Source organism: Phycodurus eques, chromosome 4 (assembly GCF_024500275.1).
Source record: "Phycodurus eques isolate BA_2022a chromosome 4, UOR_Pequ_1.1, whole genome shotgun sequence".
Taxonomy (NCBI): Eukaryota; Metazoa; Chordata; class Actinopteri; order Syngnathiformes; family Syngnathidae; genus Phycodurus; species Phycodurus eques.
In genome coordinates, this window is record NC_084528.1 from 25,427,230 (window position 1) to 25,548,595 (window position 121,366).

At 40.7% G+C, this 121,366-nt stretch overlaps 2 protein-coding genes across 4 annotated transcripts; both read right to left on the bottom strand.

Moving 5' to 3' along the window:
- Positions 1-28,091: 28,091 nt before the first annotated feature.
- etv1 (ETS variant transcription factor 1) lies at positions 28,092-49,634 on the bottom strand. Of its 2 annotated transcripts, XM_061675741.1 has the most exons (11): positions 49,587-49,634; positions 49,292-49,382; positions 42,140-42,193; positions 34,091-34,220; positions 33,787-33,957; positions 33,332-33,582; positions 30,735-30,806; positions 30,591-30,659; positions 30,335-30,504; positions 29,603-29,704; positions 28,092-28,329 (listed from the first exon to the last, which is right to left on the bottom strand). In XM_061675741.1, the coding sequence occupies exons 1-11, from the start codon at positions 49,629-49,631 to the stop codon at positions 28,108-28,110; spliced, it is 1,377 nt and encodes a 458-aa protein (XP_061531725.1). In that variant the 5' UTR covers positions 49,632-49,634; the 3' UTR covers positions 28,092-28,107. The 2 variants fall into 2 exon arrangements, with proteins under 2 accessions (XP_061531725.1, XP_061531726.1); XM_061675742.1 differs by lacking the exons at positions 49,292-49,382; positions 49,587-49,634 and adding an exon at positions 47,076-47,156.
- Positions 49,635-54,128: 4,494 nt separating this feature from the next.
- On the bottom strand, positions 54,129-115,555 carry dgkb (diacylglycerol kinase, beta). 2 transcript variants are annotated; one of them, XM_061675743.1, is made up of 25 exons: positions 115,475-115,555; positions 113,487-113,629; positions 111,067-111,143; positions 110,265-110,285; positions 109,971-110,118; positions 108,652-108,789; positions 106,467-106,516; positions 104,124-104,198; positions 103,032-103,151; positions 101,953-102,070; positions 100,511-100,599; positions 99,750-99,866; positions 96,825-96,923; positions 95,150-95,251; positions 92,786-92,859; positions 90,647-90,721; positions 87,035-87,120; positions 86,380-86,469; positions 85,009-85,169; positions 77,176-77,240; positions 62,269-62,359; positions 60,793-60,988; positions 58,180-58,300; positions 57,891-57,951; positions 54,129-56,167 (listed from the first exon to the last, which is right to left on the bottom strand). In XM_061675743.1, the coding sequence occupies exons 2-25, from the start codon at positions 113,569-113,571 to the stop codon at positions 56,060-56,062; spliced, it is 2,367 nt and encodes a 788-aa protein (XP_061531727.1). In that variant the 5' UTR covers positions 113,572-113,629; positions 115,475-115,555; the 3' UTR covers positions 54,129-56,059. The 2 variants fall into 2 exon arrangements, 1 of the variants encoding a protein (XP_061531727.1); XR_009768497.1 differs by lacking the exons at positions 109,971-110,118; positions 110,265-110,285; positions 111,067-111,143; positions 113,487-113,629; positions 115,475-115,555 and having other exon boundaries at positions 54,129-55,542; positions 55,895-56,167; positions 108,652-108,711.
- Between the last annotated feature and the right edge of the window lie 5,811 nt (positions 115,556-121,366).

Here is a 121,366-nt window from a genome sequence, read left to right on the forward strand (position 1 = left end):
AAGTCTGCGCGGACCAGCTCGCTCCAGTCTTCACTCAGATCTTTAACAGATCTTTGGAAATGTGCGAAGTTCCATCCTGTTTCAAACTCTCCACCATCATTCCAGTCCCCAAGAAACCTGCAATCTCTAGTCTGAATGACTACAGGCCTGTCGCTTTGACATCTGTGGTCATGAAGTCCTTTGAACGTCTCGTGCTGGACCACCTCAAGAGTGTCACTGGTCCCCTGCTGGACCCCCTGCAGTTTGCCTACCAAGCGAACAGGTCTGCGGATGATGCAGTCAACATGGGACTGCACTTCATCCTAGAACAACTCGACAGTGCAGGGACCTACGCGAGGATCCTGTTCGTGGACTTCAGCTCAGCGTTCAACACCATCATCCCTGAACTCCTTTCAACCAAGCTTCTCCAGCTCAGCGTCTCACCTGCCATCTGCCAGTGGATTTACAGCTTTCTGACGGGCAGGACACAGCAGGTCAGGCTGGGGGAGGCCACCTCATCCACACGCAGCATCAGCACCGGGGCGCCCCAAGGTTGTGTCCTCTCTCCGCTGCTCTTCTCTCTCTACACGAACGACTGCACCTCAGCGAACCCGACTGTCAAGCTCCTGAAGTTTGCAGATGACACCACTGTCATCGGCCTCATCAAGGACGGTGACGAGTCTGCATATCGACAGGAAGCGGAGCGGCTGGAGCTGTGGTGCGGCCGACACAACCTGGAGCTGAACACGCTCGAGGCTGTAGAGATGATCGTGGACTTCAGGAGGCATCCTTCGCCACAGCTGCCCCTCACGTTGTCCAGCTGCCTTGTGTCAACCGTCGAGACCTTCAAGTTCCTGGGAATTACAATCTCTCAGGACCGGAAGTGGGCGACCGACATCAACTCCGTCCTCAAAAAGGCCCAGCAGAGGATGTACTTCCTGCGGCTTCTGAGAAAGCACGGCCTGCCACCGGAGCTGCTGAGACAGTTCTACACAGCGGTCATCGAATCGGTCCTGTGTTCTTCCATCACAGTCTGGTTTGGTGCTGCTACAAAAAAGGACAAACTCCGACTGCAACGGACAATCAAAACTGCTGAAAGGATTGTCGGTACCCCCCTACCCACCATTGAGGACTTGCACGCTGCCAGAACTAAGACAAGGGCGTGCAAAATCCTCTCGGACCGTCCGCACCCCGGTCACCAGCTCTTCCAGCTCCTTCCCTCAGGTAGGCGCTACCGATCAACGCAAACTAGAACTAGTAGACATTCCGACAGCTTCTTCCCTCTTGCGATCAACTTCTTAAACACATAACCTATAATTCCATTACAACAAGCTGGCAATTTTTTGACTTGAGTTCGTTGTCACATTTCTGTGGGGCCAATTATGTATGACTCGTGCACTCACTGTAGTTGTCTCGCCATGCTGCACTATTTGCATATACTGGCCACTCATGCCAGAGTAGCATCTGCTCCAATTTACACACTGATTGAGGAGTATCTGTAACATTTGCACAACCGACATTGTCCCAGATGATCGCACTACTCGTCACTTTAAACCGCATACACTCCTTGAAGTCTCGGCGCCCTTTGCACAATGGTCATTGCACCGGACTATTGCAATATTAGTCATTCGAACTGCTCTAAGTGCTAGAGGACTCTGCATCTTTTTGCACAATTGTTTTTTGTCAATGTCTTTATGTCTCCAAAGTGTTCTGTAAATTGACTGTCTGTTGTACTAGAGCGGCTCCAACTACCGGAGACAAATTCCTTGTGTGTTTTGGACATACTTGGCAAATAAAGATGATTCTGATTCTGATTCTGATTCCCTACTCCAGAATCACTCGATCGAAATTTTGATATAGTGGACTACAGTGTATAGTTGACTCATCACTTAAATGAAAACGTTTTGAAATACTACTTGGAATTACCTTAACATCCATGCAAATTTACATCAGCCTGTTTATGGTGGTTCACCTTATATGTTAGCATTAAGCGAGCAGACCTTTGCTGGTTGTTTGGTTGAAAACTTTTGTCTTTGAATACAGAATGTTTAATTGTCTTTTGTTTCATTTATCAGTTTAAACAGCTTGAAGCAAGCAGCGGCAAAGAAACGTTTTTCATATGGTTTCTCTCGATTGCGGATTTCAGGTGGGTCTGGAATGTGTGCCCTGCAAGAAACGGGGGTTCACTGTCGCGCAGTGTTCAACTTTATAGCGTCTAGCGTGTTATGAAAACACTTTACGTATCATTTTGACTTTTAATGTGAGGAGAGGTGTCCGCAAAGGCTGTGACTCAGCTGTTTTATACACGCATGTGTACACACACACACACACACACACACGCACGCACACACACAGACACACACACACACACACACACACACACACACACACACACACACAGGAGAATAATAGCCGTGTAGTTGCAGCAAACACACCTTTTAAAAGATGCATGAGCACCTCCCTGTGTGCAGAATAGAGCTATCAATGGGGCCCGTTATCCCCCATTCGTCCCCTCCCTGGCGGACCCCCAGGTAGAAAATGGTAATGATTGCACTTAACATGGCTGCACATATGGAGGCAAAATGGAAATGCCAACAGCGGCTCAACTATAAAGCAAACGCAATTGAAATATTCATCCGCTGATGAATTTAACATCATTCTCTTTGTTGTCACACAACAAAGGCTTACAACATAAGCAAGCGCCTGAGAGGTACCAAGGGGTCCCAGCGAGGTGCTAAAGCGCCCCTCAAACATCATTACGCCGCATTATGCATCGCCCCGACGCCGATATTGATGTTTACGCATTTATTTTTTAATTAACCTTCCTTGTTAATGAAGGCTTTGATGAGAGGCGTTTTGTACATTTGGAAGAGAGGAGAGGGGGGATTTTGAAAAAAAGGGGGGGGGGGGAAAGAGAGGGACGCAGTGCTCCTGTCGCCCCTGATGCTTGGAACCAGGAGAGAATGTGAGGTGTCAGAGGAAAAAGTTGTTGGAAGTTAGTTTTTTTTTTTTTTTTTTTTTTTCTCGGATTGCATCTTGTGTCTACAGAGGATCAATTGTGTGTTTGTTGATGAATTGAAGGGAAGGCCTTAAGAGTGGAGCCTCACACCTTTTCCCTATCTTTGCAGTCCTCAGAGGACCACATACAACTAGCTATGATCAAAGGATTTCAGTCAACATGTTTGGAACTCTGGAGACGATAACCCCTAACAACCCTAACCTACTAAAATTTGACACACGACAGAGACGACGAGGGTTGTCATCAACCTTACCAAATTATATACAGTGTTGCCACAGTTACTTTGAAAAAGTTTGTTTCTTTACTGATGACTTGATTTTGAAAGTAACTAAGTGAGATTGTAAGCAACTTTAGATCACAAGCGCTTACTCACATGACATCAGCGGCGCAGCGCGTTAAATCAGCTCACGAGCATTCCGGACTCCAGACGGTGTTGAAAGCGCTCACTTTTCATCGTAAATATTATTTAAGCTAAGTATTGTAAATCCTTCAGTGAGTCAGTCCTTACCTCCATGACGAAATTCTGACCGCGTACTTTGGAATGAATAATTAACCCACCATGCGCTGCGCGCCTAACAGAGCGGGAGTAAAACTCTATTCTTAATGTGTAAATAAAAAAGTAACAACAATCACATACCTCAAGTGGACACATCAATAACTGCACTTCTCTAAAGTATCACATATTAACATTGAATTGCATATGTCGTAAATAATTGGTTGCTCCTTTGCAGATTTCGTCTATTGTGAGATGTTTTTGGAACGTGCGATAAACGAGTGATTATTGTATACTAACATTGTACAGCCTCATATGATTTGGTACATTTTGCCCACTCGGCCTCCGCTGCAGCCTGGTCATCCCGGAAGGGGATCCCTCCATCTGTGATCCCTTTTCAAGGTTTGATCCTTTTTTTGTCACCATAAATGGGGTTTCTCAGAGTTCTTGGATGGGGGTCTAGACGAGTGGACCCTTTGATGAGACTCTTTTGTGATTAAGGGCTACAGTATATAAATAAACTTGACTAGTTAGGCCTTGCGGTTAAACGCTTGCAATGTGCAGACAAGCCGTCAAAGTAAACAGAAAGGCTGCGCATGGAGGTGCAAGAATAGCGCTTGCTCTGGGCTCAGCGTGGCAGTATTGGACCAGTTGGCCACCGCACCGCCGAGTCCCTAAACCCCCTCTTCCATCTGGAGCCACCTCGAGGAAGAAAAAAAAACAAACGAAAAAAAACAAAAAACCTGGAGCGCGTCCATGGCTTGGCAGCACCGCCGCTCTGGTACGCTACACGTACGAGGTGCGCCGTCTCTAATCCCAACACGAAATTAATTGCTTAATTGGCTCAATTAGATGTCCCGAAAGATGGCGGCGATGATGTGCGGTAGGTCGGGAACTAGACAGTAGATGTGGCACTTCCTAACACAACCTGAAGCGCTTACTCCTAAAACTGACCCTCAACACAACCCTAACCCTTAACTCCTGTCGCAGCTCTGCCTCCTAAACTCTCTTGTAGAGTAACAGTACAAATAATTCATGACTGTTCTTAAGTAGAATTGTCACATATCTGTACTTTTGACACTGAAGTACAGTGGTTCCGTGAAATACGAGTGCCTTGACCTGTGAGATGTCACTTGGTTTATTTTATTTTTAGTCTTCAGTAACCAAACGTTTGAGCTCTAAGTGCGCTTCAGACCCCCCACCACCAGGTGGTGGCAGAAAACTTCACGTCATCCGGCTACCATCCATTCACTTTAGTTTCCTTGCATTAAAGGAGAACATCAGTTGGTGGCGGTAATACAATACATAGTACAATATTTAAGCTACAGACATGTTTTGTGCTCACATTTTCCGTCTTTGCAGGTTATGCGGAGTGCAAATGTTATTACAGTGATTTTATACGGTACAATACGGATAAGTGCAATTTTTCTCATTAAAAAAACGTTTTTTGCAGAGGCGGTAACACAAAGCGGATCCATTGCATTTCCATTCATTTCCATGACAAAGACGATTTGACATACGAGTGTTCCGAGATACGAGCATGGTCACGGAAGGCATTACACTGGTATCTCAAGGCATCACAGGACAACAAATGTCACATACTTCCAGACTTTTATTCAAGTAGTACTCCACAAGGTAACGTTAACTTCCACCAAACGTATCTTTTGTTCAGATACTTGTACTTGTACTTTTACCGCTTTCAGGTACTTCACACAAGACTGCTCCTAACCCTGACTCCTATTCCCAACCCATCTCCCCAAACACAAATTTAACCCCAACTCTAACCCCTCATTCCTAATCCTAACCCCAGCCCTAATGTCTAACCCGTGACGACCAACCCTAACCCACTAACTCATGTACCCAAACCTAACTTTGACCCCAGACCTAGCTCCGAACATACCTTGAACCTACTGTCCGTCAGTCCTAAACACAACCCAAACCCTAACCCACTGACCCTAACACAACCATACTCTCAAAGACTTAAACCTATCCTTAACTCCAAACGCAATGCTAACCGACTAACCCTAACACAAGCATACCCTTGACCTGAAACTTAACACAGTTCCCAACCCTAACTCCTGTCACGCCACACGTATGAGGCGCCTTGACTCTAATCCCACTAAATCAATTGCTTAATTGGCTTGATTAGCCGTCCCGAAAGATGGCGGCGGTGCCGTGTGTGAGGTTGAAGTGAGTCCGTCAAAGGCGGTTTTCACGCGGCGTCGAACACGCGCGTGCGACATCATGCGCCGCCTGTTTCGCAGAACTATTTTCATGACTTATGGCGCAACGCCGAGATGTCGCCGTGGCTTTTCTTCCTGCCGGCGCATTGAAACGCTCCCCGTTCAAGGCACATTCATCACAAAAAAAGAAGAAGGGGTGCTGCGTGGGGTGCGTTGGGGGGCACGACTGCAGTGCAGATGCTGCCACTTTCCCCCCAAACCCCAAGTAGAATTATGGCTTTTCATCAGCCGATACATTTCACTCGTGATTAATTGCAACGCTCCCCGCCGCACAAAAGCAGCTTTGTAAAATTCCCCCCGAAAAGAAATGCAAATGGATGGCGTCCTTGGCACCAAACATATGCTGCCACAATGCCAACAGGCCTGCCCCCCCGACAACCCCAGCTGGGGGCTTGTAAGACTCGCTCTTGGCAAAAGAGCTCTGCAAATGATCGCCAATTAATACGAAACGGCATCCAATTCTGACTTTGCACCTGCTAGGACTGCTGAGAGCGTCTTGTGAAGATCCTCCGAGCAGCCGGTTGACACTTTGCTCCTTCGCCATCGTCTTCTTTCCGCTCTGTCCAGATCAACGTCGGAAGAAGGATCATAAAAATGCCCGTCAGGCTTGAGAAAGGTGACACTGCTGTCCCAGCCGAAATCAAGCAGGCAAGGTTGCGATTCAAAGCCAATCATTTCCAGATTGTTTGATCTTTCCCAAGAATGGCTGTGTGAGCAAACATTGTTGTGCAAAGACTAATTTTGCCAAACACGCTAACTCCTGACGACTGACCTCACTCAACTCTAACCCACTAGCTCAAACCTCGAATCCGCTGTATGCGCAAAGTCACTTGACTAAACTCAGAAAACGGGATCGCTGACTTCCTGTGTATGCTACTCGGATTGATGACATTATTGCTTGAAGCTGAACTGAAGCTGAAAAATTTCGTTTTCTTTATGGCTGGTATCTTCCCCAAAAAGTTATTGGCATGTATACCGTTTATTGATACACATATGATATGATATATATGTAGACACAAACGAAGCCTAAACATTGGATATTGTCGTCTTTGGTGTCTCTGTGGTGACATTGTAGACGTTTAAAGTTCCCACGGGTGCGACGTCACGGTCACCTTGGTCATTCACCCGAGCAAGGACGAATCGCTTTTGCAATTTTATTCTCTGCACACTTAATTGCCTCGAGGGGATAAATACAGTTTTAGGGATATGACTGTACTGTATAACAACATAAGTCAATTTCGAGAAATGAATTGGTTCTATAAAGTGCAATTACTTGTAGCACTGTGTGGCATTGTGTGCCTTTAAGGGGAGTGGCCAAGGGAGTGACATCAGGAGCCGGAGTCAGCTGGAGTCCTTGCGAGTGTTCTCGTTTTGTATTGTGTGTGTGTTTTTTTTTTTTTTTTTTTTTGTCCCAATAGACTTTTCAATAAACTGCTAAAAGTGCATCGGTGACTATAGGTCTCTGTGGACGCACGCGAGGGCATTACAGTACCTTAATTACTCATTTTTCTTTTTTTTTTCTTTTTTTCACGTGAGCAGTCGCGTCTCTGAAGCTTGCCTTATAACAACAACAAAAATGCCATGCAAAACAGAGCCAAAAAAAAGAAAAATGGACCAAGCGACATAACTCGTAAGTAAGTCGGGGCACTCGTAAATGAAGGTGCCATTGTATAAGAGCAGTGAGTTTAGTTGAAAACCAAAAGGCAGTTTTAGAATGTCACGACGTCTCTTGTACGCCATTTTTCCCGTTTTCGCTGCCAACTCTCGCCGTCGTTGACGTTCATCACGTTGTCTGCGGCACAGCGGCATCCATCCGCGTAATGAATTGCACAGCAAAGAAGCCAAAGCGTCACAATTCAAATCGGTTTCACATCACTAATTGCTCATCAAGCGCCGCTCCGAAGTTGCCGCTCGCCCTACGACTTATGATGGATGGGAAGCCGTTACGACACTTTCTTGAGCAATTAAGTCATCAGGGAGCCCCGTTGCGCTGCGCCGGAGCTTGACAAACGGCGGGCCCGTCGGGAGCGTAATCAGAACTAGGACACGCTCGCCGCTCGGATGGCGGGATCCCCCATCGCTGTTATTGTTGTTTTGACGGCGCACACTCGCAACTTGGCGACTTGGCCAGCAACTTTCTCCACTGGCAGTGTGAAGAAAGTCACAGAAAGGAGCTCAAAGAAAACACTTCTTGTTCGAGTCACTTCCTGGGGCGGCCGGCACCAAAACAAGAAGTTGATGGAAGGGAAAGCTACGTGAAGATGTTCCGAACACTTGGAGGACAGCATGATATGCTCACATCAAAGTGGGGAAGACACAGTGAAATGTCACACACCTAACCCACGATAAGTGAAAACCTGTGATACACAGAAACCACGTACGAAACGTTTTAAAAAAGTACACACCTTTAACACATTTAAACAAATGAAAACACACTTAAACGAATCAAAACACAATTTTCAAAGTATTCCTTAGCGCTCATTCGCGTTCTCTCGCTGTCAAGTCATGGGAGAATCTTGTGTAACATTACTTTGAGGAAACACAAAAGCAGACTCTCTCGCTCGCATAGTTCTCCAAATAAAAGCAAGCGCAAAATGTATAGAAAATATTATACGTGTGGAATAATAGTGGACTAAAAAAACGAAGAACATTTGGTTAATAGCAGTGCCGGGTAGTGCATGAGGTAGCTGGGGCTTCAGTGGAGATTTACCCGACTTAATCCACCTCTTAATACTGCTCCCATCACGTCGCAATGATATGATGAATACTATACAAAAACGTTAGCAAAACAGCACGCAAGTGTGCGAAATACGCCATCTGGAGTAATCGCAGTCAATATTTATCATAACATAATGAAAACATTTTTAAAAGTCAATAAAAAACATCACACTGACCAGAGATGCTGATTATTAAATGTATTAATATATGACTACCGATGGGTTTGCTAGCAAAACGGTTTTGCTCTGACCAACCGATCAGAGCCGACTTCATCGAGGGACGGTGAATTAAAACTGTTGAAGAAACAGTCCGATTGGTACTGTATTTGAACGTCCATGGGCCAAGCACTACTGATTGTGAAGGCCCTGGGCAGATTGCACTGAAATGGCAACACGTAGAGGCTGCAATCTGATTGGACCAAATATATACCTACCAAATGAAGAAAACAGACTGTTGGGAATAAGTGAATGCAATTTAATGGAACAAATATTCGAAATTAGGGCGTGTCAGCAAGACATAAACTCAGTTTCATCAATCAGAATTACAGCACTTTTAAAATAAATGATTACTCAATGCTAGGAAATCAATGCACAGCTCTCTCTCACACGCACGCACACACACACGCACACACACACACACGCAGACACTTACACAACTTGTTGCAGCAGGCTATGTGTTGGTTGCACAAACAAAGTAGCGTGTGTGTGTGTGTGTGTGTGTGTGTGTGTGTGTGTAGTGTTAATGAGTGAGTTTGGAGGTGCTGCAAGCTGCTTGCTCGTCTAATTGACACCTCAACACTTTCAAAACGAATGGAAAAAAAAAATAGCTTTGAACAACAATTCGCAAAGACAAAAGAAAGGCTCCACTTCTCAGCTCACCTGAGGCGTTGGCGGTGGTGAGCTACACGTTCGCACCCCCGAAACCCCCACGCAAACGCACCCCCAAAAGCACATTGGGGACCCTCGGGGCGGCGTCACACCTTAAATAATTCTGCCACACTCTGCTCATATGGCACGCTGTTTGGGGGTCCGCAGACAAGCGCTGCACATTGCTAATCAAATATGTTGCTTATTAATAGCGAGACTTTGGAGAACGCTACCTGGAGAAATGCCGCAGGGACGGAGGGAGGAGGAAAGGGGGCGAGGGAAAGAGTGGAAAAAGAGGGGGCGCTTGGAATGCTTTCCAAGGGAAAACAGCTGAGGATGCACTTTTATCGCCACTAAACTGGCACACCTGCTACAGTTGCACACGCACGCGCACGCGCACAGGCACAGCCACTGCGTCGGCCATGTGCGACAGGCGCATGACAAACAGGTGACATGGTCGCCGTGTGGGGGAGCACACGCTAACAACACGCCACCGTACGTTAATGACATGCTGACACCTTAACAAGACCAGCACACACCTGACACACGAGCGGCGCACGAACGGCACGCCAAGAACATGCTAAAGACACACTCAGGACACAATGATGCGCTAACTGCACACCAGCAACACACTATTTGTTTCCCCCCAAATACTTTGACTTATTGCAGAACAAATAGTACCCCATTGACTATTTCTAGTCATCTCATCTGTGTAGCTTGTTTGCGTTCTACAGTAACAAAACCTGTTATAATAAATGTTACATTATACCTTGAAAAATGTGTTCTTCCAAACTTGACATCTATGGTAAAAACATCGACGGTCCTTGAAACTGATTATTTACGTTCTTGAAGTGCTCTGTTGATCGGTCAAGCGGTCTCAGGGTTAAGCACTCGAACTTTCATTAGACCAGTTTTTTTTTTATATGCCGTAGGTTTCGTATGATTTGCTTTCCAATGATTCTTTTCATCTAAATCACAGTTTTCCTACATCTGCTCGGTTTTCGTACCTAACAAAACAAAACGCGTGACTCGGTCATTCATTTCCCAAAATCGCTGCGTGTTCATCCAAAGCATTGAGTAAGTTGTGTATAATAAAGAGTTCAACGGACGGCAACACACGCTTTTATTAACAAATGAAGGCAATAACCCCCCCGGTCTGCTCCACAACAATCAGGCAACATCGGTGTAACAGCATCCCCCATGATAAACGGGGGGTTCACTGTATAGCCGCTGTGTAGTTGGTCACTGTGATTTCCTGCTGACGTGTGCACATTAGCAACGGCTAACGAGGATGTGACGAGTCTGTTTTCTTACGCGATTGTCATCACAGGAAGACGACGAGCTCAATGAATTGCTCATCACATCAGCGTCATACTCATTCTGCCCTTTAATCATCATCACGTGGCCATTTGGAGCAGCCAGAACAACGCAGAACACAGATGTCATTAGCGCACGCACGCACGCACGCACGGACACACACACACGCACACACACATTCATCTATTATGTTCTAAAAATACCCACAAAAAGTTGTGTGAGTCATATTTTACACTGAGAGAATCTTTTTATTGCAGTTGCTGCTTCTCTCTGCTTTTCTTTAGTTTTTGAGAAAGTTATTGTATCAAGTGTCAGCTAAGAATAGCAGCAACACAACAGTGAGGAACAGCACAGAAAAACACGAACAGGAAGTCACTGACAAACCTAATAAGGTAGTAAGCTAGTGTGTCTGTGTGTATGCGTGTGTGTGTGTGTGTGTGACTTGTAAGTTGTCCATCAGGATGATTGCTAAGTGAGTTGATTAATCAAATTGAAGACGGATCAAACGGTGACGTGAAATGCAATCATTCCAAATAAAAGCAGCTGTAACAATTAGATGTCACGCTACCATTGGCTGACACTGCTGATGATTATTTTTTATTAGTATTGTTTAATACTGTATATTGGTCCAGATCCATACAGTGACATCCTGGTCTCCAGAGGTTGGTAGTCATGTGCTACATTTACTGCTCCATTTACTTAAGTAATTTTTGGGATAAATTACAATTGTCAGAGTAGTTTTAAATCAGCATACATTTTACTTAACTGTATGATTTGCAAATCATTGTGTTCTGTTTTTTATCTATGTTTAACACAACGTCCCAACTTCATTGGAATTGGGGTTGTAAAAGTGAGGCGCTAAGGCAAGACAAGCGGTGGCTCACGCTCCGGTGGTCCGCGGATCAATAGTCATCTCTGGCATGCTGCCCACCCCCCTCAGGCTTCAGGTTTCCTGCTACCTGCCCTGGTGGGACGCACCTCTTAATTGTATCTTAATTGCCTGGTTGGCCGCCGCTAATTGGGGCTTGCGGTGCGTCGACCATGCGCGAGTGTGACTTCATCGGGTCTGCGTCCAATTAAAGCGCCTCCTGTCTTTCTGTTTTCATTTGCGAGGCGCGAGCACGGCAGTAAGTTCAGGTTTTGGAGACAACAAATTTGACAAGAGAAAAAAAATCGTTAATTTGATGGGAATTTAAGTTGTAATTTTGGGAGAAAAATAGCCAAAGTATACAAGTATTGGTATCGGAATTTTGTCTTGGAATTTTACAAGAAAAAAAAAAAATCATTTAATGAGACTGAAGTCATACGTTTATGTTAAGAGTAATATTTCAAACATATTCAACAAAAGAAAACAAATTAAAAGAAAGAACTAGAATAGTTGGAATTTACATGAAAAATGTTGAAATTCTATGAGGATAAGTGATATATTCAAAGAAAGGAAGAAAGGAGAAAAAAAGAACAATTTGAAGAATATCATATCATTTAAAAAACATCCAAACTGTAAACAAAGTTGCACATTTATTACATATTTTGTATTTATTAATTTTTTTTTTTTTTTTACAAATTTTACAAGATAAAGCTATAATTTATAAAATACAAGTTTTAACTTTCGGAGAACAATGTTGCAATTTTACAAGTTATAATTATACAAGGGAAACAATTTTAAATATTACAAGCCTTAAGTCATAATGTCATGAGAAATAAATTATGAGAAGAAAGTCAACATTTTTAAAGAAAATTGTCCAAACTGTACAACAATAAAGTTACAATTTATCAGAAAAAAGTCATAATGCTATGACGGAAGGCAAAAAAAGAATATTATTATAAGAATTAAGTCATCATTTTACGGAAGCGTATTGCATTCACCTGGATAAAAAAGCTCCTGTTCTTATGAGTAGTTTTTTTGAGGGCTTTGTTTTTTTAAATGTTTTTTTCAGTTTTTCTGACTATTTATTTCTGTTTTTCTGACAATTCTTTTTCTAATGACTAATAACAATACCATCTATGTGACTCAAAGACAGGAGTATCTCCCAGTGTCTTAAACCCATATCAAAACAAAACTAGATTTTGTTTTACTCAAGTGAATGCAATACGCTTGCGTAATAATTTAACACAAAGCTTGACATAAATACAAATATGGAGGAATAAAGTTTTAATTTAAATGTTTCCCTTGTAATTTTCTGTAATAAAAACAAATGATGGCAAATAAGACCTCATCTGATGAGGGCAAAAAAAAACTTTTTAAGTTAACATTAAAAAATAGTCCAAGCTGTAAAAGAATACAGTTTTATATATATATATATATATATATATATATATATTTTTTTTTTTTAAAAGAAAATTCTTAAACTCGCGACTAAAAAATTTAATCAATTGACAAGGATTAAATAAATGAAAAGAGAAAAATGGTAATTTACCAAGAAGAACGTTATATTATAACCAGAAAACTTTCATTTTATTTTTTTAAAGAAAGTTTTTTTTCTTTTTGGCTCGCGAGGTGTGAGTGTGACAGTAAGTCGAGGTTGGTATGTACACAATGTCATCAATCCTATGGACGCGGCGGCGCATTTGGCTTGGTTTTCACACACCGGTTGTGGCAAACATATTGTCTGATGCTGCGACGCATCTTTTAGTGCAGCAACTGTACTCTCTGACTAACATTCACGCAAATGTATTATTAGCATAGTGATGAATCAAACAGCCTAATTAGGGCACATTTCCTATAGGCTGATTACACCTCCTGGAGCTCATGGCAAGAAGAAGTCATATAGAGTGACTTCATTATTGGCGCTGTCAGACCGGCACTCGAGAAATTATGTACTTAACATATATTTTACAATATATATATTTAATATACAGCAGGTGGGAAAAACAAAAACAAAACACAGCTAGCGCACTCACTTTGACATTACTGTGGTGTCATTGAGTACATGTCAGATCTAATAGTCGACCTCCACCAAGGTGTTTGTTTGTTTGTGTATTCAAATGAGGAAAAATGGCACTCTATATTATTGTACTTTCTAAAAACATACAGTAATGACATCATTAAATCGAACGTAAAGAAATAATAGTGTTTTAGTGGTTTGCTTCCATTCAATAGACATTGTGCTGCTCCTTCTGGTGTGTGCGCCTTGGGCAGTAAAATACAGACATACAGATATTAACTGGGAACTGCGAATTAGGTCAAGCTACAAGCACGATGATACATGCATCGGGCGGCTCTGATACAGTTAGTCAATGTGTTTTTTATATATCTGTCCCTATTTAAATAAACCTATTCATTCATTCATATACAGTACATGAAGATAGGGGCGACATCACCACTCCTCAGCAATACACTAGCAGTCGTTTTTCACAGAGGATGAAGAATATATGCCTGTGAGTGTTGTTCAACTACCTGTCTGATTTCAATTGTCTTAGCATTAGTGTAAAGGCTAAGCTACATGTTTATTTTTTATTTTTATTTTAAAGAGGCTTGAAGCCTCTTTTTTGAAGAATTGTTCACTAATTCTATCTGCTAAACTGCTGCTTGTTCTGAAGTGACTTCAGTCCCTGTCACCACAGAGCGCACTTGTTTGAAGGTTTTGCTCACAAGTCAAAGCAAAAATAAAAATAAAAAGCTCTGCCGAATGAAAGCTTGTGTCTTGAAAGTCGAGTCACTCGCGTCAATCGCCATGAAAAAGGTATCTTCGTTCCAAAATATATATGAATAGGCAGGGGATCCATCCATCCATTTTTCTGTACCGCTTCTCCTCACTAGGGTCGCGGGCGTGCTGGAGCCTATCCCAGCTATCTTCAGGCGAGAGGCAGGGGTACACCCTGAACCGGTCGCCAGCCAATCGCAGGGCACATATGAACAAACAAACATTCGCACTCACAATCACACCTATGGGCAATTTAGATCAGGGCAAAACAAACAGGAATAAGTGGAGGTTTACGTAAATAACTGGAGATGGGCTCCCCACCCCAAAAAAATATGTGATGTGATGGTGATGATGTTTATGGTGTAAACTAGTGGCTAGAGCGCAAGGTCGTTAGTTAGACTTTCAGTCCCGTACGTTCCGTATAGGAACTTGGTACGCCCCAGTTCTATACTGGAAAAATCAAAATACGGATAGATGTATTTTTTTTTTTTTAGCTGTCTGCAAGCCACAAAATGGTTCCACAACCTAATTTTGGGTTCAGACCCACCAGCTGAGAATCACTGCTTTAAACTGCTATCTTTAACACACATGGCGCAGCAACACATACAAACAGAGCCCAGGCTGGTAGTGACAGTGTTACAGTAGTCGTCCTTTTGCTGGCTGAAGAAGCCAAAGCGTCCCGTTGCTCACGCTGACTGATCTCGAGGTTCACGTTGGCCATCAGCCAAGGACGGCGAGCCAAGCCAGTTAAAAGACACTTCCGCTCTGCACACCACCAACCATCTGTTTGAATTTATATCCATGTTTGTGTGGATGCAACACAACGGAGGCGATGACATCTAACGTACTTGACTGCACATTGACAAGATCGGAATCATGACTTCCATTCATGAAATGATCAGCAAGCTCCGACGAGCACATTAGATGGCGTAAGCAATAAAGCGTCGCAATTTAGCGGCACCCATCTGTCTAGGATTCCCGTTTCCAATTGGGGCTCATTTGGGCCGACTCCCTAGTAGACGTTTAGCAAAGTCCAAGCCTTTGAAATTCATCAAGTAGTTGCTTCAAATCAAAATGGCCACCTGCCTGTTCTATTTTGGGCAAAGGTCCTTGAGACTTTTTTTGTGCGTCCTGAAATGGTAGACATATCCAAGCAATTTCGTGTTGCCTGGTGGAACTGGTGCGGGAGGCAATGAAATTTCCAGAATGTATCCAAAATGGCTGTTTCAAACCAAAATGAACAAATTCCTGCTCAAAGTTTCCCGTTATGATAGACATGACCACCAAATTTTCTGTCGATTGGTGAAACTGGGGCAATATTCTTTTTTTTTTCCAACTTTTGGCGAATTCTTGAAAACCCTGGAATTCTCCCAAAATGGCCAACTTCCTGTTCAATTTAAGGAACTAGTAATTGAGACTTATTTGTGCGTCTTGTCATGGAAGACTGCTGGAACTGGTGTCGGGAGCAAATGTTTTTCATCAAACTTTACCAAGAATCCTCCAAATAATCATTCAGGTTTGACACCGCTCTCCGCCCACATTAGATGACATTGGTAGAAAAGCTTGGCCATTAGCGTCGCACGTCTGCAGAGGAAACCTGCTTTCAATTGGGGCTTATTTAGGCAAGTTCCCTAGTAGCAGTTTGTCAAGGTGTGTGCCCTTAAAAGATGCCTGAAATAGCATCTTAAAACCAAAATGGCCGACCTCTGGTTTAATTTCACGAATGGGTCCTTGAGACTTTTTCAGTTTTTTTGTGTCGTGATAGACATGTTCACCAAATTTCACATGGACCGGTGAAACTGATGTCTGTGGCTATTGTTTTTTTCTTTGAAACTTTCCAGGGGCTGCTACTGAGTGAGTTGAGGCATTTAAGTTGAGGACTTGGTCCCCAAACCAAAACCAACTTTCCATTGCAAGTTCCTGAACGGCCTTGGCCCCGCTCTGCCCGGCCTCGCTTGGCCTGGCGTGGAATCTGTTGCTTTTCCTTTACAACAGGCACCAATCAAAAGTGGGAGGGATTGGAGCGGTATTAAGAAGACGCCGACGCGCTCGTTTCCTGTCGTGCCTTCCATCACTCGCTGCATTTCATCTTCTGTCAATATGGACGAAAATGCCCGCACCTCCTCAGTCGACCGCAGAACAAAAGCTGCTTTGAGCCTGCCGCACTGCGCGACGTGGTCGAAACCCGACTGGACCGGACCATCGTATAGCGTTGCCCTCGCATCCCCGCACATGAGCGATTCACAAGTGCGAGCCTGTATCGGCGTTTTGATGCTGTGTATTCAGTATCTTGTACTTTATCACATTCCTGAAACCACAAAAAGAAAAGAAGAAGCAGGTTGCTAAAGAGAGAAGGAGTTGGTGAGAATGAAAGCTGGAGTGTGGAAATTTGAAAGGAGGCTCGCTGGCTCCATTCATTTGAACATACCCAGTGTGTACGTACGTTCACGCACATTCTGGTCACGAGCTTTGCTTTTTCATCCACAGGTACATTATACATTATGAATATAGTTAAGCATTGATATAAAACACAATATTCAATGGTTTATATACTAATTATATGGCTTGATGCGGCACCTCTCGCTTAAACCGGAAATGTTTTTTCCCCATAAGGGAAAGCTTGTTTGTGGCGACGTTAAGATGGCGATTACAAATGAGAATCGCAGCAAAACCAATGGCCGACCGATCGACCACTCATGAAAACAGTCGCCGAATCACGCGCACTTCGCAACAGTTCAGTCGGGTTTGGCGCCGTCGTTCGGTTTGCGGCAGCCTTTAGACGCCAAAAACGCACTTAAAGAAATACCTACATCTGTCGGCCAATCAGATGACAGTTACGTCACGCCCCTCCTCGGCCTCGAAAAAGTGTAATGGAGAAGCGACCGCACGGGGCGGAGCGAGGCCGCTTGGGGATGATGAAAAACAATGAAAAAGGGGCAGAAGCGGTTTCTTCATGGTGTGGCCTGCAGAGGACGCTGAACTGACACTACTATGTTGTTCCTGATGTGTTTCCGGAGAAGAATGATGCTCTTGTCTGGTTTGCTGTGACAGTTAAAGATATCTTGCGCTCGTGCCTATTTTGGGTGAAACCACAGCCACCACCAACACCTCCCACCTGTTTATTTATGTATTTACTCTGCATGCACTCTTATTCTGCAAACTGAAGGACAATTTTGGCTTGAACAGTAACGCTCCATGTTCGACATGTCTTCAGCATACACAAAAAAGTAGTTCGCCTTGGGACTCCAATAATCATCCATATGCGCCAGAGATGAAAGGCTACATGCATTTGTATTCAAATTTTTAGCACAGAACATTTGCTCTGTAACAAATTCAGTTAGGTACAGCAAGTTTAACCGCTTCGCACTGTAGCCGCACATACAGTACACTGCATAAACAAACACTGTGCAGCTCAGCTTCTGGCCGGTGGACGGCATGGCTAGCGATATGCTTTTGGCACTCCGTCAACACTAGTTGAAACGACATCACGCTAATGCTAACACAACAGCATCGCTCGCCTTCAGGTGGAGCCAAATGACATTGTTAGGGTTTTCACTGCATCAAAATATGGACCGATCAAACGGTCGCTGTGGAACTCAGTTGTTTCTTAAAAAGAAGAAAACTATTGAAGTTCGCCTTCCTAAAAAGATTTAGGCGAGTAAATATGATTAAATATTGATTTTTATTTTATTGTATTAATTATTTTAATTTATTTCCGAAAAAGACAGCTTTTGGTGTTGCAATTTCCTAAAAAGAAAAAAAAAATAAAGGTGCATATTAGTGCATATTCATTTTTATTTGATTGCATGCATTGTTTTATTTCCTCAAAAAAAATTTCATGTTGCACTTTTCTAAATAAAAAGATTAAAGCCTGTTTATGTTATTACCTGTGTATATTTTTTATTTTGTTGTATATATATTTACTAAAAAAAGACTATTATTGGTGTCGCACATCTCAAAAATACAAAATATTTAAGCATTGTATACTTTATTTTATTTCCTCAATATAGTTTATTGATTTTGCATTTCCCCCAACAGATTTAAAATAATATATACTATTAAATATCTACTTTGATTTTATTGCGAATATAATTTAATTTGAACTCCTAAAAAGAAGACAATTTTTGGTGTTGTTCTTTCCTAAAAGCAAAATATTTAATTATTAGCTAATATTATATACTGTATATACTATACATATATATATTTTATTGCCTAATATAATAATATAATTTTACACCATACAATACAAATTATTGATGTTGCTCTTTCCTAAAAAGAGTTAAGCTCATATCATAATCGTTATATTGTATATAGTATTTTAGTTGGTTGCTTAAAATGAAGACTAATTACGTACTTGCACGTTCCTAAAAACAAAATACTTGAACTGTTGTATATTATTGAATATATCTGCTGTTTAAACTAAACGTTTCAGCTTCGCTCTCAAGTTAAAGTCTCTGGGACAACAACATCTCTATAGAGCGAGCACCTTTGAATTGTTTATTGTAACAACTGATGCTGTATGATAACATTATTGCATTATTTAACACATTTGACACAGTGAAAACGAATCCCAACGTAACAAGTGAGAAGAAAAAAAAAATGAACATGGGCGCCTATTTCCAGTGCTCCTTTTAAGGCTATTTAAAGGGCCTTAGGTGTTATGAATGTGAGACGTTCTAAATTTACCCCGCTAATATCTGTCTTCATCTGTACCCACAGTCTACTCGCTATTTAAATCACTTTTTTTCTTCCCTTTTAGAGTTAATTTCATTTTTCGTCTGCCCTCTAATCTCTGCCTAATGCAGCCCTGATCCCCTTCGAACAAACTACAAACACCTGACTTGAGGGCCGTGATAAAGAGAAGCCATTTGGAAGGATAAGTCGGGCCTGCGTAAGCGGCAAAGGCCAACGGGCGGGGTACCAGGTCCGAGGTCTCCGGACCCGGTGACAGATGGCCGGCCACATCCAAGTCTGTCGCCAGGCTGGTCAGCGGCGCGCCGATCGAACGACATTGTGGAAGGTGAATAGCTGGGTAGTGTGCCAGGACACTGAGAGTCTGGCTGTGGGTTCGAAAAACGGGCATTTGTTGTGGTCACATTTATACAAACAAAAAAACTGTAAAAAAAAAAAAAACAACCTGGAAAATGTATTTTGGGCATTTTCAAAAAGTTGTATGTGCATACACAGTCCTTTTAGGACTGTATTTTGACATACTGTACAAGTGGGTTTAAAACGCAGCCCTGTGGAACGTCATCGCTTTGGGGGAAGGACAGAGAGGAACTGGCTGTGGGTTCGAAGTACAATTTGTAGTGGTACAACAAAAAAATTATAACTTTTTTATTTTTTTGCATTTTTAAGAGGTTACCGATGCAAATGGTAAAAAAAACCCTGCTGTAATATTATCAAAAGACATTGTGAAAAGTAAATAGGTGGGTAGCGTGTAGGACAGAGTGTGACTGGCTGTGTAATCAAACTACTGATATTGGTTTCCAAAAATACTATGGAAAATGTAAAATACGTTTTGGGTACTGTACATTTTAAAATGTTAATGTAATGTACATATGGGTTTAAAACATAGCCATTGTTGTTTTGGTAGAAGGTGATAAGGTAGGTAGCTTGCCAAGACACATGGACTGGCTGTGGGTTTGCACTACTGATATATTTGTTGTGGTATGACAAAAACATTTCTTTATTTACAGATATGGACCACATTAAGTAACACTAGCCGTGATGGTAGCAAAAACGTGACAAACAATAGCATATAGTGATCAATATTTGTCATCACTACGACAAATGCTTTTGTTCTTATTACAAGTCAGTTTAGCACTAATATAACTTCAAGATTGTTTTTTGTTGATTACATAAAATACTTTGTAACATAGAAATTTAATAAATATTTTTTCTACGCAGAGATGAAACTAAATATTGAAGCGTCGATTCATGTTTTTGTGAATAACTCACACTGGGAAGCAATATCTTCTTCCATGTAGGACATTTATTTGTGATTCCCTCGCAAATGTACATTAACCTCACTTTCATATTTAATAAACTGACTGAAACTGAAAAAAAAAAAGTTGAAATATATCTCAAATAAATATGCCATCCCAATGTGGTGGTAGGAAATCATCCCACGCTGTGTTCTCATTCCATTCCATTCCAGACATTTTATTAGCATATGAGGTTTGATGAAGCGTCTGATGAAACCTCAGTGCAAGTGTCACATGACCCTTTTCCTCTGTTTACGCAAACAAATACACAAAACAGGTGGCAGTAACACACATTTTGATGCATTCAATGAAACTGGGAATTCAGAAATTTCAGACATTTACAAAGGATGTAGTTTACTAATCGATGTATACTATAGAAATCTTATTTCTGCAAATAATGAAATAGGTTTATTTGTCGAAGTGAAGCCGTTATTTATTTATTTTTTTGGGCGGGGGGGAAAATCGGTTCGCTACTTGGATACAGTACTTACGCTTACTACAGTAACTCATTCACTGCCAGCCTTCTCAGCTAACATGGATATTTGACTTCTAAAGCCGTCAATGGCAGTGAATGTGATAAGCTGGTAACAAAGTCAGCTATGTGAACCAATACACTACCAAATGATGCAAGGGAAGTGCAGTATATCGGCTGTGTGGACTGGTCAGCACTCGCAAGCGGAGTCATTGTGCACGGTGTATCAAGCGGGATAAGAGATTGTGAACGCTCACTAAGGTCAATTCTGTTAACCAAAATGCAATCAGATTAGTTTCTACATCCACTGACATAAGAAAAATGTATTTGGACACTGAATATGACAAGTGTGGATTAAAGCACAGCATGGCTCACATACTAAGACTTCCGCCATGAGTTTTTTTTTTTTCTTATGTTCCCACTGATGGAATTAGACCATTACCGCAGTCTAGACGGTAATGGTCTAATCGCGAGCCGCAGCTCTGGAGAGGATCTATACATCTAATTTCAGAACTTAATACAACCCCAAGTCCAATGAAGTTGGGACATTGTGTTAAACACAAATAAAAACAGAATACATTGATTTGCAAATCATGTTCAACCTATATTTAATTGAATACACTACAGTCAATACAATTCAGCGCTACATGCAGAAGTGTAAATTGAAACTCTACTATGCAAAGCAAAAGCCGTTTATCAACAACACCCAGAAACGCCGCCGGCTTCTCTGGGCCCGAGCTCATCTAAGATGGACTGATGAAAAGTGGAAAAGTGTTCTTTGGTCCGACGAGTCCACATTTCAAATTGTTTTTGGAAATTGTGGACGTCGTGTCCTCCGGGCTAAAAATGCAAAGAACCATCCGGACTGTTATGGACGCAAAGTTCAAAAGCCAGCATCTGTGATGGTATGGGGCTGTGTTAGTGCAAATGGCATGGGTAACTTACACATCTGTGAAGGCACCATTAATGCTGAAAGGTACATACAGGTTTTGGAGAAACATATGCTGCCATCCAAGCAACATCTTTTTGATGGATGCCCCTGCTTATTTCAGCAAGACAATGCCAAACCACATTCTGCACGTGTTACAACAGCGTGGCTTCGTAGTAAAAGAGTGCAGCTACTAGACTGGTCTGCCTGCAGTTCAGACCCATTGAAAATGTGTGGCGCATTATGAAGCGTAAAATACGACAACTGAGACCCCGGACTGTTGAACAGTCAAGCAAGAATGGGAAAGAATTCCACCTACAAAGCTTCAACAATTTGTGTCCTCAGTTCCCAAATGTTTATTGAATGTTGTTAAAAGAACATGTGATGTAACACAGTGGTAAACAAGACCCTGCCCCCGCTTTTTTGGAACGTGTTGCAGCCATAAAATTCTAAGTTAATGATTATTTGCTAAAAACAATAAAGTTGATCAGTTTGAACATTAAATATCTTGTCTTTGTAGTGTATTCAATTAAATATAGGTTGAACATGATTTGCAAATCATTGTATTCTGTTTTTATTTATGTTTAACACAATGCCACAACTTCATTGGAATTCGGGTTGTAAAAATAATAACAAATGACATTCGTAGTAGCCTTTTAGGGAATTCATGGACTCTTTGCAGACATAAATATAAACAACAATCAGACAAAGGAAGGCAAAAATAAAATAGAAAATTGCCAAATTTAAAACTCTTTTTTTGAAACGATCATTTATTTTTGTATTATTGTTACAATTGTATTTATTGTTTTTTTTTGTTTTATTGTTATTTTACCTCAAGCTTCAATTATCTTTTAAATATTTTCAATATTTACTTTTCATGTATTTTTGTATTATCATTACAATTCATATTTATATATTTTTTTCATTTGATTAAAGATGAAATACATGCATTTTTCACTAAAATCTATTCTGCATCATCATGAGTTATATTTCTATTTAATATTTTTATAAATATACTTTGTTACTGTTAAACCTTTTGGTAATATTATTGTAATTAACATTTAGTTTTTATTGTTTTATTTGTAGATTTAATTATCTTTTGTTTTATGTATGTATTTACTTATTAATTCATATTATTAATCTAATTTATTTTGTATTATGATTACAATCAATATGTATTGGTTTTTTTTAATTACTATTTTACTTGCAGCTTTAATTATTTATTTTTATTTACTTTGGAACGAATAGGTTTGTTATTATTAGAACTTATTTTATCGTTTTACTTTCAGCTTTAATTCATTAATGACTGAATTAGTATGCTACGTAGATCTCCTGGAACTACACAAATAACTAAAGCAAATAAAATGAAAAACAGAGTGGACTGTAAATGATATACGTAAAACACATTTTAGCATTTTGGGAGAAAATTAAGCAGTTTTCTTTTCAATTCCATATGAAAATGTTGCTGTGAAATAGAACATTTTTCTGCACAAAATAAAATAATAAAAGTTTTATTGCTGTGGCAATGGATGTCCTCCCACCCCTTTCGTTGTAGGACTTTGCTCATTCCTTCCTGTGTTGTTGCACTGAATTAGTGTTGAATGATTGATGCTGTGTGATGGGCCCTGGCAACATATATGGATGCACACACACACGTACACACACACACTTTCTTGAGCTTTGTGCTATGTCAACAAACACTTACTATCACTATCACCAGCCAACTTGTCGCCCACACACGTGCTTCTGTGGCCAATTGCCGACCAATCGTAAGCCTCGGCGGAGCCATTTAAAGCGAGCAAACAGAGACCCATGTCAAGAGCGCGAGCAAACACGGCCGGGCGAGGGACGTCGGGCGTCAACGGGGGCCGAGGGCCAGCGTCTGGGCTAATGGCTTTGTGATGACTCAAGACCCGGCAGCCATCTGTTTGGCCCCCCGCGCCGGGGGCAAGGGGGCGGGGCGGCGGCCACAAAATATTAGCGGTGCAGGATGTCCGCCATATGTCGCCATAAATGGCAAACACGCCGCTCGGCAGATAGCCGGATTTGTCGCACCGCTCAGCAACACCACATATACCACATTTGCATCGTATGGAATGATCTTTACGCCTCACATGTACCATATCTACTTAATGTTCAAATTATGCATCTGTAATGTCCATATTTACATCATACAAAATGCTCTGCAGCACTCAAATGTAGCATATTTCCCACAGCGACCCATCTAAGAATTTGTTCTGTTGAACATAACAGTACATACTTTTTTGACATTTGTGTTTGGTGGTTTGCCGTGAGATATAATTTTTAAAAAAAATGTAAAATATGTTTCTTGGGTCAATAAAGGTTGGGAAACACTGCTCTATAGTATGCGTGGTTCAAAATTGGTAGCAATTAGACAACATCTCGAGGAGAAAACCTGGAAATGTCGAACATGAACATCCCTACCAAAATGCATGTTGATAAATAAAACTGGAATTTCAAATAAATTCCAGGAGATGTGCCTACCAATTACCATTTATTTAACCTAAGAAAAGCAATTAGGAAGAAACAAAACAATTTGAAGAGGGCTGCTCGGGCCCTAATAAGCAGTTGCATGTATTCATGTGTCATGATGTTGTTCAGGGAGCCAATCAGCTGTTGCAAGTTCAGGCCACTTCCAGTGCGCTGCACATAATCAATAAATAAAACAACAACGGCTCTGACAAATTAAGGCAAGTGTTGCTTTTTCATTACTTACACATCCGCTTTCATTTTTCCATCGGTGGAAAGCAATTAAATGGCGCTTCCTTCAATTAGTCATTGATTTTTAGCCATAGTGACAGTTTACACTCGGCAATAATAACTTTAAAAGAGTGTGTATATGTGCGTGTGCATGCATGTGTGTTTTTGTGTGCGTGTTTTCTATTGCTTCCAGTGTTGTAAAAAACACAATCCTCGAAGACATGATTCGGAGGGTAAAATAGTGCAGTCTTAAATTAGCCATTGATTTTTGCTCAGGTGTCACTTTAGTTAAACACTTTGTGTGCCACAGCTGGAAATTGACAAGAGACTAGAATCTATTGTCTGCAAACACACGCACACGCACACGCACACACACACACACACACACACATGCACGCACACTCAAAAGTGTTATGCATCAGGATGTAAATCTGGACCACTTTAAATGGTGAAAAAAAGAAAAAAAAAAGGTTCAAATTGTCATTTCGTGTTATATGGCGGGTCATCAAATTTCGCTGCCATGTTCCGCCTACACACAATGACCAACACTCAAATTTATCATAATTAAGTGTTGTTCGTCTAGTAGAGATGGTTGAAATTTAGTAAGAATCAGACAAAATGTGGAGGGAAATTGTGCTTTTGAAGGATCATGGAAATGGCCGCTTCAAACTAAAATGTCTGACTTCCTGTGCTTTTTCAGGCATGCCTTCTTGTGACTTTTTTGGTGGGTCTGCTCATGATAGACATGCTGACCACATTTCATGTTGCTAGTTGAAAATCGCTTTTGGGGCTCAATTATGGATCACAATTTCATGTTGTTGTTGTTGTTGCTGCTGTTTATGGCGAATCATCAAACTTCGCCGCCATGCGCCACCCACACACAAAGATCAAAAGTCCAATTTCTCATAATTTCATTTGAAATCACAATCTGTCTAGTATACGTGGTTGAGATTTTGTAGGAATAAGACAAAATTTGGTGGAAAATGGTGCTTCTGAAGGACCCCTGGAATTTGTCAATATACTGTAAGTAAATAAACTCGAACCAAAAACGGCACACTTCCTGTGTCATTTTATGCATGGCTTCTTGGGACATTTTTGTGGGTTTACTCATGATGACCATGCCTACCAACTTTCATCTTGCTAAATCAAACTGATTTCCGGGGCTTAATTTTCTACCAAATACCAAAGACACCTGGAAATGGCCAAAATAACCCCACAAAAGATTGCTTCAAATCAAAATACCAGACGTTCTGTGTCTTTTCAGGCATGGCTTCTCACGACTTTTTTTTTGTGAGTCTACTCATGACAGACATGCCTACCAAATTTCAATTTCCTGAGTGAAGCTGGCTTCGGGGACTCCATCCATCCATCCATCCATTTTCTGAGCCGCTTCTCCTCACTAGGGTCGCGGGTGTGCTGGAGCCTGTCCCAGCTGCCATCGGGCAGGAGGCGGGGTACACCCTGAACTGGTTGCCAGCCAATCGCAGGGCACATACAAACTAACAACCATTCGCACTCACAGTCATGCCTACGGGCAATTTAGAGTCTCCAATGAATGCATGTTTTTGGGATGTGGGAGGAAACCGGAGTGCCCGGAGAAAACCCACGCAGGCACGGGGAGAACATGCAAATTCCACACAGGCGGGGCCGGGGATTGAACCCGGGTCCTCAGAACTGCGAGGCTGACGCTCTAACCAGTCGTCCACCTTTCCCTCCGGCTTCGGGGACTCAATTTCTTAAACACTATGTCACTCACTAAGTCCCACGGGGGGAAAAAGTAAATTAAATATGTGATTGATCTCCCGAGGCTTCCGTACTTTGTATTTTTACTGTGTTATGGAATCATCGTTTCTTTTACGTCTATTTGTCTAAATCGGAATTCCAGGTGGAACACACTAGCCACCCACTTCATTAGGTACACCCGTACCACCTAATGATATCCAATAGTCTCAAAAGATAATACTACTCAGAGAGGTCTTCATTGAACATTATGTTTATTATTGTGGTTGACAGATATTTATAATAAGCGACATGAGAGGGTCAAAACATTAGAAACAGTAGGATGCATGTTCTGGAAGGTAAAAAGGGGAGTTCCTACTGAGGTGTCCGGTCAATTTGTTGACGTTCACATGTTCATCAGTCCACTTCCGAGTGTGTTTTATGTCCCAAACGTGTTTGGATCCTTTCACTGTCTCCACTGTGACGATAAATAAAGTCACGTTGGTGCTCATGTTCTCTTCAAATGAGCGCACAAGCAGGACGTAGTCTTGGTAAAAGACCCCACAATTCAGAATCAAAGTTTGTCCTGGCTGTGACGAATCCAGTCTCACTGTGGTGTCGCATGCTGGAAAGTTTCATCTTAATATTTTTTGGGAAAAACAAAACACTTAATGTACAAACATAAACAACGCCAGAGTCGTCAGGTTCCATAAAGTGCACGCCAACAAAATAGAGTTGACGATGATAATAATGATAATAATAATAAATGGGTGCTATTTTTCATTTGTCATTTTCATTTTTCATTTCTCAAAGTAATTGTCAAACTTTGACGTCATGCTTCGCTCACATTACATGGCATTGGCAAAGAAATTTCACAATTAAACATCACCCGTCTGTCTAGGATGCCTGCTTCCAATTGGAGCTGATTTGGGCAAATTCCCTAATCGACCTGGATTTTGCCCCCAAATGGCTGCTTCAAAGCAAAATAGCTGACTTGCTATTTGATTAGGGACATGGGTCCTCAAGACTTATGTTTTGTCATGACGATTTCACTCTGGAAGATGATGATGTCCACCCAATTTCGGGTCAATCAGGAAAACTGGTGTAGGGGGCTGATTTTGTGTTCTAACACTCAAGTTCTTTTTTTTATGGAAATGAAAAACAAAATGACAGCTTCGAAGCAAAATGGCTAACTTGCTGTTCAATTGCGGCTACGGGCCCTTGTAACTTTTTTGTGCGTCCAGGTATGATAAACGGTCATCCAATTCAGTTTCAGTTGGTGAAACTGGTGTTGGGGGCAGATTTTTTTCTAACTTTTTAAATGGAATTTTCCATGTGTCCTCATATAATGGACATGGCCACCCAATTTTGTGTCAATCGGTAAAACTGGTGTGCGGGGCTAATTTTCAAACTCGATTCATTTCGTGCTATAACATCATCGAAGCTGTTTGGTATACTTGGTTCGTTTGGAAATAATCTCAAATAAAAATTTGTCATTGAAGGATCCCTGGAAATAGCCAATATGAGTGTTAAATGGCCACTTCAAACCAAAATGGCAGACTTCCCATGTGTTTTCAGGCATGGCTTCTTAGATTTTTGTATGAGGTTACTCATGACAGACATGACTACCAAATTTCATCTTCCTCAGTGAAACTGGCTTCGGGGGGCACATCTACTCAATCTAACAAATTCCATGTTGCTAAATTAAATTGCCTTTGGAGGTGGAATTTTCAAACAAAAGATGCGAGGGGACACACTGGCCAAAAGAAATGTTTTGCAATTTCGCATCATCCATCTGTCTAGTTGACTGTAGGTGGTTCAAATTTAGTTGAAATGTGACAAAATGTCAAAGACAAGTTCGTCTTTGAAGGAGGACCCCTGGAAATAGCCAACATGAGCCTAAAATTCCTGCGTCAATTAATAATAGTAATAATCATAATAATAATAATAATAATAAGGGAGGATGTGTTATCCTTTGAGTTGAGTCTTTGTCCGCATCCTCTAGTAGACGTAGGCCTCGCTGTATGGATGTGGCTGACAATACGGCGCCTCCTGGGCATAGGGGGCGCTCTCGTCAAAGTGCGATAGGGGCACGGTGTCCTCCTCGTTGACGTGACGCTCCACGTCGCTCTTAAGGACCGGACGCTGGTTGTCAGGGAACGCCATGGAGAACAAGGCCTCCGGGTCGCACACAAACTTGTACACGTATCTCTCGCCCGCCACCTGCCGTGGATGGATGGTTGGATGGATGGATGGGGAGGTGGGAGGAGGAAGGTTGGGATGGATGGATGCATGGATGGTGGAGGTGATGAGTGGGTGAGGTTAAGAACACACTTTAGCTGCATTTGAAGCATTTTGTCCTTGTGTTGCTAAACTCTTAATAATAAAGTCGTGCGGTAAAATTGGTGGGACCCTGTGACTGTTCAGTTTTGCCCAACATGCATCCATTCTCTGGCAAAGCTAAACTAAACATACATTTAAAATGGTTGTTGTGAGTAGAAGCAGTGGTATTACTATTAGCCTATTAGCGTACATAAGGCAGCAAATATTTGACACATATCAGACAGAAAACGCATGACGATTAGGAAAAAAAGGACGAATATGAGATGAAATATTGCACAAATATGAGACGAGAAAATATTTTGGGGAAAAGTAAACAAACAGACAAAAAATACACCAATATTGGGAAAATTAAACATCTTAGATACAAAATTGACAAAAATGGGACAAAATACAAATAAAAAAAAAACTTTAAATGCAAAAAAATAAAAATAAAATGCCTTTGGGGGGGGGGGGAATACACAAACTATTTGGAAAAATAATAATACTGATAATAAGTAATAAATAGGGAACAAATAGGGAACAAATACACATATATTAGACAAAAGACAAAACCAGGAGAATAAACGCAATATGGAGGAAGAATTCGAAGATGTTAGGAAGAAATGCACAAATATTAGACGAGAGATTTTTGTGAGGAAATAAAAACAAATTGATGAAAAATCCACAAATACTAGAATAAAAAATAGCAACAAATACACACATATATAAAAATACAAAAACTATTAGGAAAAAATACACAATTAGACCAAAAAATACACAAATGCTGGAGAAAATGTACAAATATTAGACTACATAAATGTTTTGCAGGTAGATATAAAAATATGAGCAAAAACATTTTTTTTAAGAACAAATACACAAATATTAGAGCAAAAATATAAAGCTTTTGGGAAAAAATAAAAATCTACTAGATTGAGATGAAAAACAGAACACTATTAAAAATATAAGGAAAAAAAACTATCATTTGAAAAATACAAATTATTAGCGATAAATTAGGTGGTAACAATTACCGTCTAAAACATGTAACGTGACTTTTGTTTTTATTGGAATTTTATACACCTATTATTCAATCAAAACTGAATAATAAATTACTAACATCATGATAAATGTTAAACACATTGAACTCTCCGTTTCCGTTTCCATGTATTTGACTGACCTTTTGCATGATTCCTTTTTCGTAGTAGTAACGCAGCGATCGGCTCAGCTTGTCGTAGTTCATGGCTGGTCGGTTCTTCTGGATGCCCCATCGGCGTGCCACCTGTGACACACGCACCCACACCAACACACACGTATTCTTAGTAACAACAATGGCTGACACTCAACAGCTGTGAAAAAGCAAAGAGTCCACGTGGAGCTAATGACGCTGATTAAGGCATACTGTAGCGCAGTGACTGGCATGGTTGGCGTTCATTACTGTGCTCTGAGGAGGAAGCAGATGTTGCGGCACCTGTCTGGCATCGTGCCCACCTGCCCGCCCGCCAATCACCCACCCTCCCTAACACACAGCTATTTTGGGGCCATATTTTCGATATTACTGTCATAAGTAAACATGGGGAAACACACAAGTTGTCTTTCTACCTCATTCCTGACAAGAAAGAGGACAAATTGCATAGAGCAGAAATGGAATTCTTTTTTAATGTGATCACTAACATACAATTGTTAATAATTAATAGCCCCATGCTGGTTCACCAGACGTCAGTTCACATCTAGCACCTTGTTCTGATGAAGTTCCATTACAAATGGGAAATCTTCTATGTTGATATTCTTGCAGAAAGTGATCACAAACATAGAATTTCCTACATTTCCTTCGGGTTTTAATTGTAATAATAGTGTAATAACGACGTAATAACACTATTAGTTTCCAATGATTCCCGGCGGTTCTTCTCACCTCCTCAGGTTCGATGAGCTTGAACTCCATGCCACGGCCCGTCCAGGCGATGAAGTGTGAGTTGGCTGGGTCGTCCAGCAGCGCCACCAGGAACTGCCACAGTTGAAGAGACCCTCGCCGCTGGTAGGACGGACCCTCGCGGTACAGGCCCGCTTCCTGCTTGATGTCCCCTGAAAGCAGGAAACACGCTCAGGAGTTATGTACCACATCACACATGGTCTTCGGTCTTCATATGGTCTTGGGTTATAGTACCTACCCTCCACTTTCTCGGGCACCACGCAGGTGTCATCGTAAAAGTGCCTGGCCACTTTGTCAAACATGCAACCTGGACAACGAGAAGGAGTGTTGGGAATGTTGTTGTTGTTGTCGTTGTGGAGACTCCAAACGTCATTGTTGGTACCTTCAGTCCGATTGGCGTGGGCCAGGTAGCCGTCTTGGCGTAGGTAGACCGAATGGCAACTGGGCACCTCCGCTGAAAGCCAGGGTGTGAAAAAACGGTGTTATAAAAACAAGACAATAACATTGTGGCCTCAGGCTAGCTGGTAATATCACACCGCAAATACACGCTTGCGGCTTGTAGAAGACGATAAAACAAGCTGACAAGAGCAGAGAGAGGCAACAAAAACCATCTGAGTGCGTCCGCTGAATATTGTGCTATTTTAGCATGTTAGCATGACAGTAGGGCATGCTAAACAGGCTACCACGTTAGATTTATAATGTGAACGCGTGATAACACAGCTTGATCTTATGACATGATGATGACAAGATAGTATCAGTCATCCATTATAATTTGTATTTGAGTGATAACATATTAGCATCAAGGAGCAATAATACGATAGCATATTAGTATAATAATGTGATAGCATTATACTATAATGGCCTGACAGCATCATAGTTTGTGATACAGTGCAAAAATGATTACACTGGGTTACAATAAATGTTTGTATGCATTTTTGTAAATTGTCTGAGGTTTTCAACTGATTTAGGACAATTTTGCATCTGAATCTGAAAGTTGTTTAGTCTTTTAATCAAATGTTACAAACTTTGCTTACTGTAAACTGAATAGGAGACGTTGATAAAAGAAAGTACCTGTGAATTTAATGTTACGTCATCATTGTTCAAAATTCTTGGCATGAACCTCCATTTATTTGAAACTCTAAAGCAAAAATACCTGTACATCTAAACAAAAATATGTAGCCATAGTTCAAAAGGTTCACTTGATTGAGCATAACCAATGTGATATTTGGATTCAGCACATCAAAATTGTCCTTACTCAGCTAAAGAAAATCTTAGACAATGAATATGTTATTGACCAGTGTTATACGCTCATTTGCTAGCATATTAGCATAAGGGCATAATAATGTGATAGCCTTATAGCCTAACAATGATATACTGCAACATCTTACCATTAGCATGTGGCATTTGGCTATTAGTGTGATATTGTGATAATATGGCAGTATGATAAAAACTAAGATTTTTTTGTAGCAATAACGCGTTAGCATTGTAGGGTATGACGAGCTAATAGCTTCATAGTGTGATAGCATGACAGTGCAAGACAAATTGAATGTTCAATCTTCATCCAACTTCATCAGCCTAATGGGCGCGCGGCGGAAATTGTCGCTAATGACATTAGCTGTTAGCTGCACCCCTCCCTACCATCCTGTTGTTCTGTCAACTTGACCACCGCTGTTCAATTCACCATCAGAATCATTTACTCATTCCATACTCCCTCGTCACAATATGGGGGTTTCTATTTAGCGGATGATATAGTTGACTCATCAGTCAAATGAAAAAAAAGGTTTGGGACACGACGTTCTCCTTTATTGTTGCCCGTTTTCCGTCTTTTTTTGTAATCTGCTTCTTCCTTGGAAATCGTTTCTTGTGTTTGTGGTTTGATTGAAAAAACAATATTGTACACTGTACAATATTGTTTGCGCAACTGCAGTTACCTTTTAGCGCCGTTGTTTGCGCATGTGCGTGATCTAAGTGTCAGAAAAATTCAGATGTCATCGATTATATATGTATATCAATCAACCGACGGGATGGATGATAGGCTGACGTCTTTTTTTTTTTTCTTAATGTCACGCGATGTCATGCGATCAACCAATACTACCTTCGCGGTCGACTGGTCGATCGCGATCGACGCATTGAACACCCCTGTTGTACAGTATATTGTATGTGGAGCCTCAAAATCCCACACAGGTTCGCAGTTTTCCTGTTACAGGAGACTTAAATTTGTTTTGCAGCTGTCAATTTAGGTCACTTTTGGCTGCATCGCTCAGTGTGAGGTGGGATGACAGAGACACAGACTGGGAACCAAACGTCCAGCGTCGGGTTTGTCGAAGGCATTTTGTCACAGGTATGTATAAAATGTTTGGTTGAGTTGTCTTGGAGTAAATTATCAAAATATAATGGCTGGCTAGCCTGCTAGCTAACCTCACGCTATCCATTTCAGCATCAAAAGAGCACATCGATGCCATTGATCCGAGCAAAAGAACAGTCATCTAACATCACTTGAAGATCTCCAGAATATGAGTGTAGGAGGACACATTGAGAACGTTGACCGGGCGTAACCTCCGCCAACTCCCTTATTAGCACGCCACAGGAAATGGCTCCTACCGCAGACCCCTACCACCGCCAGAACCCCTTTACCTAATAATGGGCAAACTCAATCAACTCCCCTCCACTTCCCTCCCTACAATATCCAGGCTACCCGTGGTGGAAAGTAATGAAGTGTAAATACTTTGTTTCTGTACTTAAGTAGATTTTACAGTTACTGTTCTTTAGTGAGCTTTCTGACGACTTTGTATTTTTATTCCCTGCACCTTAAAAGAGATATAGATGTACTCCTTACTTTGTCAAAATAGATATTTCAGAGTCTGTACTTTTGTACTTTTACTTCAGTGCTACTTTTACCATTCTTTTATTTACTCAAATATATGTACTTGGACCAAAGTGTGAGTACTTTTGCCACCTGTGCTGGCTGCCATTCCTCACCTGAGTCGTAATTAAAGTCCCGGGGCTCCTGCTTGATCATCATGGCGGCGGGGTACATGTGGGCTAGCGGAGCGCCCATCATGGCGGGGTGGGGTTCGAACAGCGGGTCGGCATACTCCTGCTTGAAGCCTTGAGGAGGGAAGGGTATGCTGGGCTCAGACATCTGTCGCTGGTAGAGGGGCCGAGCGTCGCGGGACATGGTCGGCGGGGACGGGAACGAGTGACACGGCTCAGAAAGCTGACGGCGAAATCTGAAGGAACAAAATGTGCTTGTTTACTGCAGGTTAGCCATTAGTGCTAATATGTTTACAAACATCAGCTGTAAAGGGCTGGTGCATTGAGTTTATTCCGATTAGCCACGAAAGGCTAGCCCTTGCGCTTACTATTAGCCACAAAGGGCTAACACATTGGGAGTTCACATGCCAACTTCCTTAGCATGAATGTTAAAAATGGACCTGTGGTCGATGGCGTAGGCGGCATCGGGTAACGAGGGTGGCGCGTGGGCATAGGTCCGCTCGGGTTTGGGCGTCGGGGCCCCATGATGTAGTGGGGATACGGGGGTGCTACAGGGGGGCGTCACTGGGCTGGAGGGCTTCATGCCTGCGTGCTGCTTCTGCTCGTAGGCACTGCGGCACACACATCACGTACATATTCTTGACGCGCATGTGCCTGTGTGGACTGGGGATCATTTCTAGTTGTGTTTATTTCTATTGTGCAACGTGGCAGTTAATGTCGAGTGAAGGGCGAAGCAGCACAGACCTGACGTTGTACAGGCACTTCTCTCCATACTGGAGCTTGAAGGGCCGCTCTAGGCTGCAGGTGGAGCTCAGCTCAGAGCATGGACTGTGCAGCTCCCTCTTGATCTTCAGCTGCAGTCCGTGGAACACCACTACACCGGGACGACCAAAGACATCAGTTAGGGTTCAATAGGACCAAACTACACAATATGACAACTATTTTGGGACACATTACACATGACATAAATCGAAACGAAAGTTAGTCTCTGAAGGTTCCTGGCAAATGGCCAAAATGACCCTAAAATGGCAACTTCAAACAAACTTAATAATCATAATGCCACTTATATAGCGGTTTTTCAAAAATACTCAAAGCCCCTTTACAATTGCACACATTAGTCTTTCACTCTACAGTCATCCCATAGTGGTGGTGAGCTACTTGTGTAACCACAACTGTGCTGGGGTAGTCTGACAGGAGTGTGGCTGCCATTCTGTGCCTACAGCCCCTCTGACCACCAACAAACACCCAACCACACTTCACAGGCAATGTGGGTTACGTGTCTTGCCCAGGGACACAATGACAACACGGGCTCACGCAGGGATACGAACTGGCGACCCGCAGCTTTGAGGGCGTACATTTACCCTCTGCACCACGCCACAACACTTTGAGCCTCGCTCAGCTGACTCTGGGCGAGAGGTGGGGTACACACGTCTCAAGCCAATCGCAGTTTATGATAGACATGCATACCAAGTTTCATATTGCTGAAAGAACCTGGCTGTAGAAGCTGAATTTAACAAAAATAATCTTGTGGTTGCATTATTAGCATTTCAAGTTTTTAAGACTTTGCTGGAAAATAAAATTCTTCACAATTCATATGTCTCGTACATTAAGTTCAAACCCGGCAGCAGTCGGACAAAATCTTCAGCCCAAGCGTGTCTTTAAAGGACCCCAAGAAACGGCGCTAAAATGGCTGCTTCGAACCAAAGCGGAAGACTTCCTGTGTCTTTTTGAGCGTGGCTTCTTGAGGCTTTTTAATTTAATTTTGCTCAAGCTAAGCTAAGATCAGAACCTGGATCTGCATTGACTCTACAAGGTGGCACGGAAGGTTCTGAAAGAGCACAAAATGGGGGGTATTTTTGGAGGGGGATTTTCTCACGTCTTGACTGACAGCTGCTGTATGAGTCCGAGGGGATCTGCCAACACGTCATGCGACGCACAGCCGGACCACTGTTGTGGGGGGAGGTTAAGGGTGGGTGCCGGGGGGCTGGGATATGGGGCTGGGGCGTAAGAAAGCGCGCTGGGCGCCTGCCCTTTCCAGGTCATCGATCGGAGGTCAAAAAGCTACTTTCTGTGAGGAGACCTTTGAAGATGCTCGCATGGAACAAACCTTGTTGGACGACAATAGTCATGTTTAATAACAATATGATCAAAACAACATTCAGTCAACTGCCATTCATCACCGTTTAACGTTTGCACCCCCGCTCTATCACAGCTTAGCAAGCAATCATTTTTTAAATGGGATTTTACATTCTACAGGTAAATCCAAATTTAGAATTGCACGCCTTCCGTGCAGCGCCACTCTCTCCACTGTCTGAGTAGTGTTGCAAAACACCGCCTCTTCCCTCACTCTGCGGGAACCGTAGGCCTTATGTCGCTTAAAGGTTGAAAGTCCGGATGTTTTTTAAACAAAAATGAGTGGAAATAATTAGGTTACATACTTTTGAGTAAGCCTGTTTTGTTAAAAATGGGTCGCTGTAATGCTCCGGTGCAAAGAGAACTGGCCAGCCACAAAAGTAAACTGCTAAGTCAGCTCATTTTGGTGTTTAAATATACAATGTTTAATTCTCTTTTGTTCGGTGTCACTTTTACAGTAAACATCAAATGCGAGTGACAAATAAACTGCTTAAAGCAAGTAAGTGTTGCCTCTTATTTGGAGAACTGTGCAAGCGAGAGTGAAAACAGATGCTATGGATTACCTCAAAAAGTGTGTTTCAAAAAGTGTAAGACTGCGGGAGGGGTTATACTATTGAAATAAAAACTGAAAAAACTGTTTTTTTGTATGTTTTCTCCATGGTTGGCATGGTTTCTCCGTTTTTTTTTTTTTTTCCACCAATCGCAGGCGGGTCTGGGACGTATCCCATGTGTTCACTGGATGTCATGAGATTGTGTACCTAATGAAGAGGCCTATTTCCTTGAGCGGTCACACTTTCCACACGACCTCCGCGTCATTGATCACTTCAGCAATAGCAGGCTTATCTCGGCTCATTCAATGTGACCATGTTTAAGTGGCGTCGATGAAGATCTTTAATCGAACACTGACAGCGTCACGCCGACGTCCAGGAGTCACACATGGAAATGTCACAATGGATTTTTAGCGGCGGGGTGCCAAGGTACTCTGATCGATACAGACCCCAACTCCGTCTGCTTCCTTTTCTCGCATAGAATGTCACGGCCATCATGGCGTGATTGCTCTCATTATCTGCACATTTATTAAGAAGTAAGACGCCAGCGCCTTTTAAAAGAAGCACTTTAGGCAATTAGCGACTGTAGCTGCAACGCTAACGTTTTCCGTGCTGTTCGGATATCAAATACATGCCAACTTTTTGGGTGGTTTAGGGCGAGTCCTCAACCTTTGCTGCCATGCTCTTGCCCAGACATGATGACGAAAATTAAAATTTTTCAGTATTTAACGTCACCCATCTGTCTCGTATACGTGGTTAAAATTTGGTAACAATTGGACAAAATGTCGATGATGCAGCCAAAAAGACCCTAAAATGGATGCTTCAAACCAAAACAGCTGATTTTTGGGTTCTTAGGCATGGTTTATTGAGATTTTCTTTTTCCTTTTTTTTTGTGGGTCTACTCATGATTGACATTTGTACCAAGTTTTTGTTGTGTTCTTACGTGAAACTGGATCAAGAAATTGATCTTATTATTGTGTGCATAAAAACACAGTAATAACATTTGTTCTCCACATAACCTGCAAATGTGAGCACCAAACACGACTGTACCTAATGTTTTGTCCTTCCTTGTTCTTCTGTGGGGTTAATTGGCGGTTGGCAAACCAGATTAATGGCGCATTGCAGCCACCAACTGATATTGGCCTTCCACTACAAGGAAGCCAATGTGAAGTGATGGTGGCCGGATGTTGTGAAGTTTGCTGTGGTGATCTGAAACGCACTCGTACCGAAAAAAAAAAAAACCCTAACCCAAAAAATCGTCTGAGCAGTGGCTTGTATCTCTCAAAATTTGCATGTCAAGGCACTTGTATCTCAAGGGACTACTGTAATTGCCTATAGATGGAAAAGCACTACTTTAAATGAAGCTCCTAAACTCACTTCAACACCAAATATTACAGTACTATGACACCACTATTATTGCATTGACCTGAGCACAAAAACAGGGAAAAGGTGAGTTTTTTTTTTAAGTGAATAATAGGCAAATTTGAAAATGCATGACTGTATGTGTAAAAAGTGAAGAAAATAAGCATATTTCTTCGTCCAGATTTTCTGCAAAAATGAAAAGAGAAAAACAATTTCAGTGGAAAAATGAAGGAGACACACTTGATTTGCTTTAGTGGCCACCAAAAAATGATGTGGCGGGCCGGAGCTACACAGTCAAAGAGCAATACAAAATACAAACTCTCTTTACAGTGCATAGGGAGTGATTCCCAACACAGCTCCAGATGAGTTTGTCTTTAAACGACCCTTGGAAATGGTCAAAATGACCTTAAAATGGCTGCCAAAATGGTCAAAACTAAAATGTCAGACTTTCATTCACAAATATGCCTACCAAAAAAAAACATTTCGCGCTAATTAATGAGTCCTTGGCTGTGACATGTTGGACATTCTCAGGTTCAAATGGTGTGTTTTTGCCGCCCATATTTGGCAGATTCTCTCCCAGTTCATTCATTTAAAAAAAAAAAGAAAAAAAAAAAGGTTTTTTTTGGCCAAGGGTGAAAAAAAATCTTCTTTCATTTTCACCTACTGTAGGTGCTGGCCTTCGTTGTTAAATGACAGTGAGGCGGCGGAGACAAAACGTGTGGCCTCATTTTACACCTCCGCCGTTCCCTGCTAAGTTATGCTAATGGTAAGCATCTGTGGAGATGAGACAAAGAAGAAGCTTCTTCCTTCTCCACACTTCCACCATGCTGCTAACCCTAACCCACGCCAGCGTGACATTGGAGACGACCGCCAAGTCGAAGTCCAACATGTTACAACTGTAAAAACAATCCAAAAGTCACTTGTATATTTACTATGCTAATTCTATGGATTATACTGTGAGACCCTGGTATATTACGGTTCATTGGTCATCCCCTCACTATAAAGCAGATTTTTAAGCGGTGTTTTTTATGTTTTTTTTGTTTTTTTTAAAATGCATTTTTATACTCCTAAGTCTGCATTTAGAGTTTCGCCTGCTCAATGTAATGCCACTGCATGCCGGGCAGCACTTAGGCATCCCCAACTATGGTAATAGTCGTAGTTCCCACAGAGCAGAGAGAAAATTCAGTATACGGGACAAACCCAAAGGAAAAGAAGCTCTGTTTGTATGCGTTGCTGCTCCGTGTGTTTTAAAGTAGCAGTTGTTTCAAAGTTCAGAATCATCGTAATGTCGACACTAGAGGTCAAAAGTTGAAGAGCACCCAAATTTGTTCAGTGCTTCCAGAGGTAAGCCGCCCCCCCCCACCCCCCCCCCAAGAAAAAGGTAAGGTTACCCAAAATTGAAAAACAATGCTAAAAGGCACAGTCTCCAGGCTTAAAACCCTAGTGAGTTGGGTTGGAATGCACTAGAAAGGAGAGTGAAAGCTAAGTAACCTATGAGTTTCAATTTCAAATTTGTAAAAAAAAAAAAAGAAACTGAAAAATTGGGGTGTTCTAAAACTTTTGACTGGTAGTGCATGCTAATTTCTGTTAGTCCCTCGATGGCAATTTAATATTATACGCGACCCTAGTGAGGATAAGCGGTAAGGGAAATGAATGAATGTCAGCATTAATCTAGTAGAGATTGCATGTAGGGAGGGTAAAACTAAATTCGAAAAATGGTGGTTTCCCTACGGTGTATTGCATTATTTCCTCTATTACAAATGGGTCTGAAAAACACCCGTAATAAACGAGGGTTCACCGATCTTTCAATTTTACGGTCAGACTCCAAACAAGCCTTCCTTTCACAAATATGTCATTCAATGTGGGTTGTCTTCAAGCTACAGTGTACACATTGTGCACTTGTTTATTTTCAAGCTGTGGTTTTAGGGAGTATTTACAGTAGCAGTGTGGGTTTTTGCGGGACAGACTAAAAAAAACACACAAAAAATGTAACCTCACTATAATAATAGAAGCTGGTAGCTGTTTTTAATGGAAGAGCATTGGTTTTTTGGGGAGTGTTTTTGTGTACGTTGACTTCCTATCAAGTGTCATCCATCATCTTTGTCTAATCGGGCCTCTGTGGTGGCGGTATAGAAACCCATATGGGAGAGGTGGCGTCGGGATGCCCAACCATGGCGCCATCTGTCAGCGGCCTGCCAGTGTGCCAACCCTGCCGCTCAGATGGTCAGCAGCACTCCTGAAGGACAACCGGACCATCGCCCTGACCTCTTCGACGGGATTTACACGAAACTACAAAGTATTTCCCATTAAGTGCCCTTACTAGTGGTGGCAAGCTGCATCCAAATATCCATGTTCCATATTGATGCATAAGTTTAAAATATATATAGGCTTACCGCTTCTACACACATTTAAACGTATTAAAACACACTTTCCCAAGTGTTTCTTAGTGGCTGTTGTCACTCTCCCGCCATCAAAAATGGGAGACTGCCGTATAACATCACTTTGAGGAAAGAAAGATTCTCTCACTGTTGATTTGTCACTCCCAGTTGAAGTTTGCTGTAAAACTGACACACACAACAAAACAAAAACATAAACAGTGACAATTCGGTTGTTCTTCAACTTACATCTGCTGATACCAAAACAATTACCATTGTAGGTTCTGTGCTGTGTGCATGACTAACTTTCATATCGATGCAAACAAAATACAGGGCCACTTTCGCCGAAACTGATCCTTCTTAATAATTAAGGTGTATGCATCCTCAAATTGTGGAATCGTACAAAACGTATGCCTGAGGCGTCTATGTGGCGTTATCAGTTAATAAAATTAAATCCACGGCCAGTATGAATAGGGGTGAGTCATCAAATCGCAATTCATTGTTATAAACTTTAAGTGGCATTATTAAGTGGTTACAACCCAGGACATAAGTTTGGCATGGTTCATAGGTCAACAGGAAGAACTCATAGTGATAGAGTACTGTATAAAGTACTACAAGTAATAAGAAAAAAACTAATATTTTGTTCAGAAACAATAGAGAGTAAGCAAACATTGTTTTTAACCAATACTTTGTCTTGTTGGAATTTTTTATCAACGTATGAATGATTAAAAGCAATCATTTTTTTAGTGCACTTCTTTTCTGGCTTTGATTCATTAATAATGTCACCAAGCATTTAAGTTTCATTCAGATTTAGTAATTTGAGGACTAAAAGGTATCGGTATCTATTTCTGTGGTACTGGCCCTTGGTATGTGTTAACTAAGGTATTTGGTCTTATTCTTATGATGGTTATTATTTTTAGTTTACAGTCAATGTGAATGTTATAAAAATAAGTGATATATTTGAGTCGTAATAGGGGTCGCCAGCTGTGTTGCGAAAGCCTGATCGAAATGAAATCTGATGGCTTTAATCAACTTTTATTTAAGCTTTCTTTGTCAATCAATCAATCCAACTGAAATAAGGAAGTCAAGATCAGAGTAAGGCCTTTAAAAGCGCGGGTCACAAATGCTAAAAGCAGTTTCAAAACGGCTTGTCTTAAGTCCCCCCCCCCCCTTAAAGTGTAATCAGCTTTAAGTTCTTCATGTGTCATTTCAAGTTGGAGAGAAAAATACTAGATATAAAAAAAAATAAAGAAAAAAAGAATACCACCCATGGTTTTTTGGACGTGAAATGCCAACAGGAACCTGCTTCAAGTTCCAAATGAGTTAAAGGCGCCAACACAGGGGCTTAAAGTCCAATTTAGGCCACTTTTTAAGGACGCATTGATCTAATTTGAGACTGTACAACTTCATGATTATTCATGTTTTCTCTCATTCATGCTAACACGCTAAATTCCTCATTTACGGCCATTTTGATATTGGATCTGCAGTAGTCTATCATTAGCCTACACTAACGCAGTAGGGAAGACAGATTTCAAAGGCAAATTCTTTCGTTAGAGTTCGCCAAAGCAGAACTTCTGGAATTTGGCCAAAATTGCTGCTTCAAACCTAAATGGCTGTTTTCAAGTTCCGTTTCGGGCACGGGTCTTTGAGACTTTTGCATGGATCGTTTTAATAGACACGTTGATTGAATTTTGTGATTTTATACCTGGCGTCGGGGGTTCATTATTATTATTATTATTTTTTACCCACATGAACTAAATATGTCCGACTTTCTCGGGTTAAAGGACATCGGGAAGACGTGTTTGTTGTCATTTTCGTTGAAGGCGTCCCATCCCAAAGACATGTGCTCACTCCGGTGGTCCCCACTGAGCTCCCCGCCATCACTCCTTTTCTGGCCTCCTTTGCCAAATCGTATGGCAAAGCAACCGGGCGACACTAACCCATCGCCTTCAATTTCCATCTAGCGTATTCTTAGCAATGTTGCGAGCAAACACGCTTTCATTGTGTGCGCTTTCATTGCGAAAAAAAAAATAACGACAACGGCGAGGGGCCAACCAAAAAGAAGAAGACAAATCCTGATTTAGAGGAAGGTGTGCCCAAAAAAGCAGTTTTAGGAAGAAAAAAAAAAGGTCGAGGGGTGTCTCGTGAGATGAGAACATTTCTATTCTGGAAAAAAAAAAAACAACAACAACCAAACAGCCCCCCCCATCTCCTCCCTTTTACTGCCTCCCCCCAAAATCAGGTGACACTCAGCCTGGCCCTCCCAATGTTAAAAATATCCACTAGAAACAATATTCAGCCCTATGTAAATAAGCACACACGCACACACACACACACACACACACACACACACACCGAGTGTTGGTCGCACTCACAGTTTTCAGTCTGGAAGTCTGGGACAAACTGCTCGTCATTGTCGGGAACTTGAGCTGCAAGCACAAAGAAGACAAGACAAGACACCTTAAGATGTTTGTGATGTTGATCCAGAGTCCAACCCCGCCCCCCACTCCCCCCAGGACCCCCGAGTGAACAACAAGATGGAACTTCTTCATCTTTGTCTTTCTTCTTGTAAGCCACAAAGCTGCTCCACACGCTTCAATGTGGAAGCTGGTGTGGGCCTAAAATGGCGTCTTCATATTGAATAATAATAATAAAAATAATGACAATGGTCATTAAAACGACCAAAACAGCGACTTGGTTCGATGCCATGAATAATAAATTGAAAGGAAGAAAAGAAGCAACTAGGCAAATTCAATTGGGTCCTTTCAGCGCCGCGCTTGGGCCATAATAATAATGTCTAAAAAAAAATAAAAAATAAAAAATAAAAATTACAGCTTGGAAAAATATGGTCCTTGTAATATTTACCCTATAATATGGGTTATATTTAGTGTTTGGGATTTTTAAAAATATAATTGTTTTCTTTGATCCATTATCTATGAAGCTATCATGATAATATAAAATAAATCATGATAATATAAAATATATCTACAGTAACATAAATTTGCTATGAGCAATTGCCAAGATTATATATATATAAATGTACAAATAATAATTATTATTTAATTATTTTATAAATTTGTATTATTAATAATAATATACGTAGAAAAAAAGGCTTGCTAGGAGCGGTTACCAAGAGAATAATAAATATATATAAATATATATATTAAAACATAAGGTTATATCTATTTTTAAATACCATTAAAAAATTATATATACTGTACAAATAATAATGTGTACTTTTTCATTTTGGTTGTAAAAGTTTAAATATATTCAAAATGTTAATTCTTTTAGAATTATTTATGTACATTTTTAAATGTCTTTTACAATTGAAAAATTCTGCCTTACAAAATGCTCTATTTAAAAAAATATATTTTTGTCATTATTTTTGCAACACTGCATGTCATCATACTCAGAGCTGCTCCTAATATTTTGACCAACTAGTGTCAAAATATTAGAAACAGTATGCTACAGTAATACAATAAACGCCCTTTTTATTTTGCAATATTCTATGCACAAAGGCCGTTGTGTTTGTAGTAGGCCACACTTTTCACAAAGGCAAATAATTGCCCAAAAATGTTGATAATTAATATGCTTTTCATTGCGTGGGAGACTCTCTGAGCCGGTCCCACCACTTCCTGGCATGCCCTCATCCAGTCTCCCATTGTTAGCATCTTCTAATTAGCTTCCCCCGCTATGCTGAATGCTACCTGTACACCTGTCCATTTGGCTCTTCCCTTTCCAAAAATTGAAATTTGCCAACCCGGACGCTGCAATAATTAAGCTTGAACACGGCCATTATCACATCTATTTATACACTCTAGCTGCAGCGCGTCTCGACTTGCCTGCTTTTCATTCTTCCCCCCCACCCCCACATTGATTTCACTCTGGATGAGATGATCGTGACACAATTTAAGTGTCAGCTCTCTATTAGTTGTTCATTTATTTATTTAGTCAAAGCAGGAGTGGGCAACCTGCGGCATGTCGGCCATTCGTCACATTTTCATCCAGATAATAGCAATTACTGAATAGAAGAATAGAAGACCAAAGAGAAATCAGAGAAATTGTTGTGAAAGAACCCAAAACATTTCATTTGGACATTTAGGTCATTTTGTAATAAAAATGTCATTGATGTGCATCATATTTACAGTATATCCTTAAAAAAACTGATTTACATTTTTATAAGGATGACAAAAATACCATAATAATGACAAATATTTCATACAAAGCACAAAATTAAAACCATAAACAACATAGATATACAATGGGGAAAAGAAATCGCACTGCGTCGCTTTTATTAATTTCTATTCATTTATCTTTTATTTGATTTTTTTCACAATAATTTTACATGATTGTCATGTATTTTTTGCCAACCATCTCACCAGTTCAGGTTTTCTAGTCTCCAGTGTGGTCAACACCTGCTATGAAAATATACTCACATAAAATCACTGATCTATTTTTTTTCTAAAAGGATCATATACTATAAATAACCAACAATTTGCACATCTCTTTTATTGATTTTACATTTTTATTTCACACTTACTCCTTGTACATTTAACATTTGTGTATATATCCTCAGTGTGTATTATTTTTGTCCCCCAAATGATAAATTCCTACTGTGTTTTTTACCTACATGGTGAATAAAGAAGTTTCTAAAGACCAGAGGGACTGGAAAAAAGGGGGGGGGGGGGCATTTAGTTCTTTGTTCCTGCTGTGTTGATATATAAGCATAAATAGTTACCATTTTGAGTATTTTACAGCCTCAAAGCTTGGGGGAGGGGAATAATAATAAAAAAAATCAAGTCAGTCAATATTGTGCCAACCATTTTAGGTACTTTTGATCTAATACAGCCTCAAAAGGATCAGTCAATACCATGTGTAAAAGATTACACACACTAAAATTATTTGTGTTTTCAAATAATGATACTATTGTGCTATAAACAAAGTCAAAACATATTTTGCATTTGTACAAAATTGAGGGTTTTAGTAGACTGCTAGCATTTTAAAGCACACCACCCATATTGCAAAGCTTACAAATTCATGCCAGCCACCATTCTGTCCACTATTTGAAGTACTTTTAATCTAGACATTACTCAAAATGGTCAGTCAAAAGCATTTATATGACTATACACACTTTTTTTTTTTTTTTTTTTTTTTAAATGCTGTGTGCACTAAACAAAATTAAAAAAAAGGTATTCTGTAATAGCAAAGGGGATAAAAAAATTTAAGTTTGTGGCAGCCCAAGCTTGCTGCGTTGACACACATAAGCAGACGATAACAAATTGAAGCATTTTAAAGCACAGGCTGCTGGAAAATTGGACACTTTGGAGAAATCGGAGCACCTGCGCAAACGTCTGGGCGCTCCCCACGCAGCGCCCACACCTTGAGGGGTGAGAAACGGACACAGGAAGGAAGGAAGTGGAGCACAAATGAGTCACCGGCTTTAGTCTGTCAATGAGACAGTTGGTCGTCCCACCCGGAAAAAAAGAAACCCACAAAAAAAGCAATTGGAACGCTTTCGCCATTCATTAAATGACATTCATTGTTTCACTCACTAAGGGTAAAAGCATGGGTGATAGTGGGGGTGGAATAAAATATGGCGCGTTTGCATGACAGCTGACAAAGTTCCCTCAACTGGAATATTCACTCCTGTTCCTCAACTCCTTCCTTCCAATTACCTCCACTAATAAATCTCCGCTTTTAACGGACAGGAAGTTAAGAGCTGCCGCCGTCGTCGTCGTCGTCGTAAGTGACATCCTGAGCCGAGATGAAATATTCATTTAATATTCAACAATTTCGTTGGCTGTCAAATCTCTTTTTTTTTCACATAAAAAGAAGGAAAAAAAGAAGTATTTGGAAAGTTGTTTTACAAGGAGAGTGATGGCTCCACACACCTGAGAGGAGATTTTTTTTTTTTTTTTTTAAATACCTTCGCTCAGCTATTAACAAGGTTTTATAAAATAAATATTCTGGTTTATAATCATCATACTAGAAATGTGGACTTATAATATACATTTTTGATGGTGCAACCATTTTGTGACAAATGCTAGAAATTCAAGCAGGGTGTTTTGTTTTGAAAATGATTTACACACATTCAAAAAATGATGTTAAAGTTCCATAAATCTGCTAATTTACTCTTGCGTCAAATAAATATTTGTACATGATGGCTATAGATGGATTTCTTAAAAAAAAAAAAAAAAAAATCACTATTGCAAGATAATGCGTGAATCTTTTGGGGGCGCCAAAAAATAGCTTAGATTTTCAATTTTTAAGTGATTTACATGCATCCAAAAATGTACTTAAATATTTCTTAAATCTGCTTCTGTATTTTTAAATTTAAAAACAATTATATCGCAGACTTTAGTTAATATTTTTATCATACAATGCAGCCATTTGTGGCAACAGACAACAAAAAATATTTTTTAAATTATTTCCACGTGCATAAAAAAAAATCACTTAAGATTTGTGCTTACATTTTGAAAGTAACTATATCATTAATGTGGACTTTTTTAAATTCAATGTTCATATAAGAATGCAGTCATTTGTGGGACCAAATGTTAGACAAAATAGCATATTGTCTAGTTTCTTTTTCAAGGATTTATATGTATTCAACAATGTACTTTAAAATGTACACGAATTAGCTATTTGTTTTTATACTGTATACAATTATATATATATATATATATATATATATATATATATATATATATATATATATATATATATATATATATATATACGCAGTATCTATACTGTATATTCTATATACTGTAGCCTTTACTGTCTAATATAGATATTTGTCTAAAAAAAATCCTTTCACTATTCTGGCATTTGGCAAATAGAAATAATTTGGGTAATCCTAATTGACCTAAAACAGGGAACGTTTTGTCTAATTTCACGTCAGACAGTCAAGAAAAAAAAGCATAATGTGTTTCTTTATACAGTCATGGCTAAAAATTGAGTTTTTGAGCACGACTGTATAAATGGGGAACTTTAAAAAAAAATCATATTCATGTGTCAATCAATACATTTTGTCAAAAAGAATTTTACTTTAATGAGGTTGCACTCTATCTTTTGACTTTTAAAATGACTTAAATGCATTCAAAATTGACATTAACTTTTGAAAAATCTATTATCTGTTTATTTACTTTAAAAAAATCAAGCTTCAAAATGTTTCAGAATCAAGTTTAAAATATATGAAAAGCAATTCAAACACACTTTGAATTTTCAATTCAACAAGATTAAACAAGTGAAAAGCGTCAATTGAGCATTAAAAGCCAACTTTAAACAAATCTTGACAAGAGTTCCACTAACCAAAAGTTGTGTGCTGCAGACACGGCGGAAAGAGGACGCTGGCGCTTAAATCCTGAAGCATCCCGTCTCACTTAGAGCGCAGTGAGCTAGTTTTGCCATGGGAGGAAAAACATTTCAAACACAAAAAAAAGTACGCAAAAGAAAGCAAAAGCAAAAAAAAAAAAAGGGCTCTTTTTCTGTTTAGCGTGTCAGGAAAAAACGGATAGATCCATTCTTCTTTTTTTGTGCAGGCGAGGAGGAGCAGGAGGAGGAATTGAGGAATTGAAGCAGACAAGGTGATGGTGCAGCTGGAGATGATGGAGAAGAGGAAGAGAGAGAGAAAGTGCAAGAGAGAGAGAGAGGGGTAGAGGGAGAGAGGCAGGGAGAAAAGAGAGCGAGCGAGCGAGGGAGGCGGCGCAGTTGCTCCCGCCAAAAAACCGAGTTGACAGTGAGCGCCGCGCAGCTAATTTGTGATGACACTCCCACAGCTAGAACCTCCTCGCTCTACCAGAAGACCCCCACCCCCCCCCACCCCCCCCTCCCTCCCACTAATGTAAGCCGGTGCCTCTTCGTAATTGGACCGCCATATCGGGCGTGGAACCGCAACCCCTCCCACCCCTGGCGCCCCACTGTACAGGTTCAATGTTGTTCAATGTCGAATGGGAATGCCAGGCAATCATTTTTATAAGGGCAAAAGATATCGGAGACCCTTGCAAATTTTAACGTTTTTCACCAAAGTAGTCTCGTGAATATTGATTTAAATACATTTGTCTTAATTTGTCCAATGAAAATCTCCCCCCCTGCATGTTTAATCTTGCCAAGCGGAGATTCTGGTGAGCTTGACACTAAAACAGTTGGAAGCAAAATTCTTTAAAAAAAAAAAAAATGAGCAAGTTTGTGGGAATTTAAAGTACAACTAAACAAGCCGCAGCTTGGCCGAGTTTTTGTCTTGAGATAAGAGCAACAATTTGAGATACAAGTGCGCTTCAAACTCCAACCACTAGATGGTAGCAGCAAACTTCACAACATCCGGTCACCATCAATTTACATTGGTTTCCTTGCAGTGGAGGGACGATATCAGTTGGTGGCGCTAATTCACTATTAAGATGGTTTGCCAACCACCAGTAGACCCCACAGAAGAAGAAGACATTAGATACAGCTGTGTTATGTGCTCGCAGTTTCCATGTTTGCAGGTTATGTGAAGGGCAAATGTCATTACTGTGTTTTTACACAGTACAGTGCTGTTGAGTCCAATTTCTTGTTTGAAAAAACAAAAAAACTAATTTAGTTTTTCGGGGGGGAGGCACGAATGGATAAATTGCATTTCCATTCATTCCAGTGGTAGAAGATGATTTGAGGTACGAGTATTTTGAGACGCAAGCGTGGTCTCGGAATGGATTAAACTTGTATCTCAAGGCACCACTGTACATTTTTGAAAGCTCGTAAGTAATCTTAAAAATCAAAGATTAAAAAATCTTAAAAATCAAAGATTGCTGCTGTCCACAAATGGCTGCAATTTCTTGTCGCATTTAAAAAGTTGCATATGGATGGATTACCAAAGCTCATAAAGAAATATGTATTTTTTTAAGAAGACCTGTATATATTTTGACCTCGCCTATGTTATTCTTCATCAACCTTGGTTTCAAGAAGTTCAGATGGGCCACCAATGCTAAAGGTCTGGAGACATTTTTTTTGGGGGGGGGGTTGTTTGTTACTAAATTAGACCCTTTGACCCTTAAATGGAGTTTGGTCAGAAGACCAAAACCTACAGAGAAATATGCTTTTTTGAGAAGACCCATGCTTGTTTGAACCTAGCCTACATTATTATTCGTAAAAACTTGGTTGATGAATTTAGAACCCTAAGATTGCTTTTCTTTTCGTAAAACTAACTGAAATATTTTCACCTTGGCCTTTGGATCCTGCGATGAAGTTTGTATGTGCACATTTGACCACAGTTCATAGAGAAATATGCCTTTTTTCCCCCCCAAAAAGACCCGTTCATACTGTATTTGGACCGAGCTTAATACATTCTTTGTAAGCTTTAGTGTCATTAAATCCGTTTCGATCCTCAACACATAACGGTCAGAACAGTTTGGACCTTGACTGTCAATCAAAACAACAAAAGCTTTTTTTTGTGTACGCTCATAATAAAGCCCACTGCAATGGAGATGCACAAAAAAACAAAACAAAAAAAACAATTGGATTGTGGCTAAAATGTTTAGCGGCCGTGAAATTACCTTCAGTGTCCATAGCCAGGTCGGACTTAATCAACTTTCTCCTTCTGTCGTTTGATGACCTCTCACAAATTCTCCTCTTTTCTACTGTCTTCTGCACACACACACGCACGTACGCACACGCACGCACACAAGTACACAAATCAATTGTGTTAGCGAATGAATGAGTGAGCCTGACTCACTTAACTAACTGAAATGTAAATTGTCTCCTGCTCATACATGCAAAAATTTGTCATAGCAATTATTTAGATGGTGAAAAAATGAAGTGTTGGGACTTTTTGCACGCATGTTGACTCACTTTGGAGCGACTGCGAGGCACCTGCTGGTCATAGGATCCTTCCATCGTGGCCCCTGCCCAGATTCTGTTGCCTTGAAAATAGAAATAAATACAAACTAACAAGGGGGAGAAGAAATGAAGTACAAATAGTTGGTTACTCTACTTCAATAGATTTTTCAGGTACCTATACTTATACCTATACTACCTATACTGTCACATTTATTTTCAGACAAATTTCTACTTTTCTACTCTACATTCTACTATGAAAACAGATATCTGAAGATGTAAAAAAAAATCAAAATAAATCCATAATAAGTAGTAAATCAGGTCAACCGCAGTTAAGATTTTGATTGTTGGATTTATTTTGTTGTTAATGGAGCATTTTTTTGTTAGTCAGTTCATATTAACTATGGGAACGACAAAAAAAGAGCATAATTACTTTTGTGAGTAGAGTTATTTTTTTTCAATCATTGTGCCAAGTTATCAAAATGGGTATTGTCTACAACTTATACTCAACATTTCTCTCTATTTACAGTATTTTAAATTTTGTACATATACAAATACATTTTAGTTTGTACAATTTTACTTTTACTTCAGTCAGGACGTTAACCAAGACTGCTACGTTGGTAGCGTGAGTCATTAACAACAGTGTGTGATGATAGCACGAAATGTTCTCGGTTCAAAGTTTAAGCAGAAATCTTGCTAATTCTAACTTTCTTTTATGAACTAGAGGTGAATATTCGGCAATAGTTTTAGCGAAGCTCCTGAAGCCCAAGGAAACAAGTCTGCGCGAGGCTGCCGGGTGTTCCCACAAGTGCACGGGCAAATGGTCGACGCCTCGTCGGTCACGCCTTCTGTCTCTGATTGGTTGTTTTTCCTCGTGCTGATGAGCCACTGTCAGGTTTATACAGACAGTTTCAACAATTATGACATTGAACTCCCCATTTAAGTGCAGGAGTTGAATCAGCACCTTTACTTCACTTTTTTTTTATTCATTTACAGAATCCGTACCTCTGCTTAAGCAGAAAGTGTGAGTACTTTTGCCACCTCTGTAAAATATATAAACATATACCGGTGTTGCCATCAGAGGTGACACATCAGCTCACATGTCCTGGATGCTCTTCACAGCCTAATCTACAAAAAGATAATCCACTTGAAAATAGGAGTTGGAAAGTGATAGAAGTACTTGCAGTTTTCCCAGGGGCGCGATGCATCGGCGAGCGGTTTGCGAGTGCACGGACGGCGGGCTCGCTACTAGCGCACTGCCGCGCCTCTTTTGGCCGCCTGGCGTCGCCTCCGCGCGGCCTCCTGCGGTGGAGTCAACCCTCCCCTCCCCCAAACACCACCAACCACAACTCCTCCTCTTTACCCGGCTGTAGGCGACTCGACTCGAACGACGACGGTGACTGGTTTTATGTTGGAGGTGTTTCACTGTTGTGGAGACATTTGAAGGAAGTTATTAGCTGAACCTCACCTCGCACACCAACTGCCATTATTGACACACACACACACACACACACACACTCTGAAACCTTTTTGAAACAAACAGGGTGTGTGGTTGTCAGTCATCGCTCGGAACAGTTTGTGTCCGTGGCAGTGGGGTTGCTAGGCCTATTTTAGGAAAGCTGAAGCCCCTCTAAAATATTCTTAAACCCCCCCCCCCAAAATGATTTGGTTCTATGTGGTTTGTCCAATTTGTCATTTTCTAAACCCCCTAAACGATTTTGTTGCTCCCCCCAAATTTATTTGTTTAGGTTTTAGTATTTTACTTTATACAGTACAAACATACAATAATGACACAATTACATAGAATGTAAAGAAATTAAACAGTTTTTGCCTTTTTTTTCCTCCTCAATTCAATGGACTTTGTGCTGTTCCCTCAGGTGTGCATGCCTTGGCCACCTGGGGGTGGTAAGATATAAACATATGGATAAACTGCACATGGAGACAGTCACAAGTTACTGCTCTGTAAGTCGCAGTAATATGACTCATTCTTCGCAGAGGACAAAGAATATATGACTGTGGGTATTGTTATATTATCTGTCTACATGCGGAGATGCACCGTTTGTGTTCGAATATCCGTTGCTTAAAACATCATAACACTGCGATTAAATTGACACTTCATTAGCTCATCTACGGGTTTTTGTATTGTGCGTTAGCATGACTGTGTGTTGCTGTTTAAAGACACAATGTGTAATTCTTGGTTTTATTTTTTGCTTAACAGTGAACTTCAACTGGGGAGTGGCAATAAACAGCTTGAAGTCTCTTTTTTGAAGAATTGTTTTCTATCTGACACACTGCTGCTTGTGAAGTGAGGTAAGCTCACTTCCAACATACAACGCTTGTATTTCAAATTTTTGCTTGCAAATCAAAGCAAACAAATCAACAGAACGACGTCTCGTATCGAAAAGAAAAAAATCGTAAGTCGTATCTGAAAGCACCGCTGTATACCTAATGATACCTAAAATACGTGAAACGCGGAGTGAATTATGTTTACTTGTATGAGAGAAAGCATACGTGAGCGTTCCGCCTGGAGGTCAGGAAGCATAGTTTATGAACCCAAGCAATATTTGGTTGTAAACCGATTTGTTAGTTAACCAATGTCCCACCTTAATGGATCTTTTTTTTTTTTTACAATTCAGCTGTACGGAAGAAAAGATCTGCCAAAAACAAGCAGTATTAGTTGTAGAAAAGCTAGTTATTTTCTTAAACATCATCTTATTGGGATTACCATGCACGTTTTTTTTGTTTATATTCGACTCTGCCCTAGAATACTCTGATGTCCTAGTTTTGTTTGAACACAGCACCAAGTGTAGACTTTTCTTCTTTCCTGATGTCCCCATCTTATTGCAAAGTGACAATTCCAGGATTCACAGGGGATTGTATTGTATTGCATTCTAAAAAAAAAAAAGGCTGCTGAACTGAAGTTTGCAAGCGTGTTGTAGCGCTCACACAACTGAAGGCCGGATCCTATCTTTACGTCTAACACTCCACTTGAAAGGCGGACGCATCGGAAGTGGTCCCATGCTGCCATCTTGGATCCAGGCGGCTTCGCGTTAGCGGAAGCGGGTGAAGCGGATGCGACGTGAAGGCTCGCCGAATTCGCTGAAACGTCACCTGACACTGAGATGGTCAATAGCCAGAGCGGCACCACGGACAACAGGGAGGGGAAAATACCCAAGTATTGCATAGTACTGAGAGCTGTTTGTAATCTTTTTGACTGAGGCAACCAACGTTCCACATTTGACCAAATTACTGCACATGGACGTATCGGTCATTTTCCGGAAATGCCGTATTTACGTGTTTCCTCTCTCTGTATTTCTGTGAACTTCATATTTTGTCAGCCAAATTTAAGACAGATGAGACTGCAGTTTTTCGTGATGCAGCACTTAATCACATGAGTGAGTGACACTGAGTGTCATCCAGCGCTTTCATCTCAAGCATTTCCAAACTATGTGTGCTTCTTAATTGAGTGTCACTGTTCAATAAGCCACAGAAAATTCCAGTTTTGATTAAGACAAACACAATTTAATTCAAGGAAGAACTCGAAGCAAAGTACAAAGATGGCGTCCGCGTCCGATCTTGCCAGGATGTATGGGAAGTCTACATCAATGACCGATTTGTCTGTGAAAGGGGTGCATTGATTTTCAAGCTGGTTTAATGAAGAAGACAAGAAACACCACAGAATTCAAGCAAAAAACTCACAGCGAAGTAAGCGAATGGCAGATTAGCCTTCCAAACAATAATTTCTCCTCCGCCATCTCCCCCCCTCACTGTTTAACATACACCATCAAGAGTCTTTTATGAAGGTCAAAATTATATTTAATGTTCGTTTATCCATTTCAATCGACATTTATTTGTTTATGTCACATTGGTTTCTGTATGATATTATAGTTATTCCCTGTAAAATGTTTTTTTTTTAATTCATATTTTATGGTGTCTGGAACTGATTAATGGGGTTTATATTATTTCATATGGAAAATAATGCTTCGGTTTTCGAAGACTTTAACTCGTCCATACTATAGGTGTAAATGTGATTGTGAATGCTTGCTTGTGTATGTGTGCTCTGTGATTGGCTGGCCAGGGTGGAGAGCGTGTACCTTGCGTCTCGCCCTACGGGAGCAGGGATAGCTCATGATGGTCGGATAGACATTAGAATGAACAAACACCAGAAATCACGTTAAACAAGTGTTTTTGTTTTGATCATTTAATTATTTTCCTCATGATCTTTGTTGACATCAACAGGCATTTTTTTCACATCTGAGGCAAAACAACGTGGCAGTATTTTCCAGAGTGAAGAAAAAGGAATCAAAAATACAAAGCAAAGACTTGTTCTTACTTTTAACAAGCGTAAAAACCATGCAGGAGTGCAAAGACGATATTTTTCAGGCGCACGCCATGCTGCTCACACTGTGGCCATCGTCCCCAAATGTTGATGTGGCCATATAATAACAACTTGTATAATAACAACTTATTTCCGCAATCAAATCACAGGGTGTGTGTGTGTGTGTGTGGGGGGGGGGGGGGGGGGGGGGGGGGGGTGTTATATTTTCGACTGCCGGTGTCTGTTAGGGGGGAGGCCTTAACTGGAGGACATTTTTGTAAACAGTATTGACCAATGTTAACAATATATTATAATTTCAGAAAACTTTCAGGAACAAGCATTAACATCTGTCGAAGTCAAGTGAAATCATTTGCGCATTCCATACCGTCATCTTTAATACTGTGCTACCCAACTTGAGCCAATACGTCCCACTTGAATTAATGAGAGACGGTTTAAGTGCCTTGCTAGGTGCTGCTGTTTTGGTTAGCGACAGAGTTCAAATGGGCTCAGGCAGTTAATTCTTGTTTCATGTGATAACGGCCGAGTCTATGAAGTGAGATACTTACACTGACTACCCGTTTTTTCTAATGGGGAAAAGGGACGTCTCTATTAAAGTGAGATGTTTATTTTTCTTCAGTGCACCAGGCATGGTGTCTATTAGAGGGATGGGCATTATTTGCGGAAATGCGGTAGATTCTTAAATCATAGGTGTGTATGGTTCATAATTTTGTGTGTATGTATTTGATTAATAACTGTCACAGTCATACTTGTTTGCATTGTTTGTCTCCTCAAAAAGAGAACAAACTGTGTGGCAAAAACAGTGTGGCACTTTTCTAAAAAGAAAATGATTCAGCTGTTACAAATAAATACATAATTTGTTTTATTGTATGTACAAATATTTATTTTATGCATTATTTTACTGTATTTCGTTAAAAGGAGACAAATGATTGTTTTTTCACTTTCCTAAAAAGAAAAGATTTCAGCAGTTATATATGAATAAATGTATTATTTATACATTTTTTGAATCTACATCTTAAATAGAAAAAAAAATTGGTGTGGCACTTGAATAAAAATAAAGGATTTCAGCTGCTATAAATTAATAAATATATTTGTTGTATTGTATACAGTATTTCACTTGAATTCCGAAAAAGACAAATTGTTGATGTTGCACTTTCCTCAAAAGAAAAAAAAGTTGTGTTTACATTGTTGTATACAATATTAAGTTTATTTGAATTTTTCCTTTGTTGGCAAAAAACTGCTACCAGTTTTTTGTACGTTTAAAATTAAATTTCATCAAATGTGTTCCTGTTTATACAACAGAAAAGCAATCGGTACCCCAATGTGAATGAAACCATCCCCCTAAAACCAAGGTACCCGAGTGTCTTTTTTGGCATACTTATGCCTTTAGTCAATAGTCATTTCGTGTTTGTGGGGGTTTTTTTGCGTAAATTGTACTGTACAAAAATCATTGAACAAAAATCAATCAAGCCATGTTACCTTAATGGCACACCTACATGGAAAAGTCATTCGGACTGCTTTTTAAAAAAAATTAAACACAAGTACCTGTTCACACTGAGCCGTCCGTTCCTGTAAAAGAAGTGGCATGCGCGTATATTTTCTTAGGAACAATCAATAACGACTGGCAGGAGTGAGCTGTGGACAAGAAAAGGCAACACGTGCGAGGTGACCACCAAATGCAGAGAAAAATCACATCAGAGGCGCTTAAAAACTTTACGCAAGTGAAATCTGAAATAAATTGCGACTGAAATTTTGGCTCACAACACAAACAAAAAGTACAAATAAATAAAAAAATAATTGATCAAGCGATGGCTTTGTAACTTGAAAAACTGCTAAGTTGTGGCACTGGTTAAGTCAGAGTACCACTGTATAAATAAATGTGCAGACGCGTCATGAAAAAACACATTACTCCGCCACGGCACAACAGCGACACTAGAAAACAAACAAACACAACTTTTATGGATCTAAACGCCGCTCCGTGACCCACCTGGCAGAACCTACACTTTGCTACGGCACTCTGGGCAATCAAGCAGGCAAAGACGCGAGCCCCTCGCATCTCCAAACGGGTCCAAAAGAGTCGGGGAATGGCCCGTGCGATGGGTTTCGTCGCTTCTGACGAGGACTTTGAGGACCTATGAAGCATCTGGAGGGATCAGTCTTTGCTCTCGGCCCGCCTTCTCCTCACCAGGGAGGAGAAGAAGCTTCGACTCGGCTGAGGACCCATCAGCATGGGAGCCTGGTTCTTGTGGATGATCTCGATCTGGCAAGAAGAAGAGGTAGAGTACAGACGGAGTTTGAATTCAAAACCCAAAACTATATTGCTGTTCATCGTTCGCGGTCCTGCCATAACGATTTTTAAGCATGAAACTCCCCACTATATAAGAACTTGACCAAATTTGATGGCATCAGTGTTTATCTGGCATCATTGCAGCATGCAGTTTGCCTAGCTGGCTATGTCTACACCCCGACAATGCATCTTCCCTCTGGACAGTCCGCTGGCGTGGCTGCGTTAGAGCGCCTTGTTGTTGATCGTGAGTGTGCGCACGTCAAGCAGAGAAAGGCAGAAGAACAAGGAGGGTGATTTTTTTAAATGAATTTTTTTAGTCTGATATGACAGCCAGCGTGTGGAATAGTGCTCCGGGCTGGTGTGGCTATTTTATTTTAGAGCGCCTCGTTGTTGTGGCATGGAAAAGCCCCGCGATGACCCTGTGGGATATATTGCAGCCACCAGAGGCCTGAAGTGATATATTTTCGCAGCTCAAACATGTAGGGATGTGTGGACATGAGAAAGATGCAAGACGAAGTAGCATCCATTTTTAAGGGCGTGGTTTCACACGTTTAGAAGACACGCCCACAGCATTTGAGAGCTGAGACAATGGCTTGATTTTTCAAGAAAGCCTCATCTCATATACTTAGAGATTGTTTTTTAAAATCGTTCAAATTTGGCAGAGTTTTTTAACAACACTCTTCTCTGTGGCGTGTCAAATTTAGAAGACATTAGACGCCTATTGTTGTGACTTTGTTGAAAATCAGATCACATTTTAAGCAAAATGCAACTGCACAAGATGAAATGTAATTTTCATCACATCTGTCTCCACTGTTTTCTCACTCAGCAGGATGCTCTTTTTCACAATGAAACATCTCGCCTTCTTTGAGCTTGTTTTGTCTTTAATTACAACAGCACTCTCACATTAAAGCGCGGCGCGAATTTCCATACGCAGCGCCAATACGCAGCCCGACGAGGCGTTAGCGTGACCAAACGAGCGGCCCGCGAGGGCTCTTCAGCGCGCCGTAACGATTTCCACACCGGCTTCTTCTTCTTTGCGTGGAGCGTGTTGTTAAACGCTGGCAGAAAACTTCACAGTCCAAATGGGATGTTAGCCCGCTAATTATTAACAACAAGTATGCAAATGCTGCTGCATGAATAAACATTGACGAGTGTCTGTCGGAGGATTTGCATTTCTGAGCGACGTCTGACATGTTTCTCTTTCGCTTTGATGAGCAGGTTGCGATATGTTGCGCTCTTTTCACGTGTGATTGCACTAATGGAGGTTAATTATTCTTTCACATTTACTACATACATAGCACAAATTACCCATCATCCAAATCGAATGCACTTCAATTTATTTTTCACAAGTTCAACTTAGTTTAAGGTTACCATGAAAGCAAACGTTTTAGAGGGAGGACAGGTCATTTATATGCCCAATTATTCCAAAGACGTCACAAGAAAGCAAGTACCTTGACTTATGAGTGACCCAACTTCGGGAGGTCACTACACCCATTTATTGTCTTGAGTTATGAGATTTTCAATTTTCACATAACTTGGTAAAATGGTGGGTTTGAGCTAAGGAAGAACATATTCTTTTTCATGTAGAAAACAAAAGAAAACCTCAGATTGATCACCATTATTCATTGAGTCGCAATGTGAATGTTATCAGAATCCAACAACACAGAGATACACAAAGATATGTGCAAACACTTACAGTGCAGGGGGTCTGCATCCAAGGTTCACCATCAATCTGCATGGGAAGTGATTTACTGGTTCTGCAAGACACAATGCAAATGTCTGAAAAAGACTGAAATGGTGGAAATGACGAACCAGATTTGTTGAATTCAGTGTCCATATTCTCCAAAACCTTTTTAGCACGAGTACAATCTAACATGGAAACCAGCAGGTTAAATCAAACCCAACAAGTTGCCGCCTTAACAGGCAGAAAGGAGTTCCGTTTTTGAATACACGCTCTTTGTAAACGTGTGAGGATTCGCGCAAACCTGATGGTGACGGAGGAGCACTGCGCCAAGCGTCTTCCGGCGCTTTTCAGGCCCGTGTAGATCTGACCCATCTCCATGGCTCCCTCCAGCCCGACCACCTCTAACAGCTGATCGGACAGGTCTGAACCATACCACCACCGAGAGTGAAGAAAAGACAGGTACAAAAATTTAAATAAAAAATAAAGCAAAATACGATGCGCTCGTCAGGCTGCAACCGACAAGCATCGAATTATGATATAAAACTGGAGAAATAAAGCTGAAGTTGAGTGCGAGACTATTACTATGAATTCAAATGTCACAGAAACCAGCCAGTTAATTCAGACCCAACTGGTTGCTGTCCAAAATGGTTGCCAGAGGAATACGGAATTCCACACAAACAGCTAGAAAGTCAGGCGAACAAGAACAAAAGACGTTGCGCTCGGCACTTGTCGACATCTACATCTGAGACACGTAAACGTCGAGTTAAGAACAGCAGAGCGTCAATTAATTAGATTGCACCGGCAATGCCAGGCAATCTTGTGATCATATCATTATTAATTTGCACTGATGTGTATAGATTTTGGCCCTGTTGGAGGCTGGGGTGTCACGCGGGGCCCCATCTGCTTCAGCCTCCGATGCTTCCCTCCCCGAATTAGGGAGCTGCTGCCTTCCCGGGCGGGAGCGCGTTCACATTAATTGAAACCCAGAAGCTTTCTTTCTTTCTTTCTTTTTTTTTTTTTTTTTTTTTTTTTTTTTCCCCCAGTGGATGCGTGCGAGGGTGTGGGCTGGCTGCTCCAAACCTGTCGTGTCCACTTTCCCGTGGCTGTTGTTGTTGTTGTCCCGCCCGTCACCATGGTGATGGACAGGCGTCGCTCTCTATCTGGGGCTGTGAGTGAGCTGCTTTTCAGGGTCACACTGTGTGTACATACACCGATGACATCGGGCCTTCACCCTTCCCCCGTTTTCTCACCCGAGTGCAAACGCTTTCACGCACGTGATGTGCATTGTGTCACCACGGGTGGGATCCTTTTTCTAGCCTCAGGCTACAAAGATCTAGGATAGCTGTGTGGGAAAAGAGACATTCTACCAGGGTCACGATTGAAGTCATAAATTGCTGCTTAAACGGGCTGCCACAGAAATGCAAAAAATATTCAGAGGGGATCTTGACGTTTGGTGTGGGATCATTGTGAACAGAAACTGGGCAGAAACCAGCAGGTTAATACAGAAAATAATTCCTCTACTGCCTAAAAGGGCTGCCATAGAAATATTGTATGTACTATGTGAGAGATAGCTGAAGTTTGGTGTTGGGCCACTGTGAACTAAAACGTATTAGCAACCAACAGGTTAGGTAGACCCAGACCTAACTGGCTGTAATAGACTAAAGTAAACTAAAAGGTTGCAGCACTCAGCAGGTGAATTCAGACCTAACTAGTTGCTGCCTAAACAGGCTGCCATAGGAAATGAAATATTCAATAAAACATTGAGAGAGGTGGCTGAACGTGGGTGTGGGACCACTGTTAGATCAAACTCAGCAGCAACCGCCATGTCCATTCAGACCCAACTCATGGCTGCCTAAATGGGTTGCCACGGAGAGCCGAATAGTGAGGGAACATTTTTTGGAATATAATGTAATATCAAAAGCAGGGGGCCTCACTTGATGTCAGACAAAAGAAGCTCTCTCAACTTCATCCTGCTGTCGAGGCACCAGCAGACCCGTCACCTCCAACTACAGCAAAATGTCGGGAGGACGATTTCTGTGGCGAGCTGTCCCCCAATGAGGGCTTCACAAGGCGCTTGTCACGCGGCATCAGTCCCCAAACAACACACCCACACTGGGAAAAAAAAAAAGCTCACTCCCATTGTAAATAATTCACTCCGCAGCCATTCCCTTCCACCTGAGGGGCTTGTCTCCTGGCGTCACCAGCAGGATGATTTAACAGCTCCAGAAAGGTCAGCCACACACCCGCACACACACACACACACTCGCACACACACACACACACGCACGCACACACACACACACACACACTAAAACCTGCCAACAGTTTGATCCATGTGTCGTGCTCGACTACGCCCCCTCTGGCTAATGCACTTGTGTTTACCACTAAATGTGCCTTTTTGGAATGGGGGGGGGCTTCTAGGATCTGAATTAACTTGCAGGTTTCTGCTAAGTTTTAGTTGACGATGGTCCTGCACCTTAGTTTCAGCTTTTTCTCTCACAGCAAACTAAATCTGGTCTGAATTAACCTGCTATTTTCGGCAAGGTTGCTGGCTTCCTCTTTCTATGTTCATTATGGAAAGTCACACAGACATTTTAGCTGTTCATAGTCTTTCAGCAGTTAGCTGCACTACCGTTTCTTTTTTGGCCATTCACACATTCCCAGTGACGGGTGTCCTTTTGACGTAAATGGAGTCAGGGGAGTCTGCTCCTATTAACTGAGCTCGTCCTCCGCTGCCCTCGCAGGCCATTAATACGCAAGTGACAGTTCCAAATAGTGACACGGTTTTACCTCTGTGTCCCAAACAAAAGCCGCTCGCTGTGATTCGCCTTGTCACCCGTGAAATATTCATGTACTTGGGTAAAGTTTGGGGCTCCAAGTTTGGTGTTGACCATTTACATTCTCCTGCTTTCACCTTGAACTGCAAACATGAGCTCTTTAGGGTCAGTCAAAGGCATCCTTCTGTCCAGGCCCTTCTTGGCCGCCTTGCGGTGACCCCGCCTCTTCTTGCTCTCGCCCCACAGGTTGGAGCCGCCGTGCATGCTGGGAATGTTGAGGATGGCGATGCCCTCCAGTGAGACGGCGCTCAGGTCCAGGGTAACGCCGTCACACTTTCAGCAAGGGAGAAAGAAGAAGACAGAGGATTAACAGGATTATAAAAAATAAAACACAATAATTGCTTTCCATGCGATTTATAACACGTTTAAAACCTTTTAAGGCCACTTTGATCAAACGTATGACCACTCATTCACAAAATATGCCCACTAGGACTGCACTCCTCATTGATTGCACAGCTCTGCCATATTCACAATCGGAATGTGTACGATTTTGTGCTGATCCAAATTAGGATTACAATAAACACTTGCCAAATCACAATTTGGAGGGTTAGTCAAGCAAGAAGCGTGTTGAAAAATTTCTGTAGAGGTCCAAAAGGCAGGCGAGGCTCTGCAGGAGACAACAGGGTGGTAAACTTCTCAAGATGATGCAACGAAAAAGCAGGTTCAGTCTTGGCAGTGATGTAAATTAACAACTGATCATTTGCTAACGGGTAGATGCTAAACATGAGGTACAGTAATTGCCTAATTAAATTTTTGTTTTGCGATCATCCATCCATCCATTTTCTTTACCGCTTGTCCTCACGTGGGTCGCGGGCTGCTTGAGCCTATCCCAGCTATCTTCGGGCGGGAGGCGGGTTACACCCTAAACCGGTCACCAGCCAATCGCAGGGCAGATAGAAACAAACAACCATTCGCACTCGCATTCACACTTACGGGCAATTCAGAGCCCTCAATCAACCTACCACGCATGTTTTTTGGGATGTGGGAGGAAACCGGAGTGCCCGGAGAAAACCCACGCAGGCACGGGGAGAACATGTAAACTCCACACAGGCGGGGCCGGGATTTGAACTAACCAGTCACCAGAACTAACCAGTCACCAATTATAGGTTCACTATATTACGGTAGCGTGGATAATGGATGTGTTGTTTTTCTTTAATGCGCAAAAATGAAGCAAATCTCTATCTGGCTTCCATACTTTTCAGTCGTAATTAATAAGGTACTTTTGAGAGTGGGGGGGAAAGATGAATTGGAGCTGCATTATCATTCGATATCACACTTTGCAGGGTCGCGTAGGGCTAATTACCTTTGTGCGGCAACCAACTCCGGTGGGAATCATGTGCCGAGGCCCTTCACTTACACGTTTTTGGAGGAGTGAAATTAGCACAATTATGAGCTATTTGTGGAAAACAAGCTGGTCAGCTGTTACATAAACAGTGGAGGGGGTAAAACTATACGGAAAATGTTTTTTAAAATTGCCTCTTTATATCGCAGATTTTCAGCTATTGCAGGCGGGTTTGGAAGCAAACGGCGATGAACGCACGGGCCGGACTCACCTCGACTTCCAGAAAGTCGTGCAGCTTCTTGCACGTGGCCGAGAACGTCTCTGAAGTGCCAAACTCAAAGTACCAAAGCTTGTTCTTTGTTCTGGGAGAGTAAAGAGAAAGGGAAGTGGAAGGACCGAAGAGCATACAAGACATCAATCTCGTGACAAGCCACAGCATCTGTAAAGGCGTATCTGTTGTGAAAAGGGATTTCCTTAACACTGGACAGGAAACACTTCTGTCATCAGCACGTTATTAATCTCCACGGAATACATAATGCGCGCCATTCGTCATATATGGAGGGATGAAAATGAATGTGGTTAAGAAAGCGTTGAGAGGGAGCTCATGGATGGCGGGTGCCCAACATTGAGGCCCAATGAGGGAGTGTGGGAGGGTCATCTGTGCCCCTTGCAGTTAAACGAGGACTGGAGGGGGGCTTCCATTGCTAAGACTATGGATCAATGACCTAACCATCTGTCTATACACTCTTATTATTAATGATATCACAGGGGTGGGCAAAGATTTGTGCACCAGGGCCACATTTCATGTCAAATGTAAACATTTTAAATATTTCAAATAGTGTATTTTGAAAATGAAATCATTAATTCATGCTTGTTATATTATTTGTAATGTATGTTTGACATTATTTACTATAAAGCAAATTATTTCATGAAATAAATTATTTGCTATATGCTGACATATCAAATGAATGCTAATTTCAAAATTTTATTATTTATAATTAATTCATTATTAATTTTGCAATTTAAATGCGTGTCATCACTCTCGATCGGAAACCTTGTATGTCCAAATAAGGGACTTTTTAATTTTTTTCCCCCACAAATCGACACAGTTGGTCTGTCCCCACGTCATCTGTTTTTATTTTCTGCATTATTAACCAGGATTGAAAACACCTCTTTTAACTCTCTTGAATTGTCTGAGAAGTGTAATAAAACTACACCTCTTCCACACTTTGTGGGAGCCGTGCAGCATTCTCTCGACTCAAGGTTGAAAGTCCCAATGATTTTTTTTTAGACAATAATAAGTGAAAATAGTAACATTTTAGCAAGCCTGTTTGGTTAAAATGGATCGCTGTAATCCTTCCGTCCAGAAGGAATTGGTCCGCCACGAAGGTAAGTGCATGCAGATTCATGTCTGCATATTATTGTCAGGTCATTGTTTTATTTATGGCATCAGTCATGGCTCTATGACATAAAATAGTTTGAGAAGATGATGTAACCACAGTTGTTCGCTCTTAAATTAAGTATTTAATTCAGTTCATTATTTCATTTCATTCCTCAATGAATTTACTGATGTTGGAGATGCGAGGATTGCGCCGGACAAAGACAATATCCATCCATCCATTTTCTGAGCCGCTTCTCCTCACTAGGGGTCGCGGGCGTGCTGGAGCCTATCCCAGCTGTCATCGGGCAGGAGGCGGGGTACACCCTGAACTGGTTGCCAGCCAATCGCAGGGCACATATAGACAAACAACCATTCACACTCACATTCACACCTACGGGCATTTTAGAGTCTCCAATTAATGCATGTTTTTGGGATGTGGGAGGAAACCGGCGTGCCCGGAGAAAACCCACGCAGGCAGGGGGAGAACACGCAAACTCCACAAAGGTGGGGCCGGGGATTAAACCCGGGTCCTCAGAACTGTGAGGCTGACGCTCTAACCGGTCGTCCACCGTACCGCTCAAAGACGATATGTCTAATACATATAATATGATCATAAATTTAGATGGTTTTCACAGTCATAAAAGCCCTCTGAGGGAAAACATAAATACGATTTGGCCAGTGACAAACACAAGTTAGCCACGCCTAATCTAATGGGAACATGTAAGGTTTGAATGACAGAGGTCAGAACAGCGGCCCTTGCGGGACTCCACTTTCCAACATTCCCAGCTTTCGATCGATACGGAATAGTCTCTGTCTTGAAGGCTGGGCTCACACTAATCTGAAGCAGGAATTCTAATTTCACAGAAGGGTTTTCATCTTTCCGAGAGAGGACAACCAGCCAAAGCCATTTATCTTCCAGTGTGAAGGATGCAAAAAAAACAAAAAAACAACAACAACAATGCTGACATGCAGAAGTGAATACAATAAAGAATGGCCCCAACAAGGGGGATGTATTAGTATAAGCAGAGAAACAATCACTGAATTATTGATTCCCTCATTAGGACTTTTGTCAGGACCATTTAGCCACTTTATAGATGGGCTTTCATTAGGTCTACTTGCAAGGTAGAGCGACTCACGGCTGATTTATCGTGCAGTCAATAGGGTTGGGAAAAGACGGAAGATGGTGGACTGAGTTGAAGGTACAGTACCGGACCGAGTATGTTTGGACATAAACAAAGTAGGACAACGTATTCAAAAGTGATGGTTGGTGATTTGTGGGGCAAATGAGCCACACGGCAGGTGCGAGTGAACAATGCGCTTCTGCTCTGCAACAACCTGATGGTATCACATGTACAGTACAACGAATGGAGAACAGCAACGTATCCCACTCTCTTCTTTAATCCGGCACATTAAGCATTTACATGATCTAAAATCCAGTATGTACCGTAATTTAGCGTGGGGGGGTTACTAAAGTTGGTGACTTAAAATATATTATTCATATGTATTCATGGGTATTCATTTATCTCATTAAAATTTGAAAGAATGAGTAAAATAAATGGTCAAAGGTAATTTTTATTTTCACTAAAATTGTTTTATGAAAATGTACTTATTCATTTTATTTTTTAATAACATTAAAATATTTTATCAATTTATTGTAAATAAAATTTTTAAAATAATAACATAACCTAATATATATATATATATATATATATATATATATATATATATAACTTTAACATTTTGTGAATGTAATTAAATAATTGGTCAACTACCTGTTATTTAATTAATGGGCAAATTATTCTATTAAAATGTTGCATTAATTTAGCTGTTTCCTGATGGAAAATGTATGTATTCATTTTTATTTATTTTGTTCAATTAAATTATTTTATTCAATAATTAATCAAATGAAATAAAGGCTAGTTAAAAAATGGTAAATATTAAATAATTGGTCAACTCCTTATAATTATATTAATTATAAATAATACAATTAAAACTGAGCATGACTTATTTTACTAAAGTAGATATTTTATATATCTCATTAATTTAGCAGTTTTTTTTAGCCATTAATTTAGCTATTCTCTCTCTGGAGTATGTTAATTCAAATGTATTTATTCCTTATTAGTTTGTTTTTTCATTCGTTTCACTAAGTAAATTAATGTATTAAATAAACTAATTAAAAATAAATGTAAATATATACATTGGACATAAATGTTGCCTTTAAAATCGTACTTTTTAAATATCTAATTTATTAATTATAATTAAATGTTAAATAATACAATTTAAAATGAGCATGAATTATTCGTTTATTTTTAAACTAAACACTTTTACATGTTTTACATCAAAAGAGCACACCCATTTTCGAGCCATATCGTGTCTTTAACTTCCCAAATCCGTACCTATTGCACCCAGTGTAGTTGTGGAGATGCACAAGCAAGCAGCAAAAGACAGAGTATGACAGGAGGGCCACTCCTGTCAATTCGCACCACTTAACCTAACAAGCTAACACCATGGCAACAAATCACCCGGCGTCCATGTTCATTAGATAATTAGCAGCTGGATCGGATTGTCATTTGTTCCCTGACGACTGACGCCAAACACGGGATCCATCACAAAGCCTGGCGGTAGGCTTGTTCCCACACTAATGACCAGAAGTCTAATTATCGGAGTTCAAGGTAACGATGTGTATCCTGTCGAAAGCCAAATGAGCACAAGTGTGCTCCCAAGAAAAAAAAGTAAGCTAGTATTTTTCGAGTTAACATGTGGTCTCGAGGTAACATGTGGTCTGGAAGATAAAGCCTTAAAAAAATACATTTAAAAAATCGACAATTTTTTCAGAAAAATCCAATTTTAATCGATTTTTCAGTTCTTCTTTCCCCCTTTCTGGAATTTACGTTATTTCTCCTGATACCAAACAAACTTTGAAAGCGATGTTTTTCTCCAGCAGGTTTGTTTTCTAAATTTCAACTTTCACAGAGACACAGTGCTGCCTTGAGATACGTAAATAATGTTCTGTGACCACTCATAACTCAAAACTCTTTCACTATTGAAATGAATTGAAATGCCATTAATCCATTCTAGCCTCCCCAAAAATTAACCAAAAAAATTGAAATAATGTGTTTTTTTAATAAGAGAAATAGCACACTATAATATGGTTCTTCGTAAATACATACAGTAATGACATAATAGAATGTAAAGAATTAAGCAGTATTTAGCTTCAATTCAATGAATGTTGTGCTACTCCTGGTGTGCACACCTTGGCCACCTCGGCCGATATAACACAGACAGACGAATGAATATACAGTAAATAGAGATGTCTCAGCTCCTCAGTAAGCCACAGTAATAATAGTCGTTCTTCGCAGGGAATAAATAAAATATGACTGCAAGTATTGTTATTTTATTTGTCTGCATGTGTTGATGCCCTGTTTGTGCTCAAATATCATTTGCTTAACGAGTTAAAACACTGTGACACTTACTTAGCCCGTCTATGTTTCCTATTATGCGTCAGCGTTAAGATAGCAGATTTTAAGTTATGTGGTTATTTTAAATAGACAACGTGTAATTCTCTTTGTTTCGTGTTTAGTTTCACAGTAAACCTCATCTGGGAGTGGCGATAATTAGCTTGAAGCTTCTTCTTAAAAAAAATGTTCACAATCTGCTGAACTGCTGTCTGCTGCAAAATATTGTATAAAATATACCTTAAGACAAACGTTTCCAGCAAGTGTCTAAATAACTGCTTTTGCGATGAATAAATAGGAACCCTGTCTTTGGTAATATTAAATTCTTCACTCCGTGATTGATTGGCTCCTTTCTTGCCATACAGAAAACAACGTGAAGATGATTCTGCTCACGTTTCTGTTCCTTCGTGTTTTTGAAGACTCGCTAAATAGTCGCTAGAGAGGTCGGAAATGTCGCTCGATATCACAACCACATCGTTAAGTTGGCAACACTGACTGCTTTTGGAAAGTAGTTCCTCCCTGTTCGCACCCATGTTGTTCGTGGGAGCTAACTGCACTTTGAACTACGGGATGCACAAAAACAAGAATAAAAAAAATAATCCTGGCAAATTCACTTTGTTTGATTGCTTAATCACTCATCCCTACTTTGAGATGGACCAATGATACTTAAAGCACCCATTCCCTTAAAGCTGCTGGATCTCCGCAGGACATCATGCAAAGTTAATGATGCTTCCCACAGGAGCGATCAGGAGGCAAAAACAATGCCGCTCAAATAATAATGCAGGAGCAGACCTCAAAACCAAGGATGTGTGATTGGACCTACAGTGTATCAATGCAAAGCGTATGTTGATAAACACTTGGTTTGGTCATATGATATCAGAGAAAGTCAAAGCTGCTACGCCAAGTGAAATCAGAGACTCGGGTTGCGAGAGCGAGACAATGATCGCAGTTTCGCTCTTTATCTACAGTACAAAAGTCTGCTGTTTTGTGTAAAAAGTGTCGTATTAGTGTTTGTCTTCAAACAGTTATTCAGGTATTATTTTTCCATAACTTATTTGCAATTCCCACATTCATGGTGTGAATGAAGAACAGCATGTAAAAAAAGTCAGTGACGAAGGCATGTAACTGCGGCGCTTTGTCTCTTTAAATGGACTCTCATGCCATCTTAATTAACATTGCATAGCACCATACAATGTGATAAATGTTGCCGACTCGACATCCATTGTAGCCTGGTCATCCTGAAAGGGGGATCCCTCCATCAAGGTTCCTTCTTTTCCCCCCGAATGGGGTTTTAAGTTTTTCTTGCCCGATGGGCTTGGGTTAAGATCAGTGGATGTTGTCAATGACGCCCTTTGAGACTATTTTGTGATTAAGGGCTATTTAAATAAACTTGACTTGACTTGACTTGTGCAACACTTATATCTGTAAATAAATGATTATTTTAGCATCAAAAGCCCTTTCTCAGTCTTGCTTCGTTGTTTTACAGTGTGAGGTGTCAGAAAAGCAAAAAACATTGGTATCAAAGTTACTGTTCTGCTTGCCATTTTTACACAAAAAGCTCGTTTTTTAAGCTTTTTGGTCAGAAACCACAGTTTTTAATTAAACCAAACCATGTTCTAATGCTGATTACTAAAGAACGGAAAAAGCTATTACTACCTTTTTCTTCTAGTGAAGAAAAAGAGTCTTCTCTTTCTTTTGGCAGGTTAGGTGCTTATATTGTGACATCACACAATATTCTGTGGGTCAGTCAAAATGCTCTAAAACGGCTGCCAATATGGGGAACTCTGCTTTGGAAACATCTGGCAGTGAATGAGTTAAAGGAGATCAGTGGAAAATTGTGACTGACAGGTGAAAATTCAAAATGACTTTTTGAGTGCTGAAGAGAACCAAACCTCATGTTGTCATCGTCTGTGTTTTGGTTTGGGTTGTGTTTAGTTTTGTTCCATGTTTGTCGTGTGCTCATTAGGTTGTTGTGTCCACCTGTTCTCGTCTACTTTGTGTCGACCAATCAGCTCTCTCCAGCCACTCGTGTCTTGTCCAGGTGTTCCTCGTTGTCTCGTCAATCTGTTTGTATTTAGTTCCCTGGTTTCTTTCAGTTCTTGTCGGTTCAGTGTCGTTGTCACGTCTTTGCCATGTCATAGTCGCCAGTTGTATTTATCATTGTAAATAAATGATCCGGCTCCTCGGCAGCTGCGCCAGGCCCCCGTTCCGGCTCCGGCGGCGCTCGTCCAGCGGCCGCCCCCCGACCCCGCTCCGTCGGCGCTCGCCCAGCGGCCGCCACCCGACCCCGCTCCGGCGGCGCTCGTCCAGCGGCCGCCACCCAACCCTATTGCCTGGCCCCTGCATTACCATTGGGTTCGGCACCGTGGCCGTCCGCCTGAATGGCCCTGTAAAGACCCTGGTGCTTGGCGTCCTGGACGACCTCCTGAACCGCTCAGCCAAGCACCTCGCCTCGGGTGGCCTGGATGGCCACCAAACTGACGTGAGGGGTGGTTGTGTCCACCTATTCTCGTCTACTTTGTCGACCAATCAGCTCTCTCCAGCCACTCGTGTCTTGTCCAGGTGTTCCTCGTTGTCTCGTCAATCTGTTTGTATTTAGTTCCCTGGTTTCTTTCAGTTCTTGTCGGTTCAGTGTCGTCACGTCTTTGCCATGTCATAGTCGCCAGTTGTATTTATCATTGTGATTAAATATTATTATTTTGAGACTCGTGCCTTGCCTCCCTGCTTCCCTGCAATTGGGTCCACCATGTTCTTGCCTTGCGTTCCTCGCCTTCGCCCTAACCACATACGTGACACATGTTGCCCGGTATGTACCTGTCATTACACTATGAGTGCATTATTTTGAGAAAAAGAACCTGCTGACTAACAAACACCACAGACTTGGACCAAACTGATCAACATCTACATTTCTAAGAGCCTGAATATCGAACCCGCGATCATCACATCACTGTTTGGTCACCAAAATGGGTGTCAAAGGCGGTCATCTTGAGCGTGGCCTCGCCGCCCTGAGGCCAAAGCACATTTCAAGTGCACTTTACACTAGACGCACTTAACACAACACACCCTTCATTGATTTTCTCCAGCACTGACACTTAATCTAACACACAGTGATCTACGACCTTATTCTCGCACTAATTTCTTCTTGATCAGAGGTGATAAATATTGCATTGACATAACCAACTCTTTGTGCGCCGCATCAATGCGCCGCTGTGATGTTTTAGTGCCGCGCCACCTGTAGCGCTCCCGGGTCCGCTTGGCAGTTTGAGAAACGAGCCGCATCGGCGAACAAGAAATGTAATTTTGTTTCAAAAGGAGGAGGTCAAACTTAAGAATTTTTGAAGACTATTGACAAAATGTGACCACGAGGGAATTCACTATGTACTTTATTAATAATAATTGTAATAATAATACATATATATTTAATAAAACGCTTTGCTAGTCACTCAAAGACGCTTAAAGGTACAGGGTAAAAGCAGATATTTAAAAAAAAAAACAGACATAAAAGACTTATAAAGAAAAACATGCACAAAAAGTAGAATTTAAACATTAAAAGCCATTTTAAAAAGACGGGTTTTGGTGAGGGTTTTGATAAGATCTGGTGAAGGCATAGATGTGTTTGGGGAGTGTATATGGCCCCAATATTACGTTGCAATATTTTAAAGGAGGAATAATGTATTATGCTTTCTTTGTACTATTTAAAAAAGTTCCCAGGTGTCTTATTCACATGTCTGTAATATATTTTTATCACAATACCCCAAGGATCAAGATTCATACAGTGGTGCCTTGAATCATCTTTCCCCATTGAAATGTGTGGGGTTTGTTTTAATAAGAAAAACAGCACTATAAAATATTGGACTTCATAAAAACATACAAAAATGACATAATTAAATAAAATCGTCAATGAAATGGACATGCTCCTTCTGGTGTGTGTGCCTTGGCTACCTGGGGGCAGTATAATATAGAGATAAGGATATACAAGAAGGATACGATCACAGTTGCTCAGAAAACCGCAGTAATTAATAATATTGGCTCTGTGGACACCTCGTTTGTCCTGAACGCAAACTACTGACTGAAACGGCTTTGTTCCATGCTTGGGTGAGGACAGTTGAGGACAAGTGGCTTCAGAAGGAGAGGTTAAATAACGTGTGAGTGTGTGAGTGTGTGAGTGTGTGTGTGTGTGAGTGTGTGAGTGTGTGAGTGTGTGTGTGTGTGTGTGTGTGTGTGCCCCCACTGAGCTGTGGGACAGGGGCCACAGGTGAGATACCTCTAAATTACACACAAGTGGTCATTAATTATAGATGACACTTTGGTCGCATAAACAATTTCATCCTCAAATGAGGTCCGAGGGCGGCGCAAGTCTGTCTGTGTAATTTAGAACACTATTTGGTTCCCAACATGCGTGGAAGTACACACAAACTCACACACACAGACACACATTGTGGTGTAGCCCCATCCAGCACTTGGCGGCGCTTTGATGAACATGGCTCATTATGCTAAAGAGCGCCGCATGCCCAGGCTTCCCTGTGCCTTCGGGAAAGGTTAACTCGGGATGGTTACACAGCACAGCTGGAGCCTGGGGGGCCGCGGGGGCCCCCGTGAGGCCGGGGCGTCCCGGGAGGGGCACAACAAGTCCGTTAGATGTCTAAGGACCTTAAATAGAAGCCCAAATATAAAGGGGACATCAAGGTGCTGGTAAAGATGGACACTTAAGGAACACAACGGGAAGAAACCAGCTGTTTTTTTTGGTTTTGGTTTTTAAACTTTTTTTTGTTGTCAACTACAATGCGATGAAAGTCAAGTCAAAGTTAATTAATTGATGATGTCATTGATATTTGATTTGATTTTATGTATGACTAACCATTACGCTGAATGTAGTTGTTATAATTAGTGGGAGCCCAGCACGTTTTTCTCTTCCAAAACATTAAGCATTTCTCTGTTTCAGTGTGTTAATTTCAGGTGTTATGTCAGAGTGTTGTAAAGTGATGAGTGTCATAATGTTGCCGTGTTGTGATATGAGTATAGTTCTCATATCACACAGTTGTTGCCTGTGCATTATTAGACATACATTTTAGTGACAAAGATGTAGCTAGATGCTGCCCTCCTTCATCGCCGCCAGTTCGGTGGTCCCGCCGGTTTGGATATTTGAAGATTAGCAGCAATCAGAATAGCCGAAGATTTTTAAGTCTGAATCCAGCCTGCCGTCGTAGTTGCAGCCGTATGACACCTTGGAAATTCTGTCAACACCTGGCATGTTGCAGCAGTGAGCAGACTGGTGTTAACCCGAAAAAGAATTAACGATATGAGCCACGGTCACATAACGAGGTGCTGCCGGCAGAGTGCTTATTGAGCCAGCTTGAAGTTGAAACTGCTCAGGTTCCAAGACCCGAAGTTAAACCGGAGAAACACAGGCTCTGGATAAAGCTAAGTGACCATCCGCATAGTCGTTTGAGGCTGTAAAACAGCCAAACCTTTGTCTGCTCCAAGGTAAGCAAGGTACAGAAAATAATGCTATGCTCATTATATTATTCACATGAGGCCTCATTGCCACAGCCAGCAAAGCTAACAAGGCTAGCCTATGTGCTCCTAATAGCAAGGCTTATCCATGCCTGAAAATTTCTAGGACTCGTGGAAAGTTGGAAAAAAATCCGCCCTGAGTGACAAGAAATTGGAGTGGGCATGTCTATAATAACAACAGGCACATAATTATTTTGAGAGAATACATCAAGCAAAAGACTTGCATTAGGACGTGGCGATAGCGATTTTTGTGAACAAAAACGAAGAAAGAAAGGAAGTCTGTGATGTATTAGAACATTCAGTTGGTGGAATTCTTTTGTTATGTGTGTTTAGTTTTACAGTAAAGTTCAACTGGAGTGTCAATAAATGATGTTAAGCAAGCAACATTCACTCTTACTGCTTGCTACTATGCTAGCACCTTAGCAACCTGTTGTTGTGATCACGTGGCCTCTTGGAGCTGATCACGTGTGCTCTGCACGCCGTGCGAGAGCTGCTGGATAGAACTGCTGGAGCGGTGCATGGAATGGACTGCTTGTAAAAGAGTGGTAAAATCGGAGATTTTAGATCCATTCCGATCCAAGTCGATGCTTGTTTTTTTTTTGCTGACATTTGTACTGATTTCCGATCTCGAGGACTGGATCGGGACACCCCGAGTTATGTTTTCTGCCTATGTGTTGTTTAATCTTTGTGTTCAACTATCCAGTTCTTATAGGGTCATAACAAAATGGCATCGATGCGCTTTGTGGCATTTTGCATTCTTTGTTAGGTATTAAGCTAAACTGACTTAATTAAGGCAAAGCTACGTGGTTGCTTTAAATACACAACATGTAAATCCTTGCATAATGTTGTTTACTATACCAAACTGTTGCCTGTTGTCAAAAGATGTGAGGATACATTCACTGCCACCATCTGGCGTTCATGACTCAAATTTTTATTCGCAACTCCAATGCGAAAATATTGTTCGAACTACAGCTAGTATCTAAAAAAAACTCTTAAATCTAGTCACTTGTATCTAAAGGCACCACTGAAGTTGAAATTAAAGGCACTTGACAGACCGCAGCGCTAAAGTTAAACAAGAGTGCAGAAACAAAGCGTTAATTAATTCATCATGACACAATGAAACAGCCCCGAGGTCCAAACTTTACAAACCTGCCTATGTCTTTCTTCTCCTGCCATCCTTCCTTTTCCCCTCCGAGTCACAGATTAGCGCGTAATTACATGAGAGATCAGCAAAAAATGGCGGATGATGATTAGAGGGGGGGTTACATTTTAAAGAAGGCAGTCGATGGTGTGAGGGAGGAGGGGGAGGAGGCCGGGCCTTTCGTCACGGGCCGGCTGATTGCCTGCTTTTAATCCTCGACCTCATTATCACCTCCAGGTCCGGCAGTGGCAGTAAATGAATCTATCTGCCGAGTGTCAAATCTTCACACCTTTGCCCTGGTAATCACCCCAAGGTGCAAATACACAAGATGGATAGGACGCGAGAAGCTGAGGGAAGGGGAGGGGATGCTGGCTGGCCGTGTGAGACCCCTACATTCCATCAAGAAAATCTCTGTACATAATTAAGGCAATTGTCCCGATGTTGTTTGGCAATTAAAGATGATTAAATATTCAGTTTAAGGTCAAACCACTGACAAAATGTATACATGTGACAATTATGGGACAAACAGACGGATTACTGCCATCCCATTAAAATGTGCACATTTTAAGTAATAATGTTTGTAATTTATTTTTTTCCAAATGTTATAATGCCTTTGGTTTGCACGATATATCTACACAGTATGTTAGTTATTTGTAGTTTTCTTCATCATAGTTGTCCAAGAAAAATTATGTAAGTCAAAATTTTGTGAGCTTTTATTATTTTCATTCCAAACACCTCAGGAGAAAAATTATGTTTACCCTTTTTAAGATAGAAATTTACAAAATTTGGAGATACATATTGGGCAGAAACTTTATTGTTGCAGCTGTCTAATGGAAAGCACATGGTGCACCTGTATCTCCAAATTTTGAATTTTAATCAAAACAAAATGCTTTTTAAGTATGAACGGTGTTGCATAAAAAAAAATGCCGTCAAACTATTGTTGTTTCCACACCATTTCATGATGCGTCCGTGAAAAATGATTGAGGTATTTTAAGAAAATGATTCTGTCTGTTATTTGAATCCTGTTAATAATTCACACGGGCGAATGGGTTTAGGATCTCTCTATTATACACTATCCTTGCCACTTCAATAATGCATGCTGATAGTTTCACAAGGTAGAAGAGATTTTTGTTGGATTTGTCCACGGGGCTCGTGACCATTGGAACTATAGCGACTTATCATAGAGGGGAGGAAAAAAATGTCTAAAGTCACTTGGCGAAAAGCTGCAGGAAGATGATAATAGCAACAGGAACAAAGTGCACCTTCTGAGTTGAGTTTTCCTGCAACAATAAAATCAATTCATCATTTTGAAAAAAATAAAAAATAAACGTTAAACAAATATATTGGAGATACTTGCTTTCTTCTGTTGAACTGTTATGAAAAGAAGAAAACAATATCCAAATGTTTTTCACCCAAAAAAAAAAAAAAACAACAAAAAATGTTTTTCTTTGCATTTCAGATTTTAACAAAAAATAAATAAATAAATAAATACATTTAGCGATACAGCCTTTTTGTTAAACAACAAAGTTATTGTGAATTGTCGCAGTTTAATGAAAAGCATGTATCTCCAAATGTGAGTTTTTCTCCAAAACACAACAAACCTGATTTTTGGGTGTTTTAGATAACACAATTTGATGAATGTTTTTTGTTGAACAGTGATATTATTATGTCTAATGAAAAACAGGCATCTCCAAATTTTGTGATTTGTTTTTTTTTTGGTCCAAAACAACAAAAAATATTTTTTGCCTATGTTTTAGATTCATTTGAACGTATACTGTACATGTTTCTTGTCAAATAGTGACTTTTTATAAATCCTCCCAAACTGATGAAAAGCATGCCTCTAAATGCTTTGAGTTTTTGTCTACAACACAACAAAACCTATTTGAGAGTTTGACGTCCAATTAAAGTTTCATCTACACTCCACTAACCAACAGAAAAAAATAAAATAAAAAATACAACCACTGAGAATATGCTACATTTTATCCAGATCTCTGCTGAATGAGCACCATGACCAGTTCACATGGCTAAATGGCGCGCCAGAAGCAGGCTAACATATGCTAACGAGCACAAATGGGATTATTAGGAGGCGGCGTGTCATCGCTCTGACTGATCCGCCGTGTCAAACTAGCCAAGCCAATTAAATTAGGGCCTGGATGACTCCCTGGCGCTAGTGGAGACGTATGAGCAGACGTTAAATATTGATGGAAACATACTGTAGATGCCACATTTGTCCGTGTGCGAAAGGTGAACATGTCTCCTGCAGCTCATCACAAAGACTAAATATGAGGAGCGGCCATTCGTCATCGGCGGAGACGCTAAACAGCGGGTCGCTAGGGAGGGAGCGAAGAACCACGTGTGATGATCCACTGGGTTAATTACACTCAAAATTACACACTGCTCTTACCTATTTTCCCCGCAGACAACACACAGTGGAAAATGTAGCCCATTATCACCTGCCGTTCATGTCAATGCCCTGGAGTCAAAGATACTTTTTTGTTATTTATACAGTGGACCTTTGTGAATTCGCCTCCAGGCATTCACAGATTTGTTTTTTGTAGGAAACAGTCCCATTTTTATTTGCAGAAACCCCCGCTGATTTGCGGTATTGATTGCGGTTTTTTTTGGGTTTTTTTTTACTTGGTTTTGAATAGATTTAGTTTGGTTCATGTTTTGTCAAGTTTTCTTGTGTGACATGTTCTTATCTTATCATTTCGTTTTCATCTGCACCTGTTCTCGTCAGCCATCTAAGCCACATTTACTCTTTTCCCATCTTGAAGGAGTCGGACGTGTTCTACCGGGATACAGGAGCCAATCATATTGCAGTGACACGTGTCCTGCAGCCTGTCATATTGGACCGGGGCGTGTCCTGCCTTGAACATGAGTGGGATTCCTAATAATGCGTGCAAAACCCTCCTTTGCCATCCCAAGAACATACACATGCGCCCATGACAGTCACATTGTACCAACTACTGGAATTTCTGGGGTTAATTCGTCGATTTTATATTGTTGAAAATGTCAAAGGGTTGTGTTCAAGGGGCCACTTTCTCCAAGTCTAAACAATTGATTAAAATTGTAAATTGGACTTTTGGGGAATTTTGGGAGGGGGTTCATTAATGGATGTGAATTTCTGGAACATTTCAAAATACCATTTTCTCCAGCTTTTGACACATTTCATTATCATTTGCTTTTTCTTTTCACTGAACAAGAATAAACATATGTTAAAATTTGATTTGGGGGAATTTTATTTCTAAATGTACGTATGGATGTTATGTTTGTATGTATGTATGTATGCATGTATGTAAGTATGTAACATGCCTTTTTAACATTGCGTAGTGTTAAAGCATACCTTCAACAAAGTGATCAGTACAAACATAGATGTTTGGGTTATTTGCCGGGGAGAGATCAGCTGTGCTGATTTGTTAAAGCTACAATCTTGACTGACTTTCTGTCATCTCGCCCTGGTTGAAAATTGCTGCCGATAAACGGTTAAATGACACTTTGTCCCTCGCACTTGTATTGTTGCATTCTATTGCAATCAAACACCGCAGAGTAATTCACCATTTCTTGACATTGAGTATTAATCAAATGTCTCTATTCTCACACGCACAAAGCAGCGGGCGTGTCCAGAGGTGTGCGATGTCACAGGAAAATGATCTATTAAAAGCAAACTTCATGTATGTTACTTACCTACTGTTAAATTTCTCCGGGTGCTTCTCCCTCATCACGTGGAAACGATGTGCGATGGAGGCGTCCTGCAAAGTGGAATTTAGATGCTTCATTAAAAACACTTTATTGATACAAACACATTTTTGAAATGATATAACGCGATGTTAGCGGTGTATTAGGATTCGATTTTCGAGGGACTACTGTACAATACATTTGGCTTTGATCTTTTACATTTAAATTCAAACATTATAACTGGGCGTTCGCTATAAATCAAATAAAACAACTTGTGAAGAAGTGCAGTGAATCTTTATCTTATTGTAGCAATTGTGATTGTGAAGCTCCTCATTATGATGTTTAAGGCGACTTCTTGCTCATTAACAGACCGCCAAGCTTGGCGTGAAGAGAGGTGGAGCGCTATTAAGGAGGCTCTGGTGTCTTAGCAACTAATTAACCAAGCACACATCGCCGCTGATCACAGCTCCGGGATGCTACTGACGCCGTGGAAACAGTCCTCACTTCCCTTCCGCCAACTCTTCTCCTCTGTCACTCTTGACCTCCCTCTCCCCCTCTTTCGCGGCCTCCCGGGCAGAAGACTGGTGGTGAAAAAAGTGTGAACGCTACCAAAAGAAGCGTTTATTTTCTTTTTTTACGTACCATATGTTACAGAAGCATGGTTGACACGGACGCCTCACTAGCATATTAACACCTTGCCGTCTGCTTGGAGCATTTAAACATCCAAACTTTGAGGGGGGGGAAAGTTCACCCATTAGTTTACTAGCCTAGTTTTTGACCAAAAACAATGAATATTCTGCTTGGGTGTCACACAAGATAGACACACCAAACGAGACAGTATTGGTTAAGGAAGCAAAATTTAAACGTTTCTCGACATACAATTTTATAAGTTTGTACAGTTACTCGGAACAGAGTGTACGAGAATAACATTGGATAACGAACTGTGTCGTCACTTCCGGGCAGAAACTTCGTGTGTCCAAATATGGTCAATTAAATATTTTTTCACAAATCATTACTATCGGTCTATCCCCTCATCGCCTGTTATTGTTACACATTATTCACCAGTTTAAAGTGTTGAAAACAGCTTGAGAACAAGTCAGCTCTCTTGAACGCTCAACTGTCTGAGAAGTGTTGTCAAACTCCGCCTCTTCCCTCCCTCCCTCGCTGTACCGCATTGTATGGCCTCAAGACTGAAAGTCTGGATGCTTTGTTGTTTTGTTTTTAGACAATAATGCCTGAAAATAATTAGGTTAGATACATATGCGTAAGCCTGTTTCTTTAAAAATAGATCACTGTTCAGAATGAATGGGTCAGCCATGAAGGTAAGTTTGTGTACAGATTCATTTCCCCCTATCCATCCATTTTCAACAGCGCTTATCCTGTCGCGGGGCGCTAGAGCCTATCCCAGCTGATCTCGGGCGAAAGGTGGACTACACCCTGAACTGGTCGCCAGTCGGTCGCAGGGCACATCTATATAGACATAGACAACCATTCGCACTCACATTCAAACCGTCAATGAGTGGGAACTCAACCCACACTGCCCGCACCAAAGTCAGCCAAGTGTACCACTACACCATCAGTAACCCCATTTCAACCTATTCAACTGCTTAGTCAACTCATCGTTTATTCATTTATTTATTTTGTAGTATTGCCTCACACATGACCTTTGAGAATGTTTGGGAAGACGATGTAACCACAGTTGTTTGCTTTGTTGAAGCATTAGAGGCTTTTTGTCTCGTCGTGAGTGCGGACTTTGAGGTGAATGGCTGGCGACGTGTCCAGCATAGTAAATTATCACTTTTTTAGCATATTAAATTAGCGATTGAACATGATTTTCGGGTTGTGTTGTTGGTGGTGTACAAGGGTGTATGACAGCAATATAAGGTATTATATCAACTTGAACAATGCAATGTTCAGTAACTCAAGCAAGATGGTGCTGTTTTTGTTTTCCTGAGAAGCAGTCATTTTGGAGATATGCAAATGAAAAACAATATGCAGCTTTAGTGTCATAACTTAGCAGGAAAGACCATTTGTGTAACTTATTTCAATAAAGCTTGTTTAGTTTTCAAACTGTATTTTTTGTGCTTATTGGATGTTTCATGTGAATAATGGAAGATGGAGTAGAGCTGGTGTAGCAAAGCTTCAAGTAATCAAGTGAGGACGTTGACGTTTCCTTTAATTCACACTTCTAAGTCTCGGTCACAAAATGCTGGCAAGGCCTTTGAAAAAAAGAGCCTGAACTCAGCAAAGTCGTCTGGTTCGGGAAACAATTTTAAGGAATACGAGAGGAAAATGAGTTACCGCAAACTTTTTTTGGGCTTGTTCCTCTCAAGCCCCCCCAATCCATCCCTCCCACCCTCGCCTCCTCCTCTTCCCTTCCAACAATGTGTTTTGATCCACCCCCTTTTTGAGTGGCACTATTGAAACACAAGGAGGACCCCCTGCTAGCGCACAAACTTAGCAAAGGCCAAAAGAGGAAGACAAAAAAAAATCAATGGCTCCTCTTTTTCGTCTTCTTGATGTCTCCTCAAGAAGACCAAAAGAAGTGTTTTGGCTGATCCCCTGCAGACTCAGCAGACGGAGAGGTGAGATGATGGATGTATCTGAGGGAACTTGATTCTCTTACAAAACAGGACAAGAACGGCGAGCCGGGAGGGAGTTTGTTAGCTGGTTAGTTGTCTCCCCTTTGGGTTGAGACGTCGACAAGCAACACAAAAACCTTCACCGGGGCGACTTAAGGAGGTCAAGAAGCTCGGCCGCATCCACGTGGATGAGGGCAGCCTTTGCGGGGTAAACATTTTGGGCATTTCCACCGCAGGAACCTTTCAGCAGAACTAGGAAATTAAATTAAATGAAATTGTTTGGACCATTTTGGACCAAATTTCATTCCAGGGTTATTTATTGGGGCAGTACAGTGGATGTGTGGTGTGTCAACTTTAGAAGATATTTATTTACACTTAAGAGATAAATACAGTATACCACTATGGTCCCAAAAGACTTTAATGTAATTTTCAACTCCTCTTACAACATTACCCTTCATAATAAATACCTTAGATGATTTCATTTGGAAAAAAATGTACCAGGAGTGTGCATGTACTGTACATGTACATATGGTGAAGACCATCTGTAACTTCCACTAATAACCCAGGCTAAACTTAGCTCCTCCCCATATATGTTAGTCTGTCAGTCGAGATGTATAACTTCAACAAATATCCTTGACACCAGTTACTACTTTCCTATCACCCAGGGAGGACATATTTGATTGTATGAGTCCTCGTGTGTCGTGTTTTTTAATTTTAAATTTTTTTTTTCAAATTAATTTTACCCATTGAAATACATTTGAAATGCCATTAACCCATTAAGCCAACAACAACAAAAAAAGATTTCTGTTATCTGTTTTTAATAAAAGAAAAGTAGCCTTGTGTTGAATAAAACAAAATAGAGCAAAATAAAAATAGAATACAAGGAAATATACTGGTTTTATAAAATGTTATTTACTGTACATTAGGATAAACAGAGTCACAATGACTGCTGTGTTGTATGTGTGGCTTTAAGGGGCGTGGCCTAGTGCGTGACATCAGGAACATGGCTGGTTAGTCTTTTTTTGTGAGCGCCTGGACATGAGTTTTGCCTTACAGTAGCTCTTTTCGATTGTTCTCATTATGTATTTGTGTGTTTAACTCTTTGTCCGGTTCAATAAATGGCTAAAAGTGCATCGGCGACTGTAGCTCCCCTTGCCCACATGCTGAGGCATTATAGTACCTTAATTGCTCCATTATTTCCCATACTTTACTTGAGCAGCAGTGTATCTGAAGCTCACTGAAGCTCACTTGGCATGCAACACAAAGCAAAAAAATCTTGCCAAGGGATCGCTGTACCCTGAACAACAAGATCATGACCCTTCACCTGCCCTCTCCCACTCTGCGCCGCCCTCAAATAATTACCAATGTAAAAATGTGGCAGGCGAATTAATGCAGGACATGTGTAATGTCCTCTCCTCATAGCTCAAAGTTTAGTCCAATTAGGAGCGGGGCCCTAGCGCTTTCATGTGCCTTTCATGTTGGAGAGTAATGTCCGCCGACAGGAACGCGGCGCGGTCATTAGGCCGACTGACTGCATTATGCTAGCGAAGAACACGCCCTGATTAGTTCTGTCTCTCAGCCCTGATTGAGATCATTTCACGTCGTGTCGAATTTAGAAAATAATGGTTAAGTCTTTTTTTAAATGTACGTATTTCCAGTCTGTAGAAAAAATGTCTAGGTCCTTCTTGTACATGTAAAAAAAAAAACGGATCCTTTTTGTGTTTATGTGAAAAACTGCTAAGTCCTTATACTTTGTTCACAAAATTGACTAGGTCCTTTTAGTGTGTATAAAAAAATGTCTAGGTCCTTTTAAATGTGTATGAAAAAAATCTAGGCGATTTTTACATATTAAAAAAATGTCTTCTCGTAAACATACAGTATTCTGTACTTCGGCTACTAAGGTACACTGTATCAAACAAAAATGTCCTTCAACTTCTCAGAGTGCAACTTTTCTATAAAGTGATGAAGCTATGTGGTTAGCCCTGGCGACTGCTGATCTTTTGATTTGGGCTGTGTCATTATAGAAACAATCTACTCTTCATCAGCATAATCTCTGAGGTAATTATTAGCTTGACTTGTCATGTAATCTTTACTGTAGCCTGCCACAGCCCCCGCCCCCCCTCCACAAAACTTATGTAAAATGTGTCAGAAAATATGATATGGTGTCAAATCTATAGAGAGCTCAAAGGCTTGTTAATCCCCGACAACAACTTCATTTGCCATCATCACGGCTGCTGGCTAATCCTGCACAATTTATAATGACTACAGGAGCTAAAGCTTGTACAGGCGCAAATAATGAGCATTAATTTTAGCATTATAAGCATTACACAGATAGATGGTCATTGGTTCGAATCTGGGAACTATCGAGGTAATATAGTGTACATGTCTGGACAAAATCTCCAGGATGAGTTTGTTTTTCAAGCAGTCCTGGATATGGTCAAAACGAACCAAATTGAAAGACTTCCTGTTTGTTTTTTGTGGGTCTACTCATGATAGAAATGCGTGATGGTTGCATCTTATGTTTTATGGTGCGCAAACTTTGCCAAAATGCTTCACCCACTCGCATTGACGACAACTCAAATGTTTCACAATTTAGTATTCGCCATCTATCTAGTATGTGTGGTTCAAATTTGGCAGTAATTGGACAAAAGATATTGGAGGAGTATTGCTCAAAATGCCCCTAAAATGGCCACTTCAAACCAAAATGGTTGACTTTCTGAGTCTTTTTGGCCAAAGCTACTTAAGACTTTTTTTGTGCATCTACTCATGCCCTGACATTGTACATCACGTACATTCGCACTACATTGCCACCTGCAAATGTCAATGACCATATTTCCCTCATGACATTAATCCGTAATGACTAACATCGGTGTCATTATGTGCATGTTTTTTTATGTTTTGGAGAAGAACCATGCGGTGCTAACATTTTTTATCACCAGTGGCAGGCAGTACATTTGGCACCTGGGCTTCCATTAGAGATTTACCTGACTTAATCTGCCTCTTAATACCACCCCTATCACATCACAATTATAGAAGCCATCGTTACTGTACAAAAATGCAGTATGACAACACACAACTGTGTCACATATATCATTTGGAGCAGTTCAAAATCAATCTTAAGCTGAAAACATGACAAAATATTTTTTTTATTTAATTAAATTCCATCACACTCACTAGAGATGCTGATTATTAAATGTCCTAATGTGTGCAGATTGCAAGAGATGCAGTTTCGCTCTGACCAACCAATCAGGACAGAAAAATGCTGTCGTCATCGAGAGCCATGAATGAATTTGAAATGTGATTGGTGAAAGAAACCGTCTCATTGGTAATAAAGTTTAAAGGTTCCGTATTTTGGCTATTTAGACGTCCATAGAGTGACTCACTAACAAGGACTTAGTATAAAAGTGTCAATTTCATTTAAAAAAACACCTTGGTTTTGTCAACCAAGTGTCCAGAAATGGCCCCTCTGACAGCTACTTCTGTTTGACCCAGTTTTGTATCCGCTTTGTCCATATTTGGATAATACCGCCCCCTTTCCTCTGATTGGTTGCTTCTGTGTAGAAGACCCACTTGTGAGAGCACACGTGTTTGTTACGTTGACAGCGCTGTCTCGGGAGCGGAGAGGTAGGCGGAGATCTTCGCTAGTGACGTAGATAAGCCCGAGAAATTCAAATGACCTGATTTCAGGCCTCTCGGCAGAAAACCGTCTGGAACTCAGGAATGCATGGACGATTTTAATTCATATTTCATATTTACTGAGGCACCATACAGAAAACATCCCAAATTACTAGGACTAGCAAAATACGGGACCTTTAAATTGCATTGGCCAACACACTGATTGCAAAGTCCTTGGACAGATTACATTAACAAGGCAACACGTAAAGGCTGAAATCTGATTGGATAAAAAAGACCTAACATCCAGTGCAGCCAAGAAAAACGTGACCAAATTAGGAGAATAGACTGTTGGGAACAAATTCATTTAGTTGTACTTTAACTTAAGTCTGTTTTTCCCTTTTACGAGCCGTTCAGCTAGCTTCAGTTACGCTGCTGCTCAAGTGAAGTAAAAAAAAAAAAAAAAAAAAAAAAAAAGGAAAGCCACACTACTCAATGATGCACTTTTACCCATTTATTGAATGGGACAATCAGTTAAACACACAAAATGCAAAATGTAAACACTCACAAAGCACTTGGAGGAGCTAATAGCGTTGAGGAAACCACGTGGAAGACGGCCAATGTGACTGACTCCAGATTTCTTACGGCACTCATTAGGTCATGCCCGGTAAAGGCACACATTAACATACAAATGCACAGTGAACCCCGCATACTCAAGTTTGGCACCTGTGTTTTTTTTTAATAAAAAACAAATACAAATTCTTTTTATTTTCATTTTACTTTTTGCCTTTTCCTTTTTTGGTGTGGGGGAAACAACCTTGAAAATGCTTAATGGAAGTTTATCTTTGCGGCACGGTGGCCGACTGGTTAGAGCGTCAGCCTCACAGTTCTGAGGACCAGGGTTCAATCCCCGGCCCCGCCTGTGTGGAGTTTGCATGTTCTCCCCGTGCCTGCGTGGGTTTTCTCCGGGCACTCCGGTTTCCTCCCACATCCCAAAAACATGCATTAATTGGAGACTCTAAATTGCCCGTAGGTGTGACTGTGAGTGTGAATGGTTGTTTGTTTATATGTACCCTGCGATTGGCTGGCAACCAGTTCAGGGTGTGCCCCGCCTCCTGCCTGATGACAGCTGGTAGAGGCTCCAACACGCCCGTGACCCTAGTGAGGAGAAGCGGCTCAGAAAATGGATGGATGGATGGATAGTTTATCTTCACCAATTCAGAGGATTTGTTAGGTTTAAAAAAAAATCATTTATTCTTTTCAATGCTGTTATGTTATCGTCAGTTTGCCTCAAATATCTGTGAATTTTCATAATTCGCAGTCTGGTGCGGTCCCTATCCCCCACGAATATCAGGGTCCAATGTACTACAGTGTGTGATTTTCATCTTAATAATTATCTTCTTTATGTTGTATTCTGTTTTCATGTCACGCAGTGCTATTTTTCTTTATTAAAAAAATGGTGACAGTTGGTTGGGTGACTGCAACGGATTAATGGCGTTTGAATTCATTTCAACGGGTGATATACAAGGAAACTGAATGGTGAGCTTCATCATGGAGCTAATTAAACTTGTAAGTGAAGGTACCACTGTATTATCTGATGACTGTTTATCACCAATAAACAAGATAGCGGTTTGAGGTTCCCACTCACCACTCCGATGGAGAAGTAGTTGTTTACGATGCTGTACGGCACCGGGTCGCCCCGCTCGTCCTTGTCGGTGGCCGTGACGTCGATCTTCCAGCGGTCCAGCATCACCTCGCTGCTGTTCTCAATGTCGCGCAGGATCTTGAGCAGGCTCTCGCCCTCATAGCCTCCCAAAGAGAAAAAGACAAGTCGGAGCGTTTAACGTTTGGCCTAAATTTGACCAAGAAATAATCCCTGAAAATTGAACATTAGAACTCGTCAAGGAGTTAAAAACAATGGGTGTGTTGGGAATGATTCACTCATTTCATACTCCCTAATTACTATATACGATTTTTTTTTTCACAAGGGACTTAGATAGTGCACTAAAAAGTCGACTGAAAAGCCGTACTGTGTATAGTGTTAAGGGAGTAGGGAATGATAAATGATTCCGAACGCGTCTTCGGGTCATTATCATTTTCCTACTTCCTAATCACTATAAAGGGGACTTGTATACAGTGGACCATATAGTTGACTCATCAGACATACAGTATAGAGATGGGGTGAGTCTGCAGTAATATTAGTCGTTCTTTACAGGGGATGAAGAATATATGCATATGAGTAGGTGTGTTACTCACATACAGTATGTTGCTCCACTGTTTATAAGGGTTATAAAACCGCCACAGAGATGCTATTTGTCAGCCCGTCTATGGCGTTTCCCATTATGTGTTAGCATTAAGCTAGCAGAGGCTATGTGGTTGTTGTGATTGTAATTGTCTTTGTTTTATGTTTTGACGTAAACTTCAACGTGGGAGTGTCAACAAAAATCTTAGTTTGAAGAATTGATTAATCGCTGTCAAACTGTTGCATTTTGTGAAATGAGTTGAATCCACTGCCACCATGCAGCGCTCCTACCTCAAGTTTTTGCTTGCAAGTCAAAGCAAAAAATCGGCCTGTGTTCTCAAAGAGATCGGAAGTCAGGTTACTCCTATTTCAAGACACCACTGTTCCTTAAAATACTGTAAATAAAAAGAATAGGATTGGTTTAACCAATCATAATTTTACGGGCTTGCAGAGGGGTTGAATTGTATGGCTGCTAGAAGGCCACAGCGATGTTTTGATCTTACCATGCATACTCACCAATTGCCGCCGTCACGTGTTTGATTTTCTATTTTATTTTTTAAATCAGTACGGTTCTTGCTTTTAACTGGAAAGAATCTGTAACAGATTGGTTTAAGCTATTGACTATAGAGATGACTAGATGAATACATTTAGAAATGTCACAAGGAAGTAATTTGATATTTCCAATCGACATGAGACACTTTAAAATGAATAAGGTTCTTGCACATTGAGTCAGTCAAAACCCTGAGTGGTTTTGCCGCTTTGTTTATTTTCCAGTACCTCCTCCCCAGCGCAGACATCTGGCCAGATCATTTCCTGTGCCGAGAGGAAATACGCACACAGGTGGGTTCCGGTCCAGGTTTGCCTTGTCTAGAAAACAGAGAAAAAAGTTACCATGCTGGTGACCAATCAGAGCAAAGTGAGAGAAATGAGAAAAAAAAATCCATTTTGAGTACTCCTCTGGTGCTAGTTAACGCAAACAACATTGTGGTCTATTTCCAGAGGCACGTTTTATCCAACAGCCGTTCCCTCTTATTACCTCACTCTTGTTTTGATTGATAAAAAATTGAGGCAATTTTTTTTTTTTCGCTGGCCAAACTAGTCAAGACGTAGTTTTGGCCAAATAAAGACGAGCGGGCGATTCTTTCGTCTTCTTTCTATGTTTTCTTTCCAGTGGTTCAAATGATGACTAATATGTTGTTTCAATCATCCCATTTAACCAACCCTGAAAACACACGCTCGCACGTAATGAAAGTGTTTACATACTGTATACGCCATCAAGTGTGTTTCTTCCTCTAGTCAATAACGATGATGTGAGCGTTGATAAAGAAAAACACATTTTCCTCCCCCAAAAAAAGAAATGGAGTGTTTTAAGCTTGTATATGTTGTCAGAAGGGTGTCGTAATTCGGTGGGAGCGGTGAACGAGTTCTTTACCAATAAAGTCCAGGATCCAGCCCAGCGTGCCGTCCCCGCCGCACGCCAGCACCCGGAAATCAGGCACGTCTCGGAAGAAATTCAACCTGAAAAGGACGAGCAGAGCTTGCACTGTGCCAAAGTGTGATGTGTTGTTTTACACAGTAATAGAATAGATTGAATGACCTTCGCTTCACCAAGGTCATACAGTGAACTCCCGCTGTATCGTGGTTCATCATTTGCATCCTGGCTGCAATGTGGATTATTTGTAAAACAATTGCTCATTTTCAAACAGTTGTTTGTTATGGGTTTTTACGGTATACATTTTTCATTTTCTTTTTTCAAATGATTCAGGGCGGCACGGTGGACGACTGGTTCGAGCGTCAGCCTCACAGTTCTGTTTGCATGTTCTACCCGTGCCTGCGTGGGCTTTCTCCGGGCGCTCCGGTTTCCTCCCACATCCCAAAAACATGCATGAATTGGAGACTCTAAATTGCCCGTAGGTGTGAATGTGAGTGCAAATGGTTGTTTGTTTGTATGTGCCCTGCGATTGGCTGACGACCAGTTCAGGGTGTACCCCGCCTCTTGCCCGATGATAGCTGGGATAGGCTCCAGCACGCCCGCGACCCTAGTGAGGAGAAGCGGCTCAGAAAATGGATGGATGGATGGATCAAATGATTCAGTGTTTACAGCAAACGTTTTACAAACAAAAAAACAAAATTATGGTCTCTCTATAGCGCAGATTTTCACCTATTGCAGGTGAGTGTGGAATGTTTCCATCGCAATAAAGTAAATGGGTGTTCTTTGTGAAAGGCACAGGCAGAAAAAAATACCTTTCGTTACAGCTCTGATGCGCCAATTTCGCAGTTCCTATGGGTCTCTTCAGTAAGCCAAATCTCCTAACCATTATAGCCCCTTTCCTTAGCCTTTGTGGAAAACGTCATTATTGTATTCCACTTTTCCTAACACACATCATCGTGCAATGCTGATTATTGCTGACCTAAGTCTCTGGCGTAAAACTATGGTAAACTTCGTTTGTGGCGTGTTCCTTTAAATCAGAGGCTCTTAACCTTGTGAGGGGTACTGAACCCCACACATTTCATATATGCTTTCACCGAACCCTTTGTTATTGGAAAATACGTTGTTTTTTTTCTAGTTCACCGGTAGATATTATATCAGTGCACAAAATGATCAATGCATCAGTTACAGGCAAAATCACAGTGTTCAAAGAACAACCCCGCCACACACAAAAACATTAATTTCACTCGAAAATCAATCAAAAATCATGGATAATTACAGCAAATCAATGTAACTTTTGCTGTTGCTTTACAGAGATAAGTTCAGGAATGTTTGGCTTCACATTGGCAAGTGCGACTATCATATCATTTTCGCAACAAAGTCAGCTCTTTTTCTTCGTTTTTTATGACTACCATTCACGAAAAGGAGTGCTTGAAAAGCTATGTTGTAACAAACAGCATGAATATCTCAAAGTCTTTCTACGATTTGCTGATGCCAAACGGCTACGAGCGTTGTTGTTCTGAAGTGTTGTCACAAATCATACGAGTGAGTGAACGGAATGGGCACATTGTTTGTCTTGACCTCTGTCTCTCTATGAGACTGACTCGCCGGCCGATCGAACCTAGATCGAACCTAAGAACCACTGCATAAATATTGCTGCCATAAAGGATTATGGTTAACACATATCTCCTTTCATTTCATAAAGAGTGGTCAGGAGTAACCTGTGCTAAAGGTTGCCTAAAGGTTGCATGGAGGCACCTTTCCTAAGCATTTTTCGAATTCAAACAACCTTTCCTCAAAGTACAGCAGGTCCCCTCACTCAAATAGGAAAGGAAAGGAAAGGAAAGGAAAGCTCCAAAGCAAAAACTAGAATCTGAAGAGGTCCACCATGTGAAAAAATGCTAATGTTAAAATGACTTCTGTGTACTTCAGGTGTATATTTTTTTGTATTAAGTTACAGCAACGGCACGTAATTATTAATAACGTACATCAATTGCATGGTATTGATGGACTTTTTTGTGCAGTTTTAAGCAAAGTTAGAGTCAGTGATACAGATTATTTGGCCATACATCAGAACCAATGAATGAGTCCTCACCACGCCACTGCACCCCTTCTAATAATAATAATAAAATTGCCGATCACTCATCTGCTGCCTGGTGCAGACCTAATCAGATCAGGACGGCCAATGTTCAGTCGGACGTCTTCCGTTCCGTCACAATAACAAAGCCCTAACTGAATGAAGGCCCGAATGGCGGCTAAATGACTCGCTCAATTACACCCCGGCTGGGACGGGCAAACCACATTAAGGAGGCAAACAGACGGTCGCGCACATGAAAGGCAACTTTGGGCCCATTTAAAGAGCAAGAAGCAAACACTTCATTTGCGCTTATTGCGTTAGCCGGGGAGCTAATTGACAGCAGCAGGGTGTGCGCGCGGCCTGCAGTGTCCAATCCGCTAATGCGCCAGCGAAAATATTAACCAGGATGTGGCGGTGCGAGGCCACTGAGAAGTTTCTGAGCTTTTTGGGGTGATAACGCAAAGACGAAGGCGACGAGGCGGCAGCCCTTTTGCGTCTGGCGTGTGCCGCTCTGCTTTTATTCCTGATAAAGGCGCTGAGGCTCGGCTAATCGAAGCCAAACAACAATGCGGACACGACGGCGACGCCAGATGCCGAAGGCCAAGAGAGGGAACCCGACGTGTGGAAATCAAACATTCATGGCCTTAATCACAGACGGCCGCCGTCTGGAAACGTCATACCGGCCACACGTCTAGCTGCTCGTCTGTATGCACCATCACAAGTTGTATCGCAGACACGCGTAAGCACTGAAGGCCTCTGCTGCATGCAATGCTGGCTATTACGTATGGGCAATGCAAAATGTCACTGCATTTCTAAACAAAACATAATAAGCAGACAAGATTTGAACTGTGTCTTCCTTCAGTGCTATCCTGTCCTTGAAGAAGTTTAGAAGTAAAAATGAGCTGTGTTTGGCTCTAAGAAAATACTAATTTTGTAATTCTTAGTTCGGGTTGCATTCAAAGATGAACATATTTAGGATGTGCAGCATTGCAGAATACTGAAAATGATTCCCAGACTACTTTTTGAAGCCATCAATATTCCCGAGGATGTTTATTTCCTGGACAAAAGCACCTCGTTGGCGATGGCAATTAGCTTGTGAATGGCAAAAAGTCTCTGGGCTGTGGTTATTGTCTCCCATAAACAATCAGTTGTTAATCAAAAGTGTAAACAGGGTTGACATATTTGTGGTACAGCCTGGAAATTCTAATTAGGGCATTTTATTCAATGAATTTAATTTAGTCAAACAAAATCAAGAAAGAAATGAGGTTTTAAGAAGAATAAAAATAAATAACAAAACTAATAATTTAGGAAGAGGTCTATAAAATATTTTTTGAATTTATTTAGAAAATGATCTCATCGATTCAGGTAAACATTTAGTTTGAATTGTTAAACAACAATACTAATACAAAATATACATGTGAGGTGCAGTTACTATTTTTGTCAACTTAGAGTCGCCATTCTCACGTTCTATACTCTGTAATATGTGTGACTTTGAATGTGTGTACTTTCTTGAGGGGGGACTGTGGCTCAATATTTACCCCGGCATGGGTCCATTCTTTGCCAGGTTGTACACTTGTCTCGGGTTTAGGAGGTACTGGAACTTCCTGTAGATCCTGCAGATGTGTCACATGACCAAAGCAGAAGTGTCACATGACCAAATAAGGCATCAACATCACACAGCCATGATTCGTCATCATCACACTAGGCCCGAAGGCAAATCGCTCCCGTAAGCGTGACGCGGCGAGACGGACTGGCCGGCGGCGGGGCGGGACATACCCTGAGACCTCTTTGAGGAGAGGCCATTAGAAAAGACTAATTCATTTTAATTCCAATTTCATTATGTCAACTGGCTGAAGTCATATTTTGATCTCATAATTTAAACAAATGGGGGGGGGGGGGGGGGGGGGGGGGGGTCCGGCGTAATAAGGAGCGAGTGATGATGTTTCAGTAATAACCCAATTAGCCCGGAGTTACAGAGAGGGTCCGGGTGGCGAGGTGGGGGTTGCTAGCACAGATTGGGGTGGTGAAAGCGAGCCAAAAGAAGACATGCTTTAAGTATGTGTTAAAATTGCTTTGTTTCTTATTATTCTTAGGCCAAATAGCCTACCTTTTTGGTGACTTCACCACACGCAAAAACTCACTATATTTACAGTTATGTATGTTTATTGAAAATTTAGCCCATGAAGTTATTTTTAAATCAGCAACATGAAATTTGGTCGGCATGTCTTCATGAGTAAATCCAAAAGTATCAGGAAGCTACCTGATAAGCCACACGAAGTCTACAATTTTTGGTTTGAAAAAGCAATTTTAAGGTCATGTAGGCAAATTCTGGAAGGTGGTTAACTCATTCACTCTTGTGGACATTTATACTGGATTGGTCAACTGGAATCCAACCGTTTACTGCCACCGGCAAATATATTTGTTAAGTGAGTTTTTAAAGGGTAGGAATGAAAGAAGGACATTCAAGCTGAGTATGTACTGTATAAGTATGGTATGAATAATGTGTGTTGCATTAGGTTGTAAGAAATGTGTCGCGATCGTGAGAAAAGATGACGCAGTTCATGGTGAACACCTTGTAAAAAAAAGTCACTGCCATGCGGTGAGTCAGTGCCGCTTACAGTTCGTTATATATCTGTAAATTAATGATTATTGTGCCATCAAAAGCACTTGTCCAGTCTTCTTTTTTGTTGTTTTATAGTCTGAGGTTTCACAAAAGTAAACAATATTGGTGAAACTAGCCAATGTTCCACTACTGCTGATTACTAATGAACGGAAAATGCTAAAAACAAACTTTTTTTTTTCTGGTGAAAGAACAGTCTACTCTTTCTTTCTTTTCTTTTTTTATGTGCTTATATTGTCACAAAACACAACATTATGGAAGTCTGGAAGGATCACTCAGAATGCTCTAAAATGGTTGGCAATATGGGGAACTCTGCCATGAAAACAGCTAGCAGATGGATAAATTAAAATAATTCAAGGACACACCGTAGAGATTTTGCCCGATTGCTACCAAATTTGATCCTGATCTAGTAGAAAGATAGACGAGACAAAATCACAAAATATTTGAGTTGTCGTAGTTGCGCGTGGGCGGAGCATGGAGGCAAAGTTTGATGACTCGCAGTAAAACACAAAATTCTAATAAGTTAGCACTGCAAGGTCTTAGCTAGTTTCACTTAACATTAAATTTGGTGGGTATGAGTAGACCCACAAAAAAACGCTTTACGAGACAGGAAGTCAGCCATCTTGGTTTAAAGCTGCCATTTTAGGGCAAATTTGAATATGTCCATGTGTCCTTCAAACAACACATTAATGCCAAATATGAACAGGTATAGTAGACAGAGGGATGATGCTGAATTGGGAGAAATGAAATTGTTTCTTTATTGTGTGTATGTGTTGAACACAGCAGTTAAGTTGAATCAATCTTTTATCTTTAAAACTAAAAAAATGTAATGCCCCAATCCATCAGAGATGAAGCACTAACAAATGAGACTATTTTGGGCATAATTTAGAGCAAATTAACTCAGATTGGCCAACCGAATCCTTTGAAAACCCCAAAAGCAGCACAAACGAACATTTTAACAGCACAAATAAAGCTCAAATATCTGAGGTATTTCCAGGCCAGAGGCATAGGTGGTGAAGTTTTATGTTGTTGTTGTAGAGACAAACTGTGTACTCACCTCTCTCCCTGTTTGCCACCGCTCTTCGGATTGACAAACACCAGCAGCGGATGAGTGCCCTCTATTGTCGTGATCTGACCGGGAGATGTCAAAACAAAGCGTCAGTGTTTGGAGACTGCAGGACGCTTCCCGGGAATTCGCTTTCAAGATGCAGCCCCTCAAATAGTGTGAGCGCGCACGTGCAGTGAGGCTGCATCGCACCCGCACAAGGCCTTGGTACAGTAAATGTGCACAATAGTAATTTCAAACAGATATGCATACAGTAACTAGGAATTGTCATGACCTAAAACATGAATGCTGAACCTTTGCTGTTAGCTGAACAAAACAAATAATAAAAGAAGCAATATTTGAATTCCATGATTCCACTTTAAGGATCAATCTGATATTGATTTGATTTGATTTTATTCATAATTTCATGTTTGAAAATCTTAACAACAACTGTTTGTAAATCGAATGTAAATATTGCTGAAATAAGATTTGAGGATAGCAGTAACTTAAACATACCTAAAAGTGAGTTATTCTCTTTCAAGTATTTAGACTATACAGTCCTATACTTTTTTATTACAAACACAAAAATGGTGTTTTTGTGCAGCTGCAATGTATCAATGGCATTTCAATTCATTGCAATGGGGAAAATGATTTCATATATAATGTCCCAAGGGACAGAGCTCCTCCGTGAACAGCAAATTGTGACTTACCTATAGATGCCACAAGATGGCAGCAACACACTACACGAAGTGCCCCAACGCACCTCAACATAGTTCCTAGGCACCAAGAGGCCACAAGATGGCGCCAAAGCAGTACTTATATTATACTGTAGAGGGCTTTGGAATCAGCGAGTAGCAAATCGCTGGGGAAAAGCTAGACTGTACGAATAAAGTGAGATTTGAGCTTGGTCACGGACCGAATTAAACTTTTAAGTCAAGGTGCTACTCGGTTTTTAAGGGTAATATTGTAAAATGAGTGTGAAATTATATTCAAGTGTTTTGGGATCTTAGTTTGGCAATATTTAGGGTTTCAACTATTAATGTGGGTAATTCTATATTTTGTGTTGTGTTTATTTGGTAGGTGTTTACAATTTGCAAATTTTTGCATTGGGTCTTGGTCCCTGACCACCGCGAATAGCGAGAGATGACTGTACCCTCAAAACACGTTAGTCAGCGTGTGTTAATTGGCAGCCGCTTGGTCTGCTGTGACGTGGGGGAATCGCTTCCCATTCTCAGAGAGCGCCGCGGGCCGAAGCGCGCAAAGCGCCAACCTAAACAAGCTCTAATCCGCCGGGCCTTGTTTGAACGGGGCCCTTGCCGCCGTCAGACTCCCTTCCCATCCCAACCACCCCCCGCTCCCGCCTCCCTTCTTGACACAGATGAAGCGCTTAACTTTCCCTTGTCTGCTAACCCAGCAGGCCGAGAGGGGAATTAACGAGCTCCCCGTCTAGCCCCGAAGTGATCCATTACTTCCTGTAATTATAAATAATAATCTTGATTATTACGCTGGTTAGCCGGCGAGAGGCAGAGACGGATGTGGCGCGGGATGCGATTCATCATCGCCGTTGCTAGACGAGCAGTCGCCACGGACGCCGTAATGGCTGACGGATATCACAGGAGAGGATCATGGACAGGGCAGCCGGGAAAAGAAAGCCGCTCGCAGCTGCTGCTGTGGACCGCAACAGCCAACAAATCAACAAAGCGTGGCTGGAGCACATTTCGTGTTTCAGGCCATAGCTGACGTACTAACATATTAGTAGCAAGAGCGCTTTTGTTGCATGTGTTTTTTAAACACAACATCATCTTAATAATAGCATGAGATGGTCATAAGGCAACACCATTGGGACAAATTAAGAGGATTTATATTTCACTTTTCCCTGACTTCAAAATGAGTTACCTGTCAATTTGTGAGTAAAACTGATAATAATAATGCAGGGCAGGCAATTATGTAATTATATGATGAGGAGATTAGACATTCATCTGGTTTCAGTTATAACGCCGCCCTATGAGGGCATCCGCCACTCTCACGACTGTTGAAATCGGCAACCACGTGAGGTATTAAATCCATTCCTGATATTAAATGTTAAATTAAATATTAAAACCTATGCAACACAAGCAGAAAACATATTTTTCTGGAAAAATAATTGTGCTAAATAATTCACACTGTTCAAATTTTTACTGTTGCACTTGTCCTTTACTTCCTAAAAAGAAGACAAACTATTGCTGTTATACTTTTGTAAAAAGAAAAGACTGTTGTTGAATATATTTTACAAAGCGTCATTTTTGCCCTACCTTTACAACACTATTGGCTCTCATGAGTGTAGCTAATGAAGTGGCACGTTGGCGTCAGAGGGGCTATGCATTTACAGTACATCACCTGCAGGCCTTGACCATCAACTGTGACCGAGTTGGCTCGCTGTACTTTTCCGCGACTCGACTGGCTGCACCTTGAGTCCTTCCTTAGCGTCGACTGCCTTTCCTGCAAAACCAACGCATCCAGAATTTGGTCCTACGTCCCTCAGCGCCCCCCCAAACAGCATCAACCAAACTTTTTGTAACATCTTTTTAGAAAAATAGCACTCCGCAGTACTGTACTTTATAAAAACATACAGTAATAACACCATTACGGTAAATTAAATATATGGCGTGTGCGCCGTGGCCACAAGGGGGCAGTATAATACAAACAGACATTCTACACGTAGATTTGATGATTGCAACCAAGCTGCAATAATATAATCGTCTTTTTTGCAGATGCTAAAGAATATATGCCTGTGAGTATTGTTGTATGCACTGTCTGGTTTGTGTTCAAATGCACATTTTTTTTTTTTTTAGGTTTATAATTACAGCGACATCGATGCTACCTTCGTTAGCACGTCTATGGCGCTATGCATTGTGTGTTGGCATTAAGCTAGCGAGCTTTCGAAAGACAAAGTTAGTTGTAATTTGATTAAATAAATAACATAAACTTCCTTTGGGAGTGGAAATAAATAAAATAAAGCTTGTAATAAAAATAAAGAGCTTGAAGTTAGCACACTTGACCTCTGTTTTGAAGAGCTTTTTTTTTTTTTTTTTTCTGCCAAACTGTTGCTTGTTGTTACCACCATCTAGCGCTCGAAACAAAAACGTTTGCTCGTAACTCTCAATCAATCAATCAATTTCCTTTATTTAACCAAGGAAAAAAAACTAAATGATGAGATTTTAAACCTCTTTTTCATTCATGACCTGGCCAAGACCGCAGCACAGAATCAAAATAGTTACACCAAATACACAAAAGAATACCTGATACCCGATAAGAAAAACGAATAAGCAGCAACTCGGGTCACTCGTAAGTCGAGGGGCCACTGTATTTTCATCAATTAGAACTTTTTTAAATGTTGGTTGGATTTTATTTCCTGACGAAAAGTATGGCGGCTCATAAAATCTCTCACTCGTAACCGTATAAATTGAATGAAGTTTAAAAAAGGGTTCATTTAGGTCGTCAAATTCTGCAGTTACTTGAACTACTATATAATATGTCATTATAATTATGTTTAAAATTATGTTCTGATATTGCAAATTGGTTTTATACAGTGCTTTTCGAGTTAGTCTGCGCTTTTTAGAGTGCAATGAGTACGGAAAATAAATGAATGCGTACATAAAAGAAAGTAGATATTATATTTAAATAATTAAAATTATTAAATACATTATATTGATTTCTACAATTGTCACCTTTCAAGGGACTGTACTTAATATAAAATAATAATATAATAATACATAATAAATTATAAAAACAAATCTAGAATATATTACTACACAGGAGATCAATTATATATTAGTGAGAAAATATATAATAGGTAGATGTGACATATTAGAGTCACCAGCTTCTTTGTCATACACACCTGCACATTTATCACATTTTGATTGATATTATTTTAACAATATGTATTGCGGTATGATGCAGTACTACTACAACAATGAATCAAAACATTATCTTTTTTTTTCCTTTTTTAGAACGCCGGTGTGCAGGTGTACCTAATAAAGTGTCAAACGAAGAAAAATAAAAAGGGTCCCACCAAGACGACAGGGCAGATGGAGCTGGGCGGCAGGATGTGATCCTTCAGAGGTCCACAGTCACACTCGGGCTTCATGTGCGAGGCACACTTGTTATGGAGCTGCGAGGAGAACTGTATCATTAGTTGTTTGAAGGGTTAGAATTACTGTAACAGCTATGCTAAATACGTGAGTCGAGTCTTTTTTTTATACTCCAGTAGTTTTTCATCCAGCCAATAAAGGCTTGACACAATAACAAGTCATAGAAGCAAAAAGCAGTAAAAATTGTGAGAAATATGGATTGTTCATGAGGTTATTAATTTGCATCTATAGTCGTAAGAGTCCTAAGAGTTTGATGGCTTGAAATAAAGTCTTTTCAGCCACAACTGAACATAATTTAGCCTGTGAGTATTGTTGCATATCTTGCTGCTCTGTGTTAGTAGCAGTCGTTTGAAGGTTTTACAATTAACATCTACCAGTATGCTAATTTCCGTTTTACACCTCTATGGAGTTTTGCATTGTTTGTGAGCATTAAGCTAGCAGGCATTTGATAGATGAAATGATATTGTTTGGTTGAAAATTTGTTTTTTAAATATACACGGTCAACTTCAACTGGAATTGGGAGTGACAAATGAACGGCTTGAAGGAAGCACGCATTGCCTCTTATTTGGAGAACTCTGCGAGTGAGTGAGTGAGAACAGGTGCTAAGAAATACTTTAAAAAGTGTGCTTTCATTTGTTGAAGTGTGTTTTAAAAGTTTAAATGTATTTTAAGCAAGCGGGGGTGCGGTTAAAACAATTAAAACATTTTTTTTAACCCTTTTCAGGGCAAAGAATCATGTACGGTATGAAGTCAAAATAGACCACACCAAGCACATAACTATAAGGCAGTTGAACCATTTGGCTTTCTTAGCCGATCAAAGAAAGGTAAGAATGATTATGAAAACATTGAAGTTGGATATGACGGAAAAAAGAAAATTCACATTGATACATCATTGATTTTTTTTTTTTTTTTTAACTCTATGCTGTTATTGTTCTTGCTGGGACTTTCGGTTTGTCCCATAAGGGGTTGCCTCTAAAGAGTGAAATGTTCCCTCTACAGTGCATTTGGGTCTGGAACGTATCCCCTGCGAACGAGGATTTACCGTACTGAATTGAAAAGAATGCATTAAAGTCCCAGTCCTAATTATTACCATTTCCAAGAGAGACAACAGGTGTAATTGTACTGTATTTTTTCCTTAGTTTCTTGTTTTTACCCTCACACAATTATTAAACGTGTCGTCTTGTGCAAGTGTAAATTGGCAAAGGAGCAGCAAACTCAAGACAACAACGACATGGCCGCTTGTTGCTGTGTCCTCACCAAGCCCAGAATGGCTAATCTGGAGCACCGAGAGGATTCCCGGTGGACCGGCTTGCTTTATGGGCCGCTGGTACACTCTCCAGCAATCAGCATGCACGCTCCCCAAGCGCCAATGGCGCGCTGAAATGGGGTGTAGCGAGGTGACTATTTCCCTCATTCGCACACTGGCGAAGGGCCAAATTACTGAGTTTACTGAGTTTCTCTAGCCCGCTACTGCCTGCCTCTCACAATCATGGCCCCAGTTCAGGTCGGAAACCCCGTTGTGCGTTCCCAGTAGCTGTTACCCGCTTGTGCTCGCCTACCCCCATCCACGCCGAGGGACTAGCAATCGGCAGAAATGTCCTTATGTACAACCCCCGATTCCAATGAAGTTGCGACGTTGTGTTAAACATAAATAAAAACAATATAATGATTTGCAAATCATGTTCGACCTATATTGAATTGAATACACTACAAAAACAAGATATTTAATCTTCAAACTGATAAACTTTATTCTTTTCAGCAAATAATCATTAACTTAGAATTTTATGGCTGCAACACGTTCCCAAAAAGCTGGGACAGGGTCATGTTTACCACTGTGTTACATCACCTTTTCTTTTAACAACATTCAATAAACGTTTGGGAACTGAGGACACTCATTGTTGAAGCGCTGTAGCTGGAATTCTTTCCCATTCTTGCTAGATGTACAGCTTCAGTTGTTCAACAGTCTCCGTTGTCGTAATTTTCCGCTTCATAATGCGCCACACATTTTCAATGGGAGACAGGTCTGGAATGCAGGCAGGCCAGTCTAGTACCCGCACTCTTTTACTATGAGGCCACGCTGTTGTAACACGTGCAGAATGTGGTTTGACATTGTCTTGCTGAAATAAGCAGGAGCGTCCATGAAAAAGATGTTGCTTGGATGGCAGCATATGTTTCTCCAAAACCTTTCAGCATTACTGGTGCCTTCAAAGATGTGTAAATTACCCATGCCATTGGCACTAACACAGCCCCATACCATCACAGATGCTGGCTTTTGAACTTTGCGTCCATAACAGTCCGGATGGTTCTTTTCCTCTGGCCCGGATGACACGACGTCCACAATTTCCAAAAACAATTTGAAATGTGGACTCGTCGGACCACAGAACACTTTTCCACTTTGCTTTAGTCCATCTTACATGAGCTTGGGCCCAGAGAAACCAGCGGCGTTTCTGGGTGTTGTTGATAAATGGCTTTTGCGCCGAACTGTATTTACTGACATTGGTTTTCTGAAGTGTTCCTGAGCCCATCTGGTGATATCCTTCCAAACAGGTGTTTGGTGAGCATTCCTCAACTTTCTCAGTCTTTTTTGCCACCTGTCCCAGCTTTTTTGGAACGTGTTGCAGACATAAAATTCTAAGTTAATGATTATTTGCTAAAAACAATAGTTTATCAGTTTGAACATGAAATATCTTGTCTTTGTAGTGTATTCAATTAAATATAGGTTGAACATGATTTGCAAATCAGTGTATTCTGTTTGTATTTATGTCTAACACAACGTCCCAACTTCATTGGAATTGGGGTTGTAAATCTTATAATCCTACAATTCTCTACGCACCCAGTGTCCTCACCGTGATTTGACACCACACGCAGTGGAGCCCAGTCAGACCCTGGTAACACTTAATGGTTTTGTGGCACTTGTCACACTTGGTGGGGCAGTTACCTTCCACCCAGAAGTGATGCATGACCTGCAGAAGGAAAGACATGGTGAGAAGAAGAAAAAAAGAGAGGTGGCAAAAGTACAGTACTCACACTCATACTTAAGTACAAGTACAGATATTTGTGTAAAACAAGACTTAGATGTACCGATTCAAGGCCTTTACTTGAGTGAAAGTAAAAACAAGTACAGACCTTGAAATGTACTTAAGTACAAAAGTAAACATTTACCAGTATTTGTACGTTAATTTCAGTCGACAGCAGCGGGTGACACAGCCCAACATTGGGGCTCTTGAGACAAATGAAAGTTGATGAATTATCCTATTTAATTCTTATTCCACAAACGCAATATTCATCAAAATATTGTGTTTAGACTAGTGGGGGCACATACAACGTATTCTTGCAAAAAAAAAAAAAAAAAAAAACATGTTGGGTTTATTTCCCCTTTAAGTACAAATAACATAGTATTTATGCTTGGTTACTCCCCACCACTGGAAAAAAAAGGCTCACAAAAAAAAAAAACACAAGTGCTGAAACAATTACAAGAAATCAAACAGGTCTGGATGAGTCGCTTACTGCTGCTAATTAGCAATGCTAAGCAGACAATAAGAGAGCTCGGCGGCCCTCGGAGAACGCAAGCGCACCGACGAGTGCGCCGCACTCCAATTGGACGCACCTCCGTGTTTTTCTTGGACTTGACGTAAGTTTTGATGCAGGAGGGCGGCGCGCGGGCCACGCAGCGCTCATGGACCGTGTACTTGCAGACTGGAGAGACAACCACCACAACACCATCAAAGGCAATTAAATGGGGGGGGGGGGAAAAAAAGATTTTTGTGAAGAGTGTGAGCGGCGTGCTGGTGAATGCACAAACAAAGTGAGCTGCGTCAACATGAAGCCTGCGTGACCACTGGAGAGGTGTCTGATTCTTTATTCCGTTGTTTGTTTTTTTTAGCCTCACATTTACATCAGTTGTATTTATGAAGAACATTTCGCGCAAAATATGTCACACTTAATAGGATGCGCTGGCGAAAACGCACCATTAAAGCATCATGAAACCATAAACTGAGTATACACACTTTTTTTCATTATTACGTGCAATAAATCAGCAATAGGCTATACGCAATGCGATAACTGGTTCTATTAGACGAGATCACTAAACAGAGTTCCTTTTTTATCTTTACTACTGTGATGTTAAACTATCCACTGTCGTAAGAAAAAAAGATGTATCCAATTTTAAAAATAATTAGTGTTGCTTTTTTTTTTTTTTACTTAAAAGTGATTGGTGCTGATTTTTTAAATTCTTTTTAAGTGACTATATGGCAAAAATGTAATTGTCTTAATTAGCTTGGTAATTTATTTGAACTGTGTTCAAAAATGTTATCCACCAATTAAATAATATATATATTTAAATTAGTAATTTATTTGTATTTCATTTAAAAGTTAATAGTTTCTCCTCAGAAAGCCCTCAATTTCGTTTGTTTTTTATTTAAAAGTGAATATCTCCCAAAGAAGTAAGTTACTTTCACGTTGATTTTTAAAAAAAAAACTTTTTACTTTAGATATTCTTTTAAAAATTTGCCAATTAGGTCACTGACCTCTTATTTTTATTTATTTATTTATTTTAAAAATTTTATTCAGGAGCGAAAATTTGTCAATAGGGACAACATCTATCTCAATACTTAAATTTTGATACAATCACACTGCACATTCTAGGTTCTTGTTGAAATGTATATTAAATGGATTCATATAAGTGCTCTACAAAGAAGTCATTCTACTTTTTGCTTGTCTGTGGTGGTGTTGGTGGAGCTGCATTGCAGGTGTGTCTACAAAAAAAAACCTGTTTTAAATATCCTACGCTCATTATGCATGTATGGAAATAAGGTGGCCGTTACGGTACAGTGCACATTGATGTCAGTAAGTAAAATAAATATCCTGTACATTTAAATTGTGGGTTGAAAATGTGCTGTTTACACTTCTAAGGTTGACTCATTTAAAAAAATGTCAGCAAAACAATTATTATTATTGGGAATGCAGCAGGTTTAGCGAGCGCGTGTGTGTGTGTGTGTGTGTGTGTGTGTGTACGTGCGTGTGTGTGTGTTGCAGTGCGGCTCCACTCACACGAGCAGCAGAGTCCCTGCTTGCCGAGGCCAATGAGCATGTTGAGACAAAGGTTGCAGTAGGCTGGCTTGTTGAAGTGCTTCAGACGCCACACGTGCTGACCGTCATCTTTCACATTCTGTGCACACACACACACACGCACACACACACACACACACACACACTATAAGTAGAGTTTAAGTAGCTGCAGGGTCACTTATCTGATAAGCATACGTTTATTTTCGTTTTACTGTCAGGCAGGTCAGCTGTCAAAACACAATTAAGTTCATCATTGCAGAAAATTCGCACTGTCGGTAAACAGTTTCACCTGATTGTTTGTTTTCAATCATTTTGTGCTATCGGACTGAATTCAAGTGATTGTAAAATGTTTTCCATGGACTCACTGGACAACAATTTTGATGGCAGATGCAAAATTTAACTTGGTTTGACTTTGATGCTTCTGGGTCATATAAATGTGGATGTATAAATGCAGTATGCAGTATATGTTTTTGTAATGTAAAATAAAACTCGTACAAGCACCTGTATTATCATTATTATTTTACTGTTGTAAGGTATTTTGAATGTCTTCCATGTTTTCCACTCACTGGACAGTCCTTGACCCATAAAAACAACAAACTCACACTGACATTGAAAGACTGAAATTGAATTTTCCATATAAAATGTAAATTGCTGTCAAGTGTGCAATCTTGATCAGATCTGAATTAAACCTGGCTTGGCTTCTGGGTCATTTTTGCCCACTAGAAATGACCAAGAAATATCTATAATTTGTATTAATAACATAGCAATCATCACCCAAAATAATAGAAAAATCATTGGAAAAGCATCTCCCGGTCACAATAATAATTTAAAAAAAAACTTTAATATATCACAAACGGTAACTCTAAAAAAAATTAATAAATAAAATAAAAACTTGAAAATGATTTCTACAGATGCTTGTCAAATGCTTCCATCTAGTGTCTACTAATTTAACTGCGCTCAAGCTCTTGAAAAGGTCCTACAGTCCCTTTTCTATTTCTAATTGCAAATAATAATTTCATGTGAATAATATGTGCCAGTGTCAGACGCCGTTGCACACTCACGGTCTCCAGACCCAACAGGACTAGGAGCGGGATGGTGGTCATCCCTCCTTGGATCCACTCCTCCAGAGACACGGTGCCGTCGCGGTCGTAGTCGATCTCCTGCATCATTTCCTGCAGGATCTAACCATATGACAATTGTGCATGAGGAGAAAACAAGAACAGAAAATGTCAAAAGGAGGACGCGGTTCTAGTTCTTCACGTCACCAAGTGTGATGTCAAATGAAAATATATCAAATAGTATTTTTATTTTTTGGTTGCACCGTATGATCTGGGGTATCACCTTGACTGTAATAAACATATTGTACTGTATTTTAAAATTAAATCGGTTGACCATCCATGTATTACTATGCATATTGTTTCATATTATTGCCTGATTTTGGGCAACCGTGTCCCACTATTTTAGCATATAACTGAGCTGCTTCTATTTTATATGTATACAGTACACAGGTCAAATACCTGTGTTTATAGTTTTTATTTTAGTAAAAAATATATAATATACATATATATATATGTATTCACTTATGATATTTGTGCAACAAAAATTTAATTATACAAAAATAAAATATAAAACATATACATATATTTATTTGGTAAATATAACAGAAAATGTAAAATAAACTGAAATATTACAAATAATGTAAACAGTAAAAACATTTATCAATTTATTTTTTTTATTTTATACTATTTTAAGTGCTAAATGCTTGTAACTATTATATTAAAATGTATTTTTAGTTATTTTGTATTAAATAATTGTATTGTTTTTATTATTTATGTATCTGTATATTTAATAGTTTTTTTATGAGTTTTCTATTTCTGTTACACAGTCTTAACCCTTCAAATGAAAATCATACGTATTCCACGTTATTTTAACATTTCATCGGTCACATCTCATATATTTCATCCAATATTGAATTGAATTAAACAGGTCATTGATGCTTTTAAGACAACTCAATACTGGCTGGATGTTTGAAGATGACACTTTATATTGAGCGCAGCTGACGAGAAGCGAGCGAGCAGGGGTTACATAACAAACCTCTGGTTTCAATGAAATTCTACCGGAGTTCAAAAAACATTTCTAGTCTGGCCTCTTACAGGTTTGAGCTCGGTCACGTCCCACTCCAGGTACTCGGCCACGTGCATCATCTGCGAGATGATGTGCTCCAGCTCCTGCACATACACACACACACACACACACAGTATTTAGCTGGCCTTGTAACCTTCTGTTGTAAACAGGCTGATGGGGGACATGTAATAACAGGTTGGAAATGTCGTTGGAGGCGTTGTGAAGAGCTCAGTGGCTTAATTGCAGTGTTTTTGTGTTGTTGTTGTTTTTTCCAGGCAGGCGCAGAGCAGCTGACATTATTACAAAGTGCAACACTAAGGTGGCTTGCGATGATGTTGAGGTCCTTCATCATAATACGTAATTTCACTCTAAATCGGAGCTCGAGACTGCACCTTTTTAAAAAGTATATAGGGAATGTTAACTGAGCAAATCTTAACCGAGATCTGTTTGTGTTTTACTTAGTGTTCTGGGCACTTGTGCTCTTCCCACTCGAGACAATAATGGGATCTCAGAGTTAATAATGGAACGCTAATAATGGGATTCTAATGATGGGATATACAATGTTGGCTCTCCATCCGTAGACAGGGATGCACTAATACCACCTTTTTTATTTTAGATTGACTTACTTTTTAAGTCCAATGCCAAGTACCGATACGTGATAATGCATTTTTTTAATTCAAATACTGTTCATAAACACAACCTGAACATGGCATAAGTTTTATGCAAATATAACACTTTTTAGAGTAACAACTAATCATTGGCGACATTTAAACATGCAACTGCATGTTTTTCTAATAGTCTTGCCACACATTTCACTTAAATGTCACCTGTAAAGCATTTCAGTTAAGTGGCGTCTCAATCTGAACACATGGGGGTCACTATGTAAAAAACAGACGAAAAAGTGCGGAAAAACAAATCAATGACTGTTTCTTAGGATAAAATTAAACTGACAGCACAACTGAAATAATACTTTCTTACACCACTGCTTACTTCTCTTCACTCGACCTGCCATATTGGCACTTCGTGAAGGGAGTATGGCAACGGGGCTCCAAAATATTGCTGCTTACCACAACGCTCGCCTGAGCTGAGTTTATCATCCATTTTGCAGAGCATAATTTGCAGTCGGCTGACAAAGTGCTTACCTTAAGGCTTCCACACACCGAGCAACATGTCCGAAAGCGACTGAACTAGACAATTGCAAAAAAAACAAAAAAACAACAAAAAAACAAAACACTATTGCCTGCCGCACATCAGGCGATTGAGCCTCGTAATGGGCTGTTGGTTCTATTCATTGACTGTACTCATTGCGTATTTCCACAACAGAGACTCTCCATGCTTCGCTTTTTCATCCACAGGTACATATGAAATTATACACATCTAGTTACGTTTTATTGTACAAGACAATGTATAAACTTTATATATTGTATTGTTACGGCTTGGCCGCTAGATATCACTTTGTACCAGGAAACGTGATTTTTTTGTTGTTGTTGTCAAAACTTGCATGCATTTTGCAACAGAGACTCCCAATACTATGCCTTTTCATCCACTGGTACATATGAAATTAAAACTATAAGTACCACAATTTCTCATGTATGATACGCTCTCAACTTGAATGTGATATGCACCTCCAAAAACGCACCTTCGCAGCTGAATCTTCCTTCTGCCTATGTATAATACTATGCACACCAGAATTGCTGATATGCTTACCGTTGAGAATGCACCAAACAAAACAAAAAGCAGAGAATGCTTGCCTTGCTCTTTGCGCATGCGCTGACATCGATGCTTCAGTCTACAAGCTGTTACTTAATCTAAATTATCTATATTAGTCATGAAATTATAATTACACGAGTGTGCAAGGTATATTACAAATTTACAGGTGAGCGTTTCTCCCATCTAATACCCAAACACCCCTAGGTACCGCTACACGTCTAAGAGGTAGTATTTTATTATTTTTGTCTAGCTGTTATCGGAGCCAATTCACCGGCGATTCGCAGAAAAACTAGTCGATAACGGGCGACCACTCATGAAAACTAGTTGCCTAACCCTACACACTGGGAGGTATTTCCACACAACCGACATGGTACCGACTCCGAAGTGGTATCCGTGTCGTAGTATCGGAGCATTACTCCAAGTACAAGTGCATCTGTAATAGTAGACAACCACAAGATATAGCAGACGGATATTTTAAAGGACAACAGATCGAGATAGCGAGACACCACGATTTATCTCTCAAACTGATAAATCAAATAGACATTTTAGATGACCACAAGCTAGCTGGATAGCAGTCTACTTGCTCCCTATTAACATCAGTTAATTAGATACATGTTTTATATTACCAATAAATACAATAAAAATTCAAACAAAATATTTACCGAGCTGTCCAAAGAGCCGTTCCCATCGGTGTCATAGAGGCGAAACATAACTGTGTGGAGAGATCGGGGGGGGGGGGGGGGACATCATGTGCTTTTATAACCTATTCATGATTATCATTGCGGTTGAGCAGCACAACTTGAGCAGCACATACTGTAGATGGCTTTCATATGATTAGGAATTACATAAGATAACACTGCTGACATCATGAGGTCGTAAGGGGTCCATAACGAGGAGATAAAGGCCTCTTTTTTCGGGTGCGTACACTGGAAACAGCAAGTGATGTCAGTGGACATGCCGACAAGGAAGCCATTGTCGAGATGGAAAAAAGGCAATACAAGTATAAAAATGTTGACAACTTATTAAAGTGGACATACATGTGAAAACATTGCATGTACTGCTTAGCAAAAAATGCTTTTTTTTCCCTTTTTTTAATTAAGGTTAACAAAGAAACCATGAAGCTCATTCCAAGCCTAGATTTTGAAACAATAGACGAAATGAGATCATGAGAATCTCATGTCAAGCAGTTCAAGACAGGGTGACAGCATGTTCTCTAAACAAATTTTACTCATGCTCACAATTAACATGGCTATCAAGAATCATCGTAATCAACATTACTGATAGTCGTAATCGTGGTGAGAAAATGCCCGCAACTTCGAGACCCTTCTTGTTTGCGATTATGAATTAATAACATACACAACGAATGCTTGATTAAGTGACTATAACTGACCATCCAATTCAATCAAAAGCATGTCTTCAGCAGGGTTGCCACCTACTGTATGTATTTAGTGATAAACTGATTTTTTTTTTTTTTACCAAAAACAACTTCCCTGTTGGATATAAACTCTTAACCTTTATCCATCCATTTTCTGACCCTCTTCTCCTCATTAGGGTCACAGGCGTGCTGGAGCCTATCCTGGCAGTCATCGGGCAGGAGGCAGGGTACACCCTGAACTGGTTGCCAGCCAATCGCAGGGCACATACAAACAAACAACCATTCGCACTCACAGTCACACCTACGGGCAATTTAGAGTCTCCAATTAATGCGTGTTGTTGGGATGTGGGAGGAAACCGGAGTGCCCGGAGAAAACCCACACAGGCACGGGGAGAACATGCAAACTCCACACAGTCGGAGCCGGGGATTGAACCCGGGTCTTCAGAACTGTGAAGCTGACGCTCTAACCAGTCGTCCACCGTGCCGCCCTTTAAAGGCCAAGCAGGCTGCCGAGAGCCACAGGGGAGAAGGCGGGCATCGATCCCACGACCTGTCACATGCCAAGCGAGCGCCCTACCACTTGAGCTACTTCCCCCTTTAACCTTTATTTTTATTATTATTATTATTATTATTATTATTATTATTATTATTATTATTATTATTATTATTATAGTTGTTACAAGTTACATGGAATGTGAATTCCCACTAAAATATCAACGTATTTTCGTGGGAATTTAGTGGGAATACAGCATGTTTTGTGACAGCACGTGGTGTCACTAAACAAACAGTAGTTTGTTTGTCTCACACATTAATAGCAGAGGAACAGACAAACTTAACTTTTCAAACCAACGGTTTGGGAGTAAATATCCCAAAGCGTCGAATAAAGTTGATTAAAATCCAGGATGTCAACATATTGGGACACCACTTGCCATTAAACATTACAAAACTGCCGTTTGAAAGCAGGAAAATGGCGGTCGGAGGTTTAAAAAAAAAAAAAAAAAAAAAAAATGGCGATCGCGCGAAACGGAAGTAAACAACCAAATTTAACAGAATAAAAGAGATGCAGTTCTCAGACCAACCAGCAGAGATCGCCGTTTACACGATTAAACTGCACAACTGGGACTTCCAAGCAGAATTGTTTGATTTATTCATTGATTTATCACTGCATTAAATCATCGAAATGATTTATTTGGTAAAATTTGACTAATAATAGAACAAGGAACAATGGATAACAATATTTAAAATTCTGTCTGTTGTGTTTTTCGTTTTCTATAAACCTCATTATTGGACTTTTCACCAATAACAGTAGTGCAACCCCCCCAATTTTATTTTATTTTTTGGGGGTCATCGTTTTAAGTTAAGGTCAGCGGTAGTCCACTCGCATTCTTCCACCGACTGCTTCCAAACATGGTCAAATGGTGTATTGAAGACCGATGTGTCGCATACGGTTTGTGTAAAATGTCGGCACTGACACTCCAGCTTGTCCTCGGGCCGTCCTCCCTCCAGCAGCGACAGGTAGCACACGATGTCTTTGAGCTGCACTGTACTCGGCGGGCCGGGCACGCCGCTCGTCCTCAGGGGGGTTGAGTTGCTTTTGATCAGCTTGAGCCCTGCGGGGGAGCGAGCACAGAAAGTCAAATGTCAACTGCGAAGGGCCTGATGTTGGTAGGGAGGCCTGACATCAGTCATACAGCAACGGCGGCCTCCGTCAATAGCACAGCTGCGGATTTGCGAAAAGCTTCCCTTGAAATGACTCACTAAGCCCGTTCGAGTATAATGACATTTATAGTGAGCCCCTGTTTATCGCTATGAAGGTGAAAATCCACGACACAGAAAAAACATGTTTTTGTTCTGTTTCCCACATGCTCCAAAGACAATTAAGCTTATTAAAACACACTTTTTTAAAATGATTCCTTAGCACCAGTTCGAAAGGGTGAAAGGGCTTAATGCTAACATATAATGCGAAACACCATAGACAGGCAAAAGAACATTTTAATAGATGCGTTCAAACAACTGCAAAGGATTATAGGTACAGTAGTGTCTTGAGATATGAGTTTAATTCGTCCCGTGACCACGCTCATAACTCAAAACAGCATACATATGAGGAAAAGTAGCGCACTGTAAAATTGTACTTTGTAAAAACAGCCAGTATATAATTAATAATTAATTAGAATGTATTAATTAATTATTTTGCACAGAAAAATACAATAAAAAATGAATTAAATAACATAATTAATTAGAATGTAAAGAATTAAACCGTTTTTTGTCTTCAATTGAATGGGCATTATGCTGTTTTGGCCACGTGGGGGCAGTATAATACAGACATGCGGATAAACTACACATGTAACAGCCTGAGCGCCTCAGTAAGTATTTGTCATCCTAATATTGGTATATTATCTGTCTCCATGTGTTTCTCCTCAGTTTGCATTCAAACAGCTTAAAAGCTCTTTTAAAAAACAAACCAAAAAACATGTTTCACTAATTCTGTTTGCCAAACTGCTGCTCGTTGTGAAGTGACTTGAGTTGATTTCACTGCGACCGATACACAACTCGCATCTCGATTTTGGCGCTCGCAAATCAAAGCAAAAAAAAGAAATGTGTCCCAACGATGGGTGCTTATCTCCAAAAACTCATAAGTCGAGTCACACGTATCCCGAGGCACAAACATATACAACTAACTCGATCTTCACTTTCCCGGCAGCCAAACAAATCAAACAGATCGTTTTCAAGTGAAACCCTAGAGTAGCTATGAAGTGAATGCAAGTGATGGTTTGTTCATGTAAACCCTTACCGGAGACTCTGGGCTTGTCGGAGGACGAGGACGGGCTGGGGTGGTCCTTGTTGCTGAAGGACATAAAGAGATGCTGGCAGAACTCTTGAGGCAGTTCGCTCTCCAGGAAGGTCTGCATGAATAGCTTGAAGCCCTCAAAATCAATCTCCTGCTTTAACACACACACACACAGCATGAAGAATGACTGGCCTTGTTTGTTCTTTTAAACATGCGATCAATTCACATTTCCACAGCCTGCGGGGGCCTCGATCAATGAAGGAGATCTCAGGGGGAAAGGTAGGAAGTAACACTCACCTGGCTGAGAATGTCCTGTTTCTGTCAAAAAAGAGAGACCATACGAGTTCAAGCTGTAGCGTAACATAATAGTAAAGTATTTATCTATATACACGGATTGCCCACGAGATTCGGTACAGTGAAATGCACCAAATGTGCGCCGATGTTTTGGAAAAGTGTCATCACGCATGATGTTGGCAAATCTCCTGACCAAGCAAACAACTTTTACATAGTACATTTTTAATGGGTTCAATTATACATAGGTAGATTTATTATCTTTTGTGCATTTTAATTAATATGTTAAATTTTTACAAAATGAGAATATAAATTTACCAAAACATTTTTGTTACTTTATTGGGTAATATGTTTTCATTCCTTTAATTCATTAACTTATTTTTTTATTTATTTAAAGCCTTAAATAATTATTTTCAATTTAAATTATTATTTTTAAAACTATCTATCTATCTATCTATATATATATATATATATATATATATATATATATATATATATATATATATATATATATATATATATATATACAATACATCTTTGGCTTTTTCTTTTTTAAATCGAGAATAAGCGCACCGGTGATGGAAAACTAGAAAACTAGAAAAATATGATGTGATCATGAAACTTTATGTAGCGTAGCATAGCATAGTGTAGTACACCACAGGCTTCACTGTATTTCCATTATTTCCTATGAGAACTCTTGTGAACATTGTGAGCCTTGTAATAGATTATATATTGCATTGCATATTGTATGGACACATGGTATGCATAATAATGTGAGTTGGATTGCTAGGTGATGAACTACACAAACCTCCTCTGGATTGTATTTGGCCAGCACGCCATCGCCGTGGAACTCCTGCAGCACATCTTTCAGCTTCTTGGTGGAGTCTGACGACAGATCAAAGACACGCAAAACCGCTTCAGGCTGCGTGCGTGTGTACATGTGTGTGTAGCTTCATTGCAACAGCTCATCTATGATGTTCATTGCAGTATACTGGAGCCATTTGTCATCATTCGTAAATGCCATGGCAACACGATCCATAATGCAGTGCGTGTGTGTGTGTGTGTGTGTCTCACATTCTGCAGATCTTATTAAAACGAGAGTGTTGCAGTGAAGCAGCACTTTGGCCACATAAAGTCATTGTTGGGAGGCATTATTGTGTGTCACGAATGTGCAAGCGTAGAATATTCTAGAACCTACTGCAGCTGCTGGAACACAATGATACAAATGTGTGACTCGGTGCTCACTCCGTTTTGCATTCGGTCTTAAACTAAATTTGCTTTTTAGGGGATTTAGAGGGTACGGCATGCATGTTCATCATCCCAGGATGCACGCAAATAAAGTAGGAACCTACTTTGTAAAATCCACAGGTAATCTGATATTTTAGTTTGAAGGGGCCATATTTCTGGGAATTAAGGATGCGACCCACCAGAGAGTTAAAAAATGTTAACATCCGGTACCAGTCTGGTCGATTATCACTCAATCCGGCATATTCATCATGACAGGACACACACAAATCTAATAGGAAACTACTCTGTGAAAAACGTAATGGCAGTTGGGCATTTTGTTTTGAAGGGGACATTTCTCAATGATTTACTTTACACTGCTGATAGTCAAACTGGTACCAGCACATTACATTGACACAAAATCTGGCACGCATGTTCGTCATAACAGTACGCTGGTTTGAAAGCGGCGTTTTTCAGGAATTTTCATAGTTGCCCGCCCACAGTTAAAAAACATTAGCATCCGGATCCGCATCGGACTGCTAAGAAATCCAGCGCACATTTTCATCATGACACAAAATATGCTGTGAAAACGCGTGATAATGTTTGGGTTTAAGGCACATACTGTATGTTCTTAAAGACAGTAAGCACAAAAATCAATAAGAACCTATTCTCTGGAACATAAAAGTACTCGGGTATTTTGTTTTTTCAGCGATTTCCATCCCGACCCGCCTAGAGTTTAAAAAATGTTAGCACCCGGCACCAGTTTCATCTGATTATCACTGAATCTGGCACGCACGTTCATCATGACAGGGCACGCAAAAATCAATAACGGACATTTGATGTAAAACGCACAGGTAGTCAGCCATTTTGATTTGATGGTGCCGTATTTTGAGGGTTTAGTTCACGGCAGAGTTAGAAAATATTTGCAACCGGCACCAGTGCCTCTGATTGACAAAAATCTATGCCATCCTAGTTTGGTGAATTTCTTTATGGTTTTGGCCGATTTCCATTGTGATTGTTCACCCAGAGGAAGTTCTGTTGTTTGGAACGCTTAGCCCCCTCACAGGCTTTGACAGTCCCAGCAAAGTTGAGACGACGTGTGGGCAGCGTGAGACGTCCTGCCAGGATCCCCCACATACTTTCCACACTAGATCTTGCTGCGCGTCAACATTTTGGATGGCAACGTAAACCGCGGGCACGGCACGATGAGAGCGGCATGATAAATCACTGGCGGTGCTCAAATAAACGCTTCAGCGTCTCCAGCTCGGCGCCAAAATCATCAGCATGGTGGTGCACATCATTACAAGAGGAAATTGGAAAAGAGAAAACGTGACTGCAGCGCCGTTCAATCGAACTGAGCCGCGCTTGTCGGAGTTCAGTGCCGTCATCACTTTATTTACACTCCATACAAAAGAGTTTTCTGGAAAAACTCAAATACAGCTTCCAACAGTCATGAGTGACGTCAGCCAACAATGAAGTGGAACTCATTGAAAAATATCAAAGTCAATTTCAGTGTCCATTTCAGGGATTGTCCTGTTGTGGTAGACACGACCACACAATTTTGTGTTGATAGTGGTTTTGTGGGCTTATTTTTCACATGAAAGTGCAGGTCATGGAATTTGCATGAAATGATTGCTTCCAACCAAAATGACGGAAATACTGTGTGTTGGTGTATTCGTTGTATTTCTTTATGAAGAAAAAAAGTACTATTATTTGGAAAAACTGGTTCATATAGTTAGCGGAAGTCAACCGGCTTCACAGAAAAACTTGTTTTCCAAAAATATAAATGCTTTTGCTGGCAACAGGTGGTGTTGACCCTATCCTTTATAACTATCCTTGCCAATTACAAGTAGAAGGCCGAGGATAGTCCTTTCTGGGAAAAGGCACAATAATAACAACATTACATGCAATACAGACTTCCTGAGTACACGGAGTCAACAAAACAATAACCTAAACATGGATGGGTAGCTAGATAGATGGATGGATGAAATGATAAATACTCACACTGAGTATATTCTTGCAAGAGGGCGAATTCTGCTGGGGTCAGCGTGACCCAAGCGTCCTGGCCGCTCGTCATGGTGCTCAGCATTCACCGAGCAGCATTTTTGCCACACTTATTCCAAACGAACGAGCAGCCTCAACGCAGGCTGTTTGGACAAGACGAAGAAAGTGAGAGGAGTAGAAGAACATTGGCAGGAAAATAAATATGTCACATTCAAATCAGACACTGGCGCCCAATTGCCTAGTTGGAGTTCGTCAAAGTAGAAGCCCTTGAAATTTGCCCGAAATGTGCACTTCAAATCAAAATGGTCAACTTCCTGTTCAGTTTTAGGGATTGGTATTTGAGACTTTTTCATGCACTTTGTTATGATCTCCATGTCCAACCAATTTCGTGTAGATCAGTGAAACTGGTGCTGGGAGCACATTTTTTTGTCAAAGTGCAAGTCAGCCAAAATGTTCAACGCTCAGCCGAAATGGCTCAATTCCTGTACAATTTCAGGAATTGGTCCTTAAATATTTTTAAGTTTTGCCATGATCGACATGTCCACCCAGTTGCGAGTCGACTGACGAAACCACGTCGGGGGCAAATTTCTTTTGTCCAAATGCAAGCCATGGAATATGCCCAAAATGTCTCGTTCAAACCAAAATGGCTGACTTCCTGTTCAATTTCGAGCATGGGTCATTGAGACTTTTCCATAAGTTTGTCTTGATCAAAATGTCCCCCCAATTTCGTGTCGACTGGTGAAACTGGGGTTTGGGAATTTTTTATTTTCAACATTTTTTTTTTTGTCAAAGGACGAGCCCTGGAATTCATCCAAAATGTCTGCTTCAAACCAAAATGGCTGACTTCGGGCGTGATCCTTGAGCCTATTTGTCACGATGAGCGTGTCCACAGAATTTCACGTCGACCACTAAAACTCGTCTTGGGGGCAAAAATGTTTTAAAAACTTTCCAGGGGACACTACTGACGTTTAAGGGGTAGCGTTTGGTACACCTAAAATACATATTTTTTTCCACTAGGATACACATGCGAACAAACATTCGTGAGTTTTGAGGCATGTTGCAATAAATGGGGATTCACTCTACACTATAAGTGGGCTCCAGTTGGTCTCTAATGTGAGCGCAGTGTGGTTCTAGACTTGCTCTGTATGTAAAGTGCCTTGAGACAACTTATCTTGTGATTTGGCAGTACTGTACATTAAAAATAATAATAATATTAATGAAGTAAGGCCCCATCACGCATAGGTAGATATTCGGGATTGCATCCTGACATGATGCAACAAGTGCAAGTGGAGGAGTCTGTTTTTTTTTTTCTTCTTTTTTTTGTGTGTGTGCATTCTGAGCTGTGGCGAACTGGCATCATCAGACCGAGCTGTTGCTATGATAACGGCACGTGCAGACCCCCCCCCACCCCCCCCACCCCACCCCCCCACCCCCCACAGACTCCTAATGAGACCACCATACACACTGCCCGCATTAATCGCTTGTTGCAGCTGTTTTGAGGCCAAAACTGCACAATCCAGTGGGGGACCTGCAGCGAACCCACAGAGCTTGCGCATCGTTATTGTTAGTGTTTCGACAGTCAAGCCCAAATAACTGCAAGTAGTCCCCACAGATGCATGCAAACAGCAGCAATTATTGAAACATCATCAAGTGTTGAGTTGCACACACACAAATACACACACACACACTCACACACACGCACAGAGCTTACTGCATCTTCCCGATATCCTAAACAAGCTTATCTTGTGTTTCCGAGGCACGGTAGAGAAGCAGCATCCTCACGTGTGTGCGCATGGCTCAGTGTGCTGCATCCATCAGGAGATGGAGAGTGCCTCCACACACGCTCACTCCCACAAACACAAATACACTCTCGCTCTCTCTCTCTCACACACACACACACACACACACACACACACACACACACGCACACAACGCGACACGCATGCATCGGTCGGACGACGAGATGAGGTCAACACGCCGCCTCTCACCTCCGGCGGAGTCCAGGAAGCAGATCACATTCCCAGATGAGCCCACCTCACCTCCGCTGGATGCTCTAATGGAATATCCAGCTAGTGGGTACTGAGGACGGGGAGGAGTGTACGCGTTTTTCATTTAGAGGGTGGAGAAGAGGAGGCGGCGGTGATCCACTGGGGGATCTAGTGGGCGCTGAGGCAAGAGTCTTTATATGGTAATTAGATGTGGAGTGTGGAGAAGAAGAGGCTGCGCTGATCCAGTTGGATCCAGTGGATCCATCAAGCTGAGGAATGTTTTTCATGCATATTTTATTAATAGGGATGGTAGTGATCCAATGGGTGATCAACTGGTTGATCCAGTAGTTGCTGAAGAGAGTCAAGTTTTTAAAAAGATGGCAGTCATTCAGTAGAGCATGGGTGTACAACTCATTTTTGTCGCAGGCCACGTCGTAGTTACGGTTTCCCACAGAGGGCCGTTATGACTGTGAAACCATAACAAACTTTAATCACCTCATCATTTTTTTGGGGTCCTGTTTGGCTGTAACAGCCTAACAGCCGAATCACCTCATCATATTATTACACTGTAAATTTATAAACTAGTTTTGGAATCAGAAAACAAGCGTAATGGGGTTTTCAACGATTGTTCATATTTGGTAACACCAAAATGCTTGCAATATCTCAATGTCATTTACGAAATAGGACAATTTGAAATCTTGGTACAGAGTTCAACAAGAATCATGGAAGTTGACACACATGATTTGATTTGTCCGGCCCCTGGGCCTTGAGTTTGAGATCTGTGCAGTAGAGGATCCAGTTGTTTAGCTAGGGGAGAAGTCAGTGGATGCTGGGGCAAGAGGGTCTATGTTGTAATGAGATGTCGAGTCTGGAGAAGAACAGGCAGATCCAAAGAACGATCCAGGAGAGGATCCTGTTGGGGATCCAGTGGGCCCCGAGGCACGAGCATGTACGCTGCCATCAGATGCCGAGTGTGAAGAAGCAAGAGGCTGTCGTGATCCAGTGGCTGTTGAGGTTGATGAGTGTATATTTTGTTCAATTACAAGTGTGAAGAAGAAGAAGTAGAATCCAGCGAGTGATCTAGAGGATGGTAGTGCTTGCTGAGGTTGACGAGCGTGTGTATGATCCAGCTTGCGCTGAAGCAAGAGTGACTTTTTCTGAGTTACTTGTCTGGTGCGAAGAAGACGGGCTGGCGGTTCAGTGGTCGATCCATTGAGCGCTCCGTTGGTTGCTGAGGCAAGAGTGTGTTTTTCTGAATTACCCGGTAGATGTTGAGTAAGAAGGAGAGGTCGCGGTGCTGCTGCAGCCCACTCGTCATGCCTGAGGGACGTGCGAGAGAGAGTGAGAACAGTTTTCCCACCCCCCTCTCTCTCTCTCTCTCTCTCTCGTTCTCCTTCCCACTCCCCCCCCCCCCCCCCCCCCCCTTTCTCTCCTGTCAGCGTGAACGCAGCATCAGTTAGCTTTCAATCCGACAGCTGCTAAGTGCGCCAACCTGTGGGGAAACGTCCCTCAGGGGGATGAGTGGGGAAAGTGAAGGAGAAGGACAGGGGGGAAAGAGGCAGGAAGGATTTATGGAAGCATGCATGCAGCTATTACTTATTCATGCGTGATGTCATCGAGCACCACCTAGCTCAATACAGCACAGCATCAGGTAGAAAATGTGCAAAATGGTAGTAGACTGGATGACAACAGATGCATTCTGGATTTCTCTCATGCATTCCACATGCATGCACAAAGCGAATGGAACTGACCAGTGGCGGTCTGTGCATTTGATAGCCGGGCCTTCTGTGGGGACAAAATCCACCTCTTACTACCGCTACTATCACATCAACGCATGTATAGAAACTATCGATATGCAATACAACACAAAAACGCAATATAGCAGCACTTCGGGAGCACTGCACGATAATAGTGTGACAAAAACATGCAACATTTCAATCAAATACAGTAATCCTCGTTTACCGCGGGGGGTTCCGGACCGCCCCCGCAACAGGTTGTGACCATATATTCATTCATTCTCCCAACTGATACCTTTGAACAATGAGATCCCGCCGATGCTGTGGAAGCTCGCTACGGAACGTGGCTTGAACCAAACAAATGTGACTACAAAATTGTCAGTAAAAGCCTACTAGAACATCTGAAATGTATTTGGAGTTAATCAGAGGTACTTTAAATAGTGTCGTGTGTGAATTTGATTTGTCTATTCTGAACACAGTCCCATACTCAGTTCTAAAAGGGTGTGCACACTTATGCAACCACTTTTTTTTTTTCATTTTTACTTCCCCTCACAAAAAGATTTCAGTTTTTATTTCTCAATTGAGGTGTGTAGGTTAAATGTCACAATGGTGGAAACATTGAAATGATTTTAAATTACCTTATTAGTCCCACAGTCTCATTGTTTGACATCACAAAAAAAAAAATACAAATTTGATCAGGGGTGTGTAGACTTTTTACATCCACTGTACACTGACATAATGATCTCAGACAGATGGGCCAAGTCATTCATAGACTGGGGTTTCATTCATCAATTACTCCAAGATGGGACGGGCTCATTGAGGACAAACAAGCGCGCATCATTCACGTAATACTAGTCTGTGGTGCAAAAAAACAATAACAAAATCTCGAGGGACCATTAAGCTCCACAGTCAAATGGCAACGGGGCATTTCGAGCAGACTCGTCTCATTTGGTGGAAAGTGAGCGGGTCGCCATGGCAACCCGTGAGTGCACATCAATCCTCTGCGCTCGATTCATATCACGGCTTGGCGGCTTCTTCTCAAAGTAGACGAGCTTCGGACTAAAAAGTGAACCGTGTTTATCTCGCGAGGGCTGAAGAGCAAGTGGATCTCCATTCAACCTCTGGATGTATAATTCTATCACTTGTACTCCACTTGAGAGGCTAAAAATAGCAACGGGACCCATTATGTAGCTCCTACAAATGTACGGGGATGACCTGAGGCGAGGTTTTCCTTCACAAAAGGATGGAAGACAGGGCCCGATTGGCTTCCTCACAACAGCCTGAATGACGTCAAGTCACGTGACGCAATGGCCTCACCCAACATCCTCAGCAGGACACTACATTAGGAACAGGTGGCGTCAAACATTTTCCACAGGGTGGCTACGCCCAGCGTAAGAAAATAGAATAAATTGAAATAAAACTAAGTAGTATAAAGTAAATAATAATAATAATAATAATAAAATTGATGATCGTTCAAGAAATGTAATGCTCAGTATATTTAAAGTAAAATACATTCAAATAAAACATAAAATAAAGCCCAACAAAAACCAATATAAATTAAAAAAATAGCATACTCATAATTATAATTATTTAATCAATTAAAGTGAAAATATGTTTAAATACAATACAAATCGTTGAATTAGTAAAGCACAAAACACTATGTTAACATGTAAATACAAAGTATATAAATTAAATTATAATCAAAATGTTTAGCAATCTAGACCCATAAGGATCAATTACAATAAAATAAGTGGAAAGTAATGCATAATTTACAGAGTATTAAAACTAAAAGTCATCTATTAATGAAGTACATAAATGCATAAATAAAGAAAAAGAATTAAAAAAAATTAAAGTAAATTAAAATGAAAGAAAAACAATTCCAAACAATGTAAATGAATGTAGAGTGAATGAAAAGTAAAATACAAATATTTAAAAAGAATGAAGAGAAATAAATAACGAGAAATGTTTTCAAACAATTCAAAACAAAAACAATTCAAAACAAAAACTGTAAATAATAATAACAATAAACTTAAATTAATAATAATAAATTCAAATAAAATAAAAACTGTAAATGTAAAATAAAAATAACAAACATTTATATGTTATGTTATGATTAATAAATAAAATATTTTCTAAAAAGTTAAATAATTAAATAAAAAACATTTGAGCAAATTAGTGTACAGTATAAGAAAAGTAAAATACTTACAAAATGAAATAAATCAAAATGAAACAATTGGTCATATCAATGTGACCTACAGTACAATAAAAATACAATGCTGAAAACATAAAAATACATTGAAATTATCATTAAAAAAAATTATTTTATGTCATGTACCATGTAATAAAATACATCCATCAATCCATTTTCTGAGCCGCTTATCCTCACTAGGGTAGCGGGCGTGCTGGAGCCTATCCCAGCTGTCATCGAGCAGGAGGCGGGTACACCCTGAACTGGTTGCCAGCCAATTGCAGGGCACATACACACAGACAACCATTCGCACTCACAGTCACACCTACGGGCAATTTAGAGTCTCCAATCCATGCATGTTTTTGGGATGTGGGAGGAAACCGGAGTGCCCGGAGAAAACCCACGCAGGCACGGCGAGAACATGCAAACTCCACACAGTCGGGGCCGGCGATTGAACCCGGGTCCTCAGAACTGTGAGGCAGACGCTCTAACCAGTCGCCCACCGTGCCGCGTAATAAAATACATTAAAATCAAAATATAATTTGCCCAAGTCATATAAATTTATGTTGAGTACAAAATAACTAAATAATGAAGTTGAATGAATTAAATTGATCTTGAAAAGGATAAATAAAGTTATCCTATCTAGATGGAAAAACAAAAAAAAGTGTATTTTGTTTTCTTTTTTTCCTCTCTTTCTCGTTGTCCAGCCAAAGCTATTGACCAATGACGGGCCGCCGTGATCGATCCCGGTGACATTTCCTCGCCGGTTCCGTGGCAGGCCCCTGGCGTCCATTTTAGGTAGCTCCCCCGACGCAGCGGCATCAATACGTCTGCTCTGCGCTCATTTGATTACTTAGCGATTTGTAAGGAGAAAATCGCATTCAAATTTATCGAGTTTAGTGTCAGGAAACATACGGTGCATCTGAAAGTTATTCACAGCGCTTTATGCTTTTGCTCGGCAAAAGTGAAGTCGCATTGAACCCAAAAGTGGAGCACCGAGAATACTTCAGTCATGAAGAACCCACTGACACAGATAACAAATGTAGAAGAGTTTCACAACTACTGGAAGTGACTCAGTAAGCTGCAGTAATGTTGCTTGTTTTGGCACAGTGGAAAAAGAAAATATGCCTTACGTTGGTGACAAACGTGTCATGTAACTGAAAGCACGTTATAGTGTACAAACACGTGTTCGTGAAAGTGCACGGGGGTTGTGCCGTCTGTGCTGGTGTTAATGTGACACATGATGACGAATATGATAATAATATTCTGATGAATATGTCTGCAGCTGCTTGTAACTTCTGCTTGTCGCCGATGATGTTTGACACTGTGGTGAAATTGACTGAATGCCTGAAAAATATAGTTCAAAATGATCAAAGCATACTTTGAAACACATACTCAGGCTTGAAACCCTGCTTTGAAACCCTAACCCTGGCTTGAAACCCTAACTCTGGCTTGAAACCCTACTTTGAAATCCTAACCCTGGCTTGAAAAAAATACTTTGAAACCCTAAACATGGCTTGAAACCCTACTTTGAAACCCTAACGCTGGCTTGGAACCCTACTTTGAAACCCTAACCCTGGCTTGAAACCCTACTTTGCAACCCTAACCTTGGCTTGAAACCCTACTTTGAAACCATAAACAGGGCTTGAAACCATATTTGAAACCCTAGCCATGGATTGAAACCCTACTTTAAAAACCCTAACCCTGGCTTGAAACCCTACTTTGAAACCCTAACACTGGATTGAAACCATACTTTGAAACCCTAACTCTGGATTGAAACCGTACTTTGAAACCTTGACACTGGCTTGAAACCCTCATTTGAAACCCTAACTCTGGTATGAAACCATATTTTCAAACCCTAGCCCTGGCTTGAAACCCTACTTTGAAAGCCTAACCATGGCTTGAAGCACTAATGCTGGCTTGAAACCATACTTTGAAACCCTAGTCTAGTTTCTTCTCTTCTAGTTT

Bases quoted from the DNA above. Each gene is read 5' to 3' on its own strand.
- etv1 (XM_061675741.1), bottom strand. From the start codon at position 49,631: ATGGAAGGATCCTATGACCAGCAGGTGCCTCGCAGTCGCTCCAAA. The intron at 42,194-49,291 runs GTAATTTCACGG...TTGTGCTTGCAG, and splicing joins CCTGGCTATGGACACTGAAG to CTCAAGTTCCCGACAATGAC. The intron at 28,330-29,602 runs GTCAGTCAAATA...CATCCACGGCAG, and splicing joins AAAAAGGAATCATGCAAAAG to GTGGCGGGCGAGAGATACGT.
- dgkb (XM_061675743.1), bottom strand. From the start codon at position 113,571: ATGCTGAGCACCATGACGAGCGGCCAGGACGCTTGGGTCACGCTGACC. The intron at 106,517-108,651 runs GTCAGTGCCGAC...CTCTCCACACAG, and splicing joins GCCCGAGGACAAGCTGGAGT to TTATGTTTCGCCTCTATGAC. The intron at 96,924-99,749 runs GTGAGGACACTG...TTCTCCTCGCAG, and splicing joins GCGTGTGGTGTCAAATCACG to CTCCATAACAAGTGTGCCTC.